Source organism: Cygnus olor, chromosome 16 (assembly GCF_009769625.2).
Source record: "Cygnus olor isolate bCygOlo1 chromosome 16, bCygOlo1.pri.v2, whole genome shotgun sequence".
NCBI lineage: Eukaryota > Metazoa > Chordata > Aves > Anseriformes > Anatidae > Cygnus > Cygnus olor.
Genome location: NC_049184.1, coordinates 14153578 through 14293341, shown reverse-complemented (window position 1 = coordinate 14293341; position 139764 = coordinate 14153578). Strand labels below are relative to the sequence as shown.

At 49.5% G+C, this 139764-nt stretch overlaps 4 protein-coding genes across 11 annotated transcripts; 3 read left to right on the top strand and 1 right to left on the bottom strand.

Annotated features, from left to right (window-relative positions):
- Positions 1-24174: 24174 nt before the first annotated feature.
- Positions 24175-43961, top strand: OPRL1 (opioid related nociceptin receptor 1). Its single transcript, XM_040575989.1, has 6 exons — positions 24175-24257; positions 25520-25639; positions 28680-28951; positions 31339-31620; positions 40325-40680; positions 40943-43961. The coding sequence occupies exons 4-6, from the start codon at positions 31394-31396 to the stop codon at positions 41464-41466; spliced, it is 1107 nt and encodes a 368-aa protein (XP_040431923.1). The 5' UTR covers positions 24175-24257; positions 25520-25639; positions 28680-28951; positions 31339-31393; the 3' UTR covers positions 41467-43961.
- Positions 43962-51445: 7484 nt separating this feature from the next.
- LOC121079088 lies at positions 51446-90844 on the top strand. Of its 5 annotated transcripts, none has more exons than XM_040575952.1 (9): positions 51446-51590; positions 61039-61169; positions 78990-79170; positions 80993-81180; positions 81262-81321; positions 81555-81860; positions 82609-82684; positions 82887-82973; positions 83669-90842. In XM_040575952.1, exons 4-9 carry the CDS (start codon positions 81006-81008, stop codon positions 84111-84113), a joined length of 1149 nt encoding a protein of 382 aa, XP_040431886.1. In that variant the 5' UTR covers positions 51446-51590; positions 61039-61169; positions 78990-79170; positions 80993-81005; the 3' UTR covers positions 84114-90842. The 5 variants fall into 5 exon arrangements, with proteins under 5 accessions (XP_040431886.1, XP_040431884.1, XP_040431888.1 ...); XM_040575950.1 differs by having other exon boundaries at positions 81552-81860; XM_040575954.1 differs by lacking the exon at positions 81555-81860 and having other exon boundaries at positions 83669-90844.
- On the bottom strand, positions 52517-61394 carry NPBWR2 (neuropeptides B and W receptor 2). 3 transcript variants are annotated; one of them, XM_040575957.1, is made up of 3 exons: positions 55848-61394; positions 55345-55476; positions 52517-54854 (listed from the first exon to the last, which is right to left on the bottom strand). In XM_040575957.1, the coding sequence occupies exon 3, from the start codon at positions 54230-54232 to the stop codon at positions 53234-53236; it is 999 nt and encodes a 332-aa protein (XP_040431891.1). In that variant the 5' UTR covers positions 54233-54854; positions 55345-55476; positions 55848-61394; the 3' UTR covers positions 52517-53233. The 3 variants fall into 3 exon arrangements, with proteins under 3 accessions (XP_040431891.1, XP_040431890.1, XP_040431889.1); XM_040575956.1 differs by having other exon boundaries at positions 55345-56046; positions 56134-61394; XM_040575955.1 differs by having other exon boundaries at positions 55345-61394.
- A 13901-nt stretch (positions 90845-104745) lies between the features above and the next one.
- LOC121079158 lies at positions 104746-118233 on the top strand. Of its 2 annotated transcripts, none has more exons than XM_040576039.1 (2): positions 104746-104766; positions 115302-118233. In XM_040576039.1, the coding sequence occupies exon 2, from the start codon at positions 116928-116930 to the stop codon at positions 117849-117851; it is 924 nt and encodes a 307-aa protein (XP_040431973.1). In that variant the 5' UTR covers positions 104746-104766; positions 115302-116927; the 3' UTR covers positions 117852-118233. The 2 variants fall into 2 exon arrangements, with proteins under 2 accessions (XP_040431973.1, XP_040431974.1); XM_040576040.1 differs by lacking the exon at positions 104746-104766 and adding an exon at positions 107724-107737.
- Positions 118234-139764: the final 21531 nt, after the last annotated feature.

The following is a 139764-nucleotide window of genomic DNA, read 5'->3' as shown; positions in this document are numbered from 1 at the left end:
TCCACCCGACTATGAGCTTTCTATTTAGTGACACACTGCTCTAAATTACACACCTGATACATTTGAAATTTCTAAATTACTCATGTATTAGAAGTTAATACCTGAGAAGGGCAAACACTCAGCGTGCTGACGGATCGAGAGTTTGCTGCCGCCCCCTTCGATAATTAAGAACTTTGTGTATTAGTGGTAAAGGGGAGGGCAGCAAAGAGTTGAGCGATGCTTTACCCTCCGTGGCAGTTTGAGGTTGCAAAGACTAAGGGGAGTGGGGAAGGAAAACTGCTTTTCAGATCATCTGGGCTTTTGTAACGGGGGGGGTGCGTGGCAGAGAGCCCCCATCCATCTGCCCTGGGGAGAGCCTGGGGGTCTCTTCCCATCCTCCTCATGCAATGTGGCATCCCAAGCTCGCCAAGGCGACAGAAGGCAAGGTTAATCAGGAGGAAGGCTTGTCGGACCTGTGCTGGAAAGCAGACAGGAGGCTCAGTATGCATCCTGTAAACTGAATCATAACCACTTGCTCTGTGTTCTTCTCTCCCATGATATTCACCACCTGGGGTAGATCTACCCCGAGGCAGGGCATGCAGCTCCTCCTTGTGTCCCCCTGCAGGATCCTACATCTAAGCAGATGCAGATCCCTGCTTCTCACCTGTTTGCCTTCAAGCTCTTGGGTTTCTGGTGCCACCAGTGCTCCAGTGGGTACAACCAGGGGTGCCTGTGGAGCTGCTGTGAGCTGGGCACAAGCAGGTCTCAAAGGCTCTGTGCGCTCTGCTTCTGTCCCTGGGCTTCCAGGCACTGCCTGGGGCCCCTCGTGTGTCCCCCCTGCTCCTCCTGGCTGCTCTGCATCACCTATGGAGAGGGAAATGCCCACTGATGTGTAGCAATAAATGTGTCTCCACTCCTGCTTGTACAAGCTGCAGCGCAATAATTTGTATGACAAGGGGAGCAGTGATCGTGCCAGGACACAGGGATACAGCAGCCCAGGCTGCCTGCGGGGCTTCAGGTGGAAGGGAAGCTGTTTCCTCCCATATTGCTCCCATCTGGAAGCCTGCAGGCAGGGATGCTGCCAGCTCTCACCCTCAGCGTGTGCAGCTGCCCCGGTTCCCATCTGCGCTGGGTGCAGCGGGTTTGGTCCTGACGAGCTTTGTCACTTCCCCCAGCAGTTAAAATGTACTTTTCGGCGAGAAATGCCACGAGGAACTGGAGATGTTTTTCCTCTCTTCTAATCAATGGTGAGGTTTTTCACCCAAATGTGTGAGCTGTGAGAAATGACAAGGTGTGCCCGGAAGATCTCAGCTGGCCTCGCCCGCTGCATTGAGCTCAGCAGCAAATTGCACCAGGATTGACCTGCAGGGACAAAAAAACGTGCCATTGGAGTGGAGCTGCAGGAACGTGCATGGCAGGAGGTGGTGAACCAGCCTGGGAAGCTGTGTGGTTGAAGGCAGGGGGTGTGCTGAGCTTTCCACGTGGACCTGTCTGCTCCGGTGGGCTCACTGCTGCCACTGGGACGAGAGGCAGCGTTTTGTCCTTCCCTGTATCTTACACGAAATGCTCACGACACGCACGGAGCGTTTGGCAGCTCTCTGGAGGGGAGCTGCCATTGAGAAAAGCCAGTTTTGAATGAGAGGTGCACATGACAGCTGTCTGTCTCTGCTTTTTATGCTGCTGCTCATCAACTTAATGGCAATAAATGAACTCCCAGGTGTTTTTAATGGTGTCTCTGGGATGTATTTCTGCTTGGGAGCTGGGTTTATCTCCTCTTTTTGTTTTTCTCTTGGCGTTCAGATTTAAAATAGCCTCTGTTTGCCCTGCAGCTCCGAGGATGGATGGGTTAGATGGGCAATCCGGTCCCTGGGCTTCACCGTGCAATTGCTATAGCTCAGCCATAAAGGGGAAAAAAAAAATCCATCTAGCAAACGCACCAGCCGTAGCTGTGCCATATATAAAACCCTCACCAGACGTCACTATACATAAGCCCTGCCCTAGTTTAACCAGGCAGCAGTTTGCCTGCAGCACCCATCCCACTTGGGCTCGAGCTGTATCTCGTGGTGGTGCAGAAATTCGGGCTGGTTACACCTGTGGAAGCCCTGCACGGGGCTGGACCCACCCAGATCAGAGGGTTTTGGGGAGAATCCCTTCAAGGGCTGCCCTGGGCTGTTTGCTGCGGTGTGGTGAGCACGGCCGTGCCCTGCGATGCCTCCCGGGAGGAGCAGCCGGCAGCGAAAACAGAGCCGCGGCGGCTGACTCACGCCTGGTGCTGTTACTTGCCATGTGTTGTGAGCACCGAGAAATGCTTTGCCTGCGGTATCATTTTCTTTAAATATATCATTAGGGAAAATGACAGCCCAAATTGTGGGAGGATGCTAATGGCTCTGGAGTGGCAGACGGATTGCAGAAAATAGTTTTCCTGCAAGCACATCGCAGGTGGGAGCCGGTGGAGGAGGCGAGGAGATGCAGCGGGCACGTAGGGGGAGCAGGGGGGCACAGGGCAGGGCTGCCTCCAGCCCCCAGCACTGCCCTGCTGCCTTCCATGGCCTTGGAAATCCTGACCCTAAAAGAGAGACCTTGTGGTCCCCAGGGTCACCGAGATGAAGCTCCCGGTGCTCGGGCCCTTTCCAGCCCCTGCACGAGCTGTGCTGCCTCCCTGTATTTATGGTGAGGAGGAACACCAGGGAACGAGGTGTGTTTTGAGCACTACATCTCTTGTAGTTTGTGGTTTTATCACTCCTCTGTTCTCAAAATCTTATATTTCTGCTGCACCTATATAAGAAATAATAAAAAAGAATGACCTTTAATTTCCACCAAGCAGCCTGCGGCTCCCAGGGATGCTACGCAAACACCATGTTTCCTGCTGGATAAAGGTCTCCTGCCTTGTACTTCAGAGACACCACGCTTAAACCTTCTCGGACTTGAATTTTTTTTTATTGAAATTCTTCTCCCGGAACAATTAGCAAGGAGGGTTGCTCTCACACGGGGACGGGTAATTGCCCCAGTGCACCTGCTGCTCAGATCAGAGGCTGAGCGCCCACGCGGAGCCCTGCGGTGCCCTTTGCACCAAAAGCGGGGTGCAGAGCGGAGCTCTCCTTGGAAGGAAGAGCTCTGCAGAAACGGTGCTTCTGGCACCCAGGGCTGCTTTTAGCGATTCTGTGGGCACTTTCCATGCTGCCTTTCCTCTGTTTTCCTGCTGTGATGACGAAGTGAGCAGCAGAAGTCTTCCCCTGCGCTGTGTGCGGGGGACGCCAGCTGTCAGACACCCACCCCAGCTGCCAGCACCGCCGGGCATGGGGCTGGGCTGGCTTTGGCTCTCTCAGGGGTTATTTTCTACATCTGGAGGAGCCTGCAAGTGTTCTGTAAGCATTAGGAACGGAGCCGTGGCGAGCAGCTCGTGCGTCCCCCTGCCAAGCCGTGCTGCGGGTCCACCTGCACTGCTCGCGGCTCAGCAGGGCTTGGAAACTTGCTGCAGATGGGCACAAAAACCCCTCCAGAGGAGAAAAATATCCTAGTTCCTCCAGAATAGACCAATGCAGGAAAACGGCTGTGAAATCCTAAAATTTATGCCCAGGGAGGTGGGAATCACCACCCTGCCTCTGGCTGCCCTGGGGACACGGGGACGCGCTGCTGGGACCGAGAAAAGACACAGGGAGCTGGCAGCTGGGTGCAGCTGCCCAAATTGGGGCCCTGGCCTCTCTGACCACCCTGTTATCTCCTACAAATTAATTCCTGCGGCTAGAGGAGCGCAGCCTGTGCTGCGACCAGGGAGCAGATGGCAGCTGCGGGGGAAGGCAGGTCTGAAATTCGGGGAGGTCTGGGCGGAGAGCTCCGAGGCTGCAGCGTAGGCTGAGAGCTAGGAGGGGTGGGATGGAGAGCAGCGCACCTACCAAGGAGGCGTGTAAGGGACTGATGTTTGGGTTGTCTGCTTATTTCTTTGCATATTCGTGTTTCTGAGGGCGTGATGTCGTTCCTGGAACCGGGCTGGGGCACAGGGCAGATTTATGTCCCTGCTGAAGGAGGACGTGGCTGTGCCTCCTCCAGACGTGTCTGGATATTGGACATAGGGCACTGGGGATGCCCTAACCCCTGCCAGCCCCATGCCCACCGTGAGCTGGCTCTGTGTCCTGCCCACGGGGGCTTCTTGCGAGGGGGGGCCCCGGTGGCAGCACGGCAGATGGAGAGGCGAGGGATTTATTTACTATGAGTGAGCTGGGAACATCCCCAAACGCTCCCCTCTGCCAGCAGCAGCAGTTGGGAAGGGAAAGCACTTAAAAGTGATGGAATCTGTTGACTGGCATTAATATTTTACCTCCTCCGTTGGTGCTGCGTGTAAATGTTGTTCCTAGCTCTCCGTGCTCCCGGCCCCAGGCAGGGAGGTGCTGGTGGGGTGAGCCAGATCCCGTTCCTTACCTGGGGCCTGGAGGGGACACCGTGGCCATTCCTCAGCTTTTTTCCTTCAGACTTAACGAAATGAGTTTACTTTAAACAGGGTTTTCTTCTGAAAACGGTAGGAATGTAAGTGAAATGACACTTGAGTCGTCCTGGCTCATATGGAAGGGATGAATTCATCACAAGGAAAGTGTTTTCTTGCCAAGAGCTGATTAATAGCCTGTAATGCGAATAGCTTCACGCATCCAAGTAAATCACGGCCCTCCAAAAGGTTATTTTAACGTGGATCTGTAAATTAAATAACATTTCTCCAAAGCTACAAGAATTGGGGGGGAAAAAAAACAAACAAACCGACCCAAGAGCACGAATCTCATGTTCCTGTTTAGACAGTAAGGAAGTTGCTGGGTATTTCTTGAGCAAAGTTTTTTGACCTGAAATAGCTGAAATAGGGAAAAAAAGAGCCAGTTGTGTGGACCTGCCTGGCAAATTCCCATGGAGAGAGGATGAGTCTGTCCCACCTGCACGAGCTCCTTGTTGCTTTTCTGAGCTGGGGACTATGCGAATAAGTGGGAAAAGCTGATGCTAGGGAGGAGATGGCTTAGGTGGCCTGGGGACGCTTTCCATCCCTGGAGCCCTGGCTCATGCACAGGTATGGTGTGAATCCGGGGTGAGAAATGGGTCTGGAAAAGAGATCTTTGCCTGAGCTACCCGTACGTATGTTGGTTTACGACTCTAATTCCACCTTAATTCTCTTTTGGCAATTCTTCATGCTTGGCGTTTGATGTAGCAGGCGTGAGATGCTCTCTGATGCAATTACAGCTCCCAAGCAGGAGCGGGCTGGAATACCTGATTTAAATTCCAGGCCTATTGCGAGACAGATGAAAGCAGTCACTCGGAGAGCTGCCGGCTCCCAAGTTTTGTCTCTGCTATCAGCGCAGGATCTCAGATTTGCTCCTTGGCTGGGCAGTAGTGCCACACTCCCAGCCTCCCAGCTCTAGGCTGCTTTTTTTTTTTTTTTTTTTTTTTCCTTCTTTTCAATCTTTCTGCTACTTAACTGCAACTGAAAAGCATCAAGCACCCTCTGAGCGAGGGACAACTGGGTGCAATGGTGTTCTTTTGCTTGTTGGGCGCGTGTTCGTTTGCAATAGGGCCAGCTAATGAAGCTCTGGGGAGGGCGCTTTGGGAGCTCCCTGAGGGCAGGAGGAAGCCAGAGGGATGTAAGGCTGGTTAGCTCTGCTCTGGAGGTGAAAGGAGAATCTTTAATAGGAGGCGTTTGGTGGACAATTACCTCCATGTCCAGGTGCTCATCCTGGAGGAGATAATTTGTAATTGTTCCTGTTTGGTCCTTAGGCAGGACAAATGTCCTTCTGAAACCTCCAGCATCTCGGTGGCTGCTGTTTTCTCATCACAGCACGTCTCCTTTCGTTAAATATGTAGCTGGGGCGTAGCAACACGGCTGTCAGTAATGCTAGAGATGGAAGAGGCAGAGAGCAATAGAAAAATCCTCTTTTAGTTGGGACGTAGAAGTTCTGTACCGAGGTCTGCAGTCTGGCCAGCATTAACCATCCCTCCCATTAGTACCTGACATTTACATGGGGCCCTTCTGCCAAATACCTGCAGGGTGCAGGGACATAATGTGAAAGAATTACTATTTATAGCACTGCACGGATCTGCGAGATATAAATGAGGATGTCACAAAATGCATGGCACAGAGACACCAAAAACAAGCTGCCACTCAAGAGTCTTTTTGCCAGTCTCACCTATTTTTCTAACTTCTTGGACTTCACAAGTGTTTAAGGCAGCATCTGAGTGCATTTTGCTGCAACCAGCAGGTCTGTGGGCACCCTGGACAGGCACAAGGATCACCCACGGCTTTCTGCAGCCCAGCGAAGCGCACACACCCTGACCAGGGGGAGGCACTTGCTGGTTTTCTTGGACGGTTCTCGTTTCCTATCCCCCTGGAAAACAAATCAGTGAATCCATAAAATGACTCACCAAAGCGAGGGCAGGTCGAATTACACGGTACGCCTCGCCTTGCTGAGATGTTTTGAATTAACGGAATTAGCTAATTGGGCGAGCTCCCTGCTGTCCTGCAATTACCAGCCCCGAGGCTGGGGGTGGGAGCAGCCGGCAGGATTCGTCCCGCTCCCAACCCGCGGGAGCCTTGGGAGTGAGGATGAGGGATGCTCAGCAGATGCCAGAGGCCGTGCAGGGCACGATGTGTCCTTGTTTCAAAAAAAGCCCAACAAATGCCCCTCCTGGCAGCGTGCAGTAAGCAGTCCTGGTTTGGTACAGATGCTTTACGGTTCTTTTCCAAGTGCTCTTTGCTGAAGGAAGCGGTTCCCTCCCTCTCTGGGGTAAGACTGAGACACACCGCAAGCTGCTGTAAAAACAAGCGATGTGCCGTGGCAAATCGGTTCCCCCGTGCCTTTTTTTTCCACCTACAGCAGCTCTGCAAGCCTGCCTGGCCTGGTGGGAGAGACAAACACCAGCCAGACAGTCCTGTGTGGAGAGAGGGCAGTGCCGGAGCAGCACAGAACAAAAATAACCTTTTTTTCCCCCACAATATATTTCCCTGTTTGCAAAAGCAGGTGAAGGGCTGACAAAGTGGGCAGCACGGAAAGCAGGATTAGGGCAGGCTGGGGAGCTCCTCTGCTCAGCACCGCCAGCAGCCGGGCCCAGGGGAGCTATTCCTGACAGGTTTCTGGGCTTTCATTCAATTTGCAAATTAATTTCACTGTTCTCGGTTGCGTGAAGTAACTCTGGCATGTACCTGTGACTGAGACTGGGGAAACATCCAGGTTTTGAGGGAGTTGCAATGAAATTGTGAAATCCCTTAAGCTTATTAGTAAGTAACAGTGTCAGCTTTCACTGCAGAGGGCTGGAGGAGCAAAAGCACTTTAATTTTCCTAAAAGGTCCATGTAACACAACGCCTTGCTTGCTTAGTCCAGTACAAATGATAGATGACTCCTTTCCAAGGAAAGCTTGAAGTTATTTTCCAACAAACTGACTTTTTTCTTCATTATTCCTTCTCATATCTCTGGACCCAGGCTAAGGGATTTTAAACTAAAAATATTTGGAGCACTAAAAGTTGCGTGAAGCAGCCCCAAGATGTGAGGTGCAGAGAGTCACATCTGCAGGATTTTTACGGTAATCGGGGGAGAAATCAGCTGCAATAAACTTTATTTGTGCACTGCTGCACGGCCTTCCCACGGAGACCATGTCATGAATCAAAAGAGCAACGCAAATGTCGGTGTCCCCTTCAGGTCCTGCGAAACGGGAGCAAAGCCGTGGGGTCCCGCCGGGCCAGGCTGCCAAGAGCTGTGCCCCCCATGGTGTTTCTGCCCGAGCTGGGACATTTTGGGGCCAGGGACGGAGATTTGGTGGCCGAAAGCAGCCGTGTCCTGGTGCTGTGTCACCAGTTGGGAGCGATTTCACTTTTTGCTTGGAAACGTCCCAGCCTGCCAGCTTTCCCTGCGGCCAAAGGGAGCCAGCACAGGGACAGCTGCAAGTTTTGCTGATCTGGGACAGATCCAGACTTCCCCTTGGCAAAGCCTCGGGAGGTAGAGTCGGCTGCTTGGTTTCTGAGAGGAACTGAAAGCCCCAGTGGAAATCGCCGCATGGGAGGAATTCACCCTCCCGTGTGATTTCACCTGAGCTTCATGCGTCAGGGGCCGGTCTTTGAAACCACGATAACAACCACCGAGAGCAAATACAGGTAGTTGAGCAGCGTTAGGATTGGCGACTACCAGCAATAGCCTCATTTTTCTGGTTTATTAGAAGGACAGGCAGGGTGTAATTGGGAGCGCTGCTCCTACCTCTTCCCCGCGGTGCCTTTCACCGGGGGAATTATTAAGCAATCCAAGCAGCCCATGCACAAGCTATTTGTTTTGCTCTGTTTTTTTTCCCACTCTTTTTATTTTGTTTATTTATTTTCTTTTACATGAGCCTTTGGGAACATAATGCTAAAAATGTTATTAAGAAGCCATTGACCATACATGCCCTGCAGATTTTTCTGATAAAAGCAGCTGCCGATTGCTTTGCAGAAAGGGAGAGCGAGTACAGGGGCAGCTGAAAATATATTCCCAGCAAGAGTGAGTGAAGTTGCTAAAGGAAAGGCCTTCGGTCCGGCAGTGTCATCTGTTGTCTCTGGCACGACTGCTGGAGACCTGCAGGGACACCGGGTGCCCGCGGGGGTCTCTGGCTTGCAGGCGGCTCCTGTCTGCGGGCGGTGGACGTGGATGAGAACAGTGTGGCCTCGAAGCTTTCTGAGCAACTCATGTGGGGAGGGATAACGGCTGGATCGGGGGCAAAAAGATGTCTCGCCTGGATCTTTTTTTGTCATCTTAAAAGGGATGAGGGCATGATGTGGTGACCGCAGAGCTGTCCATGTGGCAGAGACGTTTCCTTCCCACCTCCTTGCTGGGACTTACATAGCTTGGCTTTCCTCCTTCATCGCCTTCAACCCAAATTTTGTGATGCAGCTGGTCCTTGCTGATGGACGACCAAGTAAACAACTACTGGATCCTGTCCTGCCCTGGCACGAGGACTGCTGAAATGCCCCCGAAAACAGGAGGCAGGCTCGCAGCCTGCTTGGGCGCCAACAGACGCACAGACAAGCACTGGGAGCACATTTTCGGATCAGATGCAGAGGCCCAGAGCTGGCCGCTCAGCCCGCAGATTTAAAGCAAGCTGCTGCCAGCTGTAGTTCAAGGGCATCGCTGTTTGCACGTTTTAATAGAGAGAAATCCTGCTGGATCCCTGCGTTGGGTTTCTGCAGATGGAGCTGTCCGTGCGGCTGTGTGGGCTGAGCTGCGTTACCCGATCATCACAAAAATGTAACGAGAGCCGGGTTAAAAAGCTCCATCACCCTTCCAGGGGGCTGCTGGATGCTCTGCACCAGAGTCTGGAGTTGTTATTTTCCCTCTGGCTGCAAATTGCTCTGAGCAACAGCTTGTGAACACCGCTCCAGCAGGCAAAGCGAAGCCCAAGGCGGCGATATTCCCCCGGTGCCTCAGCTGGTGGGGGGCTCACCTCTCCCCACTGGTGCTGGAGGATGGTGCTGGTGTTAGAGGTTGGAGGTTGTGGGATTTTTGGGAAGAAGACGTGCAGATACTGCTTGGCTGAGCGCCCAGGGCAAAGCGGTGCCAGCCCCAGCTCCGGAGTTGTCCTCGTGCTGCAGTGGGAGGGAGATCGTTAGCTCTGATTAGGACATTTGCTATTCCAATGAGGCTTTTCATTTCCATCCTGGCTTCTCTTCTGCATATTTGATGCTGTTCTCAACCGAGAGAGCGCAAATGTTAAGATGTTGGAATAATATTGCCCCGAGGTTCGTACATTAATGACAAGAATTATCACCATCTGAGTAGTTCAGGACTTAACAAAAGGTACAAAACAATTAAGCTGTGATTAACAGTCAAGTGTTGCCGTAATTACAGAGCTGGGTTTTGTGGCACTGTTTGTTGCCTTTTTGAAAATAGAAGAAATCCAGTTGCAGGGACTGGTTTACTTAAAAAATCCACCGGTGATGGGGAGGCAGAGAGGACACCCAGGCAGAGCTCAGCCCTGTGATACGATGGGGAAACCGGGGCTTGGAGTGGATCTACAGCCTCAGAAATGTACATTTATGTGATGATTTGGTGCCAGGGACTGCTAAATAGGAACAAAAGCTTTAAAGGATGCTTTTTCTGGTGCCCAGCACGGCAGAGCCCTGTAAGCTCGCTGCTGCCCAGCCCTTCCTGGGGCAGGATCAGCCCCTCGATGCTCCCAACGTGGGAGCAGGAGCGGGTTTTGCACGGGGAGACAGCTCTCTTAGCAGAAGGGAATGTAACTTCGGTTTTTACATACAAAGACTTCCGAAAGCAATTTTCAGAATTAAATAAGAGTGAGGCAATTAGATTAGAGCAGCAGGGAGGAGAGATTAAAAGGTTTAGACAAAAGGCACCAGTTGCTGTGAAGAGGGAGGCAGCAGCCACGGACGCTGGAGCTGGGTGCTCGTTCCTGCCCACGAGGCTGGGGGCAGCGGAGACCTGTGGTCATCCCGGTGTCAGTCTGTAAAGATCTGTCAAATGTATGGAAGGGGAAGCTGTGATAAATCACGAAGAGTTTAATTATGGGTAGTGCCATAAATATTGCCACTTGCCTCCTGGGGGTTGAATCGGGGCTGTTTTCCCTCCTGCCAGCAGCAGCAGAAGAGGCACAGCAGTTTCCTAAAGCTGTGTCGTGTTTGGGGCAGGCAAGTCCCAGGGGAAGCTGGAGGCTCGATAGGGCTGCACCGCTCCTGGGGTCCCTGGCAGGTTGTTTATCAGCAACCAGGGATCAGAAGTGATTCGTTTTTACTAAAGGATGTTAGTTCAGATTCTAATGGGGATTAATTAGCTGAAATGGCCTTACTCTATGCAAGCTGATAATGGCCTTCTGGGCGCAGTGCTTCAGGCTGCAGATGGCTTTGGGAGCAGGAAGGAGCCCGAAATAGCAGCACGTTGGTACCCATGGCTATTTGGCTCCTCCTTGATATATTTTTTTTTCTAGGGTTAGTCTGTTCAGCCTTTCCTTTCCCAGCTCCCACGAGCTACTCTTTGGTCCCCTACCGAAACCTCGACATACTCCTGCCTAGCCCTTTTCACACCATATTTCCCCCTGGTGTCACCGTGGGGCTGCAGAGCCTTTCTTGCAGGAGACAGCACCACCCGTTAGGGACCAGCTCCCATTCGTTCAGGACAGTGCTAGACAAGGACAGAGAAATACATAAAATCAGAGAATACATAGGCAGCATGGCCACAAATCACTCTGCTCCTCTTGGCAGAGGAGTTAACTATTGAAGAAAATTGGGCAATTGGTGTTGCTGCCAGATGTACAATGCTTTCGGACGGACAAGGTGGCAGAGCTAATTTTCGATCCCGCTGGGATGGAGAAAGCTGTAAATTACGAGGGATGGAAAATGCCACAATAGAGAGATGAATAGAGGGGAAAAAATTGGTTTCTTCCCTTGAAAGATTTCTAGTGATATAAAAGAGACCTTTTAGCTTGGAGCTAAAAAAGGACCAACCACCTTACTTGTATTCCATGACCGCTCACTTGCTGTTGGCACAAATAAAGCAGGCACCCCTTATCGCTGGTGTACACCTGAGAAAGAGAAAAACCTATGCCTTTATTTCCCCCCTCCCAGTTCCTTTTAGGTGTAGCAAGCTCCACTGCCTCTTCCACAGCATCAGCTCATGCATCGGCCAAAGCTCTTTGACGAAGTCATTTGCAAAAAAAACCCTCAAGAAAGAGCAAAGTGGGCATAAAATGGGGCTGCCACGGGACAACAGAGCAGAGGGGACCTGTTCTCCTGTGGAGCTGGGATCTACCAAGTTATCTCAGCTCTGTTTGTTATGTCTGGGACATTTTGAGTGTTTCTGTCCCTCATGGCCATGGGGGCTGTCGGTGGGAGGCCAGCACCCCAGGGGCTGGTGGTGCCTGCCTGGCAGCAGGACCTGGATGGAGGTGGCACTTATGGGGACGATGCATCCTGTGGGGATCTTGTCTCCCAGGAGCATCAGGAATGAATAGCTGGGTGAATGGAAAACTCTTGAAATAATCACAAAAATACAAGTTAAACCCAGCAATCAGGCATCTCCCAGCATGGGAACAGCCTGGGAAGCGGCTCTGATTTACACCGGAGGCTCCAGCCAGCGGCGTTTCTAACTGAGCCCCCAGCACTTAGTTTCCTTCTTTCTCCTGCAGTGACTTGAGCTGTTTACTGAGAAGAGAAATGTAATTTAAAAAGAATATTACCAAATGGATGTGCTTTAAGGCAGGTGGTTAGAAATGTGTGCTGAGCAGAGAGGCAGCTCTGAAGTGGCCGATCTCGGAGAGCCCGGAGCATCTCCCCCAGGCAATGCCTGCCTGCTGCTGCGGGCTGTCAGGACACGGCTGCTCTTACTGCCAGGGGGACTAAAAGGGTTTTGTTTATCTTTGCTTTTTCCAAAGGACGACAGAAAAAGTACCAGGCAACAAAGCTTTTACTTCTTAGCCCATTGTGTAATGCAGAGACCATTTGTGATTAATAAAAGGTGACCTCAGCTTGGAGAAGCTGGAATTAAAGCCACATGAAAAATTGATTTTTTTCTGCCTTTATGGGTGGCTCCAGAAGGACCGAGTGCTAATTTCATTTGGGGTTCATTTACAAAGGTAGGTTTTCTGAAGTTTAGGCTGCTTTTTCCGTATGTAATGTGAAAGAATAACCTTAGCAAGGAGATGGCTTCAAAAGGCCAGCATCTTCTGTGCATTATGAACCCTAAAGAGGCAGAAAATACTGACTTTGCTGGGTGATTTTGGTGGTGTATTTGGGACACAGGGCTGGGAGGTTGCAAGACGCTGCTCTCTTTTCCTTTGAGAGTGCCTTGGCAGCAGCATGACCACAGGGTTCCTGCCATCAGCTCCTTGCTGAAGATAAAAGCCAGAAGACAGAGTGTGATTTGGGTTTGATCTGTATTTATGTTAGGTCCTAAAATTCCTTCAGGCCATGATGATCCTTCCTGCTGGACTTCTGGGTCCAAAGTTTTAACCGTTAGTGTCAGCTTTTAGCATCTTGTACTGGAGTCCATGCTGTAGGATTAAAAACTGTACTGGAAACAATTTTGTTGCAAGTTATTAAAGATTGAGTGATGGCAGAAGAGCCCGTAAAAGCAGTGTAAATAGTTTAATACAAACGTAAATATTGAAGTGTCAAGCAGAAGTATATGAGAAAGACAGTCCCTGAATGGTATGAGGAGTAATAAATATTATATTTCAATACATTCATTTAAAAGGATTCTGCCAAATTTAATTCAGAACTCGTGGTTAGGTATATAGGGAAATAATAGCTACAAGTCATCAAAAAAAAAAAAGTTGTTTTTTCGCTTTTTGCCCCTGAATTTTCAAAAGTAACCGAGGATGTCTGGATGTGGAACAAAAGGGAACATGGCATGTGGCGGCAGAAGACATGATCCTGATCCCCACAACACCTTGCACACGGTCAGGGCCGTGTGCTGGATGAGCTCCTGCCCCAAGCACCCGAGTTTTACCGCTGCCGTACATTAAACCGATTCCGGTTGTTTCAGGTCTTGTAGTTGTGGCCAGTAAATAACTGCTCATTGAGTTGTGCAGTTTTCTGTTCCTTTGTCTGGATGATGAGGGTCAAGGATGTTGAAGTGTGAGAAGCTCTCCGGAAGCGTGGAGAGTTGGGAGCAGAGGCATTTTGTTGCACACAAGCCCTGCAGCAGGGAAGAGCTCTCACTGCCCAAACCAAAGCTCCCTGAGCTCTGAAGCTGGGAACTTCAAAACCAGCGAATTGCAGAGTCCCCGAGCTCCTCTAGAAGGGCCATTTCTAACAGCAGTTTTAAAAACAAATCTAATGGATGTCGGAGAAATAAAACACCCAAAGACAGGCAATGGCTCTGTGCATTAAAACAGCTTTCCTCTGGGTGTTTTATGGCTTGGTCCCACTGCTCCTGCACAGCTCAGCCCACCCAGGTACTGCACACACTCTGCTGAGCTGCTTTCTTTACTGGTGGAGGTTTTACCTGCCCATTTGGAGAGCTAAAGTGTTATTTGCTTCATGTTTAGCAATCTGAAATTTTCCTTGTCTCCTGCACAGAGCAACAAACATTTACTCATTCCCGGGCTTTGACCTAATTCCTGGCCATAAATATTCAGATTTCTGCAAGGGAGCAGGGAAGAAATGACAAAGCAGAAGCCCTGATCAAATGACACAGATGTGAAGCAGCCTTTAATTGATTTGCTTTTGTCAGACATAATTAAGTCCTGCATTTCATTGCAGCTCTTGGCTCGCATTCAGATCTCAAGAAGTCTTTGGTGATAAGGAGCATTTTGGCTTCAAATAAGACTGATGGGCCCTTGCCACAGCTTGCACAGGAGGCATGGCATTTTCTGTTGTATTGGCTGAAAGTAAAGCCGTGATGCACAGCCAAAACCCAGCTTTTTGATTGCAATAAAGTGCCAAAATGTCACTCCTCCTTCTGTGCTTCTTGCTTGCATATTCCTTCCCCTCCTGTGTGTATCAGTCGCTTCGTGGTTTGTCAGCCCTGGGTGGACTCAGCTGCCCGCCCTCTCTGGCAAAGCTTGAGCGCTTGCTTAAGCACATGCTTAAATCTCACTTTTTTTTTTCTTTTTTTTTCTTTCTTTTTTTTTTTTTCCTGCATAGAAATGTGCTTCAGCACATATCTAAGTGCTTCGTTCAACTCAACTTCGTTGAGGCTCGTGGGCCCCATGCTGCACCCACAAAGCCCATGCCAGCACACCCGTTCTGTTTTGCTGGGAACAGCATGAAGAATTTGGAATCCTTTATCTGCTCCTCATCTTCCAGAACCAAGCAGTGCCTTTTCTCTGACATTTGAAAGAAAGAAAGAAAAAAAAAAAAAAAGGCAATTTTGCAGTATAATGAAGAAGCTGGGTGTATGGTTTGGGTGGCAAAACCCAAACCAGTCCATATTACATTCTATTAGCTCCATTAGGTGTGAGGCAAGGTCCTGCCTTGAGCCCAGCTGTGAGGGCTGCTGTAAGGTTTTCATAACTCCTGGCAAAGGAAAAAAAAACAACTTTAAAACCTTCCTTTGCCTAGCTCTCTTTCTTTCTGTTGTATTATTTAATCTCACCTTCGCTCAGCAGAGTTCTTATGTGCTGAAAGGAAATGAAATCTCTGCCGTGTTATTATTGCTCTCTGCTTAGATAAATAACATTGTGCTGAATTCAAAAGCACACAGGCTTTTGCCTTCCAAACGCGCGGCTCTAATAGTGGGAAGTGCTCTCAGGCGTCGCAGAAAAATCTTCACATCTCCACTTTGGAACTGAATCCTTTACAAGCAGACAAAGCTATGGGGTGTTTAGGGTGTGAAGGACTTCTGGACTTGTCACCGACCTGAAATACCACACAGAATTTTGGTTTAATGGGGCTATAGAAGGGATACTTTGTCCTGCTTTTTGCCTGTTGGACTGAAAAAGCAGCATGCACTGAAAAATTCCTCATTCAGATTTAATTTCTATCTGGGAAGAAATTATAAATGGCTTAAGACAGGCAGATTGGTGCAGAAACCCACAGAGATCCAACTCCTGTGAACAAATGCTCGCTCAGAAACGTGATGGGAAATGCTGGGAAGCATTTGGAAAACCAATTTGGGAAACACTTGCTTGGGAAGGCTCTGCCGATCTGGCTGCTGATCTGCAGAAAGAAATAAACCATCATTGCAGGGGTGCTGAGGGTGAATTTTTCTGGAAGTCCTATGCATCCAGTAATTAAAACACCATCAGGATTTCTCACAACAATAGCTAATAATTTTCTAACACAAAAGGTATTTTGACCAAAACAAGCCCCAAGCCTGTTCTGGTCCTCGGTGTTGGACAGGAATTTTGTGGTTGCCTAGGAACTGCTGATCAGAGCCTGATTACATCCAATACAGGCTGACAAAGGGCAGCTTCGTGTGCATTTTCATCGATATCGTCATTGTTACAGCCATATGGTCCTACGGCTGCTTCCAAAGGGCCAGCTCTGCAGGGCTGGGGAAACTCTGCTTGGAGCCTCCTGGGAGGAAAGGTCTGGGCAGGAAGGGTGGGCAAATGTCATGAAGTTTTAGGCAGAAATCCTCATGTGTGCAAGCCCTTGGACTTCATCACAAAGAAGTCTTTGCCTAGAGATTTTCCAGATTCAGGAGCCAAGTCAGAGCAGGTATTAAAAAGATAAGAGAAAAGCAGTGGCCTGAAAAAGGGACTAGAGAGCAAGTGATGTGTATCAGAAATTACGAAGCTTAGCCAGCTGATGAAGGACAGTTATTAGAAGAACATGGAAACTGTGGCTATCAAGGGTAAGGACAAAAACTTTAAATACCCTTGAAGATAAAAAAAAGACACCAGCTGGTGGGTTTATCACTCGATGACACAGTTCAATCAGTGCAATAATATTCGGTCAGTATTTCTTTGTGGCATTTGCAAAGACAGAACAAAGTGCTTTATACCTCTAATGGGCAGTAAAATCTTTCCCATTCTATCCTTAATCAGCAGAGTAGCAAATTATATCTGTGTTGTCAGGGGGTACACTTAGAAATCAGTGTCTATATAACTTGTATTTGAGAGCCTCGGAAGAGCTGGCTTAGAAGATTGAGGTCTGCAGATGTTCCTTTTTAATCAACAACAGAAAAGCTGGGAAAAGGCTAGTTTATATTTAAAAAAGGCTGTTATTATGTCCCAGATAACTACAGGCTAGTAATCATGGACAAAATGATAGAACAGGTGAAAGGGAATTCAATCGATGAAGAATTCAAGGCTAGGAATAAAACTAATGGGTCTGTGAGACATGGGTCTTTAGAAGAAGTCTGAATTCGTTAGCTTAGTCACAGTTATTAGGCAGGCCTGAAACACCTGAGGGTTTGTTATTCCCACTGGGGGTGGCCCAGAGAAGCTCCTGCCACCCTGGAGGTGCTCAGCTCAGGGCACACCAGGGGTTGGCCCTGGGAAGCAAATTGGTCGCCTGCCACACCACGGCCCCGTGCTGGGGAGCTGCTCGCGGCACACAAGCACAATGATAGCAAGAAGCTGAGCAACGCTCTTCAGCTGGTGATCAGAGACCTCACCTGAATTTTTTGGGGCTGTGCCTACAGGCCGGAGAAGCCCTTCACGTCCTGACCATGAATATGGGGAGAGCAAGGTATGGGGAAAAGGTGAAGAGACCCATGCCAGGAGGAGCCAGGACTGGGGAGCAGGCATCGACCCTTCTGGGTGTGCAACCAAGTGCTCGTGACGTTTCTGTGGGCTTCCAAGGATCTTTACAAATTTCTCAAGTTAAACATAGTTATAGCATAATGTAAAAAAAGTTGTCTGGTTTATCTTCCCTCCGGTTTCACATGTAACATTATTTCAGGTTAAATGCTCTTTTGGCAGTGACCCAGTGATAGTAGGAGTGAATCAATGAACGAGTCTTTTAAGGTCATTTCTTCCAAGATGACAAACAGGCGATATTTTAGTCCGTGGTAGCTGATGATTTTAATGCCTGAGTGCTCTCTCTTAAGAACATATTACAAAGAAAAGGGAAACTTGTTTCAGTGACATTCTCTGGCCAAGCGGAAGAAATTACCAAGAATGGTGTTTTCAAGTTGTTCCCCTTCATGGGCAGGGTGAAGTGGTGCTGGCAGCCAAGGTGCTGGGACTCGGCTCCCTGCGTTTTTCTGTGGCGTGGCAGCATCCAGAATGTCATTCCCAGCCACCCCAGGGAAGATGATGCACAAAGACAAACTGAGCAGCGGGACATGCCTCAGAGAGGCTGAAATTAAAGCAAAAGGGAGAGGATTGGGAAAAGGGGGAATCAATGCAAAATAGGATCCGTTATTTTTAGCAATGGTATTGGATGTGCTCACATCCAGTCGGGTTTGGGGAGCTTTTATGTAAAAAATGAAGCGTACCAAGAGGTGAAAGAAAGATTTTCCCACCAGGACTTTGGTGCTGGAAAAAAGCTGCTGGGTGTGGGCTGGGAAGCATGGTCTGGAGAAGACTGGGCAGCAAAGCAAGGACTGTCCTGTAGCACGGCTTGGGCTGGGGGCTTCTTTCACAGCACACCAGGAGGTTTCAGAAGCCCTTGGCGATGTGATGTGCACAAAGGGCTTAGGCTCACACCGCTAACAAGCTCCAGGGCAGCTCATCTGCCTTTGATTCCAGGCTTTTCTCCAAGCAGGGCTGGTAAATTGCAGGCAAAAAATAATTCCTGTCAAGGATCTAATGATGCTTAAAGTTCCTGCAACCTTTCAGATAAACAGGGTGGAACAGCGTGGTGAATTTTGTAAGAAATCTCTAAAAATGTGCAGTGAACATAATGAAGCAAAATTGATCTGTTGTTTTCTCTCAGGAAACAAATATTGCATGGGGAGGAAAAAAAGAGCTCAGGCCAGAAAAATACAGCTGTACTCTCAAAATGGTTCAGTCGTAGGGACAACAGCTGTCCCCAGAAATTATGTTTTTCATTTTAGAAAAAAAAAAAAAAGGGAAGAAGAAAAATTAGGAGCTGTATTTATGCAATTGCATGTAAAAAACTAAGGATGAAATCCTGTGAACAGTCCATCTAAATATTCAGCCCGTAGCCAAACGAATGTGTGATCTGAAGAATAACCTTGAGACATGTGCACTGCTCTTGCTGAAAGATGGGAGTTTGGGAGGGAGAGCAGGAGTCTATGATTCAGAGCTGGGTGAGATTCACTTCGCACATAAAAGACAAAACCTGGAGTTACCCAGAAGAAAGAAAAAGAAAAAAAAAAAAAAAAAAGAAAAAAAGATGCATGGCACTTTTCATGCACATAATGCCCTTGAGGAGAAGGGTAACAGGGTGAGGGAAAGCAGCGGCTGCCTGGCTGGGGTGGGAAAAGCTTGGAGATGTCCCTCAGCAGGGCTGGGGGCAGTGTGTGACCCCAGGATGTGATTCTGGGCATCTGCAACCCTTTCTGGAGCCCTCAGAGGAGTCCCAGGTAAATTGGTGCTCTTCTCTAAGGGTAGGCGAGCTCCAGGGTGGCAAGTTGGGGCTAATGAGTAGATTCTGCCCTTGCAAAATTTTAAGGGGGAGCTCCAAGGTTTGGAGCTTGCTTCTTAGGGCCGGCTTAAGGATGTCAGAACAGGTGAGCCTGGCCCAGCGAGAGGGCTCGTAGTTGTGTGTTACCGATTTGCCTTCCTCAAGGTTTCCTGTGCCTTTTAAATACACCCCGTCACCGAGAGCTGTGAAGAAGCAGAGAGCCGGCTGGCACGTGGGTGTACCCCTGGTGGAGGCTCAGAAGTGGCAGGGGGACTGCTGGGGATGACAAAGGCCCTTGTGTCATTTTGGGGTGGGAGGAAGAGGCAGGATGGCGCTGGCAGACCCGCGCAGAGGGATAACCCTGCTGCACAGAGCGAGCGGTGGCTGCACGCGGGCTGGGAAGAGGTGGATGAGCGTAGACTTGCAGGGGGAAGAAGCTGGAGGTCACTGCTGTGCGTGTTTATTGCAGTGCTAGCAGGGCTCATTTTTAACGCAGCACGTGTTTACTGCCGGCCTCTGCAGCTGCCAGAAATGGTTTCAGCAGTCCCAACCCTGTGGCTGCCTCTCGAGAGCCCTCAGCCGTCGTACAGGGCCACGGTGTGCTTCCTCCCTCCCTCCCTCCCTCCCTCCCTTCCTTCCGTCCGTCCGTCCGTCCTTCCTTCCTTCCTTCCTTTCTCTTCTTCTCTCCCTCTCTCTCTCTCTCTCTCTTTTCCTAGAAATTAGTTTTCCATAATGCCATCTGCCTGCCAGAGGTGACACTTTCTGCAGGTGAGATGGCGAACATCACAGAAGGGTGCCACAGAGGACTTTGGGTGTTTCCGTTCCACATTTCTTTTTTTCGCTTTCCATCAAGGTCACTGTGTCTCTTACCCACGTTTTGATCCTTATTAGTTGGAGCTTTCAAGAAAATGTTAGTGGCATCAAGTCTTTCTAGGAAAAAGGCTGCATGAGTTTGACTGAAACTACATATAAATTTGGGTGGAATTCATCTAGGATTGACCGAGAGATGAAAAGGGGATGTGAAAATTCTCATTGAACTTGGGGTCTTTCTTTGTTCTGTTTGTATCCTCACAATGTGCGTGTTTTCAGAGAAGTCAGTGCACTTCAACTGAACTAAATCCTCAGAGGAAGGAAAACAAAAGGAACTAAAACCTTCACAAATATATTCATCAGGCAAAACCATTAAGCCCAGTACATTTCAATGCTAGAAATAAAAGTATCCTACAGACCCCAACTACCAGATTTTACTGTTAGAGTTATGTGGAAAGTGGCTGGGTACAGTGATGAACTTCCTTAACAGAGGGCATTTGGGATTTGGGCAGGATAGTCAATGAGGAATGCAGGGAGCAGAACATGCCCTGTCCATCAGATCCGGCAGGACTGGATGAAGACGTGTGTGCACACTCTTTGCACACCCATCCGTGTGCATACTCATGCTCGAACCAGTGCATTGCAGCCCCCAGTTCCCAATTTACAAGCAATGTGGCAAATATACAGAAACTGGGGTGCTGGGAGCCACCGGCCAGTTTGCTGGTGCCCACCTCCACACTCCCTTGAGCATTTGGATCTTGGTCCTGGCAGCGAATGGGACAGGACTGAAGGTGTCCAAATCTTCCCTTGAAATACCAAATATTATTGCTTCCCCTTCAGCTACTGAAGTTTGGCAACACTTGCAAATGTCATTGCCTGTCAGGAAGATCTTTTGCGTTTCCCATCCCCTGGAGTGGAGGCTGCCTATCAAGTGTCTCTTCCCCACAGTGTAATGTTTCTGGTAAATCTACTGATTTGATTTTTTGATTTTGTCTGAACAAAATTAGCACACGTCACATGCCTGAGCTGCCAGTGAAGGAAAAAACAAGGCACGGGCAAGGGAATAGAACAAGTTATTCCTCCTGGGGCTACATCAGCAGACCAACTCTAGGCAAAAGCCGTTTAGTCCAGGTGTTCCCACTTTGCACATGACAGCAAACGACAAGCAGGGCATTGGGATGGGGACTGCCCCAATTTCAGCAGCGAATGTCTGCAGGGCAAGGTGCTACCACATCAGCTGGGCTGTGCTGCCCTTGGTGGCAGCTGGTGGCCGTCAACCAGCTGGGAAATGCAGCGGCTGCATGTCAGGAGGTGGCCAGGACAGACCAGCTGTGTGTGCCAGCGTGTGTGGGTGCCCCTAGGTGTGGGTGCTGGAGAGGGATGTTGGAGCATTTCTCTCTCTCAGGGGATGCTGGCAATAGCAGGAGCTTTTGCTGTTATTTATTGATGACATCTCTTCTCCTTTTATCTAATACATACAACCTCATGCAGAGGCAGATCTCAGCTGAAATATTTAGATGCAGAATTAACTCAAGCAGTAAAAGCGAATGAAAGTCCCAGAGAGATGCACCTTTAGCGTTGACAACCCTTGCTATGTACAGGGAAGACCATCAGGATGATTTTCCAGTGACTCTTGCAGATCAGCTGACCCCCACAAACTGCTGATGATGCATGCCTTGGAAAAGAAAAAGACACTGCTTCTTGCCTGAGACAGGGTCATCTGCTGTGCTGCTTTATGTTTGCAGAGGACTGCACTAGAAACGAGGAAGATGCTGAACACGAGTCTCTTTCCCCAACACAGCTGCTTTATGCAAAGACTACTCCAACACCTGCAGTCTTGCAAGGGGAAATGTGGTGTCTGCCATGCACTGGGAATGTCACAGCGAGGTCAGGGAAGTGCAAGTGCTGTGAGAACATCAGCTCAAGGAAACCTTAGAGCCCACTAACCTTCCACGAGAGGAATCTCCCTGTTTTCTTTCAGGTGTCCTCACTCCATGGTAGGTGTGAAAATTCCCATGTGTATTTGCAGGGATTGCAGTTGACTAGATAGTGAGAACAAAGCCATATGCTACATGTCATCATTTATATCCTACACTTTCTAAATCCCCCACCAAGATCACAGTATTTTTCTCACTTTTGAGTTATATGGAAGGAAAATAAAAGCCTAATAGAAGGCAGAATGAACTCCATGTTTTCTGCTTCAGCATCACCTGCTGGTTCCAATGGGATTTGCAAAACTGATGAAAGTGCTCATGAGGTGTTGGGCAGGAGGAACAAAGTAACCTATTTTGCAGGTTTGGGGATTTTTAATGGGATGTGTAGGTGCTGCTCCATAATGGCTCATCACCTGAAGGCATAAATGACAGAAACAAGGTCAAGGAGGACTGGAATAAGGCAGAACTGTTAAATCATTTAAATGTTACTGTTACACTCCAAGATTCACAATGAGGAGGCAGTAAAAAGCGTACCTGTGCAAAACCGAACCCCACCCTTGGTGACTGCGGCACTGAACTGCTGCAGTATTTAGTTTAAAGTTAGCAGAGGCAACTCCAAGTACGTTGTATAACCTAGTCTATCTTCTGTGAAAGGTACAAGTCTGAAGGAAAGCACACACCCAAACCTCCAGAAGCATGACTGATCCTGAGCTCCAGGAGCAATATTAAAAATGCCATTTCCCTTCTCTTTCCCTCCCCTTTCCTCAGCCTTCATTTAGATTTTCATAAAACCAGTTGATAACATGAGATGTTGCTCCAACTCATCAGTTCATCTCATACAAAGAAAAGCTCTCAACAGAGCCCTATAATTTTGGGGCATTTTTAAAATTATTATTTTATTGTTATTATTTTTTAATTTAAAGACCAATTGGGAGATTCTTTTGCACCTGAGCCTGTCCTCTCGCCTGGACTGGCCCTCAGTGCAGAACAGGGATCTAATCCATCTGTACCAAACCTCAGCCATGGGGAAACCTTGGGAAGAACTCTTAGGAACATTTTCCTGGAATAGCCAGTCTTGGGGAAATACTGAGATATATGAATGTGCAGTGAAAGCTCAGGCAGCTCAGAAGCCATCAGACAAAGGGTGTTGGGTCAGAGAGGAGAAATTGCTCCCAGGGTTGTCCCTGACTTCTGCAGTTTTTATTACATTAGAACTGGAAAGCTTTAATCACATATCAGGGCTGGTAGCTGGAAGTGGCCAACATATACTGTAATAACAAAAACAACAACAAAAAGAGATGTGGCAAAGGTCTCCCAAAGTGTCCTCAGAAATAGTTCAGTGAGCTCCCAGAGGAATTAGATGTCTGCGTTTATTTCTAAGTTCTCCAAGGCAGCTCTGTCATTACTTCATCACTGCAAAGCACAGAGGTTTGGAGTTCAGATGACTAGATGAAACGTGGGGAAGAAATAATTTTCCTGTCCCACATAAATTGCTGAATGGTTAGAAAAACTCCCTTTAAAAAACTCCCTTACTTACTTTAGAAAAACTCCCTTACTTTACACTTCCAGGTAGTGTAAAGTAACCTAAATAATAGGAAGATTTCACAAAAGCGTGTGAAATTTCCCAGCTTCATGTGTCACAGCGGTACCACTCCTTGATGCTGCTGAGAGCTGAGCAACACGATATCTGGGCACAGCCGTGGGCTGAGAAAGCGTTAGCATTTGCGGATGCTATCCAGATTTCTCAGCAATCTGGGCTGGTTTCCAGGCGAAATCTGATCTGGTTTGGACTGGAGCTGGACTGTCTGGAACAGAGCAAACGAAATGCCAGGAGAGGTTGTGCTGCGAGGGGCTGTGATGAACGGGGAGCAGGATGCTCGTGGCGGTGCTCACTGCCTCATCGAAGGTGACGGAAGCTGCAGGCCTGGAAAAAGGAGAGAAGATGAAGCTAAATGATCTTGTGGGTGCTCTGTGGAATGTGACAAGGGGCCCAGAAACTCAGGCTGAGGGGCACCAGCACTGAGGGGTTCCCGTGACACCCTCTGCTTTCATGATTTTCTCCCCAGCTTGACCTGGACCATGCTGCCCCGAGGCCTGCCCCATCGCCAGGGGCCTGTCAGGAGCCTTATGCCTCCTGGTTGGAAAACAAAGAACTGTCCTGTTATTTAAGGGCTGTTGTTAATGTCTTCCTGTTGTGTGCCTGAGAGCCCAACTGTGAAAACTGCTGTAGGGCATCTATTTCTTACAGACTTTTCACACTATTTTTCACATTCAGAAGTGGAAATTGTAGTAGGATATCTGTTTCTCCTGGACTTTTCAGTTTTTCACATTCAAAGGCCTGGCTTAATCACAGCACTTGGTCCCAGCATTGGTGCTTCTGCTGAACCAGATCCCAAACCTCTCCCAGTTCCCAGGCTGCCCCCTTGCACAAGAAGCCCTCTGAGGCTGGGGGAGCCCCTGGGGAAGAGCAGCCCCAGGTGCCACCACTTGGTCCCAGTGCTGGGATGGGCAGGTGAGGGATAAAAAGGCGGTGTGGGCTAGGGGAAGGAGGTTTGGTGGGCGAGAGGTGTGTAGAAGTGGGTCAGCTGTAGTGGGACCAAGCCATTTCTAGGTAAGCTTTTGGCTGGGGCGAAGGCAGAAGAGGATCTTGCTGGAGGTTATTGCTTTTTTTGGGTAGTAATATAACTTTTCTGGGAGGGGTGCCTGAGCAGCAGACAATGGTAGATCAATGGGGAGGTTGTTTGCCAAAAAGCAGATGATTATTTCTCAGAAATTGGCCTAGCCTTGGCTATGCAGGGGAGTAGGCCTCATGGTGCTGTGAGCATGGGGCTCGTGTGGCTCCCAAGCATGGGGGCCTGTTTGCTTCGGGGGGGCCCTGCTTGATCCTCGGGGCCCACCCAGCCGTGGCCCTGCTCCAGTGCTGTGCCTCTGCCCACTCAGTGCGTGGGTCCTGCTGCCATGTGTGCCTGGTGCCATCACTGGTGTCTCTGTGACACAATTTAGAAGTGCTTTCCTCTTCTGTCAAACCTTCAGGCCCTGTGTTTTTGGCTTCTGCAAAGCAGCACAGCTCTGCTGGAACCAACTTATCCCGGCAGAGCAGTTGCCTCTCAATCTCACATAAAATTATGGGGAGCTGGAGCATATGCACAGCACTGCTGGCATGGCTCTTTGCATGACATCCTCAGAGCAAGCATGACAGTCACATAAATAGCATATGGGACAAGGCATTGCGGATCTGCTGCTTGTTGCATATTATTTACATACATATTCTTTACCTAGCTGATGGTTCAAAGGCATTTGTCTTCCCTTGTTTTTTTTCCTTCTTAGTTATAGATTTGTTAGAGACTGGAGCGTTTTCAAGGCAGATAATTCAAACCTCTCAAAAACTGATGAGAATATATTTCCCTCTGCAGTTGCTTGGAATTTTCAGTAAACATCCATAGCTTCCTCTTGCTAGAAAAAGGAGCAAGGGAGCACTTCTGACACTGTGCTCAGGTGGGTCAGAACTGCAAAAGCAAAGTGCCCAAAAGCAAGTTATCAGGCATCTCTTGCTATTGATCCAAATAACAGCAAGAACCTGAGTGACACCACCTTGAGGAAAGCAAGCTCAGAAGGAAGCAAATGGACACTGAATACCTTGATGCTAGACTTTTTTTTTTTTTTCAGTCAATTTGTTGCTCACTGTGTAAAATGACTTCAGTGCAGAGGTGACAAGCAGGTCCTTGCTCAGAAGGACTTTGTGAAGATTGCCACCTGAGCACAGAGATGTATTCCTCCCTAAGGGACAAGACGCTAAAATGCTGGGATGGGGTTTGGAGGATCTACATTCGTCATCTGCTTCTGACTTACTGTGCACCTGTGTAAATCATACAGTGGCCATTTCCTTTTCTTAAACCCTTCCGCTACTGGCATCTGGGCTGTGGACCACAACAGTGAGCCCTGGAGGCTGGGTGCCCATACTCAGAATGGTGAGAAACATCAGCGACCTCCCAGGTGAGGGAACAGCAGAAGGAAGGAGGGTTTCTGTTACAAGATTGGAGGGGTTTGCTCACTTTAAAGTGGATGGGTCTGAGATGGAAAAAGGAATGAGGCTGTAAAAAGGAATATAATGTTGCAGAGAGGATTGTTAATGGCCTCATTCACAATCACCTGAAATGATCAGTCCCTGGAAAATTGCAAATAATGATAGCAAACAATAAAATATCAGTGAAGTGGGTAGCATCATGTACTCTTTTCTGTTAGAGCTTCGGGGATTTTGCTCTAAATGAATTTTTGGTAAAAGCGTGATCCACTCAAATTATTTGTAAGCAGCGAGGATCAGGCTCCCCACTACACATGCTATTCTTCAAAATACAGGCGGCTGCTAGACTTCAAAATATGGGCTGTTTATGGCTAGGTCCAAGAGTAGGTGGGATGTACTGGGATCAGTTGTCCGTGCAATGGACTGGACCCCCACCATCATCCCACTGTGTGTCCTGAGATCGTCTCAAATGTGCTCTCCCTGAGAATCTGTCATGGAAGAGGAAGAGGTGGGGGCATGGCCAGGGACATCCTGCTGGTTCCGTTCCCCGTGGTGGGCTTTAAGGAGCATCCCACTGCAAGCTGGTCAGGGGGAACATTTTTTTCCCATGGTGTTTGTTTCCAGGCCCCTGTTTGCTCCTTGCAAAAAGTTATTTCTTTTTAATGTAGTAGTTCTGATGCTTAGCATTGCTAAAAAGGGTCTGCAGAGACTTCTGCCACCTCCAAAAGGAGTCTGATGGAGCAAGTACAGAAGCTGCAATGAATACGTATGATTGCAAATATTGAAGAAGTCAATGTCCCCCTATTTTAATAGATGTTATTTCTCATGCTTCAGACTAGTCCATCAGCAATGGAAGGTAGATAATCCACTTCTGGAATCTTTCTCGCCTCGCATTGTTACATGATTTATAGCATAGCCAAAGGAAGAGAATTTGTCAGCACCACCTCCGAAGTGATGCTGAGTCCCCTTGTAGAAGGGACTCTGGGGAGGTGTTCTGGGGCCTGAGGCAATTTTTTTCATTCTGCCCTGACTTTTCATTCATTACTTCCTGCCAGCATCTCTGGTGCTCTGTTTGCCATAGATCTGTAACATTATGTAAAGCAGTCTGTTCATAACTGAACCCAGCATTTCTTGCGCAACCTATGCAGGGGCGAGCAGTGACTTCCCTGTGCTCTTCCATGGCTCGGCCACTGTAGGTATTTTCCATATTTGCTTGCAGGTTTTCCTGCTCTGGAAAATTCTTGCTCTAACTTCTAGCTGTCATGCAATCTTTTTTTTTTATACTAACCCCAGTACCTGGCCTGTTTTTTTTTCCTTGGTGTTACATGTTTCGCTGAAAACTGCGGTGCCTGCTGGAGCTGCTCTCCCTGCTCAGCTGCAGGCACAGCGATGTCCCTGCTCAGGACTGACCATGCAAAGGGAGCAGCGATGCTCAGAGACCTTCCAGTGCTCCCTGGTGACATTGGCCTTGGGGAGGTCACAGCCAGCCTGAGATGCTGCAGGGCTTTCCTGGGCTCATCTTTTATTCAGGAACAGCAAAAAGCAGGAGGGGGTGAGCAGAGAGCTCAGGGAAGCACTTGCAAGGCCAATGCTGATGAAGGTGGGATAAGGAGCAAGAGGGAATGCTTCTGGGATGCAATTCTTGCTGGAGGGGTGAATTTGGGACTTATGAGCAGCTGACTACTGAAAAACATGAATAGTTGATCCACAAAATAAGACCTTGTGGTCTTACAAATGTTTAATGGCAGAGAAGAAATCTACCTGCTTTTCTCATCTGCTTCTCATCCCACCAAACAGCTTGAGCCCAGTTTTATGATGATTGAAGCAAGTGGCTTGACCACGGGAGATGTGCTGCTAGTGCCGTCCTTTCTGGTGGGAGAAGGGCGTGCATGTGGACCAGAGATGTGTTTGGCGCTCATGGTATGGGCAGCGGTGGGAGAAATGAGGCTGTCTCCTTGTGTGTGTGTGTGCTGGTGGTGGTTGCTGAACATCTATGTAATGATTAATGTCCAAAGAACAAATTTCACCCACCATTGATGGTTAGGGTGCAAACTTTTACAAATTAGCATCTGGCACGTGCCCAGCATCCCGGGATCGATGGATGGATTTCTGAACCTCTGCTTTCGGGCTGGTCCAGGGCACTCTGCATGCCCCCTGCCTTCCTGCCTCGCCTCTCCAGCTTAGGCGCTTTTCTGTGAGAAATGATTTCACTTCTTGCAAAATTAATTCTCTGCTCATGATGGCCTTGATTAAACAGATCAGCAAACTGTGCTGAAGGTGGCAAAACAGCTTTGACACAGATATCTTCACCTCCTGAAAGGGAAGGCAAAAAGCTGTGGGCTGTTGCTATTATGAAGTGCAGGTGGCTGTGGGCTGTTTTGTGCAAAAGCAGCAAAAATCCTCCGTGATGAGGAACAGCGTGCAAAGTTAACCTAGTTGAAACAACAGTGACTGCAAATATTGGCACTTGAACTAGATTAGGTTGGAATAGATGAGATTTGTTTGCCCACGACTGGGTAGGCTATGGGTGGGCTGGGAATTTTGAGGCAGATGGTGTAGGTATGCAGGGAAAACCCGGGGTTTTGCCTCCGCCAGCACGTGTCCACCAAACAAGCAGAGAGAAGATATGCCTGGGCCCTGGCTGTGCATCTATAATCCTTTGGAAATTCAGCAAACAAACTGAATATGCACAAAGGTCGCTTCCAGAACAGTTCTAATCTGCTAGGGATATTCAAATTATTTACCCAATTCATCACCAAATTTATGTATGCTCTTGGTTTGAATCTCATTTTGCAGATATTCAGTGGAAATTTGGAGGGGTAAATCAGTATTTGCAGTGTGAATGTGTTTTTGAATTGCATGTTGATGCTCTGGATGCTTTCTGTAAATCCAGCATCTGTTCCTAGCATCATCTGCTGCCTTCACGTGCACTTTCTGGGCAATTATCACCTGGAAGAAGGGTTGCATTTTTGGCTTATTTTTTTGGCTTTTGTTACCTTCCTGTCTGCACAGAAACCCTCAAGCAGAAGAGCCGATGGCTTTCTCCAAGAAATAGGCTGGGAGAAATCCTTTTGGGTCACAGATGAAATCCTGGTGGCCTCCCTTCTCAGCCCTGGTGCAGAGTCCCAAGCGGGTGTAGGGAAGATTTCTGATGAGGAAGAAATCTGTCGAGTCTCCTGCTCTTGAGATGGTGCCTGCCCCCCTCATCCCTGGGGTGCTGAGAAGAGCAGGAGACAAGATAGAGTGAGGTGTTTGGAAATCCCACTCTTCAGGGCTGAATTAAGGTTGGGGTCAAATCAAGTGGAGCAGAGGGGTTGGGACTGGAGGTGCAGCACAAATATCCTGGGCTTTCCTGCGTGAGAGGACATGGCTGAGCAGTGTGGGGGAGGATGGGAGGAGGAGGAGGAGGATTTTTGGAAGTGTCTTGTGTCTGGGACAAAACTCGTCTTGGCTCTCTGTAGTCTGAGGTAGCAATCCTGATCCTCTTTTACAGCCCGTATTCCGAAACACAAGGCTTGTGGGGTCAAAATAAGCCCCACAACAAATAAACATGCTGTCTTTGCTGCACTGGATTAGCATAAAATGAGAAGGGCTAAGTGCACTTGCTGGGGAGGGAGCCAGCAGAGCAGAGCTGAATTTACAAGCACTTGTTTCCCACAGATTCCTGGGCTGTCCAGCCAGGCGCTCGCACTGATTTACTGCTGTCCTTCCTTCGGCCTCTGAAAATCAATCCATTAACAATTAAAGTAATGTCTGGTCTAGTATTTATTTCACACTCTCATTAATGGACTGACCAAAAAGCCCTTCTTCAAACACTCCTATATCTCACAGGGGGGCTGTATCTCCGGTTCATGCTTTTCCCCCTTGTTCCTTGTCAGAGCAGGGACCTGCTTTTATGGAAGCAGTCAGGAAAATTACCATGCGGTCCCTCACCATTACGTTACTTGCAAGGAAGGTGCAGCTTCTGTGCTAAATATCCCCAGACAAGCTTTTAAGTGGAATTAGAGCAGGAAGGGCAATCCGTGATGTCTGCTGGGCACAAGCAACTCTGCGTCGGGCTCTCTGTGGACTCTGGAAGAGAAGCAGCATTCCCCAGGAACTCATTTTCCTTTTTCTCCATCTCCTTTTGGGCAGTAGGAACGCGCCTTGAATCGGGTCTGACCCCTGTGTCACTGCGCCCCCAAAATAAACTGCTGGGAAACGGCTTCTGCAAGGAAATACGCTGACCGAACCAGAGGGTGAGGCACCAGACCGTGAGGCTCTAGTCCTTACGGTCAGCCTGTCCCTGCTCTGGGACCAGACCAAAAACCCCTTTTGTGCCCTGCTTGTGGGGTGGCAGAGCTTAGCTCAGACCTGAGGCTGTCGGTGCCGATCCCCCAGGGCCAGATTTGGGGACAGGGTCCGCATGGCTTCCCCCCCCCCCCCCCCCCCCCTTACACGCTGATCCCACCACTGCAGCTTCTTCAGGACCGCATCCTTCCGAGCTGGGATCCCACGAGCAGGATGCTGTGGGTTACAAACGCCCTTTCGCGAACCCTGCTCGCAGGATGCTGGATCCTAACACGCTTCCCCCCCACCCCCCCCGTTCCCAGCCCTCCTCGCATTTTTGTCAGATTTTAGGTCCAATTCCCCATTCTGCCGCCCCCCCCCCCCCCCCCCTTAGCACAGCATTCAGGGTGCAGGGCAGGGGGCAATTTGCCGGGTCGCCCGGCTGCGGGATCCCACCCCAGGTAAGGCTGCGGGGTCCTGCGGGGGGGGGCGGGAGGCGAGAGCCGGCGCTGGAGCCCCCCCCCCCGCCCCCGGCTGCAGGGGGGGGGGGGCCGGGAGCCCGCAGCTCCGAGCGGCAGGGGGAGGACGCAGGTGTGGGCTCGCTTTGCCTTTGGTGGGTTTGGCTTTTTCCTTTTTTTTTTTTTTTTTTTTATTTATTTCCTTTTTTTCCCCTCCTTCCACCCCCCCCCCCGCATTGGTTTTACGCAGTGGCAGCAGCCAGGCAGCCGGGGCTGGCTCTGCCCAGCCGCCGTCCTCCCTCCTTCCCTCCCTCTTTCTCTCCCCCCATCCCTCCCTTTTCCTTAAAAACGGGGGCTCCGGGGGTGCAGCCCCCTGCGCTGGCAGCAGCCCTGCCTGCCCCGAGCAGCCCCCTGCCCCTGCGGCTGTGCCCAGCCCGGCTTTGTCCCCCCCCAAACCCCCCCGGGGTGCCTGGATGCGGTAGAGGGGGAAACCCGCACGCAGGTAAGCAGCCAGCGGGGGCTTGGTATTCTATTTTATTTTATTTTTTTTCCCCAACTTTGAGCTTTTCCTGCCGCTTTGCAGGGGATGCCGCAGGGCTGCAGCAGGCAGGGGTCGGGGGGATACTGGGGGGAGCCCCCAGCCCCGGCCGGAGGCTGCGGTGGCTCAAAGGGGGAGGTGTGGGGGGCACAAAGCTGCCTGTGGGGTCTCCCAGCCCCAATTGGTTTGGGGGAGGCAGGTTTGGAGCGTGCAGAGCTGGGAGGGCTGGCGTGGTGCAGTCCCCTGCGCCGGCGGTGTGAAGGTACGCGGGAGCCTCGGGGTGCTGGGGGTGCGCCGAGCTCCGGGCGCTGCATCCCCTTAAAACGCTCTTGGGGAGGTCAGAGGGGGGCCGTGCCCTCCCCGGCGATAAATACATCATCCCTCTCCCGTAGCTGTGATCCCGCAGACTTCACGCCGTCTCTCCGGTGCTCCAGGTCCTTGGCACGGGCTGGCGGCTCAGGATGGACCCGCTCTTCCCTGCCCACATTTTGGAAGACCCCGACCTGCGAAAGCTGCTGAATGACTCCTCCATGCTGAACCTGAGCTTCCTCCCCACGAACTGGTTCAACAACAGCACGGGGGACAGCTTCCTGCCGCTGAGCATCAAGATCACCATCGTGGTCGTCTACTCCATCGTGTGCATCGTGGGGCTGGTGGGCAACTGCTCCGTCATGTACGTGATCGTCAGGTAGGACCCGCAGGGAGCCGTTGGGGCGCGTCTCCCCCCCTCTGAATCCGTGCTGGGGGGGGAAGCAGACAGGTGCTTCCCCGGTAATTGCAATGTGCTTCAGGGGCAATGGTGTGGCGTTTGTTGCATTGTTTTGGTTTTGTTTTGTTTTTCTCCCTTCCTAGGCGCGATGAAGGTTCCCACCAGCTTTCAGCTGCCCTTTGGTGCCTCCTAAAGTTTAAGCCAGAGAATGGAACAGAGCGTTCAGATCTGCTCAAAAAGTGGGGCTTTTTGCAAGCTGCCAGGCAGGGAGTTGCACGTCCCTGGGGAGGGCAAAGTGCTGGGAGCATCCAGCTGCGGGGATGTGCCCGGTCCTCGATGGGACATCTCCCTCCTGCGCCGTGTCCAGCACCCAGCTGCAGGTGCTGCTCCATCTGGGAGCTGCCCTTTCCCAAAGCTGAATCTAATTCCAAGGGAAAGGACTTGCTGGGAGGCTCAGTCTCACTTTTACAGGGGAGAAAACAATAGGTGTAGCTCTTCCAACTGTTTGGGAAAATAAATAAGATGTGTCAGGATGCTGCAGAGATGAGGACAACTCCTCTGGCTCAGATGGGCTCCTCGCTCCGGAGCTGGGAGAGCAGGGACCTTTGCAGAGGGATGGAGCAAGGGGCTCCAGCAGCACTGTCTGACCTCCCTGCATGCTCCTGGCATCTTAACTCTCCCTGCCCCTGGATCAGAAACCCTGTTCCCCCCTGTAAGTACAAAATGAGTTCCTGCAACTGCCAGGGCTATGATTATGTCAAACGCCAGCAACCCTTCTCTGATCTCCGTGCCCTATATGCTAAGGAGCGAGCTTCCATCGTATGTGCACATCTTAGCAGGTTCCTGGTGCAGGTGGATGCTGCCAGCGCAGAAAAGACACGGTAAACTTGTTTTCTCCTTCACATAGGTTATCACAGGTCAGCGGACGGAGGCTAAATCACTGCTACAAGGGCAAAGGGACGTTCCTGTTCATCAGGGTGCCTGTCAGCTCTTCCTGGGGACGAGTTCATGGCAGGGAGAAGGGCTCACATGAGCACAGAGGAGGCTGGCAGTGCAGCAGTGCCACGTCTGGGTAGTTCGTAGTTGTTTACTGTAGTAAAGTCATCTGAGTAGGCACGGTGTTTGTGGGCACACGTGAGAGCAGTCAGTAGGGAGTGGGCGAGGGAAAAGTCCCTGTCCACGGCGTGCAGCTCCCAGGGGTGCCTGAGCTGGTGTGCAGGCAGGGGAAGGGAGTCCTCGCCCAGAGCACGTACGAACCTTAGGTGTGTGTCAGAAGGAGAAGCTCTGGCAGAAATTTATTCACAGTCTGCAGAGGTCTCATGGGACGTGAACAGCCACCATCATTTCATCCTCATGGAAGTGGGCTGGGCGCTGGATTCTGTTCACAAATGTCCATGTCACGTTGCTGGCTGTGAACATGGGCAAGTGCTGGCCCCTGGGGAGAAGAGTCCCTCCTTTCCCTAAGGAACAGGGTCCCCACGGCAGGACCTTGCTGTCTGCTGCCCGGGGCTGTGGTTGCTCTTGCCAGGAACATAAATGTCCCAAACCAGCACCCTGGTCAGGGTGGACGTGTGCTGTGCCTGTCCAGGGCCACGCTTTCAAAATGGTGGCTTCTGGTTTGATCCTTTTGGCTTGGATGCCTTGCAGGTGGATAAAAGGAACCAAAAAAAGAAAGGGGGTTTAGCCCTGGAATTTCCCCTGGAACTTCTGTCCTCAGTTTTTACTCATTTTAAACAATAGAAAACTCAAGACAAGCATCACCCCCCATCCACCTAGGCCTCTTCCCCTTCTCTCTGTTCCATTTTACCCAGTACAATCCTATATATAAAGACTCAACTATTCATTCAGTCTTTTTTTTTTTTTTTGGTATTGATCTGTCTTTTTTTTCCCCCCCAATATTTCTATGTGGTCCTTGAAGGTCCACTTAAATAATGTACTGGAGAGGTTATAACTAAACTAAAGCATATGTAGGTGAAGCTGCCGTTTCACTCTGGTTCTCCCCATCAGTATCTCCTGGAGCTCAACCCTGGCTGAGACTAACACTGAATTGCACCCAGGAAAATAACCCTTCTTGGCTCAGTAACTGCAGCTTCTGCAACTAATCTCTGCCAAGGATTTTTCTTTCCTTGCCCTTACCCTTGGATCAGATGTGATAGACCAAACTCAGTATCTCAAACCTGACCATGGTCAAGTATGTAAATTCGTACGTAGCTGCCAAATTAGCAGACATGTGGGGCTGCTGCTGCTGGCCTGGCTGACTTCTCAAGCATAGGTTTTCTCCCAGGACTGGAGCCTGAGTGCTCCTGGGCTTCGTGCTTTAAGCTACATCTTTTTCGGTGGGCTTGAAAGTTGGTTGCTGGCAAGCCAACGTGGGATTTGGGGATTCTCAAAAATATCTTCTCTTCCATTAATGGACAAAACTGGCAAACCCACTACGGTGGATCCTTCAAAAACTGTTTTCGTCCTTCCTTTCACCACGGATAACAACACTTCAACACGCTACCCAAGCTGCAAGAAACTGGTGTGTTATCTTCCACAAAAAAAGGAATGATTTGGTGATGTAGACAGTAATCGTTTCCTGTTTTTCATGGAGTAGGGAAACACAGAGTCTAATATCAGCACTCGAGAAAATTGGAGCCTTCAGGAAGGCATGTTTGTTCCTCTTGAATGAGATTTTTGCAGCTCAGGGAAAAGTTTAAAATCTCGTGGCATTTCAGACAAAAATAAGAACTCCAAGCCTCCTCTGGGTTTTCCCCTCTGTTGTAGAAGCCAACCTACATCTCTATTATATTTGGAGTCGTTTAACATTTGGAATGATTAATTTGTAGTGACAGTCGCCATGTGACTGCCAATCGCCTCCTAGTGCTTGAAGAACTAATTGGATAAGACCGAGAAGGGCCCTTGTCAGGAGCACAATTTCCTGGACAGTAAAGGGCCTATTGTGGAAATCTGCCTCGTCCGCGGCTTTGTTCTGCTCTCTCATTGTGGAGCTCCTTGCCAGTTGAGATAATGCCTCCCCTCCCTCCCTTCTTCTGCTGTTTGTCTGCTCTCTTCTGCATATATTTCCTGTGCTGCTTTTAATGAACGTGCAACGAGGAGTTGAACAGCACGACACGGGGAGGGTTTTGGGGAGAGAGTGGGGGAAAACAGGCTGCTGGGATCCCTCATAACTGAACTGTGCCATGCTGGATGCCCAAGATCTTTGTTTTCAGGAAGAAAAGATGGAGACGACTCCGAAAGAGGGAGATGCGTTGTTCTCACAGTGGTGCTGCTGAGGCTGGGCCATGGGTTGGGCGCGATGCAGACCCAGCTGCCCAGCACCTTGAGGGGTGCAAGGACAGCCACAGCACTGCAGTGCAGGGACTAAGACCCCAAACCTCCACGGCCCCTGGTGTGCCAGGGAAAGGGAGCAGGGCCACCACGCAGCTGCTGGCCTGGGGAGCCCTCTTGTCCCCTCTCCATCCCATTGCTGCGATGCTCAGCAGTGATCGTCTGGAGGACTCCCTTCCTCGGTGCTGGATCTGCTCAGCTGGGTCAACCTCCCTGGGAGTGACGCCTCATTTCTAGGGCTCTTTGCCATGGGGGCTTCATGGGGTGGAGGAGGACAACTGCCTTCCTCTGTGCCAGGGCTCTCCCCTGTTGCAGCGGGGCCCAGAGCACTCAGCAAAGCACTGGGGCTGCTCAGCTCTCCTTGTTGATGAACATGGTTTCAGAGCAGTTCAGGCAACTCTTCAGGCAGGTTGGGGCTACAGACCCCCTACCCTTTATTCACTGCTTGCAGGTGAGGCTGTAGGAAGAGGGCCGGGATGCTGCAGGATGCTGAGGAGCACGGGCAGGGCTGCGCCATCCGTCCTTCTGCTGGAAACCTGCATCGATCCCTGCGAATGGGGGGTGAGGGCAGCTGGCTGTGATGAGACAGGGAAAATGGAGTTAATTAGGAGGTTTCAGAGATGCTGATTTCTTAATAGAAAGCTTTCTAATGGGAGAACGTTGACCAGCTGCATGTCTTGGAGCTGAAATTGAGTGAGTGTTTAATGCGGTGCAGAGCCAGCGGATGCCAGCGAGGCCATCTGAGACCTCCGCTCGCTCTGGATCTGCCTCTTTTTAGTTTTCCCTGGTTAAACAAAACAAAGACAATCGTTGCACTTTGTAGAGAAGGGAAACCTGTGCCGAGGGGTCTGTACAGAATGATAAGAGTGGGAGGGAGAGTCCCTGTGGCAGACGCTGCGGGGGGTGGATGTGTAGCCCTCTACCTTGCAGGTCCCCACGGACCTGGGCAAGTTGTCCCCCAGGCCAGGGACTTGACCACAAGGCTTGTGGCAGCCCTGCCTGTCTCCTGCTCGCAGCTCCGAGGCCCATGCTGTTGTTTTCCCCTGGCTTTGGTGGGATGAGATGAAGGGAGTCACCCATGTGCAACAGTAATTGAGTGATGCTTAATTTGGGACTTGGTTCCTAGCGCTTTTAGGGACTGAGCAACTCCCAGGAACAGGGGCGGCATTTAGGGCTGGAGCAATTCAGCAGAGGCAGATCCAGTGTGTGTATGGGGATAAGAGCATCCTGCTGCAGAGCAGGCACTGGCAAACGCCCTCCTGAAACCGAAGGCAGCCCCGAGCCCCCCTGCGAGACCCTGGATGAGCTGCAGAGGTTTATGCAGCAGCAGCCCAGCCTCTGCCCTCAGCATGGCACCAGTCGGGGCCACGCAGTGTCCCTGTCCCTGTCTGTGCTGGCTCCTGACACCATTCCCCAGAGGCTCCTGGAGGGGAGCACCACTCATTTGTCAAAGCTGTCACCCAGACACTGAGCTGAGACTCAAAGGGCAAGAAAATCGCCTGTCCCAAAGCCGTGGTGCTGGCGGCAGCCTCCTTAACCCCTGCTCGTCAGTCACCATCCTGCCAGGCAATTAATAGGCTTTTATGTGCCAGTGATGCAGGCTGCTTTTGTGGGAGCATCTGGCTTCGTAGTCCAAAATGCTTTAAGCTCGCTTCATAAATTTGCTGTCTGTTTGTGGCCTGTTGAACCAGTAGGAACAATCAGGCTTAGACTGGGGAGGAATTTCAGGATGAGCTGGCTCTGAAGCAGTGATCGGAGCGGCAGGGACGTGCAGGGCACCGTGTGGGTGTGCAGCAGGGGTGACACAAACCAGGATGGTCCGTGCCAGATCAAATACCAGCTTTGTACAACCTACGGGCTGTGGGCAGGCTGGGAGCAGAGATGTCACCGGACCGGTGCTGTTTTCCACCGTCACGGTTGGAGCAGCTCTGCAAAAACCCTCCTGAGCCTCTTCTGCTGTGTTTTGCTTCCCTGCTTCTCTGCAGACCTCTGCGTGTCCGGGAAGGGCAGTGAAGGCTGGTGGGGACAGAGGGAGCTGCTCGAGGGAACAGCACTGTCTGCATCCCAATGAGCTGGAGTTAGAGCATCGTCACCAAAAGGCTCGAAGAGGCAGAGGGCGCCTGGAGGTGATGCTCATGGCTCCCCTGGGCTTGAAGGCTTTGCTCTGTCCCCTCTACCCTGGTGTCTGCAGCCCCGTTTCAGCTTCTGGGGCTGCTGCAACCAGCTGGTGCTTACCCCTGGGGCATGTGGAGTGGGTTGTTCTGTGGTAGCTAGGTGGGCAGGAGGAGCGATGCCGAAACAACAGCTTTGCAGCTTGCCCTGAGGCTCAGCCAGGGGCAGAATCCATCCATCCTTGTCAAAAACAGGACCTCAAAGCCCAGCAGGTAGAAGAGCTGCTGCCTTCCCACCTCCTTCTCTCCCAAGCTGCAGGCTCCGTCCCCTGAAGGATCTGCCCCGTGTAACGCTGCTTGGGGCCCACTTAGCAAAAAGGAGGGGGAAACCAAGCGCAGAGCTGCTATCCCCATGCTTTTCCTCTTCGGCTTCGATAGCTGGGAGAACACAAGAGCAGAGCAAAAGGATTACGTCTGTGGCAAAGGTGGAGCAGGATGGGGAGCTGAGAACTGGCAGGGCTGCCCTGCAGGAGATGCTCCATTAGGAAATTGCCTCTGTGACCAAGAGCGAGAAAGTGGCTCAGCAGGGAGGTGATGTCCTCCAGGGGGGCCAGAGGCTTATCTGAGTCGGAGCCGTGCTTGGGATGGGGGGGAGTGGGTCTTAGGTGCCTCCTACAGCCTGAGAGTTTAATTTGTCCTTTTTTATTTTTTATTTTTTTTTTGTGCAGATTAAGAAAGAGAACACTCTCAGTTCCCGGGGGAAAAGAAAAGGAAGGTTAATCCACAGAGGAATGATTAATTGATTTTTGTTTGTACTGAACATTCTGGAAATGTTTGGGAACATTGGTTTGTTGGGATGATGGCTGTTGGCTCTCAGCGTGCAGAGAGAAGTGGAGCTAGAAGTAATTAATTAGGTGTAAATGAATTTCTCCACCTGCTAAAAACAAAAAATTCAGGCCCAGAATCCACTTGAAGGTCAGCTGAAGGAGGCAAGCAGTGGGCCAGCTGCCCCCAGCACATCCTCCCTGCATGGGAGGGAGCGAGGGGAGGTGGCTCCGCTGTCACCTCGAGGAGGGGCTGACAACAAGGACAGCAGGGAGGGGACAGCGAAGCCTCCTGAGTGGAGGGATCGGGATCGGGATGGAGAGCTGAGGTTTGCAGCCCGGACAGGGCTAGCTGGGATGTCCCAGACTTCTCGTTGTGCTGGGGACAGGGGCGTGCGTCGATGGGGACAGTGTTGTCCATTGTGGATGCAGGATGGGTCCAGCCGTAGTGGTAGATGCAAGGGGATTGTTGCCTGTTTTCACATCAAATTCCCTTTTTTTTTTTTTTTCCCCAGGTGGTTAAGTGGGCCATCTTTTAAAAAAAAAAATGCAGTTGTTGTTCCCATAAGTTATAACATCAGTAAAAGAAGCCATAGTTAGAGGCATGGTGATGAATTGCCTCCGTCCTTGCATCCTGGAAGGATGGACTGGAACAAGCTTACAGGAAGGCAAGATATCAGCCTGGTCCGAGGGCAAAGAGGCAGTCTACAGCTCCCAGGAGTCATTTGCTAAGGCAGTCTTAGGTGACTGAATAATTTCCTGAAGCCTGAGCTGACAATACTTTTATGTATTTTTATGTGCTGATACAGAAAAATGATTTAATTTCTTTCCCCCCACCACTGACACAAGCTGCTGACCCTGAAGGGAAAATGTCTGCATCCAGTCACAGATCCACCATACTTAAATTACCTCATTTATGCCAAAAATGAGAAAGCAAAACCACCCCACCCTGCGGTGCTGCTGCTCTGGCGTAGGTGGCACTGGAGGCTCCTTTCTTCCTAAAGCAGAATTGCACAGGAAATCCCGAGGTGTTAAAACCTTTGCAGCTTCCAGCTTGAATTGGTTTTGCGAAGTGTATTGCTCGGTCACCCCTTTGCCAGAGGAAAGACACTGGTATTTTTCCTTTACTGCTTTTGGTTATATAAATTAGTCTGATCTGAGGAGGCTTTCTAAGAACCCATCACTTGCTTGGTGGCTGTGATTTCTGGGCCAGGAGGAGCCTGATTCAGGCTCATGTGGGACCCTCAGGTGCTTCTGCCAATGTTCACTCGCTCCAAAGGCTTCCCTTGGCTTTCAAGGTCAAAGGTGGGCTCCTTTGCTCCTTGGCTTTGCTGTCCTCACTTAATTTGTCCTGAAGCATTTCAGGTCGAATCAGAACCCGTAATATTCTAGTGCCTAGCAAAGTGGAAATAGTGCAGTAGTTTATGGGTTTCAGTGTTGCTCCCGAATGAACTTGCCCTCGATTAATAACATATTATTGCCTGCCATGTCTGGCAACACTTCTGCAAAGGCCATTAGTATAGTAAATGATAGATGAACTGAAGATTTAAAATAATGCTAATGTTTTAGCTCTCTGTGTCCATGAGAGGAGCATCCTGGAGCTGAAAGGTTAGGCTCAGTCACAGCTGAGTTTCCATTTCTGCGTGCTCTGCATGCATCCTTGGGCAGCTGATCACATCTTTCCCAGCATCACTTCCCATGTGTGAAAAGGAGATGACCAACATCAGAGCAAGGTGAATCTTTTGTGGCAGTCAGTTCATGTGATAAATGCAATATAATAATAACAAAAACCCTTTGGAGTTTGGCTCATGTCTTTATCTCCAAATTGTCTCTTTCCTTAGGAAGATCCACTGTGATATTTTGACATCTGATACAAATCTCATTCCTCACCAGGACTGGCCATTTCACCCAGGTCTTACAGCTCATGTTAGCCATCGTCTTTGGCTACGAGCCTATAGAAAGTGGCTAATCAACTTATCCCTGGACCACATGATGCCTTTCAAATCAGCTTACTGGCTAAAGCTCTCACCAGTATTTAAGATAATGAAGCCATATGTGAAGAAATTCTAGATTACTCTTATTGAAGTCATTTTTCAAATAGCATGATAGGAGTTGACAGCCTCAGGCTTTCATTGGCCTTCCGTGCAGTCTATGGGAATAAGCTTTTCCTGCCCGTGAGACTGTGCGTGGAAGCACCATTTTCATCACTGCAGGAACTGGGAATGAGCACATGGGAGGTAGAAAGGAAGGGGCAGTGTTCAATCTCTCTTTCTTTTTTTTTTTTTTTTTTTTGGTTAGAAAAGTACAGCGTCTCCTTCCTACCATGACAGAATGCCCTCTTCATCAGACTGCAGCGCCTTACCCATTGCTCATCAAGGGCAGCTGGAGCTCTAACCATTGCTTACTTCTACATTTCAGATTCACCAAGATGAAGACAGCAACCAACATTTACATCTTTAACCTCGCTCTGGCTGATACCTTGTGTCTGATGACCTTACCCTTCCAGGGTACGGACACATTCCTGGGCTTCTGGCCCTTTGGCAATGTCCTCTGCAAGATTGCCATCTCTATAGACTACTACAACATGTTCACCAGCACCTTCACCCTGACAATGATGAGCGTCGACCGCTACATCGCGATCTGCCACCCGATCAAAGCCCTGGACATCCGCACTCCCCATAAGGCCAAGGTGGTGAACGTCTGCATCTGGGCGCTGGCTTCTGTCTTCGGCATCCCGGCGATGGTGATGGGATCTGCAGAGAATGAAAACAACGGTCAGCCAAAAGGCATCCGGGGTGGGAGAGTTTGATGGCGGTGGGCAGGAGATGCCACGGGCTTGGAGAGCCATTTGAGAGGGGCAGTCAGTGGGTTGAGCTCCTTGCTGTACAGACATTTTATCCCTTGCCTCTTTGTCTTTGCCTCATTGCTATTTTTTTTTTCTGTATTAAGCATGCCTAACCAAAGAGAAAGTGTAGATGTTTCTGTTCCTGATATGGGTTTGCTGATCTTCCTCTCCTTTCTATTTTTCCCTTGCAGAAATCGATTGTCTAATTAAGCTCCCTTCACCCGTGGATTACTGGGATCCAGTGTTTGGCATCTGTGTCTTTCTCTTCTCCTTTATGATCCCCGTGTTGATCATTACCATTTGCTACAGCCTCATGATCCGACGGCTCAAGAACGTCCGCGTGCTCTCAGGCTCCAAGGAGAAGGACCGAAACCTGAGGCGCATCACCCGAATGGTCCTGGTGGTGGTGGCCGTCTTCATAATTTGCTGGACTCCCATCCAGATTTTTGTGCTGGTCCAGTGCTTGGGTGCCAAGGCAGAGAGTGAGCTCGAGCTGGCCATCTCCTGCTTCTGCACGGCGCTGGGGTACGCCAACAGCAGCCTGAACCCCGTCCTCTACGCCTTTTTGGATGAGAACTTCAAGGCGTGCTTCAAGAAGTTCTGCTTCCCCAGCGCCTTCAGGACGGAGCTGCAGATGTCCAACAGGATGTGCAGCATCGCCAAGGATGTGGCTTATGCCTGCAAGAACTCGGAGGGGACTAACAATCCGGCCTGACTAGGCATGGAAATTCCCATGGTGGCTGTCGCCCAGCAGAGTCCAACCACCCCCACGTCAGAGCTAACTCAGATAACGGCCCTTTAGCAGGGCCTCGGAACTGAGAGGCAAGAAACCAAGGAAATAATTTTGGGGGTTGGGAAAATTGGACACCGCAAGAGCATGCAAAAAAAAGGCAGTTTGATGTATTTTTAATTCCGGTGCACGCTGCGCCGAGGAACATCTTTAAAATCAGCCTTTTGATTCCTGTGAAACCCTGATGGTTTGCAACACTACGGAGAATTCAGGATATAAGGGTTTAAAACAGGCATTGCTCCTGCGTCTTACGCTTCTGCTGCTGGGAGACAGACAAAATGCAGACTATTCCATTTCTTTTTCTCCTCCCTGAGTTAAGACTATCAGCTCGTGTGGCTCACCAGGTAGCTCGTGTGCGGTTTTATTCCTGCGGCACTGCTCTGAAATTAGACTTTGCTGAAGCCAAAGTGGGCAACGGCTGTCGGAGCAAACCCAAGATCGTCTCCAGGATGAGTCATCGCGAAGGGAAGGCTGCGGGGAGGGAGAGGAGGGAGCAGAGCTGGCGGAAAGGGAAATTCAAGCTGCCGGGAGCCAGGCGAGCGCCTGGCTGCGAGCCGGGGCTCGAAGCCTCGGGCGGACAAGGGCAGCTCCTGCGGATGGAGCTCTGCGGCAAAATCCTCTGCCCGAGCAGGGCGATGAGGGGGGGCTGTCAAAGCCCATGAGCACAGCTCAGAAGAGGAGGAAGAAAAGACAGCTGAAATGAACACACCTTCGTTTACATGCTGCTATCGCTTTTTTTTTTAGCACTGTATTTCCGTTGTAATAATGGACAGAATGTCTGTATATACGCGTAAGCATCTCTATATTGCTATGGGTACAGCTATGGCATGGGATTTTGGCTTGCCAAGCATGCCTTGGTGACCCTCCTCGCTGAGAGGGGGGAAGGAATGAAGTGGCCTATGTACACGTGTACTTATGTATAGGGGAAAGCCAGCTCAGAGCGTCAGACCGACAGCTCCTCCAGCAGACACGGGTGTTTCTGGTGTGAAGGGCAGCCTAAAACAGTCCCACCTGCTCCATGTCAGATAAACAGTGTACAGACCATACAAAAAGCAGTTTATTTTTTTTATCGAAATGACACACGTGATGCTGAGAGAGCTGGGGAAACGCTGTTGAGGCACCACCCCTCCTGCCAACCAGACTGATTTTCCTCTCCCAAAGCCTGATGTGAAATGAAATTCGGGAAGTATTCCCCAAGAGTTTAACCACTGAACACCCTCTGCTCTGGCAGGGACAGCAGACTAGTGTTTTTGTAGCACAACAGCCCCAGGAAGCCTTGGGGAGTGGTGGCTGGTGGTGCTGATGGGGGAGTGGAGCAGCGACCTCTGCATGGAGAGGGGAGGTCAGCCCCAAGGCGTGAAACAGCAGCATCGGCCAAACTGTACAGATTTCACCTGAATATATATTTCTTGTGCTCTGGTCTATGAGATTCTGTATTTTTAATGTATTGATTTGCCAATATTTTGATGCTGTCATGTTCTTTATATATGCTGTACAGAAGAATCCAATGTTATATTTCTATGTAGAGTGTTTCCCCTATGGTTGGGCTTAAAATATAAATTATAGATGCAATTCCAGTGTCCCATGTATAGGACCCAGACCCCTTGCAAACTGTGCAAGCTGGAAGGATTTTCACGCTGTTTAGCGTTTGATTGGGAATCTGGAGGGGTACCAGAGAGAACTTTACAAGTAGCACTTCCCCTGAATAACCAAGGGAGAGGAGGAGCTCTGGGCACTTTAAGCACTTTGCGGTGGATGTTTGTTCCCTTGCACTCACCAGGAAATCTCGTACAGCCCCCGGGCATGCAAAGGAGACTGCCCAGGACCGCGCTGCTGGCAGGCTGCATCCGTGCCTGTGATAAAATGAGCATCGAGCATCACCTGGGCACGGGGTGCTGGGTGCATGTGGAGCTGGGACACGGCTGCTGGGCTCCACCTGCAGAGCTGCGAAGGAGCAGGAGGGAGCTCCTTAGTTCAGGCTAAGCAGCAGCCACGCTCCCTTTGTAATTCCTGGTTGCGTTTTTAAATAGATTTATGTCCTCTGAAGATATCCCAGTGTTTGGCATTTTTTATAAGGATTTTGTTATAATGACTATGCTGCAACAATCTCGCGTAATCAAGTACCCAATAAATGTGTGTTTACTGAGCTTTTGGGTAATTCTGTGGCCCTTGCAGTGAACGTGTTTAGGCATTCTGTTCAATGCTCAGTGGAGTTTGTTATGAGAAGAACAACAAAACCTGGAAGCAAAAGCTTTACTGTACTGTGCCTACAGAGTTAAAGGCTTGTGATCGGCTGGCCGGCTGGAGCACAGGCTCTTTAATTCTCCTCTGAAATGGTTGTGTTGATATGATTTTACAATTACTGCAGTGTAAGTGACAATTTCCTGGGTGGCTACTTGTGTGCTTTAATAAAGGAAAATAAAAACCCCGTGTACTTGGAATGATGCGGAGTCGGGAAGCCTGAAGTGCACGGATCAGCGGGCTGTTTGCTGGGGTGCCTGCACGTGGGCTTATTTCTCCACCCAAACCACTGCTGAGGGCATGCAACACCACCGAAGCACCCAGTCCCTTTTTACTGAAGTCAGAGGGGATATTTATTACGCCGGCTTTGTCTGGAGGCAGCCTGGAAGCAGAAGATGTGAAGAAGCTACAAAATGGGTGGTTGGAGAGGGACACGAGCTGCCCGCACCCCACGACCTCTGGGTCCCACTACAGGCAGGTCCCGTGGGGCACCAACTCCTGGGGTGCAGGCCTGGAAAAAGCCCTTCCCGACCCCTGCTGCCTCTTCTCTGGGTATACAGGGCTGGGCAGGACCGTGCAGGACAGGGAATTACAGCACTGCTCTGAAAACAAAGCCAACGCAATATTCTGCAGCCTGAAAAGATGGATTATCTAGTGAGACGTGCAATAAGGAAAGTGTCTTCTCTCTGCATGGAGATCAATATTCCTATCCGGGCAGGTAAATATCAGCAGAGGTTTCTTTATTAACAGTGGGGATTTAAAAAAAAAAAAAAAAAAAAGAGAAAAAATTGGTGAGAAAAAAGAAACACACTGAAATCTTTATTGCTTTTCTAGTTCAGTTAATTATAAGTACCCAGGGGTGAGTTCTTATGGCAAAGCCATAAAATAAAGCACTTTACTCAGTATTATGGAATTTATTAACGTCCTAATCATTCTCCCTGCTGCTGCTGGCTGTGGAGGCCCAGGGAGGGATGAGCCGAGCTTTCCCCAAGGACTCCCCTTGGCTCACAGCACCGGCACCTCCGGGCAAAGCTCTGGCTTTTGAGGGATGCTTCGCTCTGCCGGCGCCACGTCTCCTTTTGCCTCTGCCCAGGCTGTTCTGCTGAGAACTTTCCCCCAGTACGAACCACAATTTCTAATAGCAGCAATAAGTTGCCGAATCTGCACCTCGCTGCAGTTCAGGTGGTTTTATGCCATGGGAAGAACTTACCTGGGGAGGGGCAGAGCTATCTTTTACTGAGCTGCAGATCAGACTGGGGGGTCTCTGGGCCAGGTGAATTTTCAGTTGAAGTCACCCTCCCAATGCCCACTGCCCTTGGGAGCCGCAAAGCCCTTCACCATCTGCCACTCTTGCCCTGATAAAGACATTATCTAATGCTGAGAGGTTGCCAAGGCTATATATCCTAAGTGTTTTTGTGAGGAGCTAGACTGTAAATATGTCTCTCTCTTTATTTATTTACTTATTTTCCCCTCCAGAGGAAGATTTGTTAGCTCCTTAAGGAGCTGGAGCTGGGCTCTGATCTCTCGCTGGGTACTTGGGGTGCTGTGGCTGGGTAGCGCAGGGTGCTGGGAGCAGGATGCCTCCCGTCCCGTGCTGCTTTTAGGGAGGTGGGTGTGCTGTGCTGCTGCAGCCGCCTCGTTTTAATGCAGGGGGTCTGCAGAAGCAGCTGGTGCTGGCGCAGCCCTTGCTACCTGCTCAGAAGAGAAGCCTGGCAGCAAGGCAAGCTGTGCCAGAAACGCTCTGCTTTGCTTTCCCACTCATTTCCCCGTGCTTCCCTTCGGCTATTTTTGTGGGTATTTATGTCTGAGCAGAATCTCCCGGCAAGGAGAACCTCCTTTGGAAGGCTCCTGGGCTGTACCCTGATGGTGCATTCCCCACCACGCCGAGTTTCCGTGTGGATCCGTCGTGCAGAACTGTGCGGAACGAGCAGTGCCGGCACTCAGCGCTGCAGGGCTCGCCCCTGCTCCTCCGGGGTGCTTCACATCCCTGACCCGAACCTTCTGAGCCGTGCCCCGAGGCTGGAATAAGGGCGAGAAAATGAAATGGGGTCCGGAGGTTTCAGCATCGGACAGTAACCGGAGAGTCATGGTGCTGTGTGAGGAACAGAGATATAAGGGCTCTAAGAAATAAGAGCTGTGATGCCAATTGGTGTTTGGCATAGGGTTTTTGGGGGTGGAAGGTGATGTCAGAGGATCTGTAGCCCCTCCTTGCCATGTCTGAGCTGATGCACATCCATTTTGAGTGGCTGCATGCCCCTGCCTTGCCCATTTACACCAGTGCTACATGCCTCCTTTGCTTAAAACACATAATAACATACATGTTAAGGCCACGACTCATTCCAAAAGAAGGACTTTCAGGATTTTTCTGAGCACTGAGGAGACATGCAAAGGGACTGCTAATGGGGTCGGTACACTTCAGAAAGAGCCCCACAGCTCCTGAACTCCCTTTGTTCCTTTTCTCACTCCCCTGAAGCCTGGATATATTGCATGACAGAATGAAATGATCAATAAATAGAACAACATGGTTATGTATCTTGGCAACGATGATGTTAATCAGCCATGTAAACTGACTTTGCTCTCTCTCTCCCTTAAAGCAGCGCAGTCCCAGCTGTCTGCAGCGAAGGAGTGATGTGGGCTCTCTGCAGCCTGGGGCACCCAGACCGCCTTTTCCCCGGCCTTGCTCTGCGAGCAGCCGCTGCCTCTCCAACTGCAGGCAAGGTTTCTGCTTCAGCGACCAAAAAAACTCACTCCCTGGAGTAGAAAATGCACAATAATACCCCAAACCAGCTAGGACCACCTTCACCCTAGGAGAATGCCTCTCCTGTTTAGCTTTCAGGGTATTTGCTCCTCTGTCCTTGAGCTGCTGGTTGGGCCACTGGAAGCAAATCCCCTTGCTCCTTGCTGGCACTGCTTGGGATGCTCCTGAGTAAAGTGCAGGTTGGATCATTTGTGGCTCCATTATGGTGTTATGCATGTCCTTGCTGCTTGTTCCGGCTTTACTCCCCAATCCTTGCCTCCTCCTGCAGTATTAGGAGCTGGGTGGCAAATCCGGCCTGCAGAGACCATGCTGGCACCAATTTCTGGGAGCACTCAGCCTGTCCATTAATGCAGCAAAAGGCGTTTTTCCTCCAGTGCATGTTACTGGTGCAAGGGGCTGTAGCTCCCGTGGGGCTGGGGGGCTGCGAGGAGCCCTCCTGCCTGCATGCATCCACCACTGGCATCCAGCCTGGCAGCATGCTCGGGAGCCAAGAGCCAAGCAGGACCAGCCCTGCCAAACAGCAGATTTTGAGCACGGTGAGGTGAAGGATGAATTGGCAAGAATCTAAGCAGGAAGCTTGATTTTTATTTATTTATTTATTTATTTTAATTTTTCCCAAGGAAACCGCTGGCAGAATTAGCATGTTCCCACAAACTCTATTTTTTTTTTGTTGTTGCATCAGCTCACCTTTCTGCTGGCAGCAGAGAGGAGACCCGGCAAAGTTTGCAGAAGCTCTACCCAGGCTATAAGCATCGATTTTTGTGTGTGTTTTCAGTCTGCCATGTGCAGTAAGTGCTCTGAAAGGACCATGCCATGCTGATTCACTCAGTGATGAGGAACAAAAACACAAGCCATGTAGTCGATGGGTAATCAAGATTAATGGCTTTTCAGCCTACTTTCCCCCATGAAATGAATCCTGTGTTGTGACTTGGCTGTTTAACGTTTGCTCAATTTTAGGCATTAATGGCAACTTCTCCACATGCACAGGTCATTTGTTCATGTATTTTGGACTTCCCCTCATCTGGCATTGCACTGCTCTTGCTTTGCTTAACCACAGAGAAAATTCCTGGAGATAATCACTCGCCTCCGGGGATTAAGCTTAAAAGAGCAGAAAACGAGCCCAACCTCTGGCGCTAGCATTTATCCCTGCTCCCTGCATTCCTGCGGCGGTGGGGCGGAGGGGATGGAAAGCCAAGCAGGGCTGCTCTCCCCACAGTTTGCTTTGGCATCTTCTCTGGGGTTTAGCTTCAATGTGTTTTCCTGGAAAACCGCCTTGTGTGTTAGGGATGGAAGTGAGCCTGGCGAGGCTCTGACCTGTCTCATCCCTGCTCCTCCAGCAGCAGCCACCAGCCTCCTCTGCCTGGCTCCTGCTCAGCCTGGAAGGAAGGAGCTTTGCTGAACTCAGCCCACAGCACAGAGCTGCCCTTCTCCACCGCACAGCGCAGAGAAATGTAATTACACCCGCATCCATCGCATCGATATGAGGCAGCAGCAGGCTGGGTCTCTTGGGACACTTCATTGCATTGAAATCTGACTTTATTAATTACCAGCCTCTGATCTCATTTGAAGGTTAAGTTTATGAAACCGAATCCTTATTTTTTTTCTGCGTTCCTTGTTCATCTGCCTTATTGAATTTTGTCCAGGGGATGTTTTGGGCTTTAGAAACTCCCGAGCTGCCTTGGTCTTCAGCCGTGAGCTGTCCAGGGAAAGCTGCAGAGCAGGGGCAGGTGATGATGTACAGAAGCCCTGGTGAAAGAGCGAGAAATGAATTACAGCTCGAGGAACTGAAAATGGGGACATGTCCCTGCTGGGAGCTGTCAAAGGTCTTTTGCTGGGACAAAGCTGTGGTTTATTTTGCCCTCCCTGGGGACTCCCTGTCCCCATGCGGGAGGTGCTAAGGGGACACAGGCCGGGGGTGGTGGCTTACCAGAGCCACGGTCACCTCCACTCCGGGAAAGCTTTCCAGCTGCCTCTTTATGCAGCGAGCACTGGATTTGGCTTTAGGCACTTATAGGAGTGCCTGTTTTTTATCTAGACATCAAATATTATTTTTTTTTAAAGGGAAAATAGCCGCTAAACAGCTCTTGAAGCTTCGGGCTAGTGCCTAATTCCACTCGAAGAGCTTTGTTAGATAATTGTAATACTTTTCTGAGAGAAAATAGAGCAATTGAGGCTCGTAATTAAAAGCTATTCAGACGGCTTTGATCTTTCTCTCTGCATCTTTACTTACCAAAAGCAAATGCCGGCGAGAAACTCCTGGCAATATTTACTGCCACTGCACTTGGTGTTTTCCTTTCCCTCCTGTCCTCCCAGCACAAGTGAGCCGAGGGTGGGAACGCCAAGCTTCGAGGAGCTGAGACCCTCTGAAGGCATCAAACTGGGCTCGTTTCTCCCCAAACTAGCAGCAGACGTGGGGGGCTCACTGGTTCCTTGGGTTTGCAGTGGGAGCATCGGGGGCTGGTGGCACATCAGCACCTTTTGTCCCTATCCAGATGACACACAGGGGCCCCCAGGATGCAAATGCTATGGACAAGCCAGGCTGTACAAATTATCTCCCTTGGATGGCTTTTAACAGTATCAGCTACAGACCCTTCTGCTTCATATCTACTGTATTCCTCTATATAGAGTTTTTGCTCATCCATTTTTAATTTCTCTTCTCAGTGTTTTTTTTTTTTTTTTTTTTTTTTTTTTTAATCTAAATATGCTTGAGAGCTGGGCCTTCATTCCTCGCTGGAGAATTATTTAATTTCTCACCCAAAATCGCGACCAGCAGCAGGAGACGGTGCGAGACTGCTCAGGTACCAGGGGATTACAGCTTTGCAGGGGAAGGAGCTACGGCACAACTCCAGCGAGCACAATTGACTGAGACAAAAAAAATTTCTTGCTGCAGCATGAAGGCTTAAAAAGCAATAGTGATTTCCGATCCCCACTCCATGTCTCAGGTGCCTGCATTTAAAGTCTGTGGTGGGAATATGAGCCCTAATTCCTGTTTCTGGGGTGGAAATCGCATCTTTTTCCATCTCCTGAGGCTGACAAAGCACAGTCCCCCAGTCCCCAAGGGGCAGGTGATGTCCTGATGTCCTGCCTGGCGGGGGGCAGGCAGGAGGCCCTGCCTTCCCCCACCTGCTGCAGCACGCAGGAGCAAGCCGAAAGCCCCCAGCTCCTGCTGTAGCCAGGGAGCTGCGAGGTTGCCCAGCACCTTTGCACTCATTCAGGCATCCCAGAAGGAAGCTCATCTTCGGCTTTGGGGCTGAGCCGGCTGTCCTGCTTGATGCACGGCCAGCTGGAAGGGGCTGGAAGGGAGGGAGGGTTGCTGGTGGAGCCCCCTGCAACCTTGGGGACCCTGGGAGGGATGCTTGGGTTAGCAGAGTGATAGCAGGGGATTTATTAGGTGACTCGTTAAGGGCATTTATTTCCCTGCCTCCAGTGTTCAAGGCATGGCCAATGCTTGTCTGCAACAAACCAGCCTGATTCAGACGGATAAGCAGGCGTGCAGGTTTTCTGCAGGGTGAACTTGTGCAAAGAGCAGGGAAATGTCCCCTCCACCCTGATTTCTGCTCTCCCAGCAGCAGCAGCAGCAGCAGCAGCCAGGCTCTGGCTGCGTGCTCAGAGGCTCTGCCCGAGCACGCAGCCTCGCAGGCAGCTCCCTTGCGTGCAGCCCAGCAGTGCTGCGGAGCTGCCGGAGCTGCAAAGAAAAGCGGAGAGTGCCGCTTAGTGCCACGGGGCTGCTGCAGCACAGGGCGCCGTTTGGCATGCACACCACCATCTCCTGCACCCGTGGCAGCAGGACATCCCCTGCACATGGGGGAGACCTCGGTCAGAGCAACCCCTTCCTCTCCTTGGGCACTCCATGGAAGCAAAGAGGAGCTGAGGTTCCTGCCTCGAGCGTTTGACAGAGAAAAGCAGGGCTGCAGGCAGGATGCTGACAACAGCATGGGACCGCTGGGACCCCTCGGCCAAATATCTGCTGGAGGATGCGGAGAAAATGGGATCACACCTTTCTCGGCTGTGCTCAGACGGGAGGCTAAGGTGCAAACTGAAATACAGGAAATTCTGTTCATATGTAGGGAAAAAAAAAAAAAACCCACTGCTGCGAGGGTGGTGCAGTACCCAGAGAGGCTGTGGCTTCTCCATGCTTGGAGATATTTAAAACTGGAGTGGACACGGCCCTGGGCAACCTGCAGCAGGGGCTGCTTGAGCGGGGGATGTCGGGCTGGGCGATCTCCAGAGGTGCCCCCAACCTCAGCCATGCTGATTTTGTGGCTGTCATGAAACAGGACTGAAAGGGAAAAAGCTCCATCAATGACACTTGGCTCTGAACGAGGGTGATTTCAGCTCGACAGGGTCTTTGCTGCCTTTCCCGCAGACCTGACGCCGACGAGCATTGGCGTTGGACCTAAGCAGAGAAGCCAGGTGCTCGGTGGCACCCCAGGAGCCAGCTTTTGGGGACCCCGAGGTTTTTTTCCCCCCTCCGGAGCCTGTTGCCAGCAGATGGCAGCCGTGCTGAAGCCGTGGGTGCCTGTCGCAGCCCAGGTGCTTGTGGTGCTCTGTCTCTGCTCCCAGGGGCCTTGGAGCACCCCAGCACCCTGCTGCTGCCAGCACCCGCCTCCTGCCCTCGGGAGGTGGTCGGGACACGGCCCCCAGCTTTCTGCCCAGAATCAACCACCCGCATCACCCCAACCCTACAAATTTTTCCAAAATTAACGCTTTTATTATGGAGAAGGCAATACAAATGACTTCATGTTCACAAATCTCTTTCGGTTTTCTAAAAGGGAAACACAGAATTGCCTTTATGATGTATCAAAGGCTGCTAATTATGGTGCCAGAGCCCTGAGGGCACTCACAGGCCTGAATCACCCTGAGTGGCCTCACCTGGGGGCTGCCCCAGGCCCCCACCCTCTCCAGGAGCCCATTTAAGCTGGGTGCTGCCACCAGAGCCCTTCCCTCCTAGTGTGGTCTCCTGGATGGACCTTGGGGTGCACCCTCCTCTTCATCCTTGTTTTCTGGGAGAACCTACGTTCTTGGTCTCTTGTCTTGTGGATGGGCTCAGGTAGGTGTGCTGTAGCTTGTCTCTATCCCGTATTCTTTTGATTCACCCATTCTGTGCTTTCCTGGTAGGGGGCAGACAGGTCAGGGCCCAGCTTGGTGCCTTTAGGGCCAGGGAGCTCTCCCTGTCCCAAGCTGAAGATGGGAAAATGAGGAAAAGACAGGGAAAAAAAGCTTAAGTGTGTCTCATTGTAAATGAGACCTGAGTTTTTTTGAGAAAAACTTATTTTGCAAGTTTTAACTTAAAACAGTTAATATAGACCCCTAGGGAGGTTAAGGGGTGTGAGACCAATCTTGCCCCAGGCAGGTCCCTTACCACAGCCCTCCAGGACAGTGAGTGCTGTGCTCAGCTGGGCCTGCTGCCCTAGCACTAGGGCTGGTATCAGGTGTTTTTTAGGGTGGTGATGACTGCAGTGGGTTTTCGGTATTGCTTTGGTTGAAAATTTCCACTCACACTTAACAAAGTGCTTTGGTGGCTACACCACTGCCCCTGTTGTACCATGTCCTGCAGGTTGCCTCCCTGTCCTGTAAGCAGGGGAAACACTGAAACAGCTTGAGTGCTGCAAGCTGGCCACAAATGTGCATAAAAACTTTTCTGTAAGCTAATGCATGGGTCTAGAAGCATAGATAAGAGCTTACAGGTATTTTGGGGCAAGTGAGGTACCTATTTATAAGTATTTAATGTTATATGGATTGATATTCACCAGTGCTTTGAGCTGGTCGGGGGAAAGCCATGGTGAGGGCAGCAAAACACCTGATTTGTTTGTGGCTTACAAAACACCTGATTTGTTACAAATTGGTGACTTCTGATTTTACAGTAGATAAAATGCAATGCATATAGCAGTGATGTGGGACAAGTAGCACAGGGTTTCTTCAGAGAAAGAGGGACCATTTTTTTCCCCATGAAGTTTATTTCATCAGTCACTCTTAAATAAATATATATTTGACATTTAACAGAAACAATTAGTTAAAAATAATTTCTAACACAAATTACTACAGTTGCTGAAATATTTATACAGTGTTGGATATCACTTTTAAGACACAGGTTTTGCTTTTTGGTTTAAATTTAACTTGTGTTACCAGTTCAGGAAAGAAGAAATCTGGCTGTGGGAGTGCAATAGACATCCCTCAGTCAAAAACAAGGCCATAACACCTGTGCACATGTGAACATGAAATATTCTTCCAAATACTCATCTTGCATCCTCTGTCTGTTTTTTTATGACACAAAGTGCGTGTTGGCTCTGCTGCATCAAACCATCCCCCAGATACCACAGCTATTGAGAACTGAACCACCCCTTAATCTGAAAGCTGCTTTTCAGCTTCTCTGTGCTGTACAGCAGATGGCAATAAAGGACTGCCATGGAGCAGAAGCAAACTGTTAAAAGGGAAGTTCTGTCCTTAGTGCTTTGGGGTGTGTGATTAAAAATAAGAACGTAGCGATGCGATTCTGAGATGTTTGGGGATGTGGAGAGGGGAAAATGCAAGACTGGCAAGTAAGCAGGACAAAATTTGGGAATGATAATAGACATACACATACATGTAAACTAAAGAGAAGGGTTGTGCATTCATTAAGTGTTCCCCTAAGTTTGCAAAGTTGCCCCTGCAGAGCCATGGGAGGGAAGGGATCTGCGAGCCCCAGCCCCGTGCTTAAGAAGTTCTGCATTCCAGCATCTTCCGGAAACTTTTCCGAAAGCTGTCATCCAGGAAGGCATACAAGAAGGGATTCAAGCAGGAATTGGCATAGCTTAGGCTGGTGATGAAGTAGGATATGCCAATGACCATGGAGGTCTGGGGCAAGTCAGTGGTCAAAGCCACGATGGTGGCCAAGTGGAAGGGGGTCCAGCAGAAGAGACACACGGCCAGGACGATGAAGACCATGATAGTGACTTTCTTCTTGGCTTTGTCCAGGGCTTTAGCGTTAGAGTTCAAGTGCATGTTCCTCAGCTTGTACAGCATCATGGTGTAGAGGATGCAGATGGTGGATACTGGAATGGCGAAGCCAAGGATGAGGGTATAGATCCTGCTGGCTTTGAACCAAAACCTTTCGGGCTTGGGGAAATTTAGACCACAACTCTTGATCTCCAGGTCATCCACATAGACGTTAGCAAAGATGATGAAGGGGAGAACTATGATGGTGACTAGGATCCAGATGCACAAACTGACGATCCTGGCTGCTTGGTACGTACGATGTGGCATCCTCTTGGACTTTACTGTGGCCAGTACGACCAGATACCGGTCTATGCTCATGACAGTTAAGAAATAAATACTGGAGAAGATGTTGTAGTGGTCAATGGACAAGATGACCTTGCAGAGGACTTCTCCAAAGGGCCAGTAGTGCAGGAGGTGCTCAGCAATATTAATGGGTAAGACAAGTGTGAACAAGTCGTCAGCTATGGCAAGGTTCAGGATGAACATGTTTGTCACAGTCTTCATCTTAGGAGCCTTGAGGATCACATAGATAACAGCGGTGTTGCCTGTGAGCCCAACAGCACAAATCACGGAGTAAATCACAGGGAGGACAACATAGAAATCGGCTGCTTGCTCTTGGAAGGAGAAGTTGAACCTCATGCTGCTGTCCGGGTAGCAGCTGTTGCCTGCACTGCTGCAGGTGCTGTTCAGACCATCCCAGAGAGAGCTGTTCCCCATGCCTGCTGGTCACAGGCTGCCCTCTGAAGTCACTGAAAGCCTTGCTAGCCCAGGTGGGAGAACCTTTTATCCTGTATGGTACAAAGCTGCTCTATCATCTAGAATCAGGTTATTTCCAAAAAGTGAGTTGAGGCAGCATGGGTAATCTCACTTACCTCTGTTTGCTACCATGGGAGAAGTCAGACTTTTGAAATGAGCAGGGAAAAAAAAAATTGAATGATGCAGAAGGCTCCATGAACAAAGCAAATAAGGATTGTATCTCCCTATGCAAGTCGAACCTCTCCTCTCTTGGAGAGGATGTAGGTGAGCCGTGGCTTTTCTCTGCTGGGGAGGTGAAGTGGCTCCTGTTCAGCCATCTGCAGCACAAGTCCTGGGGGTTGCAGGAGTGAGGAGGGCAGGGAGGGAGCTTTGTGCCTGGCCGGCTTCTCTCAGCCCTTGGAGCACTTGAGGGCTGGCTGCTCCCCCACTTGCAGGGCTTTTTTTTCCATGTCAGAGCAGAAGCATTGTTGTATTTAATTAATGCCTTTCTTTGTGCTGGGGACTTCAAACTTGTTTCTCCGGCTGAGACTGCACACACACGGAGGGAGTTTCTGGTGTGGCTGCTCCTCACACCAGGGGTCCCCTGTCAAGAGAAGGAAGGGTGAAAAAACAGAGTTGAAGGAATATTTCTAAAACTAAGTTAAAGAGGCTTAACCCACATTTAAAGTAACTTTTTAAATTGAGTATAGCTTATGATATCAGACCATGCTCACTGCATGCATTTGTGGCAGTACACAAAACTTGTCACAGAAAAACGTGTGGATCTCCAAAGTTCAGGGCTATCCAGGCTGAAAGGGGGGGGGGGGAGTACCCTGAAAGCAAATCTGCTTTAGAGTCAAAGCAAGAATCCCCCTGTCTGTTTACACCTCCCTCGCAGCTTCCACCGCTATTGCCTGACCCATGCTTCCGAGAATTCCTCCGCAGGGAAGCGAGCAAACAGCCGACCCCTGCCAAGATCAAAGGTTTGGCAACTGGTCCCCAGGCTCTGCAGAGAGAAGTGCCTCGCTCCGCTAGTGGTGGCACGGCAAGAAACTGAGCAGGAAGAGCAGCGTTGGGCTTGGAGTGCCCCTTACCTGGCGAGTGGCTCCGGCTGCCTCCGGCACCTGCTGCTCCGCATGGCTGAGCCTCTTCCCTCTGCTCCCAGCCGGAGGAGGGTCCCCGGGATGCTGACGTTACCAGTCCTTGCAATCATATCAACATGGTGCCTGTGTGTGCATCGCACGTCGGAGTAATTAGCACTCCTCCTCACCAGGGAGAAAGGGGGGGAGAAAGTTCTGTCTGTGCTGGGCTATTTAAATGGGGAACGAGGGAGATGCTGGCAAGCAGCTGTTGCACCAGGGCAGCTCTCTTCGGGAATAGGGGAGAGGTTGGGGTGCACAGGCGGCACCCAGGGCTGTCACGCTGTGGCTGTTTGAGTGAGGGATGTGTGAAGTGCTGGTGTGTGCGTTAAAATGTTTCACCAGGGAGCACTGGCTGTTTTTAACCAGGGAAGATGCACAAATGTGTGTGGAGGGAGGGAGTGGGAGGAGGGTACACACCATTACAGAGCTCATAATGAACAAATAAACAGACATACCTTGCCAGATTCCTGCAGGCTTCAGCTGCTCCGGGGGAGCTCAGTTGACGTCCCCCCAGCTGGGTCCATCTCTTGGAAATGCAGCTAAATCCTGGGATGTGCTTGGTGAGGTGTGGGGGTCCTGCAAAGCCTGGCAGAAACACACTCAGGTTAAATAACAAAACCAGGAACAGCATAAGATCCCTTCCTTTTCATGTCCCTGTAAAAAGAGGAAAAAGGAAATCGAGGGTCATCTTGGTTCTCCTTTAGTCTTTTAAATGCAGCACCCAGCTGGAGGTTGCCTGACCTTTGTTTTAGAACCAGGGGAGAGGAAGTGCAGGCATCCAGCAGGGCTCAGCCTGCCAGCGTGCGGTGTCATTCCTGAACTAGGCGGTCACTGGTTCAATGAGCCCCGCAGCCAAGGGCTGTTTGATTTTGTTCCTTTTTCCGTGGGTGTTTACCCTCTTCTGGCAAGACTCCTGTGCACCAGTAACTGGGATGAACAAAACGCTTTGCACTCAGAAGTACCTCCTTAAAGGCCGTGGGTATAACTGACTTTTCAGCAGACAGGGATTTTTTTTCCTTGCCTGGTGTACAGCTCTTGCAGATGTTTTCTGTATCTCTACCAAAATTCCACCAGCTGTTAGACCTTGGCATAATTAAACAAAATGAAGTTTGCCCACAGAGTATCCATAGCAATGATGGGGGTGTTACTTCAGATCATAGACCCCTAGAGCTGCCTTCGTGTTCTCTTGGGGAAGTTCTCGTAAGTAGTTGTAGGGGAAGCTGGGTTTGGATGGGTCTGCAGTGGGAAGGCATTTTTTGGGGGAATCAGTTGTCATTGTCAAGGAAAAAGAAATACTGGAAGACAGAAAATTTCAGGAGAATGAAATGTCAAATTTCCTGTTTGCACAGAGGTTCTCTGGGGGAAAATATTTCTAACAGGAGGAACCTGAGCTTGTCAAACTTGCCCAGATCCGAGCTCAGCATGTGCAGGCAGGTAAGGGCTGGATGCCCAGGGCTCCTGCAGGTGCAGCTGATGTTCAGGTGAGCCCGTCACTGTGGGAATATCACCTGGGGGCTGGATCTACCCACACTGCGAGGCTGCTTGGGAGCATCCTGGGGATGAGCCTGGGTGAGCCTGGTCCCACTCCTTGGACTCTGACCTTGATCTTCCTTGTGATACGCGATGCCCTCATTAGAGAGCACCTGCTGCTGCCTTACGAGTTACGGCTCACTTCATTTCCAATACTTTGAGGAACAATTCTCTCTGGATGAAGACAAGGGGGAGCCCCATTAGTGCTGGGAGACGGAGGGGAGCGGAGGAGCTGACGCAGCTCTGACAGTGTCACCGTCTCTTCTTACAGGGCGTGACTTGTTTGCTTCCAAATTAATTCCCAGAAAAGAGGCTGGCAGCCTGAACAAGCCTTTCAAAGCAAAATCCATACGGCGGATCTTGTGCACGCTATCCGTCTGACCTTAGAGCAGCTGTTTTCAGTGTGAACAGTCAGGGTGTCCCTTGCATGCAGACCACATCCCACGGGGGGAAGAGGCCAGTGAAATTTCCTTCTCTCTTGCAAATTGTACCTTAAGGTGATGCAGAGAGGTGTGAGCACAGAGGTATTGCTTGTTGCTATTGAAAGGTAGAAGTATTGTGATCCTGATCTGTTCCTCAGGGCAGAAGATTGTTTGCAATAAAAATCCTTCTGTTTTCCAGCATAAAGCACAGGGATCTGGGAGAGCTGAGAGGCTGTCCTTTCACTCCCCTCATTCTTACCTTGGAACTGGCTTTTGCACGAAGCCCTGAAACCAAGTACCGATTTCAAGTTGCTGCTACAAAGGGTACAAGCTGCGTCTTCCCTCTGAGCTATTTGCACGTGTCTTTGTGCAAAGAGCGCTGTCACCAGCATGGTGTAAGAGGGACAGGGTTTCTGCCCTGTCAGATTCATGTGATGGAGATGGTTTTAATTCTTGAAACCCATGTTGATAGCGTGCAGTTTGAGTCAGTGGTGCAAAGGGAAAGAAAACGATGAAGAAAGTGTCTGAAAAGATGGGGCTTGCAGGGAGGGTGTAGTCACACAGACCAGGTGTGGATTTGGATTACTCCTGCTTTCCTGGATACCTGAAGGGACAGCTTCCCTTCCCAGCTCTGGAAGAGGAGGCCTTGTGCAGTGCTGGGCTCAGCCTCTGCCCAGCAGCAGCCCTGGGGTGAGACTGGAGCTCCTGCAGCCACCAGGAGTCCTGGGGTTGTTCCCAACCTGATAAGATGGATTCAATTCCCCTCTGAGGGACTGTTGGGGACAAGATCCTGTTCCACTGGGCTCTGGCTGCTTTCAAAGAGTCAAGTTCATCTCCAGGACACAAATGTGCAATCAATACGCTTCTCACCAAAACAAAATGTTCTCTGCTGACTGTCTTGCAGACGCTGGTTATTAGGGTGATTTATTTGTATGAGGTGCTGTGGCACTGCAGGTTAATATCCCAAACCGACTATGTCAAACCATCTGTAAGCGATGGCTTCTGGTGAGCCATGACAGTGTGAGGTTATTTATGGTAGGACACCTTGGAGCTGCTTGTCCTGAGCTGCACTGGTGCCTGCCTGGGTGTTTGTGGGATTTGGACACCATTACCCCCAGTAACCTCCTGCTCCTCCTCGGTGTGGCACTGGCTTGGCAAAGGAGCAGTCGGTGAGTGTTGGAGTGAGCTGGAAGGGAGAAATCCAGGCTTACTTGTCACCCACGTGCTGGCTGTTTCTGCCCTTGACCATGATCCAGGACATCTGCAGCAGCTTCCCAACCATTCTGGGCCAAAATGAGCCAGGTTGGCTTGGGTGGGTGATGGTGCCCACCTCGTGGGACGTCCCTAGGAGCCAGGTGGAGGGTGCTGGTTTTGCTGGGGATGGAGCAGACATCTCCATTGGGAAACCGGTGAGCTGGGGGTCAAGAAAGTGCCTCTGAATGGTGAATACCGATTGTGATGGATCCAGCAGCTGCTGACATGCAGCCTGCCGCAAGCTGGAGTGAAGGCAAAGTGCTACTGGAGGTGCTTTGGAAAAAGAAAAGGAGTAATGAGTCCTATAAATGGCCTGTTCTTGTCAGGTGAGGGATATATCAATAACTGCTCCATAGCTGCCTCTGCGGGGGAGCGATTAAGATAAATGCTGTGTGAGTAATTTCCTCAGGCCAGCGGTGATGGGGGATAGAAGGCACAGAAGCGGGAGGTGGTGGGCGGCTGGAGCTGTCCGCTCCTTCCTGCGGGGCTGCCATGGCCGGGAGCTTCCTCACAGCTCTTGATAAACCCCAAATCTTCTGCAGGATGGGAGTTATCTTCTGGGCTTTGAGCTCTCGCTGTTCCCTATCTCAGGTTTCTTCCGTCAGCCCATGTGAGTCACGGCTGTCATGCAAGCTGGCTTCAGGACCTGTACCTGTGAGGTAAAAAACATCGAGTGACAGTGCCGTGTGCTGGGGTGCTCCAGGGTACAGCTAATTGCTTGCTTTCGCAGTCATCTTGGAATGCTGTTAACCCTTGAACCTACCAATTACCACTGAAATGTTAACAGGATTACGTTTTCCTCCCAGCTGTTAGAGCAGATATGCACAACGTAGATATTTGGGGATTCTCCAGCACAGTCCTTTGGTTTGCAGAGGTAGCAAGCAAGGCATAAGGACCCTACTTTAAAAGGACCAGAATCCTACTTCAAAAGGAGAAATAAAAGCAGGTTAACTGTCCTAACTGGTGTGTAGAAAAGAAATGGGTGTGAGCGGGTAGAGTTTTGCTGTTCTTCTCCTGGCTCCTCATCCACGAGGCACTTTTTGGTGACCTGCTGCTGGCAGCCCTGGGGTTCTGCAGGACACGTGTGCTGGCTTGGTACCGCTCTGCACACCAGCACCCCGTGCAGGAACTGGACCTCATTTACTTGCTATTAAACTGCTTATTGCAGAGCTGCTAATGGCCCTTGGAGCCTCTGAGCCACTTTCAGGTGGTACAAGTTGCTGCCTTGACTTTTTCTAAAAACATCTAAAATGTCACTTCTGGGAGGTCACCCCCTGTCACTCCTGGTCTTGCTTTGAGAGCTGCGTGACTGCAAACCAAGGCGTTGCAACGGGGTTAATGCACCCACAGAAAACCAGCACAGAGCTCTTTGGGGATGCTCGCTGGGGAGCAGGCTCTGTGCAATATATTCCAATATCTCTAAGCAACAGCTAAATGTGTCACCTCTTCTGCTTAAGTAGCGGAGCTCCTCTGGCCTAAAAGGCTAATCATCGGAGGGTTATGGAGTGCAAATTGCTGCTGAATGAATTTGCTTTGTTCACTCCAGCTCCCCTTCCCCACTGGTGTTATGACAGTGAAATGACTCATCTCCATGTTAATACCATGTTTTAGAAAAACGTTTTAATATTTTGTACAGTGTTCATTGTTTAGATTTTTTTAAAAAAGTGTGGAATCTGTCTTCTGGCACGACGTATTCCAGGGTGATTGCACAGAGCTGGCACCTTTCTATGAATGCTCTTCAGGCAAACCAAGATAGCAGGCTATCTTATAGTTTATGATACCATCAACTATACTTGGAGGGGGTGGGGGGAAGTAGGAGGCTGGATTTGAGTGTAGCCAAACGTTACTCTATGGCTTTGAACTAAAATAATTTATTACAGCTCACTTCTGCAGCTTGCGCCTGCCTGACTAGGTCATCGCAATTTGTGTAGCCAAATACCTGCTAATGATAATTCAGTTTTTGAAAGCATGATCCTTGTTGAGTTTCAGCATGAGATGGAGCAAATGAAAGTTGCATAACAGAGGCGAGCCTCAGTAGGAAATGGTGTGTTGTGAAATGCCAAAAAAAATATATATATACACCCAAAGGCATTGCTGCGGATTGAGGTTTCAGGCTTCTGGACCCTCTTCATCTGCCCCCTATGGGGCATGGATGTAACAGGCATTTGGCTCCAAGCAACTGAAGGTAGGGATAATTTTAGTATGTGTGCCAGAAATAACCAAAAGAGCGGCAAACATAAATCAGTAGGACCTGATTCATCTCCCTTTAAGCTTAATTTGGACCCCAAATCCCAGGCAGCCACAAAGCAACCCCCACCCCTAAAATCAAATTCCCTGGGGAAATGAAGCTGCCAGGTCGCAGCATGGTGTTTGCACACTGTATGTGTGTGGGGAAAGCTGCTCCCAGACTGAAATCCTATTGATGCAACTTCAATTCTAGGCAATCAAATCACAGAAGGTGTTTCAGATTCTTGTGGAGGCGAAGCAGGGGGGGAAGAAAACACCAAATCTCTCTTCCATAGAGAACAGTTTCTGAAGCACGGAGCTCCCTGGGGCCAGGCCTCCTGCCAGGTGAGTAATTCCAGACAAGCTGATGGAGCAGGAGGAGACATTCTGTGTTGGAGGGCTGTGTTAGGACCGAATAAATCTTTCCACTCACAATACCAGTGATCCTCAGTAATATCAGAGTGTCATTGTACTGGCACAGACCACATGTGGGCTTTGTGAGATCTGGCTCCTCAATTTCACTTGAAGGTGGACAAAAAGGGTTTCCTTGTAAACGGTCCATTCCCACTGGTTTCTGCAGGCTCTCACCGAGGCTCCTTGCCAGGAGGCTGATTTTTGTAATAAGAATTGCTTGCTGCTTGTAAATGCTAAGTGATGCGATTCTCTGCCTCGGATGTCAGGAGTTACGGGAGCGCATGCCGTACAGAAACACTCCCCAACTGCATCAATAACCTTTTTGTGTTGTTTAGTGAGTACTAGATAACTGCTGAGCGGTTTCATGTCTCTGCAGGTTACTTAGCAATCAATTACTCGTCTGTCCTCCAGAACATCCTAATTTACCGGGAGGATGCGATGAACTCCTCGCTGCAATCAGGGGCTGGCAGTGCTGCTCCCTGGCAGGTTCGTGGGCTCAGCAGAACTGTGTAGCAGCTGGGAGTGAGCAGGAATAGAGGTTTTTGCAACCTCTGCTTTTTGGGGGGTTAAGACTGAGCGTCCTTGACATATGGCCAAGAGGGTGAAGGTGAGGAAGCTGTAGGTCTGCAATAACATCTCTCTTTTCTGAGTAGCTTTGCAGCTCTCCTTGGTCTGCTCCATACGATGTGGAGCTGGTAGGATCCTGCTACAGCCCTGCAAGGGCTGGGGGGTATCCTGGGCTGGAGGGAAACTGGTGTGAGAGGCAAACCATCAGTCCTTGTGGTGTGAATGCCAGCTTGTCTGGGCTGCAGGCTTAGCAGCTGGGCTAACAGTGTGTGTGCTGCTCCCTCCAAGCACAAGGGAAGGCAGACTCATGCAAACCATGGTAAAAAAGCTTACAATGGCATGTCTTGTCCCATGTGTGCTTGGAGTTAGCACCCAGGAGGCTCAGCTGATGCAAGGAAGCTCAAGTGATAAAGCTCAGCTGCAGTGTGGGGACACGTTTGTCTGGGAGACTGCCAGCAGCCACTTGTCAAACAGTTAAGAGAAAAACACTGCTGTAGGAAGCTCCTCAAAGGGAGAGCTGTCCTTGCTGTCCTCTTGTTTCATGGTGCAATTGGTTCTCTGGTACTTGCTCTCTGCAACAGCCCTTTGGCCTTGCAGCAATGCTGTAGGAAGTGAGAAGAGGGAAAAAAACCCAGGGAAGTGCTATGCACCTGATCGCAGGGAGCGATTGCACACAGGCTGTGTCTGGGGACAAGCACTAAGGCCTTCCTCAATAATTATTTCTGGTCTCTCACTCCATGGTGATGAAGGAAAATAAGCCTCAGGGCTTTTTATCACCCTGCATTTTCCATCGTGCTGCTCTGTGGGGCTGCTGCTCCTGGTGTTCCCGTCCCTGCTTTTCCTTTCCTTGCTGCCCTGGGGCACCTGAATAATGGAAACTTCATCATTTTGTCTGTATTGAAATCCACAGAGAAGCTTATGGGCTTGTTTCCAGTGTGAAAGCAAGCTCAATTTTACCCATTTTATAGGGGGAAAAATGTAAGGTAGGAGAAAGACAGGCAATCAGCAGATGCTTTTCGTGTGGTCGCAGGGAGGGAAAACACAATTACGGTGCGTGAGACACATAGTTAACGTAAAAGCAACAAAAGTGACCCAAATGGCGAGCCAGCAGCAATTGAGCTGGCAGCATTGTCAGTAATGGAGCTGCTCTGATGTGCTGCTGTGCCGGCTCCTTCCCCGCGCACCAGGCTTTTATTGCCGCTGCGCATCTCAGGCTGCTACGTTGCTGTCGTGCAGCCTGTTCTTAGAAAACAGGTTGGCTTTTTTTTAACTCTCTTGAGCATTCAAGTGAGTCCAGGAGATGTCGGAATGGGTTGATAAGCAGCCTTGCGTTGTCTTGGCTGTTGGGTGTTTTGCTCAAATTGCTGCTTCTCGAGGCTCCGAGCTGTGATGGAGCTGTTGACTTGCTCCCAAGCAATCCCAGGCATGCAGCTTTTGAGGGAGGTGGAATAGCTAAAGAGAAAAATGGGCTGGGAGATCACCTGTTTGGGGGAAATGGCAGAGAAAAGACATGCCTGGATGAGCTCCTGCCCTCTGGGGTCCCATGGGTGCCGTGGTTCGTTCCTGCCAGGGCCTCCTGGCTGGGCAGGTTTGTCACTGCAGCTGTGCTGCTTGGAAAGAATAAATCGAGGCAGCTTTTCCCCTTTCATCTCCTTTTCTTTTTTTTGTGTCAGGAAAACCAGGATGTCTTCCTGCTGGATTTCACAAGCAGGAAATCAATTGCTGAGAGGTTCCCGCTGGGAGATTTGTGTCTCATGAAATTCATGCCGGGGGCAGAGAGGCAGGCTGGGGAGCTGGAGATGACAGCTCTGTCTTCCTCCTCTCCGCTGCTTTAATTGTTTGTAATGACTTAATAAGCAGCACTAAACAGGAAAGCTGATCCTTCCCTGCAGCAAGCACAGGCATGAGGCATTTTATTAACTTTCCTAGAGCCTCTGCTTGGAATTTCTTTGCTGTATTTTCCTTCCTATGGCCTCAATCCAAAGCCTCCTGGAAATTGATAGGAAAGCTGCTGTTGACTCTGTGGTATCAAGGCTTCAAGTACTGAGCCAGAACCAAACCATGCAATGATCTTGGAGGGAAATAGCACGGAGAAATGGCATAACTCACAGCCATGAAAGTGTCTGTGCCTTGGCACTCTGTGTATACAGATGCATACCAGAGAGAGAGAGCAAATTAAGCATGAAAAGCACTGTTTGCTGAAGGATGACTGGGAATAGCTGGCTGTTCAGGCTGGGAATGAGGAGGAACTCCTGGCCATCAGCAAGAGGAGGTGGATGGAGAGCTGCTGTGCATCCAGTGGCTCACTAGCTCCAATTTTCAGCTGCAGACACTGCCTCACCTGTGAGTGTGTTCATTGATGGCATACAGGTAAAAACAAAGGAGTTTGTCAATGATAACTTATGGAATTTTGTCCACTGGTTGGAAAATCCAGTCTTCAATTTACATATTCTTAGAAATGTCCACTGTCTTGTACAGAAAATCAAAAGAATTCAATATTCCAGTATTTAAGTTGGTGTTAAGCTACAGCATTGTCCCCAGCAGATGCCACCTCCCTGCCTCACAGGGACTGAGGACACAGCATTGCCCAGCACCTTTGGTGCCAACAAACCTTTGCCCTCTCATTTGTTCTCGGTAACAGCACACGGGGCTCAGCAGTGAATGGATGCTCTTCTCTGGCCAGTGGGTATTTATCACCCGTGAGCTACCCTGCAGCAGTGATGTGGAAGAAAAGCACAATGTGAAGTAATTCACTGGCTGTTCGTTGTGCTGTGGTGTTGCAGGGCTCAGGAAGGAGCTGCGCCTCTGGGCAAACAGCTCATGATGAAAAACTTGTGGATTTGTTCTCTTTAATCTGTTCACAAATTCCTTGCATGCTGACCGGTTTCCATTCGGATGCTTGATAATATTTCCTGGGAGAAGCATGTCTTGTGCTTGGAGCAGCCCAGGAGCAGCTCCTGAGGACCCAGCAGGAGAAGTGGCAGCGGGGCAGGGACCCCACATCCCAGCTCCTGCCCCAACCTCGGGCTGGGTCCCACTGGTCCCACCTCACCCCTTTGGGTGCCCCCGGTTGGGTTCGCTCGTGCTGGTGTCACAGCCCCGTGCATCCCTGTGAGGCTGTGTGGGACTTGATGTGACATGGTGACATGCACCTCGGTGTCAACAAGGTGACACTTTAATGCTGCTGCTGTTGGCTCGTCAGGCAGTGCCCACACAGCCTGTCTGGAGACAGCTGGGGAGGAGAAGGCTCAGGAGAACCGGGATGAAGTGCCACGTGCCACCCTGCTGCCAAGGACCGACTGGGAGCCAGGACTGGGGGGTGACCCACAAGGGCCAGGCAGGAGGGGCTGTTGGCTGTGTCAGTGACAGACTAATAATTATCTTTGCACAAAGGTGAAAAAGCATCAGTTCGCATGGTCTGAATAACCAGATCTGATAATTCTTGCTGCGCGTTACAGGAGCTGTGCTGATCTCATTTGCTCTGAAATACTATCTGTGCAGCTTAGTCGGGAACAATATTGAAGTCCTGAACCTACTAATAAAAGTCACACACATAACCCAGGAGCAAACCTTTGCAACCCATGTTTGTTGTGGATGAGAAGACCTAAAGCTTTTGTTTCGGGTTGATTTCTGCTCTGTACAGAGGGTGCCCAGGTTGCTGCATGGGTGGGAAATGGTGGCTGAGCCAGGTGGGTGCAGGGACATTTTTTGGTGGAAAGCCACATTTCACAGGGCCATAAAGTGGGTGTCCTGGCACCTTGCGAAGAGGAGAAAATCCTTTCTGCTCAGGCTGAATGGCAGTGAGCTAGATAAGCAGGAAATGAAGCTGGAGGATGGCAACTAGCATAAGACAATCAAAGGGGAAATGACAGCCCGGGTTTGTCTGTGTCACAGTGTGTAAGATTAATAAAAGCAGGGGGGCAGATGGTGTGGCAATCTCTCGTTGCTCGCTGAGCTGATTAACGCTGTCTCATTTTTCTTGCTGACTTTGTCTGTATGCTGACCCATGTCTCTGTATTTGAAGAGAAGCACGGGGCTGGGGCCACGCTCCTCCTGCTGCAGCCTGTGTGGGCTGTAAGTGTACTGGTGGTCCTGAACCCACCTGTGCTGGGGGTGCAGCTAAACCCTTCCAAAAGTCACCTCTGGTAAGTCAGGCCTGGTTTATGTTTTCTTGAGTTTGGCATTGTAAGCTTCACCAGTTTTTTCTTTAAAAAATAAAAATAAAAAGGAGGTGTTTATTAGCACTAGCCGTGTGGGCATTGCAGACTGTGTACGGATGATTCCTGTGGGATCATCGTGAAAGCCACGTTTACCAGCTGCTCAAAAATAAACCTGACAGGAGAAATATAAAAAGTGATGAACAGCAGCGAGCTGCAGCTCTGTTGGGGTGAAAGAGGCGTGTGGGGTGGCTGGATCTGGCATTCCCCTGCCCCTGCACACCATTAGATCCTGCTGGAAGCCTCTCACACAACCTTGCTGCTTTATAAATCATCCCCACAGCACCGATGATGTTTCCTGAGGTGGATTCAGGCCCAGTCCTTTTGGCTGCTGAGTATTCATGGAAAGTCCTGAGCATCTTCCTCCCCGACACTTTGAAACAGCTCAGGGTCGTCCTCAGGCTTCAGTGGAGGTTTTCAGTCTGTAAGATTTTTTCTGCCCACAAACGGGATTTTATTTGTGTACGGTGAAGCATTTTGGGTTCCTTCAGCTCCCTCATTCCTGTGTGCAATTGCTCATGCAAGTGGATGAAGTTGGGCATAGAGAAATCGTATTCCTGGATTGCCTTTCTACCTCCCTGTCACTCAGATAAGCGTGATTCTCCCTTAAGGAGGATCAGACCCAGGGTCTGAAAGCTGCTGTGATGCTCCCAGCACTGCTCTGTGCATGGAGTCGGTGCGTGCAGGATGAGCACTGGGACAAAGACGTGTGGAAAGGCTGGAGAACAGAGGGTGTCAAGCCAATCCATCCTCCTGGGAGGGATGTGAACGCTCACTCACAGATCACAGACTCAGGACTCTGCTTTCAGCCGGCTTCCAATTCATTAGAAACACCAGTCTCATAGTCAGTAATAAAACCAGCTGAAATAATTATAGTAATACTTATAATTAAAATAATAACATAATCATTCACCACTCACAATTTATTTTCTGCTTTGTCCCCATCCTGCATCTGGCTTCTGGTTACCTCTGTCCCTGCAGCTATACAAACAGTGTGGTATAGCCGAATTAACACGAAAGGACAAATAAAAGAAAAAGGATAAACCTTATTCTGCAGTGCTTCGAGCAAACAGGAGCACGAGGTGATGGAGTGTGTTTTAGGGCTGTGGGTGTAACAGCTCAGAACGTGGCAGAGCAGTTTTATATTATTTTTAGAGGTCTGAAAACATCGTTCCCAAAACAATCTCCCCCTCCTGTGTGCCATCATAAATTGTGAAACAGAAAAAAGAGAAAATAGCAGAGGTTTGATTAAACTGGCTTTTTTCGGTCTTAAAATAGTGTCAGCTTGATGCCTGATATTTTAGAAATTGGATTAGTAGCATCTATTTCATCCCACCAGAGGGGTGGATTTAAGGCTTCCAACAACAGAAATGCTGGATGCACGAGCGCAGAGTTTGCCAGCCCTGCCACCCTGGTATCTCGTCGTACTATTTTAAGCAGCCTCAGTCAGATGTATAAATACACTGGTACAAACAACAACAGAAAGAAAATGTTCCACCAAATGGGGAAAAATAAGAAGGTGGGGTGGCAGCCTTTTCCAAAGAGCTCCGGTTGATTTTGAAGAGAACAAAAAAAGGCTCAGTGTGCTCCTTTCCGTGAAAAATGCAGATGTTTAATAGAAATATATTTTTGAGGCTGTTGGTAAGCACGGTATGCTTTTAGGTCTGGGAGGAACAAACACGCTGTTTTCCTCAGATGCTGCCTTTGAGAGGAGAATTGCAAATATCCTGGGTTGTTTTGTAGGGTGGATCTAATGGTGCTGGGCCGTGATTGTCCCAAGTTTGGGATGTTGGCACAGGGCAGGCAAGGAGCAGCTGGGTGCCTTTGCCAGGACCACTGCAGCCGCAGCATAATCCAGCAGAGCTTTTTCCTCCTGCAGTCTCATTTGTAACCCGAGGCACTCCAGGGCTCTTGAACTAGGCGGCTGTGGAAGTTAATCAGTGTAATTACTGACAAATGAACTTGCTGCCTTCCTCTGAGCATGGGTGTGATGAGCGCGAGGTTACCCTGGGAGCGCTCACCAAGAGGGGGCTTGTTCTTTGGCAGGGAGGGGAAGGAAATAGGGCTTGTAGTAACCAGGGTGACTAGACTTCCCGGGAAGAGGGAAAGAAGCAATTAAAGACGTGAGCTCTGCTTGGGATTATTTGCATCATTAGCCTCAGCACTTGGAGACGAGGCTGCTGCCTTGAGAGCCTCAGAGCGCAGCGTGTCCCTGACCTGCTGCGAGCACAAAGGGCTGAGCCAGTGGGCAGCAAATTGACCCCATGCCAGTCACTGGCTCTCCCCTTCCCGGGTTTTGGAGGTTCTACCTGTTTTTTTGAGACTTATTTTGTTTCTATTTCCATTTTTTTTATGTCCTCTCTGAGATACCCTATCTCTCAGGTGCAGCCCTGCTGATGCACAAGGTTGCGCCTTGTGTACCGAGCAGGATTATTCTCAATCAGCCACACCTCTCCTCACCTTTACTCTTATGCTTCTTGATTTCTACCTCGCAATCCAAGAATGTGTAATAAAACCAAACCAAACAAAACACAAAACCTACAAAAACAATGGGCAGGGAATGGATTAGGTACTTAGGAAAAGAAGTGGAGGTATTCCTCAGGCTTGTTCCCCTCTCACACGAGCCCCCTTCACTTCTCTTGTTGCTTGCAGCACATGTTCAGCTCTTTCATCATCATCTGCCTGGGCTTGTTTCTGCTCTGGGCATCATGCTTACTATTTGTTAGTTGTTGGTGTTTTTGTTGTTGTTTTGTTTTCCCCATGTTGCTTTAAATTGTTTACCTTCATTTTCCAACCTGTTGGAGTGATGTGCTTTCCTTACCTTTTATTATTTGACATTTTTTTCTCTTATTCCTTTAATTCTCTGAATTCAACTTTCCACTTGCCTTGTGGCTGTTGTGTGTCAGTTACATGCGTATCAATTAATTCTCTACTGTCTGCCTCAGCCAGCTCTTTTAAGGGGCTGAGTAGCCCTCTTGGGTCAATCCCATTTCACGGAGATGCCTTTAAGCTGCCCCTGTGCTTGGACAACTCTGGTGGGAAGAAGCCTTGACGCAGAGGTTATAGGTCTGAAGCGACGACTCTCCTTGCAAGGACAGGAATATGGTTATCCTCCATTTCCACGACAAATCGACCACTTCAGTTTGGGGAAGATCTGGCTCAGATCGGCAAAGAGGTGCCTGCTGGAGGCACGCAGGCCTGGTGGGATGGCAGCAGCTCCTTGGGATTTGGGGCTGGGTCTGCTGCACCACAGGGTGTTGCTTTGGGGTGCTCGGGCAGTGGGATCAGGCACCCCTGTGAGACGTGTGTAGGGAAAGGGTCTGAAGAGCCAACCTGCTTCACTTAGGTTGCCAAAGCTTATACAGAAAAAAGAAAATTTTAATGGTATTTTGGAGAATTTGAGGATCCTTCTCGTTTCTTTGCCCCCTTTGTATGAGGGCTGGAAAGGCAGAGCTCATGTGATGAAAATCCCGGATTTATTACTATTATTTTTTGCAATGTTTTCATCACAGCAGGAGTCGGGCTAAGAGGATGTGCCTGCCTTTGCCTTAATGACAGTAACGATGACAGCGGGAAGCTGGTCAAAGGTACATCATTGCTCTGTCCTTAATTTTCCCTGCACAACCGAGGGTGATTTAATAAATGAGGCACAGCCAAGACCTTTCTCTCATCTGCTCATCAAGCAAAACACCCCCCCCACTCCCCAGTCACACTTCAGCTTCAAATACGTCATTTGCATCTGGCTGACCTTGGCTCTCCCCTACCCAGGGGAAGCTGAAGAGGTGGGAAGCCAACGGCTGCGGTGGGTGAATCATGAAATAGCAACCAGTGCCTGCTCCTGAGCAGGGTGTGCTGGAGAAACGCCGTGTGCTGTGCCATGGGAAGACGAGAGCAAATAGATTAAACAGGAGATAAAAAGATAGGAGGGCACCTAGTCAGCTATTGTTGAAGGAAATGTGGAGAGGGGAGGAAAAAAAAAAAAAGGCATTAAAAAAAGTGCCAGAGATCATTATGAACTGCAGCACAGGTCCACAGCTCTTCTAATAATAGGCTATGTAGTGAATGCTAGAAATAATGTAAGATGTTGAGTGGGGGCTTTTACTGAATGGTTAAGTGAAACAAAGGAATACTCTTATACTCATTCTAGCAGAAGTTTTATTCTTATTTAAGCAAGATCCTCTTTTTTTTTTTTTCTTTTTTTTCCCCTGAGATAATAGCCACACTGAATATACTGAAATATCTTCTCTATTAGCTCCTGCAGGATCTGGATAAAGCTCTCATTCAGGTAAACTTGAATCTAATGTGTGTCTGCATAGTAATAAGTTAAATGGGGGCTATCAAAGTGTTGCAGGAGTGCGGATGTGCTGAGGGCTGCTATAACTCGCTCGCCTGCAAGTAGGCAGAGTAAATTAAGAGTGGATGAGCCATGAGTTTGAGCAGAGCAATTATAAATTATGTCAGTTTAAGGGAAACATTTAAGTAAATTAAGCTAAGGGGCTGTCTTTAGCGTGAGCCAAGGTTTAAAACAGACTTCTACTAAAGAGGACTTTGTAGACCTGGCTCCAAACAGACCTTCAGAGCCAAGCATCCAGAAGCTTGAGGCAGCTCAGGGCTTAAGCAGCATTTTATGGCCTTGGCCTTGACTCTTGGGCTATAAAAGCTCCTGTGAAATGAACGCTAAAGTTATAACTCCCCAGAGAGTTCTAAGAGCCCCAGATGAGAAAGGTCTACCTGGATTTTGGGAACAGGATCTCAGTGCAGAGCCAATACACGTGCCATCAAACTGCATCAAAACACCTTTATGGGGGGGTTTGTTCCCAACACCGGTCACCTGCCATGTTCTTTGGGAAGGAACAAACTTTACAAGGCATAGTTAAAAGAATTTCTCTGGCAGGTTCACAGCTGTGAGAATGTTAATAAACCCAACTGGCTATTTACTGTGCAGTAGCCACTAAGCAATTATGTTTTGTCTGTAGGCAGCCTAATGAAACCAGCAGTTAACGACCTAATGAGAAGAATTTAAACCAGCCCACTGTTCCACAGCGGCATCACTCTGCTCTCCCTGGCTGCCCTGCACTGTGTGTTTTCTGGAGGAGTTTAGAGCTGGTAAAACGAAATAAACAGCCTCATTTTGGAGGAGTGGTGATGCATGTTTTTTGTAGTGGAATTTTGCACGTGCGTGCCCAGATGCTACAGCACGAAGTCAATGTTTCTGCAGGAGATGGCAAGCAGGGAGCTGTGTGCTAACACAGCATGGGAAGAGCAGAGTGATTTTTATTTTATTTTTTGGCAGTTCCCTCTGAGCAAGGCAGAAATCTCCCCTCCCAACACAGCGTGTTGGTGTCACAACAGGGCAGTGGAGGGCTGAGGGCAGGATGTGTCAGTGAACAGGAGATGGATGCAGAGCTCAACCACGGCTTGCTACTAACCACAGATGCCCAACGTGCCCTGTCTGCTCCCCAAAGTGATGTTTTTTTGGAAAAGGTCCACCTTTTTTGTGCTGCTGGAGTGCCCGGAGCCTCTTTTCCTTTGTACGAGGCAGCCTGAAGGGTCACGCTGCTAACGAGCAAACTTGTTCAGTCCTTCTCCGGCTCATCAGCGAGGAGAGGACGAAGTCATTAGCCATCTGTGCCAGGGTAATTACGCAGCAGAGCCTGGCAGGCAGCCAGCAGGCAGGCAGGGGCTGCTCTGCCCCTGGGACCGATGCTGATTTTCTCCTCTGGAGCTCAGCGCAGCGCTGGCAAGGGGGCTCAGGCTGCTTGTCCTCTTGGATGCCCTCTGAGCCCAGCAGAGGTGGGCAAGGAGACTGCCAGCATGAGCTCTGGCTCTCTGCTGTCCCTCTCCTATTTCGTTTCTGGTTTCTGTAGCCCTAAAAGCATAAGTTTGCATCCTTTACTGCCCCAGTTCAATGGGGATATTGTAGTACCTGTATGGATAGCTAACCCTTTACGTGTAAGCTGATAAATCTTTAGATCAAAGATGCTCTGAAAGCTGCTGTGCTGGTTATAATTTCAGGTTGTTTTTGATACAGCTTTCCACTGACAGCAGTGCATTGTTTTCTGGTTTCTTTGAATGGTCTGCCAGTCTTTTGGTACATAACGAACAGCAGAATCTATTTTACCTTTATTATGCAAATTATTATATGATGTCTAGCCTCTCTTTCTTTCTTCTTCAGTCCTAAACAGCATGCTCACTTCTATGTGTGCTTTTAATTGTTTCCACTGCTTATCAGTAGACTTTTGGGTTCTGCCAGGCATGTTTTGAGCCAGGTGTCTGGGACTCACTGCAACATACACTAGGCATCAAGTCAGCCTAAAGAGCAACTTCAGGATGTGTTCAGCTGTATTGTCTCTTCCTCCCTGTACACTTACTAAAGGTTTGTTATGAACACTCTTGTTTGCTGAGCCCTTGCTCATGGCTTAATCCCTTTCCTGAATAATCAGTTGTCGGGATTTAATCCCTTCTCATCTGTGAGGTCTGAATTTTGAAGTGCTCTGCACATGCTCTCCTACTCATCTTGTGCTGTCCTTGATGGGAACGTTAGGCCTTCATGGATCACTTTTCAGACTTGTCCCAAGAAAGTTTTTTGAGATCTTTGAAGGGTTTTTGGTGTGGGAATTACAGCCCTAATGATTGATGGGGGTGGCCGTTGCCTGAGTTGTGAAACCTGCTGAAAAATGCTGTTCCTTCCCTTCCAGGTGACTGCTTTCTTCAACAGATTACGAGCTTTGGGGATTTCTTTTGAAAGGGAATTTCAATGAATCTCTGTTTTGGTCTCCAAATTGGAATGGTCATTTTTTCACCAACACCTGCTTATTATCCAGTTAGGCTTATTATCCAGTTATTATCCAGCATCTCCCCTTAGATGCTGGGCTTAAAAAAGTCTTTAAAATCTATACCTGATCTCCTGCTACCTGGCTGGAACTGGAAACAGAGCTCCCGGGCTTTACTCGACTTAGCTGAACGTGCTATTGCACATCTAAAATGAGTGGATAGTTGCTTATACTGGTCCTCTCCACCAATGTAAGATATGCATTCAATGAACTTGGTGCCCCAGAGGTATTTGGTTATGTGTTTTCCTTAAAAATGTAGTTAGATGAGGTATGTGGGACTCATTTATTTGAAAGAAGGCGAGGAGGAACAGCTGAGGCTCCCTCTGTCAGGCCTCGCTACCCAGCAGTCTGGCACAGATGTGCTTCTGAAGAGCTTTGCAACTTGTCCTTATCATGTTCTATGTTTGATTTAATGAAAGAATTTTTAATGAAAGACCTTTTCTGTACTGTAACTGAGCTCCTAATCTTATCTGAAAGCAGAGCACAATCCCTTCAGAAATGGCATTTGAATAACAGCTTATTTGCATTTCCCGCACCACGGTGTCACTCGCAGGAACAGCTCTTTTTTTAGGAGAAGACAATCAGCAGATTTCTCTGAGTCAAAAGTGCATCAGTGATGCCATGTGGAGTAGGTATGAGAAACAAACTGTCTCACTTCCTAGCTGAGCAAACAAGACCTTCCTTGTTCCCAAAAAATGAGAAGTGAGCTTTTCCTTAGCAAGCACCTGAGACTTTGTGTAGGTTTTCCATGACATCCCTGGTAGATTTTTTCATTTACTGTTGGTTGGAAGGAGGCTAAGCCCCGAGCTGATGGGTGCCTGTTGACCTGAGCTCTGATGGGCGGGGCCAAAAATCCAGTGTTGGATTAGCCCAAAACCAACATCCAGAATTTGGATGGGGCTACGTGGAGCACTTAACACTAGAAAATACTTGATGGTGATCTGTAGTTCCCACTCCAAAAATGGTGGGCAATGCAAAGAGAGACCAGTTTGCTGCCTGCTCTGTGCAGAGCTGATGGTGTTGAGCAGCAGAGCCATGGGATGAGTTGATTGCTGGTTTGTTGGGGCACACAAAGTTCTACACCTCTGCTTTGGTCGCAGAGCAGAGTGCAGTGTTTTACTAGACAACTACCTGCACGGCAGGAAGGATGAAGAGGAAAACCTTCCCCTGCTACTGGTGATGCTGTTCTTGTTGCAAACACGAGTTACATCCTGTGGAAGGCCATGAAGTTCATGCAGTGGAAACTGGGCTGAGCTCTGATCAACTCTGTCCTTCACCAGGTGAGTGAGGGCTGAACTCTGCCCCACATTTCCCCAGCTGGAGCTGAGAGGATTGAATTGCATCCATTGACAAGGTGAGAAGTGTGTCATGTTTTGTCTTGCCCTGTGCAAGAAATATCCTAATTTAAACCACTTCTGTCTTAGCTTCTGCTCCTTCCTCTGCCTCCTTGCACAGATGCGCATCTCTAGCGAGAAGGCCCCATCCGTTTTGGTCCTGTCAGCTCCTCTCTTCCCCCTCGTGCTTCTCTTTGTACTAATTCACTCTTCCCTGAGAAGACCTCCATTACTGGAGTAATAGGTACTATTGAATCAGCCTTTGATGTGACGAGCAGTGGATTTTTGCTGTCAACGTGTCAATTTAAACTGTGGCTGTCATGCTAAAAATAAAAGATCAATTCCCTCTTCCTGGAGAAGAAATTAAGGAAAAACCTTTTCATGTTTTGAGCCGAGTGTATACCGAGTGTATAAGGCTGAAGAGGGTGAAGATGGAGATGCGGATGTCTCCTGAGAGGAGTAAATTTGTCAGTTTGGCAAATTAGAGAGAGTATGCTTGCACCTTTTAAGTAGTCAGGTACCAAAATAATGTCACTGAGTAGGCAGGGCTGGGGTGGGGTTGTTCTCCCTGCTAAGCGTAGCCATGAATTTTGACAGATTATTCACACAAGAGGCCCAGAGAATCACCTGGCCGAGGACAATTTCTCTGTTTGCCTGATTTTACAGTGTGTTGCTGCAAACCTGTTCAGCATTTTCCTTTCCCTTTGTGCCCCTGTGTCTGGGGTGCTCGGTGGGAACCCCTGGGCCCCTCTGTGGTGGCACCTCTGGGGCCTGTGTGGTGCCAACCGCGCGGGGCCTGCAAGGCCTCGGTGCTGTTTCACTCGGCGCTGTGACATGTTGGAGGGGATCTGATGAATTATTCAGCAATATTAAACGCCCTGCGAGGAATAATTAGCGGCTGTGGTTATGTAAGGTGAAAGCAGAGGATTTCACATGTTTTGGTGTTCAGGTTGCTGTGCCAGGGGACGTAGCAGTGGGGGGTGAGATGTCCCCGTGGCACCTCAGTGTGGTGCTGTGTCTGTGCCCCCTGACGAAAATAACTTCTCTTTGGAGCCTGCTTTCTGCTAGAAAGGGGAAGAAATGGGGGAAAACCACCCCAATGGAGCAAAGCTGTGGCCAAGAGCTCTCTTCTGTCTGGACCCCATGGAGGGGGCTGGAGGCAGCACCCTGCCCTCCTCCTGAGTGTTTGTGCCCTGTGTGCCCCCCCGCCAGGCTGTACTTTTGCTATCTCCCTGTCGAGCTCACAAAAGAAGTCCAAGGAATCAGCCAGCCAAGCAGATAAGGAAACAGATGTTGTAGAGTGCAAAGGTCAAATAAATACAGACAGCTCAGGAAATAGGCATTGCAGAATGATGCAAAGCTGAATAGGTGAAAAGAAAGGCTTTTTTGAATGGAATTGCAAAGGGGAATCTCTTTTCTGCGGAAAAAAAAAATATTCCGATGAATTCAAGGCAACAAAGAGAAGAAAGGGCTTTACATTTACCAAACTGCAAGATATTCTGCCAGGCCTGTGGACTTGCAGGAGCGCGCACAGCCTCTGCAGCCCTGCAGCCAGACCTGTGCCTTGCACATTTGGTCTCTGTTTTTTTCACTGTTTGCTGTGCTCTGCCACATGATGAATAATATGGAAATGCTTTAGTCCAGAAAAACATTTGACAAACTGCAGTGGGTAAGACTTATGTGTACCAGACTAGGTGACTGCTGACCTGGGACTTGCCTTGCTCCCCATTTCTGAGTGACTTAACTTGTTTCTAGTCTATTAAGAAAGAGACAAGTCCCTAATTAAAATGCATTTAATTCCAGCCTCATTAGCCTGGATCATGTTTCGATGTTCTCGTACCACCAGCAGAGACAGGACTTGTACTTATCGTCATTAAAAATGCAAAATGCCACCAGGTGGTCTCTCTCTGGTACAGGCAGTGACTTATGCCACAGCGTTTGTCACACAAACGGCCACAAAATCAAGTCCCAGATCCATTCTAATGACTCCTGCAGCCCTAGCAGCCATCCCAAGTGGGATTGGGGACAAGGGGGCTTCACTAAATGCCTGTGTCCTTCTTGCAGCTTGTGCCCTGGTGGTCCTCAGGTCTGCTCCCACCAAACCCCACTGCTTTGTGGTTCCCAAATTGTTGCATTGTGGCAATAGGAATCATAAACTGTGCAGCTCTTGTCCCTCAATTATCCAACTATGGCTGTGTCTTGAGATGGTGAAGAGTGCATGCTGAAGGAAGAAGAACACTGCAGAGGTAAAACACAATGGGAGATTAAAGACACCTACATTTGCTATTTAAATCCCATTAAACATCAATTATGATTGTTCTGATAAAGACAGGGCAACATTCAAACAGCCACTGGTCTTGATGTTGTAAAATGCTGAACACGGTTACTTCAGTACCTCTCTAGACAAGATTACAAAGACAAGATCGCTGTCCCTTAGTCACAGCTGAAATGTAAATCTCAGCACATATGGCTTACAGTGTGGAAATGTGGTGGTGCTGGGGGGGCCAGAATGGGATTTGTTTTCAAGGAGCCAGGAAATGCAGAGCTGGAGGTTCCCAACACAGCAGCTCTGGTACAGCCCCCAGCCAGGGTCTGGCAATGGATTTCGTAGTCAAACAGCACGGCAAAGCTAATCAGGACTTGCTAATTTTCATGAAGTCATACGCTTGAGATTCGCTCAGACTTGCATTTTCCTGGAATAACTCAACAATAACACTGTGTGTACAAATGGACTCTTGGTTTATCTGCTGAGACCACAGTTTGTCTTCCTCTTGTGGCCACCGCAACCTTTCCTCTCCCACTGCTTGCAGTCGAGCCCCTGCCCACTCCTGCCTCCAGGACTACTCATCCACTGGGCTTTGCATACTGATGGATTTTCAAAGCAAACCAAACAATGTTTTCTTCAGCAAGGCCACTTTGCAAGCAGATTTTATTGGACCACATCCTGCATAAAAACAGAAATCCAATCTCATATCCATTGTCATGTGCCTATTATTTTTCTGCTCATCATTGCTTTTTCAGTTCTTCTTCATGTATAATTCTCCTTCAGCAACATCATTCAAAACTTCATAGAATTCAAATACCACTGCTTTTACACTTGTATCTGCAGTGATATGTTTCCTTATCTTGGATCTCTATTTAATATCTTGTTTTCCTGGGCTGACAGCTGTATTCTTTGAGCTGTGAATATTGCCATTCAGGGATAAAGACGTTTTCTTGCCCTGTGGTTCTGTATGAGGTCCTTTTCTGATATCTCACTGAACATCTGAAGTCTCCACAGCATCCAGAGCTGCTTTTGGCTAAGACAAGACAGACAGCCCTGCTGGATTATTCACTCCTGTGCTGTATTTCCACATCGTGCAGGGGCTGGGGCAGCTTTTGTGGACTGGGCTGAGGTGGCTCCAGCCCCCTGTGCCTTTTCCTGAAGGGGTTCAGCCCAGACCATGGCAGGCTAGGTGCCACGCAGCAGTTTCTCTTCACTGCAGGCTCTGACGAAGCTGATGTCTTGTATTTTAGCTGGGTTTCTGGGAACTGGCAGCTCAAGGTATTGAAAACCTGTGTCACTAAACCACTGGCTGAGCTAGTCTGTGGGATTTGGGGTTGCTGCGGTGGCTGTCTCCTGGTTACTGAGATAACTGATTGCTAATAAGCATCCTAGCAAAGTATCTGGGCTGCCCTGGGGCTCTGTCCTCAGACCCCAGCAATGCCTCAGTTGCCCACACCAGCCCTGGGACCACCCCAGCAGGGGGATGCTCGTGACCCCCACCAGTGGCTGCAACCCTGCATGCACCAGTGATAAAAAAAACCCTGCGGAAGCAAACCCTAGGTGTTGCAGGGGTGGCATTTTGGGGAGAAATTCATAAAGACTGAACTGTGCCTGTCCAGCTTGATGTCTGTGATGAACCGTGGGGGAAAACGGTGCCCCCCAAGCTGGCTGCCACCAGCATGTGTGCGTGGGCTGCAGCAGCCAAGGGGCTGAGTGTGTTTGTGCACACACGTGTGGGGACAGATGGGCAAGTGGCAAGGGGAGTCCCTCTGCTTCCTCAAGCAGAGATTGCTTATATTGTCCTTTTCTGTACATAGCAGGTAGCAAATGAAGCAGCTGGCATGCATCTTAACCAGGGAGAGATCCGGAGGCAGGGGGAGAAGGAAAGGCACAGCCAGTCCAAAAGATGCTTTGAAAGGGAGAAAAACTTGCTGCCAGGCTTCCTTCCAAGAGCAATTTCTCTCTCTCTTTCCCTTTCTCTCTCTCTTTTGGTGCCGTGTTATTCCTCCATGGCCAGGAGGTTGCAGGCATTTCAGATCTCTTCTTCAAGCCCATGTTTCAAAAAAGGGCCTGGAGAATGTTTGCTTCTCAGGCTCAGCAAATGGGAAGTGCACAATGCAGCCGTCTCTAAGCCTCTCTTCTCCTGTCTCGGGGAGAAAGGAATTTGCCAAGCCCTAGAGCCTGACTCACTCGCTGTGTGAGCATGAATTAACCAGGAATGTTCGAGAATTATTCCTGAATAATTCATGAACCTGAATTAATCATGCATTTTCATGAATTATTCATGAATAACTCATGGAAATGCAAGGTTTATTCATGCTCCAAAAAATCCAAGGCTTTTTCTCTTCTCTTCTGCTTTCTCTCCCTGTAAGAAACAGACCTGAAACAAGCTAAGGAAAAAAATATATATGTATATGGAAAAATAACAGGAAAAATAATGCTGAAACAAAACAATCAAGAAAAAAGAAAGCAAAGGGGCTTTTTTTTTTTTTTGCCCTTTTTTTTTTTTTTCTTTCCTTCTTTTTGTAATGCAGTGGGGACAGCAGGTGGGAGTTTTCTAAGCCAGACAAAGGAGACCTGAGAAGGAACTGTGGTGAAGGGACAAGCCCAAGGCAAAGGACTGTCCGGCCACCTCCTCTCCTGGAGCAGGCAGCTGAGATCTGCATAGCCAGGAGACATTTTGCAAGACTCAACACCTGGAGCAGTGCTAACCAGGCAAGGACGAGCTCTGTTGCTATCAGGATTTTGCTCTCTCTCTCTCTTTCTCTCTTTCTCTGTTTGTGCATTTGTGTAGTTTTGTTGTGTTCGGTAAGGTAAATGAGCACCTGGTAAGTGGGGCAGGAAGGAGCAGCAGCAGCTGTGAAGATCAGTGCTTTTTCGCTTTAAATGTTTTGGAAAGGAAAACCCCTGTAGGGAGATTTTGGGGGTTGGGGTTGTTTGCTGTTTAGAATACGGAGCTCTTTAAAACAGCTGTGTTTTGGGGAGGGAGAAGTCTCAGCTCTCTGTATATCCCACTTTGCTTGGTCTCTGTACCTTTCCTGGGGCTATGCAGAGGGCTGGGTGCAGCCGCCTGCTGCAGAGCATCCAGCCTCTGTGGCTGGCAGGGGGACGTGGGGAGCAAGCCGTCAGCACATGGCGAGCTGCTGCATGGTGCTGCCTTATAAAAATAAATGGCACGGCGTGTCTCGGTCACAGGAAAATGATTGGAGTGAGCCAGATGTAAGTCTGTGCCAGCAGGGCAGGCTGGCAGGTTCAGGGAGTGTTACAGCTCCTGCAAGCAGCTTTGCTGCAGCTGCTGGGTGGTGGAGAGGGGAAGGAGAAGGAGAAAGTTGTGCAGGGTGAACCGAACCTCCCAGGTGAGGGGATCACGTCCAGGCTCAACTTTAATGGGGATATGAATGCAAAATGAGAGATAGCTATAAATTGGGTCATAGCTGCCTGTCTGGTCAGCTTCTCCCTGCTCAATTGCTCCTCTCCCTGCCCCAGTGCCCTGCCATTGGCTTCGGGCACCGCGGCCATCCTCCGTGCACTGCCTGGCACAAGGGCTGAGCCCCAGTCCGCAGAACCCTTCTGCCAAACGCTGCCGCAGAGCAGGACGGGCTGAGGGGATGCTCTGCCAGGGCCCTTAGGAGCTTGGGTGGCTGGTCCCTGCCTGGTTTTGTGCTCGTCTGTGATGTGTGGGATGAAAGCTGGAAAGAAATCCTCACTGAGCCTGGTCCTCAGCTGCCCCTCTGCCTCGGGAAGGTTTGAAAGCTGCTGCGAGCCTGGTTGCTGTCTGGGGGCTGAGCACTCCCATTTCTCCCCTGATTTCAGCTGCTGCTCTAAGGGGACAAGCAGGATGCCTTGGTGGGCAGAGCTATGGGCCAGAACCCAGGGGCCCAGCTCCTTGCAGCCCCACGATTTGGCTGCCTTAGATGTCTCCTTTGCTGCTCCGTGCCTCAGTTTCCCTTTGTGTGAAACAGAGGTAAATTGATGCCCTCCTTATCAAAGCAGTTTGACATTTACTGAAGGAAATAGCTGTACAGGCAAAGGGAAGATCATTTCCCGGAACACACCTGGGTCTTTTCGAGTCTCTTCTCTGTCCTGCCCTGATATCACACAGATCTGATTCCCCTCTGCACCAAATTGCCATAGCCCCATTGATGTCAACTGAGCTGTGTTGGTTCACCCCAGCAGAGGAACCAGCCTGTGCCTGCTTGGTGGCTTGTCCAGGGTCTGCCCAACACATCCCAAGTTTGAGCAGCTCCTGCCTGACCCCAGGTGACACAACACATGGCTGGAGTTCTTCAAATTAAGCTAAGGGACAATAAAAGCTTGTGGGGCTGTGCCCCCATCAGGACAACCCCACAGGGGAACTATTTAGGACAAGACAAGCACAACAGGGGAGGGATGGGGAAAGAGAAACAACAGGTAGAAAAGAGACAGGGGGAAATATTTTGTACCTACGGGGCTCGCAGCCTCAGGCTGAGCCCCCTTTGCGAATCCTCCCGAGCACAAAGCCGTGCTGCGATGCTCCCCTCCCGCTCTCCTGCTCCAGGTGGGCAGCCCCGATGTCGGCCAAGCTCTACGTCCTCATCAGCTGGCCCGACGGCAGCCGTGTCATCAACATCGAGAACATCAAGGAGCCCCGCAAGCCCTTCCACCTCTACGTGGTGGGCGAGCAGGTGCTGGCCCGCTGCCCCGGCTTCAGCGGGCTCTACTGGGGCATGGTGGAGGGCATCAGTGGTGAGTGAGCGCCCCGTCCTTGGAGGCTACGACTTGGGGAGCAAGGTCGGTGCTGAAAAGTCCTCTCCTCTCTTCCTGCAGAGCATAAAGATGTTCTGGAGAAGAAGCTGCAGGAAGACAGACAGCTCCTGGAGACGTTAAGTGAGTAGTGTCCCGGCTTTTGGAGCTTTTAGTACAGTGGGATGATGGGTTTGGTGAGAAGGGAATTGAAGATGGCACCTTTCTACCTTCCCTGGGGCTTTCTGGGTGCGGTGCTTTCCCATCACAAACTTCCCAGCCCTACCATCAGGGTGAGCAGCAGCAAGCGGGAGGTGGGAGATGCACAGCACTGACCCCAAATTGCGCGTCTTGAGTGTCCACCTTGCTTTCAGAAGATGAACCGGCCAACCACAGCATGATGCCACCTCAGGCAAAAAAATCCAGGAAAACCTTCCCGAAATGGACCCCAGGGAATGCCCCCAGGAAGTACGGTGACCGGAGTTACCCCGGCAAGTCGCTGCTGCGGGCAGCCGGGGCCGGCCTGCCCGGTGATGTTGGTAGCTCCTCCATCATCAAGGAGAGACGTGCCCTGGGGCCACCCCACCCAGCCAGCGCCTTCACCCCCCCGGCCCCTTTCGTCACCCTGGCCATGCCGGGGATATCCCAGGGTGAAGAGGACAGGGCTGGCACCGCTACCAGAGGTAAATGGGGCTGTAAATGAGAACCTTGACTTGTAGCCGTCTCCTGATGGGTGGGCTGGGCTGGGAACTTTTGTGGCTGCCAGGACACCTCCCCTTTGCTCCAGGTCTATGAGGGTCAGAGATGAAATTTTCTGGTTCTTTCCACCTGTGAGATCTCCACCAGGAGGGCTGTCTACAGGGAGATGCATGTGTAACAGCATATGGTATCTGCTCAGCCAGGCACCAACTCTTTCTCCTGGGCTAGCAGCTCTTTCCCTGCAAGCCAAAAAAACAATCCAGCCTGCCTGAATAACCGTGACACCCACAAGACCTGTCCCTCGGTTAGCCAAGCCTTCTTCAGGTTTGCCTCTCTGCCCAATTTTCCATCCACCAGTGCATGTGCTGAGCAGTTCTAGATGCACAGATGCATTCTCTACATGCTGAATAACAGCAGGGTCCAGAGACACATTGGTTCCTCCTGCCTTGCCCACTGTTTTCTGTTTTTTGTTGGTTTTTTATTGTATTTTATTTTTTTGTGTGTGATGGAAGCAGAAGCAGCCCTTGAGATACCACCTTTTCTAAAAACAAAATCCCCATTGCTCAGTCCTGGAAAGCACGTTTGGGTCATTCTGGTTATGCAAAAGGAATCACGTGTTGCCGTGCAATCCGGCACGAGTGCTAAGATAATTTGTCCTGGAGACAAAGGGATTCAGGTGCTGGCCTGGTCAACAGCCGGCTTGTTCAGCTTCTCCCCCATTCCTGCCTCCAGATTACGTTGCCCTGGCAATGAAGAGGAAGTCAGATGGCATCTTGTCCCAATGCCAGCAACACGTCTGTCTAAACAGGTAACACCTGGCGGCACGGCGAGGACCCTGACTGTCTCATGCCGTATAAATTCATTTCATGTGATGTTTTGGGTTTGCTGTAAATGAAACCAGAGTTGACTTTGCTGCCAGCCCTTAAATTCCAGATAATTCTCAGCAGGAATGAATGCAACAGGAACGTGGAGCTGGTGGCAGTGCTTCTTAGCTTGCTTGTTTCTTCCAGCTGTGAAGAACGAAAGCTGGATGCTTTGCAAGAGACGGATGACTTTGAGAGAGTTCAGAAGAAAATCTGTCCTGGTGAAATGGAAAGGTAATTAGCAAAAGGAGGCACTTGTTCTTAACTGTATTTTCCTCACTACAGAAATGAACAGAGACCACAGCTGGGTGACAAAATGGTGCAATTTTAGAGCCAAGAGCTGCTGAATCTCAATGTAATCAGAGCCAGGTGTTTCTGATTGTAGGGCTCAGTGCTAGAGATGCAGGAAGGCTCTAAAACAGTGCAGAAACCACAAAGCTCTTGCCTATAACCATCAAAATGCCACCTATCGTGTTTGAACACGGTTGCGTGTTGCTTGCTTTATTGTCCATTACTTTAACGACAAGTACCCAGTGACGAGGTAGCTACTAGGGACAATTTTACTGCGAAGAAACGGGTGCCAAAAATCATGTTACGGCACTTGTATTGTCATTTCTTGCATGCCCATTGTTTCATAGCATGGGTAGGTGCCTCCTGGGGCTCACTGGGCTTGTATCTTCCTTAAAACTGAAAAGAAAATTGACCATCAAAGTCACCAGGCATGCATGACAAGGTGGGGTTGAGAGTTAAACTCTGTTTCTAAGCTTCTGAAAAGCCCTGACCATGTCATTTTTTGCTCCTGCTTTGCTCCTCACCCAGGTATTCTGGTAGAGAACTTGTCCTGGTCCCACTTGCTCTGCTTGGGTTTAGCAAGAGCCATGGAGCTGTCTTCCCTCTGCCCATCTTATACTCTGGCTTTAATTTTTCAGGGAGAAGGTAGAGCAGCTGGAGAGGATGGTCTTGGACCTGCAGCAGGACGTCCTCTCTCTGAAGAAGAAAGTGCAGCGGCTGGAATCCCTGTCCTTCCAGGAGGAGCCCCACCGGCCACCCTGCGAGGTGGTGGAGCTCTTCAACGGCTACACCAAGGAGCAGCTCAGAGAGGCCATCCGTTTTGACCAGAAAATCAGCACAGCCTGCAAGACTCTGCTCTACAAGCTCTTCACCTCCGACTACATCCAGAGCCACTCCATCACGGGGCGGAGGGGCAACACTTTCCGGGAGGCGAAACCCATGATGGACGAACGCTGCATCAAAATCATCCGGGTGCTGTTGAAACAGAAGTTTGGCGATCACCTCAGCGACACGGTGATCACGGAGAAGATACAGAACGTGCAGAAAGCCCTGAGGCAGAAGTTTAAGACAGAATGTCTCTGACATGGGGGGATTGGTGTCTCTGATCATGGTGCACCCGAGGAGCCCTCCCAGGGAAGAAGTGGCTGCAGGGCTGCCCTGATTCCCCTGGAGGAACCCACCCAGCAGATCTGGGCTCTCAGCACAGCACAGCCCTTTCTCAAACGTCTGTCTGCATTAATCCAGAGGGGAGTTTGCCCAGCTTGGCTAGAGTTCTGCATATCTGCTAGCACTTTACAGGCCCCTTCCCCCCTGCGGTCTGCATGCAAGCCTCAGAGTGCTGTCTGCACGATGATCTCCAGGACTTTTGGGTGGACACACTCAAAAGCTTGAGGGTAACAGAAGGGCAGACTCATTAAAGCAATGCCATAAAACCTGCAGAGAAGGATTATTTCTCTCCCCGCCTCCCCGTTTTAATGTGGTTGTATGGAAGAAGTGTTGAAGCGTTTGCACTAATGAAATCTGCTGAACAAGAGAAGAAGTCTCCCATGGAAATTACATGACATGAATTTTCCTTTCAACACTAGATTATTTCCATGGAGAAATCCTGCACATTTTCAGGTGGGGAGGAGGGGGAGAACAGAATTTGTCCCAGTGCAGCTACACCTTTCCACCTTTCCTTCAAAGAGCAGACACATTATGAATGCAGACATTATAATTTAAATACAGTATTTATATCCTAGTTAAGAAATTCCAGGTACAATCAGGGTGTTGTGTTTTTTTTCTGTATGAGAGGCTAAGGAGAAGGACTAGAAAAACATGTTTGTTTGTCATTTCTTTTTTTTTTTTTCCTTTCTAAATAGCTTAGAGCTGGAGTTTGGGTCCATTAAAAGTATTTTTAACATTGAAAGAGTAACATGCTGGCAGCTGTCCACCTAACATAAGTGCCACAAAATACCAAACATTCCCTTTTAAAAGAGGCTTCGCAGATAAGATTTTTTTAAGTTTAATTTTGAAATTATTCAGGAAAGGAAATGTCACTGGTTTTGAGTTAATCAAAACATTTGGATTAATTCATATGTTTTGCTCTGTTTTCGAGTAATTAATTTATTTACAATTACAGTAGAAATAATAGTGAAAAATGGATGTACTGCAAAACACAGAGCTACTTTGGAAAAGCAAAAAGAAATGTGTGATTTTCAGAGTTTTCCTCCCTGCCCCCTTTTTTTCTAATGGAAAAACAAAACCATTAAGTAGGGTTAACACCATGCAGCATGTTGATTTTGGTGGCAGATATGCTTGCCAATGTTTTTGGCGCTGTTTTCATCAGATGTGTTCAATACTCATGCCAGGCTGCTGGAGCCAGTAAATGAAGATATTCCTTCTGTTTTCCCAGTGCAAACGCCCCTCCTAACTCTCTACCGTGCAGAAGTATCAGTGCTGGTTTTGTTTGTTATCAGGGAAGCACCCAGGGGTTGCTTTGGATGGTGACTTGTCACAGGGAAGGCTGTGGAGGCACAGGTGGCTTAATTCTGCTCTGCTGGCTTTGGTGTCAGCCCCTGGGGCTTTGCAGACCTTCCCTGCGGGGGCTTTGCAGCCCTTCCCTGCAGGGTCCGTTTCCAGTTTCCCCAGCTGTACCCTGGCAGTGGGGCATGATGGTGGGGATACTGCCTTGGACCACCTCTTCCTCCTCCAAGCCACTTCCCTGGGCACTTGTTTTGCCTTCATCCAACTTCCTGGCTCTTCATCAGATCCATCACCAAGCTGCAGCCTCACAAATGTCATTTAGTGAAACATGCTGCTGCCTTCCTCCCCCAGCGAGCCCCCTCTGATGAGCTGCAGATCATTACTGCATGAGGAGAGAGAAGCAGACTGCAGGGATGGGCTTAGTGCGGCTACCGAAGGCTCCTGAAACAAGTCTTTAATCAGCCCCTCTCGAAGCAGCCGAGCCAGGTGACCTTTCTGCTTGAAAGTTCCTTTGGTGGCTCCCTGGGAGGTGAACTTCACAGCCCGATGCCCTCACTGATGTTCAGCCAGAGCTCCCCAAAGACAGGGCTGGCAGCACGGGCTGGTGACTGCTCCCTGACTCCATGCAGCAGCCTCTGCACGAAGGAGCTGATGCTCAAATGGACCCTTCCAGGCAATAAACCTTGTCCTTAGCCACTTTCAAAGGCTTTGATATGGCAGAGTGCGCTGAAGAAAGGCTACGCAGGTGGCTTTTTGTTAAACTTCATTTTTAAGATATTTGTGAAGTGGTGGCAGCATTTGCAGGCTAATTGGGAGCACTTGCAGACACCGATGATCAAGCAGTGCCACGAGGAAGCCGATGCTCACAACTCTCTGAACTCCAGCTCCTGCTAATCGGCCTCGAGAGAGAAGATCAGAGCACAGGGATGTGACATCCCTTCAGGGATGAAGGGGTCAGGGAAGATGGAGGAGGAGGAGGAGGAGGGCTTATGCCAGAGCCACTTCACCTGGGGATGTTCAAAGCCTGACTCTCTGAATGACGAAGGGCAGCCTGACTGAATTGTGTTAACCTCTCACTTGTAAAAGGATCGCTGGCAGAAGCTGGACAGGTCTTTCTGTTGAGATGAATCATGTGGGTGAAACCATAGCATCCCGTTAAAAGCAAGGCTCCCCTCCTGTTCTGGGCACTATGGGGGCAGCAGGGCATGAGCAGGGAAAGCTGGGCTCAAAACACAGGCTGGGCTTCAAGGGAATTTTGCAGTTGGTGCAGAAGCAAAAAGGAATGGGATTTGTCCACCTCTGCAAAATACACGGCAGGCTTGAACTGTCCAGGTCTTGCTCCTGTCAGCAGGACACAGAGGTCCTGCTCCTCCACTGCTTGTTCCCAGAGCAAGCCGGGATGGGCATTGGCAAGGCAAGAGCAGCCAGGAGAGATGCTGCTGATGGGAGCTCACAAGGGAAAAAAGACAGCCAAAACAAGAGGGAAATTCTCTGGAGCACAACCCTATTTATTTCAATTTTATCTCCTTGACTCTGCCCGGGGGATTCCAGCGTACGGCACAGGCAGATTTTAATTTGCCCGTTTCTGGGCTCATAAGAAACACACACCGCTAAATCTCTCAATATCTGCACTGTGTGAATCCCCCAGAAAATGTAACGCAGTTTATAGGAATCATGCAAACTGTGAGTATCGGTTAAAGGAATGATAAAGCATAACTAAATCCTTTCTTGGTTTTTAATCAAGTGTTACAGAAGCTGGCTGCATTTCCAGGAGGCCCAGGCAGCTTGCTCAATGCACTTGGAAAAATCTTCTGATGCAGAATTAGAGGTGGAAGCGTTTTGTGCTCATGGCTTCATCTGCTTCGAGATGCTCCATCACCCAGCCTGAGGAACTGGGACATGTCTTGGGGAGAGCTCAGCTGCAGGACCAGTGGAATACAAAATGCCAAGCCTTGGTCTTGAAGCTCTCACGTCCTAGTGGCATTCAGCACACAAATAGTGTCACAGGATTTTATTTATTTTTGTTGTTCTGGTCTGTCTTTATCTTATATGGCTTTTAAAACAAGTGAAAGACAGAAAAAGCACATAGAGCTGTGCCCCCCCAGCTATACATGTATATGACATTAGCACTTTTGAGATATTTTTCAAATCTGAAAGTCACTTTTCATCATTTTACATTTTTCTTGAAAGCATAACTGCATATTTTGGAGAGTGTAGCCACAACCTGGTAGGTGTGCAAATACATCAGATTTTATAACTTTCATCTCTCTGCTTCAGTCATATACTCATTACACATGATTTTTACCAGTATTTCTCTGTCTGCAGTGCATGATTACATTATTCAGCCTCTATCTCCTCCATCTATTCAGAGTCAAATGGAGCTGGGGAGATCATTATTAAAACACAGAAAGCACAGAAATAAAATTAACCATAGCACCAGTTCTCTGTGTGCTGAATACACCGAGGAAATAAAAAGGTCTTCCACTTCTAATAAAATCTGGATATGAATTACTTCATAAGAGCTTAAATGAATTACATTCTGAGGCCAAAAAGAGCTCGGTGCCCTCCGACTGTGGGATGACAGTTCTCGTTGCCTTGGCGTGCAGCACATGGAAAGATGTCATAAAATCTTCAGAGCCAGGTGCCACCTTCTGCTCAGACAGCGAGCTTCAGGAGTGCAGACGTCACTTCGGTCCTTGCCCAAGTGCCTGGATGGAGGAGGAAGGACCATGCAGGGGAGCGGTGGCATCACAACCCTGTGCTTACCCCACTCCCGTCCTCCCAGGAAGGATTTGAGGCATGGAAGTGGCTTCTCAGCTTCTTCCCCTCGGTGGAGGAATAAGAGGGCTGGTGGGACTGTGCTCCTGTTCGTCTTCTTTATAAGGCCCCAGCAACCCCTGGTCAATGACTTGCACCTCCCATCCCAGCGCATCCCACTCCTCCAGCACCCTCTCGCTGCATCATGCAGCTTGGAGGCACGCTCTCCTTTAATGGTATGTTGTACTGGGTGTTGGTTTTTTTTGTTGTTGTTGTTGTTTGTTTGGCAAATGGACTTAGCTGGAGGCATGGGGACTGTGTGCCTAGCTCAGAAAGGGCGAAATTAGCACCCCACAAAGCCAACGGCCGCATGGGGTTTATTGACTGCTCCTCGTAAATACAAGCGGCATAGCCCAGAGTGTCAGGTGTGTGAGGGAAGAGGAGGCCACGGATGCAATGCCCTCCTGCTAACGAATAATCGTTAAACTCTTATGATCCAAAGGAGATAGGAGTTTATTATTATTACCATTAATTCTAGTAGTACCATGCCCAGAGATGCAGAAGGTGGAGATGGATGAGTTCGTGACCTACATATTACAGGCTAGAATTTATCCCGGTAATATGAGAAAATCAATCATTTCTTAAGTGAGAAGACTGATAAAATCACTGACTTCAGTGGAGCAACATCATCGCTATTATATTTTCAATATGTTCACTGGAAAGGTGCTGGGGAAGGGTCAAGCCCCTCTCTGTATGTCTTAAGTGTACGAGTTTGCCCTGTTTCTAGGAGACAGGAGTGATGCTTTCATCACAGTCCTGCATCCGTGCCTTCGTTTGCAGGCAGGATTTCCCAGCAAAACCAGCTGCAAAAGGTCTTTGCACAGCATGTTTACTAAGTCTTGAGCTGAACCGAGAAGTCGTCGGGTTTGCATTTTCTGGAAGCCCTGCCTTTCTGTTCAGCCTGTCCCTGCGTTCCTTGCCTCAGACTGGCATCACTGTATTCACAACACTTCCAATGGGACCATCAGGGTGAAAAATGAAATCAGCCAGTTTAATGAGTTGTTTTGGTAGAGGAATTTTACAGCTTATTGTAATCTTGCCATTAACTCAGCTAATTCCTATTCGTATAATATACACCGCTGGTTTAGTTTATACTCCAAGGAGTGCGCTAGGAGCTTGTGTTTTCAGGAGGGAAAACCATCCCCAAGAGACCCTGCAGCACCAGGGACAGACCTGCTTTCTGGTGCATGATTTGAAAGCTGAATGTCTGTCCTGTGCTTTTTTTTTTACCCTGTGTCGTGTACAGGCCATAACTCACCCTTTTGTGCTTGCTGGATTCAGAGGGCTGCATTTACAAGGTCACTTGGGAGCCAGAAATACAGACCTGAGCAAGGGGGACATTTCCAAAACACAGATCCAGGGCAGGTGCCTAGCAGCACCTGCAAAGCTCGCTCAGCACCTGGCTTTACTGTTTTGCTCCCAAATGCTCATGAATACCCCTTGGATTTGGCAAAGTCCATATTGCTAATAGAAGAAAATGGTAATTTGCAGACTGTTGGTTGCCCATTTTTATCCTGAATCTGCAGCAGGTTGAGGTCTGGTCCCATGCTCATTAAGCGAGCACGGAGGGTAAGGAGGAGTGGAGAAGAAACAATCAAAGTGAGCTACCTTGTTTGCAGACAGTGCTGGGGCAAAGGTTTATTTCTGACTGCAGAGGGAGGCTGGTGCTCAGAAGGGCTCAGCAGTAACATGAAATAGGCGCTGAGCTCAGCAGCTACCTGTGAATTTTGGTTGCAGCTCCTGAAGTGTGCTTGCAGGCCCTGTGCAAAGGCAGGTGATGCCAATGTTAGCAACGTTAAACATCTTCACTTTAACTGAATTTGATGCCTGGGCCGAGGGAGCAATTCCAAGCTGTATCTACCCGCTGTTCTCTTTAGAAATAACCCACTAACCCTGCCTGCCCTTGCGAGACTGTACCGTAAATCTGCAGTAATCTGTGGTGACAAATGGCCTGAAAAGTGGGGAAGTGGGGAACCCATGCTCTTCTGTGAGAAGAAAGATAAGTTAATTCTTGATTAGGGAAGACAGCAAATGGAGGAATTTCCAGTGGCATGGACATTATCCTGCCGTTTCTTATTAAAATTAAATGCCTAACAGTTCCAGTTACCATAAATTAACTACAGAATATGTTTTATTGTGTTTTGTGGTCTCTAGGGCTTACATGCCAGAAACTTGTAAAGAGAATAAATACGTAGAAGGGAAGCCTCCATTTAGGCTCATTTTGAATTTGTAATGCCTGGTTATTAAGGGTATCACATAGCAAAAAGTCACACGTGATACCCATATGGTGCAGCTCCAGCTTCAGAGAGCTCCGTCTTTATGAATAACAACATGGACAAGTGAATGGGTCCCCAGATGACAGACTGAGACATAACTGAGCACAGAAATTGGTTTTTCCTTTCTGGGACTGAAAACAGGGGTGATGTTTTTGGAAAGCCACTGAAATACTATCTCTTCCCATCACCTTCACAGGATGCCAGTGCAAGGTCTGATTTTCATTGCTGAAGTCAGGGTGAGTTTTATTCAATACCTTCAACCTGCAGGAGTTCATCTTCAAATAAAATAAAATAAACTTATGATAACTCAATTGGATTTAGTTTATAGTCCCTGGATTTCAAACTGAAAACAGAGATCCATAGGCAAAATGCAAATATGATTTTTCCTGCATAGCGAAATGAGAGAGGCTGTTGAGAGCCTCATGTTCTCTGCTCACATTAAAGCTTTGAGTGCAGAAAGTGAATTGGTCAAATGCTGCTTGAAATATGCTGGATGCATTTGCAGGCATGTAAAGGAGATGAGTAAACCTTCCTCAGCTTGGAACATCCTCCTCCAATCCTTCATGTTTATGTGCTTAAGGCAAGGGCTAGATTTCTTCTGGCTCATCTGTGGATTTACCCTGTGTACTTGTCATTAAGCAATCCACTTCACCATGGTAAAAGAATCAAAGAGGTTTCAGCTTTTCCCCATACCCTATCCTTCCCCGTCTTGTAATGTTAATGAGTGATAATGCTTCCAGATTTTTTCACAGGCTATTGCTGCTGAAAATTGCTTTGGTGCACTGGGACTCTTATTCACTGGGTATAACGAGAGCTTTCTACAAAGCAGAGGAAGAAAGACCAAGGAAGTGTTGTAACTAGAAATCCTATGCTGGCCTGACCTTTATCTTGTCTCAGGATCAACTTTTACCGAGTGGCTCCTGTCCCACCTTGCCAGGCGTGTTACGGAGCAGCAGCACAGCTCCCTCCCTTGCGCAGCGCATGGTGATACACGTATCCACAAGGTAACAATTCCCATCCATCTGGGAGATGGACCATAGCCAACTTTTTGTGATTAATGAAGCTTAGATCTAGAAGATAAAATGCTGGGGAGTGTATTACCTGGGGTGAAATCAGTGGTGAAGAGAGGCTGGGGCAGCTCTGGGACCCTGTCCCTGTCCCCTCCTCGCTGCTGCTGTGAGCGCATCTGGCTCTGGGTACCGGGGGGCTCTGTGGGATTTGGATAAACGATATTTCTTTTGAAATGGTGGTAGCTGAAGCATTAATGCAGCCAGGAGAAATGGGAAAGGCTTTCTGATGTACTGAATCATTTGTCTGTGATGAGTCTATGACGGAGCAAACCCCTGCCTCTCCTTGAGGCTGTACCAAAGGAACTTGACTCGCAGGCGGCCACCTTGCCACTAAACTGGGCATCACCAAGGTCAGGAGCTGACCACCTGGACCTGTGCAGGGAGATGAGGAAGAGAACTTCTGAAATCCTCTTGCCTTTTGATACAAAACCAAGTCCCCCATGCTCCCCCTCACTGTCCCCAGTGCTTATTGCACTGACTTCATGCCCCCAGTTTTCATAGTCCCATGGGGGACTCAGAAGAGGAGTGGATGCACCAGTGATACGCTGGGGCCAGACTCAGACCTGAAGCAGTCTTTGCAGCTGCTGTCCTCTAAGTGCTAAAAAAAAAAAAGTGCTCAAAGCAGTGAGAAGCAGAGGTCGTACGGCTGAGTGCAGACATTCCCCTTCCCAGTTTGGCACTGAGCAAATGCATTTGGCCTCTCCTGTCCTTCAGCGTCTCCCAAGGGGGCTGGCCGCAGGTGTTTCACAGCTCTGCAAAAGCAGAACAAGAGCCATCCAGCCCGTGGGCGAGGTGTAGTGGTGCATTCGGAAGGATGGTTCAAGGCAGCTATATCCCAAACTTTGGAGGCATTCGCTGTGCTGGGAGGCAGGGCGTGGGTGGCACCAGGGATTTCTAGACTCACGGCGTACCAGTTCTGAAGAGATAGGAGCTCTGGATATTAAATAGCCTGCAAGGGAAGAGGAACAGCTGCAAAATGTTTTTTGTAGACCAAAGGTACAGCTCTGGCTGCACTGAGTCTGAAAAGTCAACAAGTAGTTTAAACAGTAGCATTTATCTCTTAGTGCTGAGATATCCAGCCTGGGGCTTGCCACAGAAATTGATTATAGAGACCGAATTGAAAGGCTATCTGATATTTCTAAATCTCACAAGATTTGGAAGCTGCGATGGACACAGGCAGAGAGACGGTGTGTGTACACTGTGTGTGCATGTCCATCTGCCACGAACACCAGCCTTCCTTGTGAACATCCACAGATCCTCTTGTTCAAAAAATAATAGTAATTGTTTCCATCCAAAGGGAAAAAGAAAAAAAAGAAAAAAAAAGAAAAAAAAGAAAAAAAGAAAAAAAAATAAAAAAAGAAAAAAAAAAGAAAAAAAAAAAAAAAAAAAAAAAAAAAAAAAAAAAAAAAAGAGCTTATTACTTGCAGCCAGCTGGGCAGGAGACCAATGAGGGATGCACCACAGTAATTGCAGAAAGAGTGGATACACATGCTGGATGTGTAAGTATGATTGGAAATATCACTGCGTAGCCATTCTTCAGGAAAAGGGCAGGGCAACAGCAAGTGCTCTCCTTTTTCATCTGCTCGGAATAGAATAGCTCAAGGTGCCAACCCTTGTTTCTCAGAAACAATTTAACTTCTTTTTTCTTCGCTGGACATAAATGCGCCTATTTTCTTTTGTTCTTTAGAAAAAAATGAGGAAACAAACCTTCACTTATTCCCACAGTTCAACTTTGATAAAACTATAGCTTAGAAAACTCTACATATTAATAGTGTGAATCACTTAAGTGAGGTACATTATGTTTTCAATTTCCATGATGCTTTTAGTGTAGGCAACTTATCAAGGACTACCGTTTAATCTGTTGTAGCAATCTTGAACATTAAAGCCAGGTTATTGCACAAAGGGATGTATTCCTTTCACTGGGGAGGTTAATATCACCCATCATTATATTTGACATTTGGGCCTGGCATATTATTTTTCATGCTGTGTCTGAACGTAGCTACCCACTCCTCACAGGAGCAGTGTTTGAAGTGGGTACATTTCAACTAGCTGCACATATCCACAAGTGTCATCCTAACAGCCTCATTACTGTAAATAAGAAAAGACAATTTAATGAACAAAATGGGGAGGGTGAATTCAGGAAATGAAATTTTCTCTAGTGGGTAAGCAAGCAAAGGGAAAAAAAATCATTGCTGTGCATGCCTGCAAAAGAAACACTGAGAGGGGAGTGGGTGCCACGCTGCTCGCAGGAGCATCTCCAGCACAGCATGAAGGAGAGCATCCCTGAACTAATGCTACAAAAATGCAGCTGATGTGCCTCCCCCCATTGCCTGCAGGGGTTAATTGCATAATATGGTTGCCAACAGGGCTCAGAGGTTGCCCTCGCTGAGAAGAGGGGCCGGGGCCAGCAGCTGATGTCTGATACGGAGCAGCGAGCAGCGCTTCACGTCCTTCAAAGCCAATGGGCTCCAGCTGGCTGTCACTGGAGAGCTGCTTGAATCTGAGCCTAAAAGGACTCTTCAGAGCTGAAGATGGGAAAATCCACTTTGAATCTCGGTGCTGGCCTGGTGAAGATACTAATTCTCATTTAGGCAAAGTGCCCTTCATTCAACAGCCAAGGGACCCTGTGTCACGGACGTCAGTGACTCACCCGTGTCTCTACACGAACAGTTCTCTTTGGCTGTCGAGTCCCTTTTTGAATCCTTCTTGCTCCCTTTTGGCTTTGGCAAGTGCAGACTACTGAAGGCGAAGCTCTAGAAGCTGTTCTTGAGCACAAACAACTTGGGGACCTTGCTGCCACAAGATGTCAGCAAGATATAGAGCTGAGCAAGACCTTAGCAAAACCAGGGCCTTTCTGCTAAAAATATCAGCTCCTTGGTTCTGTCACTGGATTAGCTAACCAGTTGTGATGTGTGGAAGCAGGACCATGATGTAACCTTTGCATATTAAAGAAAAAACAACAACAACAAAAAACCCCACACCATAGTCCTATTTCTGGCTTTGTTTGTTCAGCCTTAGAGCCTTGGTTATGTCTTAATGAGCTATGAAAGCAGACCAGTGGACGGAAAAGGAAGAATAGGACATGAGGAGACAGCAGTTCAGGAGAACGAAAGAGTAGGTGGAATTAAATTACCACCAATTTCTGAGGCACAACAATGTACTAGTGGATTTCATGGGGGATTCAAACAACTAATCTTAAAAAAATTCTCCTCCCCCGAAAGCCATGTCATCAAACACTATTTCCACAGTCCCTTCCTTTGATTTATTTTCAAAGCCAGACAATAATGCTCCCATAATCTCTTCTGCTTTCATTTTTTATCTGTTCCTAACACTGAGACGACAGTGGAGGAAAGACACCAAACCGCAACAGCAGCAGCTCTGTCCTTCATCTAGTGCAGTGCAGGCAATTTGAAACCAATGGGACCGGGCAGGACTGAAATATCAGATTGAAGCAGCCAGAGAGAGAACGAATACTCAGCTTCCAGACTCTGAGCACTGCCTGGGTAAGGAGGCCAATACATGGGATCAAGGGCAACTGCCTTTTGCCATCTGGCACAGCCCCGTGCTCCTCGGGGAAACCATTGGGCAACAGAGGGACTCCTGCCAAGGGAGCTCCCCTTGCCTTGGACTAATCTGAGCAGAGCTGACCAAAGTACCCCTACAGAAGCAGTTTGGAATGATTGCAAAACTCGCTGAACTCAACAGGGCTGGGACTTCAGCACGAAATTCTCTTAGCGCTCTAAGGTATATTTTAATACAGTCAGGGAGTCATAGAAAATGGGGTAGGGAGAAGGCACCAGGATGACACAGCAATCCACTCCTCCATCTACCTGTATCTGACCTCTCACTTCCTACCCTGTTTCCACAAATCTCATAAACTTGTGGACTCTGCTCTTCCCCGAGCAATCAGCTCCATTGCTTTGGTACCTGTCGTACTGGGGGAGGTTTCTCCAGCACCCAATCTGAATTTCCCCTCCTGAAGCCTGAAGCTGCCGCTTCTTCCACTCACTGTGTTGGCTTTCATGCAGAAGTCTTAAGCTGGCTCCTGAGGCTTGAAGCTGCTGGATATTTTTGCCACACCAAGCTGCCGGGTGTTGCTGGTATGGCTCAGGGGAGCTCCAGGGGTGAGTTCAGAGCACAGATAACCCTGCCTGACATTTCAGTAGTAGTTGAGTGGATTATTTTTTATTTTATTTTATTTTATTTTATTTTATTTTATTTTATTTTATTTTATTTATTTTTTATTTATTTATTTATTTATTTTATTATTACTCTATTTTTTTCATAAAACACACCGTTGGGCTACCTGCCAGTTTTCTGTCTATCAGCCCAAATTTCTACATACCCATGCTCCGATTTGACCTGTGACACAGCAGTGCTCCAAAGGAGCTGCCGATGGAGGCGAGCAGCTCCAGCCAGTGCAAGCCCCTTGTGATACGCACCTCCGGGCCCCTGTCTCTCTTCTTGTCCCCACACACACGTGCATCTGCGTTCAGACCCAACTCTCATGGGGATTGCTGTACTTATTTTTTTTTAATGATTGCAATTTTGTTAAACGTTGCCCCTGAAGAGCTCTGCACTGTTTTTTGGAGCTCTGAATATGAGTGCTCCTTGAATCTTTCCCCTAAGTGTTCCTATTGCTGTCAGGAAGGAATATTAGAAGAGTGTGTCCCTGACTTCCACTGCCTCATTTGGAGCCTGTGATTCATGTTTGATAGCATCCTGCTCCCATTACTGCCAGCTCTGCTTTCCCCGGGTTCACTCTGCAGCCTCGCACACGGCGTGCAGACTAACGAGTTCTTATGTCCCGTGGGTTTTTATCCATTATCCCCTCTCTGCCCCTTTTTTTTTTTCAGTGACTTGGATCCCCTGCCCTGCCCCTCGCCACCCTGCTGACCTAGCAGAGCACGTGCTGGCTGGCCAGCAGGACGTTGCCAGCTGGGCATGCAATGGATGAAATTTTTTGTTTCACTCCATTAGCTTCACTTGGGCCATTGTTTTCACTGAACTTAAATGTGACACCCTTCCTTCTTTTCCTCTAGCTCTCCTTCCACACATAACTGAATGATTTTGTAAAATGGTAGTGAAGAGAACATGGGGAGAAGGCAGACCAAGCAGCACAGCTGCAGAAGCCTCATCTCCTCTGGAAACCAGGATAAAAATCTGGTTGCGAGGATGTTGAAAGCACAGGGAGAGGATTCATCCGCAAATGATGCCACAAATAGTTCCGACTGGGGGATGCTTGTGAATGCCATTTGATTAGAGCTCGTCAGCATTGTGGGGTGGAACAGCTGGGCTTGTTAATGAAAAAGCCTTTCCTAGCAATATGCAGCTATTTTGCAAGGCAGGATTGTTTGAGACAAATTAATGATTTGTGAAAAATAAAATTAAAAGATTTCTCTAACATCGCAACATCCGATTGTGTTATTAGGGAGCGAAATGTCATTTTGAAGGGACTTTTTGGAAGGAAACCAGTTATTTATAGGCGTACTTTGTAAAAAGAGGTCAGAGCAACTGTCTGGATTGAAGAGAAGCTCATTAATCCTTTCTCTCCCTTCCCTGTGCCGGGGCAAGCAGCTGCTCCTGGGCTGTGCTCAGCAGGGATCTGCAGGGCCCCTGCACTGGCCGTGGGTGAACACTGCCTTCAGTCTCCTTGTTAAGGACTGTTCCCACAAGGAGTGAGCCCTCCGGCCTCAGAGGCAAGACTACTTTCCTAATAGGTGCTAAAATCACCGGCTGGATGATGAACGGCTTCATGTCAAACTTATTGGGAGACTCTCAGATGCTCCTGGCTCATTATCGCCATGAACCCCTCCTGGCTGCTGCCCTCGGAGAAGGTTTTCTTTTTTTTTTTTTTTTTTTTTTCCAAGTGCTTTGGTGATCTTTGACTCACAGGCCGAGCTCCTGAGCGGCTGTGCTCTGCTTGACTGCGCCTCCCGTATTCTGGGAAATGAGATAAACACTGGCACAGGATTTGCATTGCTAATTAGCACACAGTAAATGAGCTGGCATCCCGTGCAACAGGCACCAATGACACACACTAAGGACGCTGGCTGGTTTTGCGCGGTGCCTGCTGCAGCAGGGCAGGGATGTGTGGGACCAGTTTTATTGAGCACCTCTCCTGCACGAAGCCTGGTACTGCCCCAGCTGGCACGGAGAGGGCACGTAATGCAGCAGGACATCAGCATCAGGACAACCAGGCCAAAAGGTCTGGTTACACCACGAGGGAGGAGAGCAGTTCTGACAATTCAATTAATGCAAGGATTAGGAGATAAAAACCTAGCAAGGAAAAGTTTGACAGATGGTTCTTACTAGGTAGGAGAATAGCACAATGATTTCTTGTTCTTGGAAAATTAACATGAGCCCGTTTAATTGCCCTGGGAGAGCTGAGGGTGAGCGTGTGCCTGGGTGCTTGGATCTTCACATTGCCTTTGGTTTATTTTCAGCTGTTCAAACCAGTATCACTTTGAACTGTTTCTTGTACAAACAAGAGGGAAATCAACAATAAGTCCTTCACCATGAAGTAGAGAAACATTATTCTTCTCTCAGGCTTGTTTATAAGTCACTATATATTATGTCTGCAAAAGCAAACACTGGTCCACCTGTGTGACCACTAAATAATATTAAGCTCATATAAAATACAAGGCTTTCTCCATGGACTCAAAGTACTTGCTGAGAAGCCCAAGGATACTGTGAATTAACCAAAGAAGTGAAGGACTGAACTTTTTCTTTTTTCTTTCAATGTTTCATTTTGGAAATCCCCCAGATTGAAGCCCTGTCACTCAATATTCAAGCCATCTGCTTCCTAGAGCTGATAACGAAGGGCAGGCTCTCTAGCTCCAGCCTACAGTTCTGCTGGTTGGCATTTGCTCGCTAATCAGAGCTGCTTTGCTTAGGAAAATATGTGTAGCCACATGCAAGGCTGGCCATGATGTGCTTTGCTCTGGCTGCCTGGGTCCCATGCCTGCATTTTTGTATGTGTGTGTGTTGTTGCAAACGTGTGCCAAGCTGCTGGCCAGCTGCAAGCAGCTGTGAAACCTGCACTGCAAACCTTCAGGCAATTTTCCCCAGGTCCTTCCCTTCCCTAACCCTGAAGGTTTAGGTGTTTGCTCCTCTGCCACGTGAGATGTTCCCTGTGCCAGGAAGGCAGGAGGAACAGTGGGGTGAGGTGAGAAAAAGAAACTGAAGATGTTTGTGTGGATGGTTTTGTTTTAAATCCCATCTTATGTCTCCTCTTTTCCTCTGAGGCCCTGTACAGTCTGTAAGGAAACGAGGGCAGCTACTTCCCAACATCTCTCTGGGTGGTGATGCCTGCAGGCTCGAGCCCCGGGCTGTGCAATGCTCCATCCCCAGCTTTCCCACCCCAAACTGCCCAGGAAATTTGGATCCCCAAAATCTGCAGAGGGAGGAAGCACAGAGCTTGTTTGGGATTACAGAGTCAGAGGAGCTTTGGAGCAGTGCAACCCTTTAAGGACACTGAAGCACCGTGCTTCTAGAAGCCAGGAGATATTTCAGTCTCATCAAGCTGGTTCAAGAACGTTATTTGTTGGCGATGACAGCTTTGTTTTACACGGGGGAGCATTATTGAATGCATCTGACAAATTCAGGCAGGAGAGCCCTCCGAGGCATTACACCCAGGAAGAAGGGCTGATGGGGCTTTTTTCCTCTTGTGCTGTTCCTAATCCCACCAAGACCTGGGAAAGACAGACAACAAAACATTGGCTGTATACAGTGAAGTGACATGATTAGAGCAAGCTGGAAGTGGTACCTCCTCGTGTGTCGATATTTGACTCAAGGTACTGCAGGGGCGGCATCGATCGCGCGGCGTTTCGGCTGTGATGCATTGGCACTTCAAAGCGCCAGGCTCCCTCCATAGCTCAGGCTCCAAGCAGATGCTGGCAGGTGGTTATAAATCCATGCTGAGATGGGAAAAACAATCTTTGGGGACAGCTTCAAAGCTGACGCTGAGAATGTCGCAAATGTTACGAAATAATTCAAAGTCTGCCAAAGTGGAGCTGTGCTTTCAGACCAAGTTAAGGAACACGTGGGCTAAGTTTGTGAGACTCTCTAGTACTTCTTGTGGATCGTGGATTCACATTTAATCTTTACATAGCTGCACTTTCCTTTAGTTTTCAGTAAAAAAGAAGAGCAACAGACTTTAAGAAACTTGACAGAAACAAGCGTTTCACCGTACATTTAATCTATAGGCGTGGGAGTCCTTGGACGACCACATTGAGTGAATTAGATGGAGCTTTTGACCTAACAAAAATGGGCAGAAAGATCTAATGAGGGATTCCTGGAGCAGATCCTGTTCCTCTCCTTGCACAGGGAAGGAGCCAGGGCCTGGAGGTGGCCGCAGGGACACTGCAGCCTGTTTGTTCCTGCCCTGCTCCATGGCCTCATGGTTTGTTCTTCTTGGCTGGCAGCTTTCTGTCCTCCCGGGCAGGAGGGGGATGCTCCTGCAGGAATGCTGTGCCCATGCAGGATCGCAGGAGACAGAGCCAGTCACGGGTAGAAAGGAGCAGAGCATGTTTGCAGTTTTGGAGAAGTAATTATTCTTTAAAAATAAATGCACATGTAGGATCCTGGTTCTTGCAGAACCTCAAACCCCTGTTTGCACGATCATAGTCTCAGGATAGTTTTGGATGAGGTTTCTGAACCAGGATGAGTTTGTCACAGGGAAATAGTCCTCAGCAGGGTGAGCTAAGTGGTTTAAGCAACTCAGAGGGGCAAAATATTCCTGGTCCTGGGGAAGAGGGAAAAAAAAAAAAAAAAAAAAAGAAGCTGCTTTTAACCTACTGTTGCTTTCAGGATCCTCTTCTGAGACATTTACCTTCCAAAAAAAGAAACCGGTTTGTCTAAGTTCGTTTTGCAGCTTGTTTTCAGTACGTGAATGTTTTCATGATAGGCAGAGGTAGTTCAGCAACAGTTCATGTCAAACTGTTCTTTTCCTTAGAAAGGAAATAAAGAAGTGAGAAACCCTTGCTAAGGTACAAGCCAACTTCAACTTGTTGTTCTGAGACTTTTGGAAAATGTTCTATCAATTATAATAAATATTTTAAGCAGAATTTTCTCCATTTTTTAAAGTATTTTCAAATTAAGAAAAAATCTTTTTAAAGAACAGCAGCAGTTTTGAATGGGGAGAAAACAGCAGTCAGTATACTCCCTGCTTCCTATGCTGCCTTCAGTGAGGAGGGGAAGTGATGACGCGCCAGTAACACCTTTCTTCTTGCTACTTGGAAAATTGCATTTTGCCAGACGTGCCACAGTGTGCATTGCATTGCAATGAGGGGGGCAGGCAGCTAGCCAGCTCTGCAGCTGGCTCAATAGCAACACGCAATAAATCTAATAGTAGTAAAGGGATCAACATTTTCCACCTGTGCTTCATACTTATTTATTTTTGTGTTCATTTTATTAGGGAAACTAATTATTTGATTATACAAAGTTTTGTAGAGATAGCTTTCTTTGGAGAATTTGAGAATTTTATTAGAAATTTAGGGTTTATTTCTCTTGGCATGATCCCCCCTTCCTGCCATACTTGTACCAGTTCTCCCCAGTGCCTCACCACCAGCTCTTGTCAGGTAGAGGAGCTAGGATATCATGTGAATATATATGTATTTTTTTTCTTACTCCAGTGTAAATCTGGACATATCCTTTAGGAATAATGCCCTTCCTTCATGTACATGCATTGCTTCTCCCATTTCACATGCCTGTTTGCAGCACCACTAACAAGTGCTGAGATTTAGTTGAGGATTAGTTGAGTATTTCAGCCCAAGAGGCTGGAGCACGGCAGCCTTTGCGCTGTCTGTGGCTGGAGTTTTTTTGGTTAGAGCTCATCAGGAACTGCGGTCCTCCTCCTCGTTCTTTCTCTCTTGCTCATCATGAAAAAGAGCAGTGTGTTCATTTCTAATGTTAATCTGTGGATACAAACCCCCGCCCGTCTCAGCACAGGGAGCTGCAATCAACGTTGTGGGTAATGAAGACGTCTCGCCAAAAGGAAGAAGTGTCAGCTGCTTGAACTGCCTGACTCGGGCAGGGAGGAGAAACCAAAGGCAGTCATTAAAAGGAAAAGGAACCTCATCTTGGCACGGCTAACCCAGGGATGGCTGACCCACCCCTTGTGTCCAGCTGAGCCTGGGGGCATGCAGAGGGGCTGCTGAGCTGAGGGATTGCAAGGCGTGAGCTATGGCCAGCTCGATTCAGATGAGAGAACCCATGGACCCTGCTTCCATGGGTGCTCTGATCCACCTGAAAAGAATGCCTCCTGAGCATATGGCCTCGGTGAGAGCCCACAGCTGGGTGATGCCAGAGAGCCAGGACCTGGACCAGGGCCTGGCAGCCAGCAACAGAAGTGGTTCGCAGAAGCCAAAAATAGTTTGCAGAAGCTAAAAATAAATGTAGCTTGTATTTTCCGGTTCAGTTCCTCCTTTGTTCGGAAGATGTCAGGAGTATGTTAACATCACTTGGGCACCCAGACACAAATACAGCGCTTTGTTATTAATAATAGACTGGCAGACAGACTTGAACAATCCTCAGGTGTCTTTTTACCAACCCCAGACTGCTAGTCTGTACATGATACTGCTAAGCCCTTCAGGTAAAGGAACATGAACGAGTTGGGTTTTAAATTTGAGTTTCTTTCCATATTCGGCCTGCTGGAAGAACATCACCTCTGGGACTGCTGCTGGGCGAATAGCACCTGGGATCAGCGGAGGCAACAGGGGATGCTGAGGGATGGGGCAGGTCCCTGGGAAGGTGAGGGGCTGCTGCCTGAGTGCTCTGGTCTCACGTAGGTGGGAAATTGGCTTCTGTGCTCACCGTGACACCAAGTTCATTCCTCCACATGTCCCCTCTTTTCTGTCCTTGCTCAACATGCACTCGGCAGCCCCACAGGAGCAGCGCAGACCTTGGAGAGGACCCGGACCACGCTGAGCAGTGCATCTCCAGCAGAACCCCTCCGTGCTCCAGCTGTGAGCCCCCCACCTCCCGACCGTACCCACCTGCACCAAAAGACATTCCAAGAGGCGTCTTTCTTGGGTGAATCACCCCCGTTAGCATTGCCTTTTTTAACCACCTCGGTCCTCCAGCCAGAGACGGCACCCGCCTAATTTTAGCCCCGTGAGTCACAGCACAGCTTCTGAGAGGGAAATATTTATCGTCTTGGAGTGCTGTAAGCGCCTGCTCCACACACCCCAAGCACCAGCACGTCTGCTTCTGCTCCAGTTTCGCTGGTGGTGTCAGTGTAAACACACGGACAGCTTTGGACTTGTGAGGAAAGGTTTTTAGCAGCATGCATGGCCACGGCCAGCGGCTGCTAATTAAAGCGCAGAGAAGGACCGGCTGCTAATGGAGTGCCAAGAGAAACACTTCTGTAGCAGGTTTTTCCCTTTTTCTTTCTAAATACAGAAAAAGATAAGAGTGGGGTTCTTGAACCTCTTCATTTTAAGCTTGTGTTATTTGCTTAAAAGCCTGTCAAAATCAAGGGGAACAAATAATAATTTTTATGTTCAGCTATATGATTTTTCCCTTTAAATTGAAGCATTGTTTTAAATGGTTTCAACCATCAAAGCTTATCTAGCAGAGATTTAAATTCAAAACAAGTTTAAGAAAGATAAAGAACTATTTAGCTTGTTTACATTTCAGTTGTCTTTGTGAGAGTCAGCGTGAATGAATGGGAATGATACATTTGGGTATCAGTGGTGGTAGAGAACAGAAGAGAAGAATTTGAGACTAAAAATCAACAAGTGTTTGCATAGGTCTGATATTTTGTTTGGTAAGAATCCCCGATTCAAAATACTAAAGGAGGCCAAGACATTACAAAAATAATGAAAAAGAGGAGTCCTGCACAAACCTAATCTTGTAGGTACCTTCTGTATGAGTAGGCACCTAAAGGTCACAAGCAAGGGTCGCTGTGCAAGACTGAATGAAAAAGCTCATTTGGGATTTCAATTTGCAACAGTGGCTGGATTTCTTCTCAGTTAGAAGAAAGCATTTTACACAGCAATGAACCTTGCTCTTTCCTCGGGTTTCCAAAATGAATTCATGAGTCTTCAATAAGGAAAACAGTGTGAGTCACTAAGATATAATATTTGCTGATGAGTCTCCATCGTGGACTGAGCGAACAGGGAGATGATAAGGCTCAGTCTTAGTGCTCCTCCTGCCCGCTGCTTGAGGAGGTAGCAACAAGGACCTTGGAAAAAGCCTCTTAAATCTGATTCACGACCAACAGGTTGATAAGATCTGCTACAGGTTGTTTTGTGCTGGTTGCTGAAATGCCATTTCCTCGGCCCCAGAGGAGGAATTTGCTCCGTGGGGAGCTGCGTTGTCAACCCAGCAGCATTGCGAGGTTTCTCCCAAAAGCTCCCTGAGGAGGTTTTACAGCTTGTCCCTAGGGATTTCCAACCGTAGGGGAAGTTCCCCATGTCATTCTAGCCAGAAGCAGCATGATGCTCATATTTCTATTTGAATTTCCTTGTGGCTGTGCGGTCAAGGAATTCTTTTGGGAACACACCACAGCTCCTGTCCCCAAACACCCCTGGGTGGGATCTGGGGAGGGAGCTGGGAGCAGCTGCAGAAACCCAGTTATGAGACTTTCCGCATTTGTGCAGTTTATAACTAAGTTTATAACTAAGATGCAACATCCGCATACATTCAGATGTCGAGATGCACAGGACTGGCTGCAATATTTACAGCGTAAGCAAAATATGCAACAGTACTGATGTTTATGCAAGTACGGTAACAAAGATAAGCAGGATACAACTCGCAGTGAGCAATATCGCCAACATGTATTTATGCTGCAGTGAAACCCCAGTGAACATCTCCTGCCACTCTAAAGTGAAAGCTTTAAATGGGGCAGAGGAGATAATTCCCTGCAGATTGTTCTGCTTTATCACAAGGAAGCTGAACAGGAGGATTGTGCTCAGCCACAGCAGCTTGCAATGAGCCGGGGAATCTGCAGCATAGAGCTGGGGAAAGAAAATAAGCCTGGTTCAGTTGCAGGTGATTAATGAATTAACACCCCTCGCCCTCCTCCTCCCCAGCCTACAAATAGCAAAGGCCAGGGAAGGAGTAAAGCTGCTTCTGGAAGGGCTGGAGGGGGTGAAGGTAAAGGTAATTATTTAGCAAATTTTTTGGCTAGGCCTTGTTTAAGTGAGTAAAAGCTGGGTTCTGAAGGAATAGAGTTTTTTTTTGTTGTTGTTGTTATTTTTCTATTTAGAAGTATTTAAACCATCAATAAGCTCTCAAAAAGCCTGGGAGAGCAGGGAAGGTGCAGCCTTTTGCTCTTCTATGTGGTGGCAGGGTGTTATTGTGCAATCAGGTAACGTTTTAAAGGGTTACTTGGTGTTAAAAGCCCAGAATCTGTGGGTTGTCTTTTTTGCTGGGTGAAGAAATGCTTTCTGAGCTGCAGCCCTGGACTAATATAGACAAAGCCATGTGCTTGCATCTCAAGTTGGGTTGGGAAAGTTTACCTCTTCTTGCCTTATCCATTCTCCTACATAAAGAAAGCTCAATGGAGCCCATTCATCCTGGTGGAAAGAAGTGTGAGAGTGCCCCCTTTTCTTTAGGGTTTCTCTGGAATTCAGCGTCTGATCAGCTAACCAAAGTGCTCTTGAAGTGAGCAGGGATTTGGGTCTCTGTGGCCTGTTTGCACAACACTTGTTACAGGGCAGTGCGTTCAAATATGCTCTTGGCTTTGGTTCTGTTGATGCTGGCTAATGCTTGGTATCTTCCCGGGGCTGTCTAGATGCAAGGGAAGTAAGCTGGAAAAGCTTTTTACACAGAAGTTCATAGAAAATTATTCACTATATTTTTTTTTTTCCAGTATAAAAGTCTTTGATTCCTAAACTTTAATTTGATGGATGTGTGCATTGTTCCAGCAGTGAAAATGCTTAATTCTCTTAAATTCTCTCATTTCTCTAAACAATCCTCCTGTGTTTCATGCATTTTCTAAAAGCCTCCACTTCAGCAGCCTTTCCAAACAGCTCAGTGAATGTGTCAGAACTCCTTACAAGCTGTAAAGCAGGTGATGGAGATTACAAGGACAATTTCACCCATCACTGAAACATGCTTGGCTTGGGGATGGAAAGCAGCATCCCTCCAGCTGTGCACCGCCAGGGCACCTTCAGCTGCATGGGATGCAGAGCATTAATACAAATACAATTTGGGGGCTGAGAGAGATGCAAGCAAGATAGGAGGGGAGGCAAGTAAGTGGACTGGAAGCTGGCCAGGAGCCTGGGTACCAAAGTTACATGGAGCCCGTAGGGAAGCAGGGCAACCCCATTTACTTGCTACGGAAACCAGCAGCTGGATTTTGGGGATGAACAGGGCAGCTACACCCGAAAATGCGGCACCAGGTGATGTGTGGCCAGCCAGGAAGCCCAGAGAAACAGTTCCAAGGCTCCTTGCATTCAGACAGCAGATTTTCAGCTCCCTCTGAGCTGAGCAGGGACCTGGAGGACCATCCTGCACAGGAGAAACTAATTAATCCACCAGGCTGAAATCCCTGTTGTAAAACACTTCTCCACCTGGGCATATTTCTTGCAGAGTCTTTGAGCAGCCTGAGGATGATGGAAACTGGGGAGCAAAATGAGGGGGTGGGGAAAAGAACAGAGTTTTCGTGGTAAAAATCAATGCAGATGCTGCATAGGAGTCAAGAGAGATAAAACAAGCAAACATTAGGTGCCAGGGGAGGGAAGGGAGAAGTGAGCATTTTTCTAATCCCTGAATTTGACAGCTAGTTTATATGAAATAAGCTCCGAAGGCTCCAGCCTTCCCCAAGGTATTTTCTTTCTAAATAGATCTATAGATACACTAATTAGCCAAAGGAGAAGTACAGGAGTTAATCCCTAATCATGTAAATGTGTTGTTTCAATTAATTAATGCACGTGGCACTTGTGCTCTAGTGATAGGCACCCTAAGGAAAGGCAGACATGAATGAGAATAATCATATTTAACAGTCTGCTCCCATTTATTCCTCCAAACATGAACGATGTCAGACCTTCCCATAATCTTTCTCCATAATTCATTGTTGTTCGGCAGTGCCGGGTTGTAAATTAGCCGGAATCACAGGCTGGAAATGATAGTTTTGCAAAACAACAACAAGAAGTGTTTACTTGATGGATTGGCGAAGGGACACAAACAAGGGAGAAGGGAAGCACTGGATCTGTGTTGGCTCTCACCCCTTGCCTGGGGGTCTCTCTCCCCTGGGATGGGGACCAGCACCCTGAGGTTGGGTGCAGGCAGGGGCTGGGTGCCTGCTCTTTGGGTGCTGTGCAGGGAGATGGCTTGAGCAAGCAGGGAGACTGGGAAGAGGAAAACAAGTCACCGAAGTGTAATTGCAGCCGTTAAAAAACTCTTCCCTTAATAAGGGCATCACTGACCTCCTAAACAGCTGCCTAAGCTGTGTTTGCAGCCTCATGCAAGCATGGTAAAAGAAAGATTCAATTTCTTCCCCCCCCCCCCCTTTTTTTTTTTTTAACTAAATGCTAACGTTTTAGCTCAGACAGTCGCTGCGAAGGATAATAAACAGGCACTGTTTACATAAACCTGAGGGGACTGCAATGTCCTTTCCATGCCATTTCTCAGAACTGGAAGCACCAGAGCACAATTAAAAGCTACTTTGTTAAGGAAAAGCACAAGAGGGGCTTGGACCCAAGCAGGAGAGGCTGCTCATGGTGTGGGGAGAGGTGCGTGGATGAGCCCTGCCCCGTGGAAAGGGGCTCGTGGGCAACTTCTGCATCCTCAGCTCAAGCTGTGTTTCCTATCAGCAAGATAAAAATACCTACAAATGGTACAATGGAGCATCTGTGCAGCAAGTAATTACCTCTTGGACCGGGCTAAGGCTGCTTTTATTAAAAGGCAGTGCGCTGCCAGGTTTGTCTGAGGACTCTTTGGAGGGCTGGGATGTTTGCAGAGATGTTCCTGCATGTTTTCTGAGACCAGCAGCAAACATGCCTTTATTGCTGCCTGTCTCGTTGGGCTTCAGAGCCCCAAGGTGGGGGGTGATGCTCACGATGGAGGATGCACGTGTGGCACCGAGGTACAGGAGCAAAGCCCTTGAGGTGATGCCTGAGGAGCTGAGGTTTGTGGGCTTCTGAGGTACACTTGGTTTTTGGCTGCAGCCTTGGCATTGCACTGCCAGAAAGATAATAAATATATCTGTTAAATACCATTTTTGGGAAACTTTGGAAATACACTGCTGGGGTGTTATCCTGGCTGGGAGCAAGCACACTTGGAGCTCTTTGGCCCTGTGAACCACATCCCTCTATCATAAATCACAATTGGATTTTTGAACCTCTTTTCCCTATTTTTCCCAGGGCACTTGCACTGTGTTTTCCCCCAGGGCCGTCTCCTTCTCTTAGAAAGCAACTAAACCAATCTCTTCACAAGTCGACCAGGGTTTCTCGGCATTTCTGCGACTGATGAAGAGGAAGGGTTGGCAAATCAAGCCAAGCACCACAGAAAGCTCTGCTGTCCCGGGAGCTCTGCCCGCAGCATCGTGGTGCAAATCCCTGCAGCCCACATTGGCTCGGCCGCTGTGGCCACCTCGCTACCGACACTGCAGCGATGCTCGCTGCAATTAGAAGTTGATTTTCTCTATTCAACAGGAAAAAAAAATAATAATCTGAGTTTTTCTTCCCTCTGGTTGCTACGGTAACTATTTTGTCAGGCTGTTGGTTTGGGTGTTTGAATGAGGGAAGGTTTAATTTTGCTTCAGCAAATTAGCCCATTCCTTTGAGTGCGATTTCCTCCAGTGGAAAATTCCTGCTGCAGCTTCCCATCGCTTCAGAGAGCATCCGTTCGAAAGATTGCATCTCTCTGGTTTCCACTCGAAGCGTGAAATGTTTCCTTTGTCTCTTTACTTGATGGGCTGCAAAGCATTTTTTTTTTTTCTTCTGAAGACTTCTCTCCAGGCTTGTACCCTGATGCTTATTTAAAACCACAGTCACTTCTGAAGTGAGTCTTAAAGATTTAAAAAAAAAAAAAAAAGACAGCACATGCTGAAAGTGAGTGGATTGCATGGAGGCCTGCTCTGAAGTCTGAGGATATCAGTGCAAAATGATGTCTGCAGGAATTTGCTGCTTCACCCAAACCAAACTTGCCTCTGCTCAGCACCAGGTGATGGTTAACCTCGCTGGCAGCATAGGACTGCAAAGGGTTTCTAAGTGCAATTATTTTGCTATATCAGCTCTTCCTAAACTGATCAAGAACTATGTCGAAGTAGTAGTTTTCTTTCTTTCCTTATTTTTCTCTTGCTTGTGGGTCCTCTTTTCAGACTCTTCTTGGAATTTAATTGTTCCGAAGCTCAGAAACAGTGTTAGTCTCCTGCTGAAGTGAGTTCACAGCCGGTTCATGTCCATTTGTTTAACTGGGCTGTAGTGGGGCAGCCCCACTCCAGAGAGAAAGAAATCGCCTGTTTCTGAACAGCTCAGGAAAGAATCTGAAAACCCAATGTTAAAAAACATCGATGTGAAAACCTGGCAAAATCCCCCCTTCAGTTCTGGAAGTGTGTTTATGCTTTATCCCAACCATTCTTGCTCACTTAAGTGTTTGCATTTTCTTTCCCAGTTTAAATCTCCCTCGAGTTTTTGCTGAGGTTTCCCGCTCTAAGACAAAAACCCAGTCCTCCTGCCCTTCTCCCCTCTCTCCCCCCAGTTGCAGAGCCCCAGCATCGCTTGGTGCAGCTGATGAGCGAGAGCGCCCTGCCACCTTGTGGGGTGCCACCGACACGTCCCGGCCTTACTGCTGCGGAGAAATCCTACAGAAAGTTCCAAAAATAAAAAAATAAAGTATAAAAAAATGTGAGCGAATAGAAATCATCGCTAAAAGTCCTTACACGGCCGCTCTAGGATGATGCGGAATATGCCCGATGCTGAAAAGCTGCAATTTTAGTGCAACTTTTGGGGAGAAATATGTTCTTAATGCCTGCAGTGCTCTTCCTTGATGGTTTTTTAGTATGTGCAGGTCTATGGGGATGTGAGAGGGATCGGTGCTTGATGTCTTGGGGTGCTCGCTGTTTTTGGGAGGCAGCTGTTGGTACGGGGGGTACCTGTGTGCTGGCCTGGGGCTCACGCTGCCCGTGGGCAGGTCTGGCAGCTCCCCGCCTCTGTCTCCCACTGCTCCTGCTCCAACGGCAGAGGCAAAAATCAGCGAGAGGTCCTGCTGTGAAACGGGATGAGGATGGCAGCGGGTGCCGCTGTGTCCCAGTGTGATCCTGCCCTGGGAATGCTGAAACACAAGTGGGAGAAGATGGGGGACGTGGTCCTGTGCGTAAATCTGGATGTAAGGATGGAAAGAGAGAGAGGATGGGGAGTCCCATGCTTGGGTCTTTCACTGGGGGGAAAGGAAAGGGTGGGGAAGGATGCTCACATGAGCAGCAGGTGGCTGCTGGGGGGGAGGGCTGGAAGCCAGGTTTTACCCCCTCCTGCAGCATGGCAGGGGCTGCTTTCAACGAGTGAGGTTTTGGTGGTGGGCTCTGCCACCGTGTGGCCCCGGGGCTGCCACAGAGGAGCTCCTGCTGCAGCACCGCCTGCGAGCACCAATTAGCATTAATGCTCGGATTGTCTTTCTGAGCCTTGAAAAGACAACTAAAGGGGAATGAACTAGTAGGGCTGCTGAGATCCACTAATTGGCACTTCCTTCCCTCGCCCATATGCTCGCTTCCAGAGCGACAGCGCTTTGAACACCGATATAGTTGAATTGTCAAGTGGCAGGAGCTACGTGGCCGTGCACGGCTCAGCCCTTTGGTTGGTGATTTGCTGTGTTTCCTTGCACCGCTGTGCTTCTGGCTCCAGGCTGCACAGATGTGGTGGGCTCTCCATCGCTGCTCAGCCCAAGCATCAGTGCTGTGGTCCTGTGAAGGACAGATGGATGCCCAGCCACCAGGAGGAGCTGGGACAGGCATGCATGGCATGCAGTGTTGGTGCGAGGAAGTTTTATTTCGAGGTTCAGGTCACCTTTGCGCATTCTGATCCTGTGCTTAATCACTGGGTCTGCTCTTCCCTTTGAAACTCTGATGTCTCCTGCTGCTGGAAGAGTGGGGGACCCTGGCCAGGGGGTGGAGGTGCAGAGCAGGGATGGCTGGTAGCTCAGCGTGGTTTGCCTTCTGACTTTGCGTACGAATGCTTTTCTCCCAAGTTGTTTTACTCTAAATGTCTGCTCAAACAGTTGTATTTAAGGTGTGTGTCTCTGAGAACATTAAAGATAGTTTTGCCTCATAAATGTCACATTCAGGAAAGCAGGAGAGTTCTTCCTTGAAGCCACGCCTAGCCTTGTAAACAAATTCTTAAAATCACACGTGCACCACCTAAATCAGGGCCTGAAAGACTTTAATTTTCAGTGAGTGTGCAGAATGTGTCCCTTGGCAGGCTGATGGAGAGGGGTGAGCTGGAGCTCCCTGTGTGCGTACCACTGTCACAGGGGCATCATCAGAAATGTCAAATTCCAGCAACCCCCGTGCGGTCCCTCAGGCCCTGAAGATTTCTTTATCCAACACGGATTCTTTTTTTTTTTTTTTGAGGATCTGTCATGGAGATTTATGAATCTGATCTATTGGGCAGCAGCCAAGTACTCTGTGGTAATTATTCTGAGATAAAACTTTATATTAGCTGCAGCCTGTCTGCTCTGGGAGTGACAGAGCTATTCTCCCATTTCTTCAAGTTTGCCACCTGGGAAGCTTTTTTCAGCAATAAATAGTCATGAGCTGCTATTCTGGATGCATGTGGTTGGTTTCAGAGCTGTGTGACAGGTTAAAAACAAATAAAAATAACCTTTCGTCTCAAAGAACGTTTCTGATCTCTGCTACCTTGCACGCCTACGGGACTTGCTGGAGAATAAACTCCTACAGGCTTGATTTTCCTTAAAAGAATACAGCTGCTAGCTTGGGAAGAAAGAAAGCTGCTCTGATTTTTTTGTTTAGGTGGTTGCTATTGTTTGCTCCTTTGGAAAGGGATGAGTCACCACCTGAAATCGCTGTGTTCTCAGAAAATGTTCCAATTGACTAAAAAGTCAACAAAATTAATTTCCAACCAACTACAGACAATTTGTGGTATCAAATCTAATTTCTGACAGCACAGAAGAAAATAACATTTTTTTCCCTCCCGTCTAACCAGAAAATTCCTTGTAATTCATGAAGGAAATAAAGCAAACAAGAGAGCTTGAGCTAACACCACCAAACTGTAGGATAAGCTGCAGGATTATCCTCTAGGTATTGATCTCGAGAAAAAGAGGAGCAGCTGCAGAATCCTCCCAGGGCAAAATAATTGTGTCTGAAAGCTTGTTTGCCAACTGATCTGTATCCAGAGCAAAGGAATTATTTTGCCCTTTTGGGGGGGGGGAAATGTCAAACATGATAATTTAGCTTGCAGCACTTTGCGATGCTGGGAAAGCCTTGCAGCACGCTGAGCTCTGCCTACCTGTGCGTGGGTGAAAGATAACTGGTTTCACCCCGAAACAAAGTGTTTTTATAGCCCTTGGAAAAGCCACGCTGTCCTGTTCCTTGCTTAGCTTTTTCTTGGAGGGAAATGGGTTTGCTCAGCAGGATCTTTCTGGCACTGGTGGGTATGGCAGTGTGCACCCCTCTGCTCTCCCCTTGTGCTGGTGCAGAGGGGAAGGCGTCCTGTCCCCATGGAGGGGACAGCAGCGTGGTGCTGGGCTGGCAGCCTGGAGGATGCTCAGGGGTCTGGTTCTGGGCTCGGAGGAGCTGGGGCAGAGCACGGGTGGGTGATGCTGGGTGATGTTGTGCTGAGTTTTGGGCTGGAGCTGGGAACCTGGTGCTTTACGTTGCGGAATCAAAGCGAGGAGATGAGGAGGGGGGCTGCGAGCGGGGGCGGCCGAGGAAGGCCGTGCATCTGGGGGAGATGTTGTGTGCTCCCTTTGTGCCTTCCAACAAACCTGGCTCTGTTACGGCCCCGGGGCTGGAGGAAGACGGGGCAGGAAGGAATATTGCCTGTCCTCGATGTGTGAGTGCCACAAAGCCTGCATTGAGGGAGGGGGTGGACTGAGATGGTCCTTTCTGTCCTTGGAAACCTTCCTGAGCAAGTCCGAGGTGCTTTGGAGCTGTCTTTGCTTGCTGAGAGATTCATTTATGGAGCCTGACCTCATTTCCCCCAGCACACACCAGTGTGTGTTCTCTCCGCTTTATTAATCTGAAGGCGTTATCGCTCACATTTGTTTGAACAAGTTCCCCACAGATCTCCCCCAGGCGGGTCTGTGCTACTCTCCTTCCTCGTGTGCTCCAAAAATAAACCAGCTCAAAATTAACTTTGTAGTCGGTCGTTACCGTTCTCCCCAGATGTCCCTCGGACCCTCTCTGAGCACCATGCCTCCAGCCCCGTGGCACTAATCCTGTTGCCTGCAGCTGGGCTTGTTGCAGTTCTTACCCAGGAGTAAAAGCTACAAGCCCTTAGGGGAGGGTGAATGTGCAACTTAACCATGCAGAGGAAGCCAAGGACGGACAAAACAGAGTTTCCTGAGAGCAAACCGTGAAGCAAACCATCTTCTATCTTCCCTTGCAGTGAAAGCTGTGTGCAGTGCCCGAGGAGGTGCAGACTCAGGAATTCTCCCATTGTCCACCAGAGGATTTGTGCGGGACACAGCAGAGCTCCCTTCCTCCAGGCTTGTGGGGAAATCTTCTGCTGGGGACGTGGGAGATCACGCTGGGGTGTTGGGTCCAGGCCAAGCTGAATGTCAGCGTGAGCTTTGCACCTGCAGGATGGAGCCTGGCACAGCTCAGGGGTCAGGCAGCAAGGAGCTGAGTTCTGGTGATAAGCGTGGGCATCAGTAAGGGAGAGAGAAAAACTGCTGCAAGGGCAGGGAGAAGACCCTTTGAAAGCTGATGCAATACAGAAATGGGAATAAAACATCACTGCAAGTGCAGTCAGGTATTTGGGAACCGTTTCGGAGACCATACGCGATGAAGTTATTCCCACCCTTTCTGCATCCCCTCGCATCAGTAGATGGCAGCAACTTCCCGGCTGCTGCCGGAGGAGCCTTTGCTCGGAAGAGCTGGAGCAGTTCTCCGCAGCTCTGCCTTTCTCTTGCCTGCTTCTCTCCCTTTTCTTCTCGGCCCAGCCTCCTGGCACGACCCGAACTGTAGGTGGCAGCAGGAAAAAGATTTTCCGATTTCTTTGTGAGTCCTGCTCTGGCTAGTATTTTTCTGCTAATGGCCTCTGTCTGGTGGAGCCCGTTGGCTCCGATGCTTCTGGTCGGTGCACAGCCCTGCCTCGGCTTCAGGCCAGCCCGCAGCCTGTGCCGAAACCCGCACAGGATTTTCCGTGCGTGCTCCAGCTCCGAGCGAGGAGGCTCTAAGCGTCCGCAGGGAGCGGAGGGGGGATGCTGCCACTGAACTTCCCATCGGAGCAGTTCCGAAGTTTGGTCCCAAGCTGATGCATCACGACCAGGAGAGAAGCGTGGCTGTTGCCTCCCGTGAAGGGAAACGGAGGAGTTGAAGCAGTGATCGGGCTGGCTGGGAGCTCGTGGCACCTCCATCCCTGAAGGATCCCAGAACTTGGCTGGGCAGGGCTCGGCCACCCTGCGTTAGCTTTGAGCTCGGCCCTGCTCAGACCAGGGCTTGGACCAGGGACCTCCAGAGTTTGCTGTGTTTGCCAGCCTGGTCTTTGACTCTCTGGTCTGCAAGTGCTAATTGTACCCCTCTGGGTCAATGTAATGAGGTTTTAGGTGCCTTTAGCCAATCACACAGTCTGTTAACACTTTGAGCAGGGATGGGTGAGCCTTCAGAAGCACTGTCCTGGCCCTTCGCCACCTTGCAAATAGCCATCAGGGTGTCCCAGGTGTGTTAGCAGAACCCTGGGGCCACGTGTGTCTCCCAGATCAAGCCACACTGAGGCTTTCTAAAGTGTTTTCTGAGGCTCTGTTTGGTGATTTGGTTTAAAGCTTCCCTCTTAGTTGATTTGTCAGTTGTTTAGTGAGCTGATGTCCTAAGGAACATGTCATTTTAAGTATATATTACTCAGTGGAGGAGGAAATTTTGATGTAATACCTGCTGGCTATGAAGAAAAATCAAGATTAAGGAAAATCATAGAAAAAGATTGCTCGAAATAAGAGCCACTAACTCCCAGAGTAACTCATGAGGACAGAATATTCAGGCTACTTCACGTGCCATAAATTGCATGGGGAATTCTTACGCTTTAACTCAGTAGCCTCCTGATTTAAAGCCGCTTCTCCCTCCAGCTTCCCATAATTACACTGGAGCTCTCAGCACATCCTGAGCCACCTGCAGCGCCTGTTCCCAGTAAAAGGGCCCCCAGATGCTGGGCACCTCTGGGCACGGGGCCCTGCAGCTCCAGGGCCGCTGTTGCAGGGCTGCTGCTCCCCGCTCTCGCCCCCTGCTTTCGCACCGCGGCTCCCTTTGTGGCGCCGGGAAGGGATCCAGAGCAGCTGTGCTGGGACCCGTCAATCTCAAACTGCAAAGTCATAAGGAGGGAAAATAATCATCGTAGTAATAATAATAATAAAGTCATCAACTTGTCTTAGCCTCCAACAGAAAAAAAAAAAAAAAAGGGGTTTGGTTGGAGGTTTGCATCAGTTATAATTTTCTCCAAGCTGATTTCTCCCTGCGATGCCACCGTACAGCCCGTAAGCGATACTCGAGCAAAATCTCCTCTGACATTCATCTCTGTTTACAGAGCTCATCCAAAAACAAGAGGCCTTTTCTTCACTTGATTCAGCATCACCACCGCTCGGTTGCCAAGGCACCAGCCTTTGATTCCTGCACTCTGGCTCTAACCACGGTGCCTGAGTGCTCCTGCCTGTGTCCCGGCGCTGCCCCGCAGCCGAGCCGTGTGGTGTCCCCATGGTGCAGAGCCATCTCCACCACCAAGCCGTGGTGGGCTCCTTCCAGGGCCCGAGACCAGGACCTGCCTTCCAGCTTGGTTTACCAAGGGCAAAAAAAGGAAAAGTGTAGGGCAAAATAATGTTTTGCAGCTGTGCATATGGGGCTGCTCAACCCGAATCTCTGCTGGTCTCCTTGCTGAACTGAAAGCAGTGGTCAAGAAGCCCCTGAAGCGATGGTGATGCCACCCTAGACCAGCTGGGAGCAAAGCCGAGGTTGTTGCTCGCTCTCCTGCCTGCTCACTGCCTCTCCCACAGCTCCACTGCCTTCACCAGCTGATGCACATCTGCCTCAGATACCCCAAAATGCCTCAAATAAAAGCAAAGTCATTTCTAGCTGCCAAAGCCACTGCCCCGAGTCAACCATCTTCCCTCCCGAGACGCCTGTCCATACATTGCTGCTAAAGCTTCCGACTTTTAATACCTCCAAATTCAAACTTTATCGGTGGAAAAAGATGTTTCTGCTTTTCGGTTTTACCATCGGAAAAGAAACACTTCCTAAACTGAGGGAAAGGAGTGGAGAGAAGTGAGCCGGGAAGGCAATGGGCAGTGCATCCTGATGCCTTTAAGTCACTAGATGAAGTTCATTTCTCCTTGTCTGAACAAGGCTGGACTCTTTGCATTTTCATGGTAAATTTGTTTACCGAGCCGTTGTTGAAATTCTGGGAGCAGAGAAAATGCATTTGCTCCATAACCTTTCCGGATCTGACAAGTCCTATAAAATCTATTAAAGCCTTTAATGAAATCCCCGCACAGAGCCAGCTCCCATGAATGAATGTGGAATCGGAATTTAAATTAAAATGTTGTTTTTGTAGTCTGTGGGCTTTAGCCTTGACAGAAATTAAAGGGACAGCTCATGTTTGGGAGTGTGCAGCCTTCTCCCTTTAGTTTTGAGCCTCCACGAGCCGCCTCTCTGTGCCGAGGGTGGGTGTTTGGATCTCCTCTCGCTCAGAGTGACTCAGCTGCAAGAACCAAACCCCGTACGCTGCGTAATTACAATTAGAAAAGACTGAGTTGGTTAAGAGGCAGAACTGGCCTTTAAATAGGATGTGGATCTCTCGTTAGCAAACACAGGGGTGCTGCGAGCACCCTGCCTCGTGCCTGTCCCTGCCGCCGGCCTGCGGGGACACTTGCAAGGCTGCAAGGAGCCTGGTGTAAATCCATGGGATGTGCTTGGCTTTGCACACCCACGGCTTTAATTTCCCTATGTAAATAAGGAGCTGCGCGTGCAGGGGGTGTGCAAGCAATTAGGTGTTTTGATCGTTTCTGCATAGAGCAAAGCGACAAATCCCCAGTGAAATGTGGGTGCCTGAGACTAAAACAAGGGCTGTCCTCTGCCTTGCACACCACTGCTGTGCCCCTGGGGGCCCCAACTCCTTGCAAATTTGCTGGACTTCCTGGTTTTGGCTTCCCGTGGACAGATGCCACTATCTGTCCCCACTGCCTCTTTGGGTGCCCGTGTATCTGGATGTGTGTTTTCCAACAAAAAAAGCGACAAAGTCTACATGTCTTTCCCTACACAGGTTTGCCTCTTTCTGGCACATTTTGGTTTTACTTATTTGCTCACAATTGCATCTTTCCTAAGCACCAAAGGGCCTTCCCTAGGCACCAAAGGGGTTTTCAGCTGCTTGTTCCCTTCCTTTTCATCACCTTGCTTCTGTTTGCCCTCGGGTTTCCTTGCAGAACTCACGCTGCAAAGCAAAGCTTTGGGGTCTGCCCCTTCATTTCCCAGTCTGGGCACACAGCGGGCTCGAGCAGTCCTTCTGGAGAGGGTTCGGGGACGCTGCCTTACTCCACGTTACCCCCATGAAATATTAAATTCCTGCCCAGCCCAAAGGAAAATAAAAGCCACCGATAGCAGGGAACGGGTGGCTGCTTCCAGCACTGCGTCCACCCCCCAAACCCACTGTGTTCGATATCAGGCTGCACGGGCTCAGCGCAGGATATTAACTATTATGAACTGTGCATTACAAGAAGGGCTGCAGATCACAAATAACTGCATAATAAACACATGTAAACAGCCGTTTGGTTCATGGCTGATAAACTTTCATAGTTCGTTTTATCTCCATGTATGCAGAGGAAGGAGGGCTGGGGAATCGGGACACTGCTGGCCAGCCGTGGACCAGTGCTCGCCCCTCTGCCCTGCCAGAGATTTGGGTGCGATCCTGACCCTTGCACCCATTTTTTCCATGCACCAGCTCCTCCTCTGCCTCCAAAGTGGGGCAGGAGACCGACGGCAAGGGATGCTTCTGGTACGCTTAATACTGCAGAAGCTTAATTTCTCCGCAAGCAATAGAGCAGCAGCTCCTCTCCCAAGGACGGCAAGCAACTGCTGCTTGAAATAAAATCTCTCTGGGGCAGAAGGAGATTGAGAACACCCATGGGCAAGGGGATTTTCCTCGGCTTCATCGGCAGCCCCACTCCTGCAGCAGGGCTGGGGTGGGAGGAGCAGCTCCAGATGGGAGCATCCTGGAAGGCAGGTGAAGGCACGAGGCTGTTCTCAGTGCAGGAAAGCAGGGAAACTCATTAACGTAACATGAAGGGAAACAGAAAATGCTTCAATTTGTTGGCAAAATGGCAGGAGGAGGGAAGGAAATGCTCTTTCCATGTCAACATGTTGCTGGAAGGATGACGAAAAGTTTGTTTTGTTTTGGTGGCTGTCGAGCCTCTGCGTTTTTCTCCTCTTTCCTTTTTCCTTTAGCTCAGGTTATTACAAAGCAATCCATGCTGCTCCTAAGAAAAATATCATTAAGTTTCATTTTGAAAATGTCAAAACAAAATGTTTTGGCATTTCTGAAGTGAAACATTTCATTAAAAATGCTGCATCTGAGTGTTTTGACATTTTTTAAATTCATTCTCCTCCTCCTCCCATTTTTTTTTCAACCTAAATTTGTTAATATTTTTAGTCCTTCTGAAACTTAATTTCCCAGCAAACATATTAGTAGCTAAAAAATAAATAAATTCCTGCCTTGTGTATTTTGAAAGCTGCGAGCAGTGGGAAACCCGGGCAGCTGGGGTTGCCACTGGTTTGCAACCCCCATTGTCATTTCCATGGTGCAAAGGTGTGTGTGACGTGTCGTGTCATAGCAAGAACTTTATTCAATTGCTATTCACTTAGAGTCATGTTTCCAAGAATTTCCCAAATGTGAAGGTGAAGCAGAGCAGGGCTGGGAGCAGGGAGACTTGTTGTTGGCGTCTCAAACCCCCCTGGCGTGCCCTGGGCACGGCGAGCTCCAGCAGCAGCGCGCTGCCGATGCTCGCAGGCTGCTCAGATCCTGGCCGGCTCAGACACGATCAAAAGCTGCCTTTGAAGGGTTGGTTGCTTTTTGTGCGGCCGAGGGAATAGCTCGCAGGGCACGTTGCTTGTGGCGGAGCGCGATAGTCGCCTACAAAGGCTCGAGGTGTTTGTCAAAGGGGCTGGGGAAGCCTCTGAAGCTGAGAGATGCTTTCAGGAGAGCGGCTGCAGACGGGGGTGACAATAAGGAAGTTTTATGCTGCAAAGCGAGGTCTGAGCCCAGATCCAGGCTGGATCCTGCCTGCCCTGAGCGTGCCGGGGCTCAGGCTCCATTTGTGCCGGTCCCTGCTTAGCTTGTTGCTGTTTCAAAGGTTTAGATGCAGTACGTGAGGTGAACAGATTAAATCCGTGAGCATTCATTTCCAAGAAAAGATATCCCGTAGACTTTTAAATGTTTGTTTGGAGGCTGTTCCAGGACTTCAGGAAGCCCTCTAGGCTGCCTCAGCAGTATGAAATATCAGCAATAATTCTAATCTGCTAATGAAAAATCCAGTTGGTTTTAATCCAGCTAAGCCGGTTATCTCCAGGCCTGTGGCTGCTGAGAAAGCTGCGGGCACTGTGGCTGGTGTGAGACCTGTGGTCCCAGTGCTCCGCTGTCGGCATCCTGGGCGGGCAGAGCACTGGCCCAGGACCTCCTCTAAAAGCTACCTGCTTGCAACTCCACCTAGACAAATGGCAAACCTCTTATTGGGTTGGAAAAGAACTATTTTTCCTCTCTTTTTCCGCAGCAGTATGTTTAATTTCCACATGGTGGGATTGGATCTGGGTCTAGACACTGCAGAGATTTCTTATTGTGCCCCACTTTGCTCCTTCAGGTGATGCTGACACGTTTGATGCTGAATTCTCCCAGCAAGCAGAAGCTTATATTTGCAGTGAGATAACCAGTTTACAGTAGTGGTCTCCAGCTGAAACCCTCCCAGACATGAGATGCTGGTGGGATTTACAGGGGCAAGCTCAGGAGTGGGGACAGATCCAGGCTTGGACAACCTGAAAGGTGGGTTCAGCCAAAGGAAAAGGCAGAAAACTGCCCCTTTTCTCCTCATCCTTCGAGTGGATGCACTTCTTGAACAACTACAGTCATTTTCCAGCCTCTTTGGTGCCTACCTGTGTTCGCAGGGCCATGACGCCCTCGTCCTGCATTGCCCTGCCCCGACCTCCAGCTTACCGCTGCTCCTCGGGGCCCTCTGGTTCTCTTCTCCAAACAAACATCAGGAAAAGAGGCCGGAAAGGAGGCGGTGGTTCAGGAACATAAAGTCCCACAAAGAAAATTATCTGCATTTCACTTGGTTTTTTTTTTTTTTTTTGAAAGCTGCTGGGTTGCAAAGGAGGTTTCTGTTGATTGCTGTTTCAGCCTCTGATTATGCAGTAATGGAAGCATCAGAACTCACCGAGCTTCCTTCCTCAATTTGAGTTTGCCCTTCATCCCGTGGTTTTAGGCTAAGGAGAAAATGGTCATTTGGAAGAGGAAGGGGGAAAAAAACATTGTCTCGTTCATCTCCCTTACAGTCACAGCTCTTTATTTGCCATTCCTGTTTTCCAGCCTGGCCCTTTCAAGAATCAATTAGCTGCTGCCTTATACACGAAGAAGAAAACCTTTTACAGAGAAACTTTTCCCAGGCTGAAAAGTACTTTTTTGTCTCTCCTAAAGGAAGAATAAAGGCCAGGTTGTTCCTCAAAGCAGGAATTCCCAGGTAAAAAGCTGCCAAATGCAGGAAGGAGACGGAAAGTAACAGGAAAGTCCAGCAGGCTGCCAGGCTGGGGCCGTACTGGACTTTCTCCCATCAGAAACCACTGGGAAGAGGAAAACACCTCTTACAGAAGGAGGTTTGGGGGTTGAGATGATCTTTTCCATCCTCTCCCTTTCACCATGTCCATCTTTTAATAGTTGGGATTGCCCAAGAGAGGACTGAATAGCTGAAACCACTGCTTTATGCTTATTCTGTTTGGGGCAAAAGTGTGGTCTTTATTTCCAAGCTTTATAATACATATCCAGATGCACGAGGGCTTACAGACATTTGTGTAAATAAGGCTGATCAAAAATTCACAAACCAGGGACAAAATAACCACAAAATCCAATTTCAGGGCATGGTGGCTAGGCAAAGCCTGGCACGTCAGGGTGCTGGAGCTGCCGAGGGTGCCCACTCCCGGGGGCAAGTCAAAGCCTTGTCCATCCTCACACTCCTGGGACATGGTCCCTGCTCTGCCCAGGGCTCAGCATCATGGCCAGCGGTGAAACCCCACGCCTGCCCCTCTCACAGGGCTCAGCTCTTCTCTTTTCACTCTTTTTTTTTTTTTTAAACTCCAATCTGTTTGCACTTCTCCCCCCTCCCCGCTGCCATCCCTTAGGCCTTCTGGGGAAAGAAAGAAACAGCCTTTCTGTTTTTAATCAACCTAATTAGTGTATCTTTAATACAATTAGAGGGAAATTTTACCGCTCCCCCCCCCCGCCTCCCCGTGTATCAATTAAAGGCCCACAGTTGCAGGGTAAATTTCTAATCCATTTAGGACTGTCTCTCCCCCCGCCCTCCTCCCGCCTGGCAGAGTGTTGCTTCCTCCTCCGTTTTCTTTAGGAGACTGTTCAAACAGCACATTGTAAGGAGTAAATAAATTACTCTCTGCCCCCGTGCCCTCTCCTGCACGGCAGCCGGCCCCGTTCCAGGCAGCTGCCCCGATTGTACACCCGGGCGCTGGGGGAAGGGGCGCGCACAAAGCCGGGGCTGCGGGGCTGCACGCTCCGGGTCGGGGGGGTCGCCCTGTTCATCCCTCCTTTCTTGTATTCTTCGCCGCCGTCCTCCCTTCTTCTGCAGCTTTTAAGAAAAATCTAGTAGTCTCTGGGGGGTTTTGGGATGGTTCGCTTTGGTTTCGGGGGGTTCGGGGGTTGTTTTTTGTGGTATGCGGGGTTTTATTCCTGCAGAGGTCCCAGGTGGGTTTTTCTCCCTTACGGGGTCTCGGTGGGGTGGTGGTGGTTAGGGTCCTACTGTTGTGCTCACGGCTTCTGCCCTGGGATGCTGCGTGGGGAGCTGGGACCCCGTGCACCCTGTTGCTTCCCCATGCACCCCACTGCCTCCCCATACATCCCACTGTCTCCCCATACACCGTGGTGATACCCCTGCAAAATCGTCCTGGGCTTACCCAAAGCAGGAGGCAGCTGTCTGGCCCCAATCTAGGCCCTACAGGCAGCCTGGGCTCAGCACCAGCAGGCCCAGTCCTGCCTGATGCTCCGTGAGAGCAGCTTGGGCAGCACGAGGTACCAGCTGGAGGGGCAGCACCCAAGTATCAACACTGTTTTCTCAGGCTTCGGGGTTGTTTTGTGTTTTTTCTTGACATGCGGTAAAGACAGACGGCTTCAGGGCCCGCACAACCTGACGGAGTTTTCCTGCTTGGTGCTGGAGGCAGACGGGCGATGCTTCCCTGTGCTGCCTTCCTCCCCTCCTGGCCCACAACTACACGGGCCTGCCTTTATGGATCACCGAGTCCCCGCGCTTTTTAATGAACCTGCGTTTAATGCTTGACTTCTCTGTGTCATGTTTAATTACAGCCGCTGTAACTTCCTCATTGGTCGGCTTGAAATAATATCTAAGTGCTTCTGAGCTTCAGAGCCTTGTTATTCTTCTATAATTAGAGTTTTAAAGCTGGTGAGGGCCATCTCTATAAAATAGGCAGCTATATTTCCTATGCACTCCTCAGCTTTCCCAAAGAAGGGAAAGAGATGCTGTTGTCCTAACTCTTGTAGGATTAGATGGAAGAGGAGGTGGGCCCGGGCTGCAAGAGGTGCCAGCTGTGCTCTGTGGCTTGACATCAGCGGAGCATCTTGCCGAGCACTTCAAAATCAGATATTACCAAGAATTAGATATAAAAAAAGTTCCTGGGTTTGTCTGAAAGGGGAATGTGGGATTTCTTTTGCTTCAGGTTGAATTTGCCTTGTTTCATCCCTGAATGTTCCCTGTTTCCCCAAGAAGGGCTGAGATCGGGAGGATTTGGGGTCCTTGCTTCACTTGCCCTCTGTTTGGTGACCCCCTGGGAAAGGGAGACAAAACCGAGATGGAGACGGGGTGAGGACAGGCCAGGGCGACTGCTCTTTGAAGCCTGAGGTGAAGACGGCAGCCAACTCACCAACAAGTGGCCTTTTAGGATCTGCCAAGTCGGGAGAGAAGGGGGCTTTGAGAGGGCAGAGAGCAGCCCATTGACAGCACATCTGCATGCCCAGCGGAGCAGCAGCGAGTGTTCCCTCCTCTCAATCTCCCTCTCTATACTTTCTGCCTTTTCAGGAAAGGTTTTTTATTCTGGTGAAAGCCAAGGGATTGATGTCTCTTTCTCAGCTGGTGCCCGGCTACCTGTGCCGCAGGGCAGCTGCAGCGGGAGCGTGGGCACGCAGCACCCAGCTGCTGGGCTTTGTGCCTTTGTGGGGACCCTGTCCTGGCTCTGCGGGGGCACTTGGGGACTTCCCAGCTGGGGGACGGTTCCTGCGGTGTGTGGGGGGTGTTTTTCTGGGGCTGCGGGTGGTTTGCAGGGGGCTGCATGCCAATGCTGTGCCCCAAGCAGTGGCATTGCAGGAGCCGGTGCCACCATCAGAGGCAAGGTGAGAAGAAGAGCAGTAACATTTCTAGTTTGTATTAAATTTGTGCACTGCTAAATTCCCTAAATCTGCAAGGTCTTACTGCCCCAAACTGGGGATAAAAAGCTGCAGCATGTGGCAGGTACTGAGCCAGTGATGGGGAACGGTCCTGCCTGGCTCAGCTCTGGGCACACACAAGGCTCCAGCCCCATGACACCCCAGATCCCACAACATGGGACAAAAACCTGGGACAAAACTGAGCTGGAGGCATGCGTCTGGGCTCACAGGGGCTGGGGCAGAAGGAGAGAGGACCCAAATACAGCATTCCCCCAGGTGCTTAGGACCGTTCCCTCATTCTTTGGAAATACAGTCCTTGGAGGAAAGCAGTGTCCCTAAATCGGGATGAGTTGGAACACGCAGGGACGAAGCACCTAATTTACACTGTAAATAGATGTACTGGGATTCGGGATGTTTGGAGACAACATCCCTGCTCTGGCGGAGCCCAGGCTGAGCCCACGGAGTGGAGCTCAGCCGCTCAGTGCCAAAGCCTGGGCAGCCCGCTTGTGTCGAGCGTTAGGAGGGCTTTTTCCGGAGAGGAGGGGATGGCGGGGAGTGACAGTCTCTGAATTGCAATTTGAAACGTTTACAGCCCAGTCAATCCTAATTCATTATTAGCTGTAATTGTCTCAAAGAAAGTGTCCACTGTTATGTAAAATGCAGTCCCAGATGCTCCTAATGGTTCAGGCTCTCTGATTGCTGTAATTTGCAAAGCTTTTGCCTTTTTTTTTTTTTTTTTTCCCTCCCTCTGTAGTTATGATGTGCTTTTTATGAGCCAGAGAGGAAGAAAGAGAAAAGCACGCCATTAGAGGAAAATAATAATGTTGTACCTGAAAGGCCATTAGTGAGGCTCGTATGAAAGTATGCATCTGGTCTGTGCCAAGCCTGGCCTGGGACAAGGGACCCCACAGGGACACGCAGGGATGGGGACACACGAGCAGAGGGGACTCAGCCCAGGCGTGCAGCCCAAAGCTGATCTGGGCATCAGGACACGTAAATAGCCAGCGTGCTTCACAATTAATTTTCACAATTAGATGTGGGCTCTGTGTGGATGAGAAATTTAGCTGGCAAATGTAACAGGGTTGATTTTGCTGATGATGGGTTTTGTCTTTTTTTTTTTTTTGGACATGAAGGAAATATCTCCTTCCCAATTCCATCTTCTGATGTTGCTCTGTATAAAGGCAAATCTGCAGGGATAACAAAGCTGTGCAGTCCGGGGCATTTCCAAGCCCTAATTGCTTGCTGTCTCCCACCTCCACCTCTGTTTTCAAGTCGTGTGTCTGTTTTACCCTGTCCGTGTCAATCCTGTCACCAGGAGCTTCTTAAGTCCATAATATCAACCTAATTCAAGGCAGGCGTTACGTGATGAGGCAGGTCTCAGCCCCTGCCGTGTGCAGAGGAGAGAAAGGAAGGTTGGTTCAGTACTGCCGTCACACCTCGGCCAAGGCTGAGGTCCCGTGGGACGAGGCAGTCTTCGCGCCGAGTTTCTCAGTGCTTGGAGGAGCTGCTCCAGACCCAAGACTGGGAATAGACAAAGAGGTCCTTTTAGTGCTTTTGGGGGTTCTTTTAAGCAAAAAAAAAAAAACACCCTCCACTCAAACTCATTGTGAAAGGGACTGGAGGACGTGAAAGCTGCGATTAAATATAGTGCCTGGCAGATGCTGCGTCCGTAAATTATCCGGGAGTGAAATACTCCATGAACCGTGCTGGGGTTTCCCTGTTTCCAGGGCCAGGCTAGGAGGAGCAGCATGACGGAGGAGCAAAGGCCAAGGGGAAAGAGCCCCGTGGAGGCTGAGGGGTCGGGGGGGATCTGCCCCTTCCCCTCTGCAGCCCTGCTCTCCCTCCGCATCCCTCTGCCTGTGACCCTGGGGTGCTGCTTCCCACCAGCCAGCCCTGCCCCAGCCCCCCAGGACCCGCTGCCCCCCGACAGCCTTTGTCCGGGGAAGATTGAGATGGCTGATTTAGTGGGGTAGCCACCTTACCCTTCACCTCCGAGGAGGGTGGTCCTCCAGGGTCATTGCCGGGGGCACGCGGGGCGACGAGTGATGTTATTGTCCACCCGGGAGCCTCTGGATGGGTTTTTAGCAGGGCAGAAAGGCCGGCAGCATCCGTCGCTGTCCCCTGCGTCTCACAGCACCCATCCCCATCCCCTGCATGTCACAGCCCCTTGGATCCTGCAGCACCCGGCCCAGCCCCGTGCCTGTCTGCTCCTGTCCCAGTGCTGGAGGTTGGAAATAGAGGGGGGGAATTCTTATTTACAGGAAGGATTTCACGTGTTAACTCAGGAGCCCTGGGCTGTGGGTCCAGCTCTGGCAATTGGCAATAGGCGTGGGCTTGGAAGCATCAATTAGGCTCTTGAGCCAGGGTTTCCTCATTAACACAAGGTCTCTAATTACTCTGACCTGATGCTGTGGGGGTGCTGAGGTTGCCTAACCAAACACATACAGCTTTTGAAGGGAAGTTGGGCTCTGTGTTGAGTGAAAACCCCTTTCCACAGCCAAACTGATGCTGTTTGGGGATTTAGGGGAGCATGGTGCTGCCCGTCCCTGTGAGGGGTCGGGGTGGAGGTGCTGAGCAGTCAGCCCAGCCCAGGTGCCCCACACAGTGCTGGAGCAAGAAATGGGGCCGAGCTGCCCCAGTTGCCTCCAGCAGCCGTGGCTCCTGCGGCTGTGCTGGTGCCGGCCGTGGTGCGGCTGCAGTCGCCAGCCCCGGCAGGAGCGGGGAGGAAGCGGTGGCAGCAGGCAGACAGACAGACAGACAGACTGCCGGCATCAGGCAGGGCAGCTTGGTGGCCGGGGGGGCAATCCAGACAGACTGCACTGCTTTGTGAGCCTCCCAAATGCTGGTTTTGGGTGAGGTGAAACACCCCAAACTCCCCAAATCAGAGCTGGAAAACGGGCACCGCAGTGGTGAGCACAGTGGTCACCGAAACCAAAGCAGCCTTTCTTGTTTGATTTTCTTTTTTCCTTCTTCCATCTCAATTAACTCTCTTTATTATTTCATCACGGAAATTGTTTGTGCCTTTAACGAACGGGAGGAACATTTGCAAATGCCTTTTTGTCTGAAGGCAAAGCTGCTTGGTGTTACTGAACTTCAAGGGATCGTTCCCTGTTTCCGCTCCTCTCCCTTTCTCTGCTGAGGCAGAACGTAGCGTAACTTAAAAGTCAGTGATTCAGACTGCAATTATAACCTAAAAGCACAAATAAAAGATAAGCTGGCATCCTACTGTTCCCCATTTGCATCTGTGTCACATGGGATGAAGGGAAAAATAAAATCTGCTTTTATAAAACGTTGAGCCAGAGAATCTCATCCAGCAGAAAGGAGAAAATAAACAGATCCCCTGAGGCAGCGGCCGTTTGAGTTGCAAATGACAACTCCGTTGGAAAACGGGACCCCCCCTGCTCCCCGAGAGCAGTTTGTGCCCAGGGCAGATGCTGGCCGGGCACCGAGCCCTGCCAGAAGCCCACTGCTGTGTCCTGCTCATCCCGCCAGCCCTGCACACCCTGTGCTAGGGGCTCCCATCGTGTCCCAAAACCCGCGGTGAGGCAGGGGGGGTCTCAGCCTGCCAGCCCCTGTCTGATGGCTCCTTGGGGCCAGTGCCTCTGACGCCGCTCTCTTTTTTGGGGAGCAATGCCTCATTTCAGCGTCAGCAGGGATTTCTGCTGCTCTGGACTTGGTAGACTGAAAAATCAGTTCCCATGGCGTTGCGGGTTCCTCTATTTGCAGAGGGGGCTGGCTAATCACTTGGGCCCTGTAAACACTTTGTGATGAAAATAATTGGAGACAATAGGATTTTTTTTTTTTTTGAATATGATGTGTTTCTAACAGGAAAAAAAGTTCAAGAAGAAGGCTGAGATAGTGAAGAAAACCCAAGCTATCTTACCCAGGAGGCTGCACTTTGTGTCTCCTGGCAGGTCTCCTCCCAGCCAGTGCTGCCCGGCTGGACACGAGGAGCCGCATCGGTCCAGAAAGCATTCGAGCCTGGTTTCCCAACCTCAGCTCTGTCCTGTGCCATCTCCTGTTCCCCAGAGACCTTCCCTGCTGCTTATAAAAGCAGGTTGCATTTTTTTTCTGGCCCTATCCAAGACCCCATGGTGAATGGGGACACACTGGGGGCTCACGGCAGACAGTGGCTGTGGGATGGGCAATCTTGGGCTCATTCTCTGGAATCCTGCAGTGCCCTCGCTGACATTTCCCCATGCCCAAGCCCTGCAGTGTGGGCGATGTTGGGGCCGCTTCCAGCCTGGCCAACCCTGGGAAGCATCGCAGCTGTGCCGGAGCTGCTCCGAACAAAGTGTTCCCCCCTGGTGCCGGCAGCCCACGATTTGCATACAGATGCGTGGGGAATCCTGGCGGGCCCTGGCGTCGAGGGGGATGGAGGCAATGGCATGGGCAAAGAGGCAAGGCTGGCCAACCTGCAGCCCCCAAAATCTCCAGGCTAGGGGAGGCCCAGGTGGCCAGACAAAGGCCATCAGCCAGGCTGTCCCCACAGTCCCTGCAGTGGGGTGCGGGATGTTCCCTGCCATGCAGCACCATCCTGCCCTGTCTGTCTGTCTGCCTCTTCTCCCTTTTCTGATGCTTCTCTTGTTCCTCCTCTCACCCTCTTTATCAGCCTGTTCTCCTGCTTTTCCCTACCTGCAGGTGTTCTTGAAGAGCGGGGGTAATGCTTTAAAATGATGCTTTGATGCTGCTCACCTGCTGCCCGGCAGCTTCGTGTGCTCCCTAGTATCTTGCCTGGAGCACAAACCACCCAACCATGCCAAGGGCATGAAACCCTCACACCTCAAGTGTTCAAAAAGCAGCAGCTTTTGCAGGCTAAGGAGGGATGAGAAAACCATCAGCAAGGGGGAAAAGCATCAACCTGTGATGCACGCATCAAAGGAACCCAAACAGCAGCCTGGTGTGGCCCACAAACAGTCCATTTGCTTTATTTTAGAGAAAAGTTATCCATCAAACATGTTTGAAGAGCAAATAAGCAGGGGGCAGCTGTGAGTGGCCGTGGAGGGTCCTTGGGCAGAGGAGAGGATAAATTTGTCAAACTTGGAGGTTGTGCACCTAGCGAGCTGAGGCTGCACGTGGAGGAAACACTGAAACCATCGCCCACTTTCTGCTGCTAGGGCTCATTGCAACCCATCAACAGCCCAGATTTTGAAGGCTGTCCTTTTACCAGGGAGGCAAAGCATAGACCCACAGCACCGTGCCTTGGCTGGGAGCTCAGCGCCCCCCTCTCCTACCCCCACGGCATTAACGAGAACAAAACCCCCACGGCACGGAGGTGCTGGAAGTGGCACGGCTCCCTCGCCGTTCTTGTCGCTCCCGGTAGCAAAAATCACCCCCAGCATCCCAAATGCGTGGCCTCAGCGAGCGGCGAACGGGGTCCGTTCATCACGTGGCTCCTCGAGAGGTGCTCGCCTGGTGAATGGCCTTGGCATACATTAAGTGAATCAACCGCGGCATTGTTCGCATCCTTCAGCCGCTCTGCTCAGTTGACCTGTTCAATAACTGTTTGTTTGCACAGATTTCCCCGCACAAGTGCAACAAGCTGATCCCTGGATCTGAGCAGATGTGTTTGGAGTAGGCTCTCTCTCCTCGCTTCCTTCCCATCAAGGTGTATTGTTGTGGCTTTTGAGAGCTCCAGCTCTCGCCCGCGTGACTCATTCAGGCAAAATTTCCGTGCTGTTTTCAGGGACCCTCGAGGGCTTCCAGGAGTGCTTTACCTCTTCCGTGGCTGTATTTTGAGCCTCAGACTAACCCCAAACTTCCCCTTGAGAGGTCTCTCTCTGTTTTATCACAGCATTTCCGCACCTGAGAGGACAGAGGATGCAGCAGGGCACTGGAAAGCTGCGCAACCACTGCCTGGAGCTGCAGTTGTATCAGGGCACTGCATTAATGCGGTTAGACCCCATTTAAACCCACATGCAAGGGCAGACCCTTGCAAGCACCTTCGTTTCAGGAACCCCATTTTTTTTTTCAGACACAGATCTGGAGGATTTGCACAAAGATAGCACTTTTCCATTTGAAAAACTGAGAGGGTTTGGCTTGTAAATTATCTGATTTGCAGCTCGCGCTGTTTGCACCTCATGTCCTCTGCCCAGAAGTAGCAAAGCACTGTGTAAATGTCATGAATTCAGGCTGAGCAGGCACAATCTCTCCTTGACGCAGAGACCAAGTGGCTCAAAGAGGCATGGAAAAACAGTCTTCAGCAGTAAAAGTGAAAGGATGTCCCCAGGTATTTTAAGAATGTGGGAAATCGGGCATGGAGTAGGGGCACGTTCTGCGAAACAAAGAAACGTTGGCAAGCTCTGGAGCGTGTGATGCTGCTGCCTGGAATCAAAGTCAGCTCGAGGTTAGCTAAATATACAGCAGGCACGTTCTGGGGGACTGTGGGTGCCAAGACCCAGTAAGCTATTAAAAGTTCTGGAGATTTAAAATCCTTTTTCCCATTGATGTATCACATGAATCACAAATACCCTCAAACGAGCCATTTGTGCGTCTCCCTCCAGACGGAGCTGACAGGGGGATAAAGCAAACGCATGCAAATATTATTTCAGGGCAGGCTGAGATTGGATGGGGTGACAGAGAGAAAAGTTAAACATAGCAGCATATTTATTTCTGCATATTTTCGTCAGCTTTCTGCTGGCAGCGAGAGACTAAACTTCGGAGGAGCCTGACCTCCAGCTTATCCACGGGAAGACGTGTGCTCGCCTTCTCGGAGTCACCATCTGTGAGCGAGATTTTGGGGAGCGAGGATGCTCGGCAGGGAGGCGGCAGCATCAGCCCGGCACGGAGAGGGACCGCTCGGACCCTCAATTCCTCAGCATCCTCCCAGCCCTGCCCCTGCGTTTAGCACCGCAACGAGTTTCTGCTTGACAAGGGGGCTCCCAGCTTTCCTTTCTCTTCCCCACCAACCCTCCGGCCCAGCTCCAGGGTCCTTCACCCCCTGCAATCAGCCCGCCGGGTCCATTTGCTTTTGTCTCCCATTAATTGCTCGCTACTTTTCCCTGCCCGCTCCTCCCCCTTTTAAAGATAAATTTTAAAGCCAGAGCGGGGTGGAGAATGGCTGGGCCCGCTGTTAGTTTTGACATTCGCCCCGGTGACAGCTGGACCTTGCAAGGCTGGGGCCGTTCGCACACAAAGCCTATTAGCTGTGCCCACTCACTTAATGAGCCCTGAAGTCTGGAAGGAAAATTTCCTCCCAGAAGTGTGGCAGAGCCCTTTGTCATTGTAAGCAGGGGCTGCTCGCTGGGCGCTGCCGTGCCTTTCTCCTTCCTGCCACCGTGGCTTTTCTATTTACTCAGCAAACAAAAGCGAGGCCGTGTCAGCGTGCGAGGAGGAAAATGCACCCAGCGCCTGGGGCTCGCACGCATGCACGCACACGCGCGCCCGCCCACAGACCTCGGCCGGGCCCCCCCCGTGCACACGCGCAGGCTGCAGGACGGGAGGGGAGCCATATAGGAGCCATAGGATCCGCTCCTACAGGAACGTGCTGTATGGACACCTGCACCGGGTCAGGGCAGCGATGGGAAGCAGAGCAGGATGCCTCCCCCTGTGCCCATTACCTGGCCACAGGGATCCGGGGCTGCAGAGATTCCTGCATTAGCCACAAAGTCTCGTCTGATGGATTTTTTTTCCCTCCATGAAATTCTCCAGTTGTTTTTTGAATTTGCTTTTTTTTTTTTTCTTTTTTCTCTTGTGCGAGGAGATTCCTTCCTGCAAATCATCCTGCAAAGGAATATCTCCTTTTGCCTCTTCTGAACTTGCAGCCTGCCCAGGTTTGATGCCCAGCAAGGCCCCAGCATGCCCCAGTTTATTCCCATTTACAACAGGAGTCACTTCCCAACAGAATAACACCGGAAGTGCCCATAAACCATTTTACAAATGGAAACCCTTGTTCATGGGGTCTATTAGTAATATACAAGCAAAGAACAAGGAAAGAAGACAATCATTTCCCTGGGCATGGCCCACGGCTTGCAGACCGCCCCCCATGGGGCTCAGGTGGCTGCCCACTGGACACGGACAGCGAGGGCAGACAAAGCAACCAGGATGCAAGCTTCCAAATACAAGTCATTATTTAAATGGGAAGATGAAACCCCGAGGTCTAGTGATTTGTGACACAACCTTCGATGCCGACCAGGTGTAAATAGGATGAAGACTGCCCACACTTCATCCAGGCTGGGAAAGAGCCGAGGGGTGCGCGTTGTCCCTTCTGTGCCATGGGGCTGCCGAAGCCTAAGGAGCACTGAAATGTGCTGCTTCGAGAGAGTGCAGGGACAGGCTGAGGTTGCTGCAGACATCCCAGCCTGCGCAGCAGCAATCTGCTTTTGCGGTCCGAGTGGCAGAGGCTGACGTGAGAGCTGGACCTCCGAGGACAGCCTCGTGCTATGGCTTTCCCAGGCTGTCCCCAGCTAAAACTTCCAAGAGGCTTTAGAAAGGCAGCTCCCAGCCTGCGGCATCTCTTATCTCCTGGCACCCCTTCCCCCCGCTTCTTTTTGTTCCTCCTTCTCCAGGGATTTGCTCGCGAGTTTTTAAATATTTGCATATTTCAGTGCTTGCTTTCTGTTGGTAACCAAGGCTGTTTGGTAAAAGCTGAGACATTTTCTAAATGTAAGTCAGGCAAAAAATTGCCTTTTTTTGTGTGCTTTGCAATTATCACAGCAAAATGATTCCTTTCTTCCTTCCACAGTCAGTAATTTATTTTTTAACAGAAAAAAACTAAAACGTTACTTGAAGAATGCCGGGTTAATGCCGTTCTTGTTTTCCCTGTGAAGTTAAGCTGGCTTCGTGACTGAAGTGTTTGTCTTCAATTTGCAAAATTGCTTGTGGGTATGTCCCACTTTGGGCAGACACAAGAAGCATTCACAGGTGGGAAAATCTCGGGTTCCAAATGGGTTCTTTAGGAACAAAGGGAGGGAAAGGACCAATTTTTACCCTGTGTTTTTAACTTGCCTTTACCAGTGTGTCTAATGTGCCTTTTCCTTGTTTGCTTCATAAATCCTGGGGCATAAAAGTGACTGTCTCAGGAAGCACACAGGGGTTTTGGTCTCCAATCTCAGGAAATCCTTCTTGCTCCTGCAGGTCCTGGTGCTGACAGCAGCCCTTGAGTGTGAGGAGTCCGGCACCCGCTGGGGTGTCTGCACCTCCTGGGCTCCGCTCTGCTTGTGCAGAGGACAAGGGATGGAAAAGAGAGGAACATAATGAATGATGGTGATGCGAAGTCACTATGTCCCTCTGTTCCCACAAGCCACGACTGCCCTTTTTGTCCATTTGATGTCCAGTCCGTTCCAGGGATCAGGGAAGGAGATTTTCAGCTCTCATCTGGCTTTGTTCAAACTCCCCAGACTGGCAGCTTTGGTGGAGCTTCTTCCTGGCCATCCCAGCCCCTGCCAGCTCTGGCCAGGAGCCCCAGCTTTGCAGCACCTTAGCTGTCTGATGGGGCATCAGCTCTTGGGAGACAACGATGATTCAGAAGTCCAACTCTTCCCATTTAACAAGTCTCCACTTGTGGGAAATGTGCGTAAATGCTGATTTCAGGGTAGGAATATGAAGGCCTGGGCTGCACGAGGGATGCTAATGTTACAGCAGTCGTACAGGGTTACGTGGCTTTACCCCCTGCTCCAGCCAGATTTCCAGGTACTGTTTGACAGCTCCTGTGTGTCCACCACACATGAAAGCCTCTCAGTCACAGTTCTCCATAAATCCTTGAAAATCTCCCCTGATGGATGTGGAGAACCTTCCTGTTGCACATGGTCACCTGGCATGGGGCTGCTCTGAAGGGCAAGGCCGTGTTATGGTCCCCTTTTCCTCCTGTGGTTCTGCACAATTTGGGGGCTGGGTTTTGGTGGGTTGAAGTCTGCAGAAGCCCCTCGTCCCTCTGGGGTCAGGCTCTGTGCAAGGGGATTAGGACACAGCCAAGGAGCCACGGGGACAAGGGAGGAAGCTGTTCTCATGATATGACCCAAGGTGAGGGCCAGGAGGCCAGGGGACCTTTCTCCATCTCTGATGCCTCTTCTCTCAACCTCCTTCTAATATCTGCCAATTGTCTTTTCATTTGTAGGCTCCGTTTTGATTCTCCAGTGGCCGTACCTGCAACAAGAAGTTGCCAAGCTTGTTCCTGGGTGCAGGCTGTAAGTTAGGACCGGGCAAACTGCTCCAGGAGTGCCTGGGAGCTTGGCGTGTGTTGAGGGGATTTGCATTGTGCAGAAGGAGCTAATCCCTTTTCTACGGCTTGCACTCGCAAGCAGCTGCCCCAGGAGAGTTCTGCCTGTCCCCTGCCTGTCCCCTGCCTGTCCCCCTATTGAGGGGGTCTCAGACCACAGGGGACATGGGGCAGGGTGGGGGCACCAACCTGGCGTGCTGGAGACCTGGTTGTGGCACTCTGCTCTCACGCAGCCTCCCAAGGTGACCTGGATATGTGTCACAGATGCTATCCATGCGGGTGCCAGAGGAGGCTTAGCAGCCCTCGTGCCTCCTACCCACGTGGCTGGCCTCCAGCCTGGGCACAAGAGCTGCTGGGGGACACGGCCGGACCTGAGAAAGCAGGTAAAAATCTTCCTGGGGCTCCCAACCAGCTTTTTGAAATTGGAATTGCCGCCGTTCGATATTGCTGGGGCTGTATTTTGAGAGCTCTGTCAAAATCTGGGCACACGTTTCTGCTGCTCTGGTCTGCAGAGCCCTCTAAAGAGCTGGTATCGAGCGAGGGTGGGATTTCATTTCAGCTCAGCTTAGAGCCGAGCAAACTGCAGAAGCTGCTGTGCGTCCAGCAGCTGACGGGGGAGACGTTTGGAGTCCCTGGAAGAGACCAGGATTTTCAAAGCCAACTGCAGGATGTAGCCTCTCAGCACTCACCGAAATGAATAGGAATGATAAATCTAAAGATCCAGCCGGCTTTGCCAAGTGAACAAAATTCTTGTGAACCTCCCTCTGCCATTAGGTGTATTAACCTCCAGGTCTGCCCTGATGTTGGGGGAATCAGATGCCAAGAAATTTGACTGGATTAGACTTCTCTGCTTCATTTGCAGAGGCAAGGATGGTCTTCCCACACTGGGTGATTATTTGCACCAACCCCATGCAATGACTTACTTTTAGGCAAGTATGAGGGGCTTGGAAAACAAGGAAGGTGTTTTAGATCATTTCTAGACTCATTTCTGGCCTATGGATGCTTCCTTTTCCAACAAATCAACATTTTCCAATGATGGGGGAAGAATATTTCCCTTGGAAAATATCTCACCTATTTTACTACTGTGGACCCAACCAAGTCCATCACTGGGTTCCTGTATACTTGCAGGCGTTTGGTCTCTGACTTCTCTTAGCATGGGAAGACTTGCACCAAAGCAAGTGGTCTGCACCTCTGTGTTGGTCCCAGAGAAAAACTGTCCAGTGCTGGCAGACTTTGGCATGCTTCTTGCAAATCCTGAGGTTTCTGGGCAGGGAGATGCCACCAGCTCTGCTGGGGCAGGCACAGGACGCGACCCAGCATAGCCAAGTGGCTGGTGGTGGCCATGCAGGAGCCTAGATTCCCCCCAAGCAGGGGAGAAAATAGAGTTGGGTTGCATGTGAAATAAGGCTCGTGCAAAAATTTGCATAATAACATGTAAAAAAATGTGATGTGAAACTAAATATAGTGCAGTGCTGTTTTACCAACCTCTGGTTAATCAAAGTTAACTGCATTATAATGTAACATGCGTTGTCTCACTGCATATCAAATTTCCATTCTTCCAAACCATGGCTGTGTTTGTCAAACATGGCTCTACAGAGAAGAACAGCAGAAATTAAAATCCCAGCAATGCTACACCTCAACTCTTCAGTAAACTCGATTTTATACTGATTTAAAAAAACCTTCTGGTTCTTTACTCGAAGTTTCACCACATCTTTTGAAGCAAACCTGGGTGGAAGGGCTGGGTGGAAGGGGGAGCATCAGGAAACACCCATTTCCAGTGCTCTGGAAAAAAAAAGAAACAGATTTGTCTGTCTTGTCTGGAGCAGATATACAAATATTTAATTGAAGCACAGATCCAATCTCTGCAGAAAGAAACTTCTCAGGTAAAGCCTTTCAACCAGCTCTATTTAACCAGCAATGTTTTGAGTCTGTGCGAGGAGTGTTACCGCTGTGTGAGCATTAGCTGGTCCTACAGGAAAATCAGAAGGGAGAGGAGCACCAATCTTTTCTTTGATTTCTTTTTTTTTTTTTTTTTTTTTATATTTGTCCCCTAAATCTCAAATATTCCCCTTTTATCCTCCTGCAGCTTCTATCAAGAGCCATGATCTGTGGCCTACCGAGTTCTCCCTATGGCTCCAGTGCAGAATTAAACTCATTTCCATGTAATCTTGCTGTGATACACAGAGGTCATGCCACCTGTAGGACACAGGTCTGGCACCCCACACAAACCCCACCGCCCTCCGTGGATCCCAAACCCCTCTCAGTACCCACAGCGGGGCCGCGGGCACCCAGCAGCAGCGACTCTTTGTTGTGTTAGGCCCTACACAAACACACAGGACGTGTAGCTGCCCACCAGCCCAGCACATCGACCACCTCGCTGGGCTCTCACAGCATGAGCAGCGCCGGCGCTGGGCACGCTGCTGGGAGCATCCCGCGCCCAGACCCCCGCGGGATGAACTCCTCCACGGCTGCTGTTAATAGGTTAATGAGCCCCTCGTCTGGCGGAGCTGGAGTGCCTGGCTTTCCAAGATAAAACTATCCAGCGCCGTTAGGAGGCTGGGCCTCTTTATGACTGAACGCCATTCATCCTGAGTACACAAGAGCTCGCAAATTTAATAAGCAGAATCCATTTCAGCCCCGTGGCCTGCCATGGCAACAGGAGAGAGGGGCTCCAGCCTCCGCTGCTCAGGCATCATTATCTCCAGGGCCATCTGCTCCCGAGAAGCACAATCCCAAACTCATTTAAATAGAGCCAGCCTGAAATATGTGACGATTTTTCCCAGTCTCCCCCCTCCCCGCGTGGCTACACCTCCGTGCACAAGCAGGAGATGTAATATTCAAAGGGTGAGGAGAGGGTACGGGAGATAAGATTATAGCGATAATGAACTGAGGGAGGGCAGCCGGGGGAGGGAGGAACTTTCCTCCTTTGGCTGCCGTTCCCAGAGAAAGCAAGAGGTTGCAATAAATTATAAATGTATTTTTTTCAAATCATCCTCTTGGAAGAAATATTTCATAAACAATGATTCATCACCCACCCCAGAAATCAGCCTCGCTGGAACAATTAAGCGGCAAAGAAAACTAACCCGGCTAATTCCTTTCTCCCCCTGCTTTCTGAAGGGGCACCGTCCTTGTATAAATGGAAACAATAAATTGTCGTGTCCCCACGTGTGCTCCTCCCCACAACCGCGGATGTTTTGGGAAGGGAGCAGGAGGGGTTAGGGGGAGGAGGGGGTTCAGTCCCTGCTCTTTGGGGCTCTGGTTTGTGTAGGATGAGGACCCGCAAGGGCTCGCTGTGAGATGAGTGGCTTCAAGTGCACCTACAGAAGGGACAGGAGAGGACACGGGCTTTGACAGCGGGACAGAAACACGAGCGTGCAAAGTTGTGCTTCTGGTCAAAGTCATTTCTAATGCGTTTGTTTTATTTCGGATGTAAGTCACCGCCAGCAAGGAGCTGTTGGGGGGGCGCGAGCCACTCAGGGGCAGCGGGGGATGCTGATGGGGGCTTTACAGGCTGTTGTCCCACAGCGTGTAGAGCTGGAGGAGCACCTGGTCTGTAGCTGGGATGAGGTGGAGACCCCGGGGGAAGGCGTCCCAGCAGCACCCAGGTAGTGGGAGCATCTCTATGCCTGGCCCCTCTGCTGCAAAGGGAGAGGTGCAGCAGCTGGTTGGGGGGGGGGGGGGGGGGGAACACATTTCCACAGGAATTTCTGAAAGATGCCATTTCTCACTGGTTTTCTGCCAGGGTCTCCTGACCTCTGCCCGCTGGGTCACGGGAGTAAATCCATCACAGGGTGAAGGATGAGTTTCCTCCGCTGAGGTGGAGTCGGCACCCGTCCGCTGAGCATCCCTGTCCCTCCTGAGCACCCCTGTCCCTCCCGAGAGCCAGAAACACCTCTGCAAACACCTGCTCTGGCTGTTCATGTGCCTGCACCCGTGGGGTACACAGCTGTCACCAGCATGAGCGTGCGTGTACGTGCACAGGGGTGTCGAGGCTGCAGATGGGCTGGCTTGGGATGGGAAGCCGCAGCCCCTCTAGCTGTCAGGGCAGGCACACAGCGTGATGTACGACAATGCCAGCTCCCCACTCATGCATATGCAGCACCAGGGTCTCTTTTGCCTTGAGCTCCTACCTGCCAGAACCCCGGCTCTGCTCCACGACACGGGGTGTTCGTGTGGCTTACAGGCAGCGAGGCTGCGGCACGTCGACCGGATCAAACGGCAGCGTAGAGACGTGGCCGGGGGGGGGGAAAATGAAATCATATATATTCATTACATTTGTTTAGCCGTGTTAAGCCGCCCAGTGCCCATAACACTCTGGACGTGCCGTCATCATTCACCTAGAGCGGAGGCAGCCACCTCTGGAGGCAGCGTGGCAGATGGCCAGAGTCGAGGCGGGGACGTGACGAATGCCTGCGCAGGGCGCACGGCTCCGTCATAGCCCTGGGGAGATCGGAAGGAGGCAGAATGGAATTAGGTCTCCTGGGAATTGGGAGTTTTCCAGCATCGGCTGAGTCCTGGGGTATGCCAGCAGCTGCTTCTGTGGCTTTTTTGCAAGGTATTTGGGGTTACCCCAGTGCAGGTCCCTGGGCAGGGCAGCCACACGTGCACAAGGTGGCCTTGGTGGAAAAGGTGCCCAGTGTCCTCTCCTTGGTCACACACCTTGCTTTGCATGGTTGTGGTCTTTAAGTGTTCACTAAGCCACGTTGTCAAGTCATTGGTTAGGAATGCAGACTCAGCAAGGCCCAGGTAATAAGCAGGGTAACTTACATTAACTTACAGAGAAAGCCTCTGTTGCTTTGAAATCTTTTTTTTTTTTTTTTTGGTTGATAAATTGGAGGAATTACCACAAAATCCATAATAACGTGTGTTGCTTTTTTTCTGTATCTCCGGTAGAAATGAGAAGGTACCAAGTTTTACCAGAGATGAATAAGTTTCAGGGTATTTGTAGAAGTATTTATATCTATTAAATCTGCAGAAGAGAAACATTTCATAAGAACTGTTTTGATGCAAATTTCTCAGCTTTTTCTCTTTCCAGCTAACACCACACAGAGACCTGAACTGAAAGAGGACTTTGAGTTCTTGTCCCTGTCAGAGATTTGGCCAATAAACAAGCAAAAAATATATATATTTTTAAACAAATAATAATAATAAAAAAAGAGAAACCACATTTCTGAAGACATGAATTCAGCTCCTGTTTTCTCCTTTGATGGAAAAATGATTTCCTTTAAAGAAATTTTGGCTCTTTATCTCCTCGTGTCATGAAATCTTCCTTCTGATCTTCCTTGTCAGAAATGTCTTGGGAACAGAGATGCATCTTAATGGGCGCTGTCCACTCCAGATGGAAGGAAAGCCAGATGTCCTCGCCAGACAGACTGATGCCACACACTAAATCTGATCCTCTGTGAAACCTCAGCCTGGTGTTTCAGGGACCTCCTTTCACCAGCCAGCCCAGGCTCTTGCCTTAAGCGCATGCATTCAATTATTTAGCAAGGAAAATGGGCTCCTGTAACTAATAAAATATCCGATTCAACCCTTTAATCCCATTCTAACATCTTTAAACCAGTGCCAACACAGGTGAGACCTCTGGGATAGGAAAGCTAAATATTGCTCTCTGCTTTGTGGCTTGCTTTCAAACGTACATTTCATTCCATCTCCGTCGTCCAGAATTAATGTTGCAAGGAGGGCGGTGGAGAGCTTTTCTAGGAAAGCATGGCAAGTGCCCAGCTCCGGCAGAAAGGAGCCTACCACTGTGCAGATATGTTGTAACACGGCAATTCGTCCCGGATGGCGGTGGCTGGGCTTGTTTTTGAAATGCTCGGCTGTTAGCAACATGAGAAAACCAACTCATGGGTCAGAGCTTTCGGAGCAAATCATTCTGCCTTAGTTTTCAGGTTTTAAGAGAGAAAGCCCAGCAGGTGGGAAGGACGAGATTGAACAGGGCAGTTTTTCATTCTTCCATAAACAAATTCTTGGCTGCAGTCTCGCCAGCTCCTCATGCGGTGGCCTAACGTAAATAGGCAGCACAGACCGAAAGCTTTCCTGCATAATTGTGTGCTTCACTGGCCTGACACCGGGAATGAATTTAGCTCACCCGAGGCTCAGCTGGAGATGGGGTGGCTTTCGTGGTGCTTACTCTCCATCCCGGCGCATCGCCCAGCCCTGATTGATCGCCTTTTCTGCAGCCTCTGACAAGAG

Bases quoted from the DNA above. Each gene is read 5' to 3' on its own strand.
- LOC121079088 (XM_040575951.1), top strand. From the start codon at position 81,006: ATGTCGGCCAAGCTCTACGTCCTCATCAGCTGGCCCGACGGCAGCCGT. The intron at 81,861-82,608 runs GTAAATGGGGCT...TCCTGCCTCCAG, and splicing joins GGCTGGCACCGCTACCAGAG to ATTACGTTGCCCTGGCAATG. The intron at 82,974-83,668 runs GTAATTAGCAAA...TTAATTTTTCAG, and splicing joins TGTCCTGGTGAAATGGAAAG to GGAGAAGGTAGAGCAGCTGG.
- LOC121079158 (XM_040576039.1), top strand. From the start codon at position 116,928: ATGCCACTATCTGTCCCCACTGCCTCTTTGGGTGCCCGTGTATCTGGA.
- NPBWR2 (XM_040575955.1), bottom strand. From the start codon at position 54,232: ATGGGGAACAGCTCTCTCTGGGATGGTCTGAACAGCACCTGCAGCAGT.
- OPRL1 (XM_040575989.1), top strand. From the start codon at position 31,394: ATGGACCCGCTCTTCCCTGCCCACATTTTGGAAGACCCCGACCTGCGA. The intron at 31,621-40,324 runs GTAGGACCCGCA...TCTACATTTCAG, and splicing joins GTCATGTACGTGATCGTCAG to ATTCACCAAGATGAAGACAG. The intron at 40,681-40,942 runs GTCAGCCAAAAG...TTTCCCTTGCAG, and splicing joins TGCAGAGAATGAAAACAACG to AAATCGATTGTCTAATTAAG.